Raw genomic sequence first — 111,163 nt, forward strand, 5'->3', positions numbered from 1 at the left:
AACTAGTAGAATAAATATAAGACGTATAAAGTACTTTATATTATAATAACTAAAATTTATAGCGCGTCTCTACTATACTTAAATAAATAACTATAAGTAAGAAAGCTTATAAGATTAAGTATTATAAAAAGTTTAATACTTTTAGTATTACTACTACTACTATTAAAGACCTAGAAGTATATCTCTACACTATAACTATCTATAAGTCTAAAACTACCTATTACGTCTATATAGGTCTAATCTTTCTAGACTACTCTAACTTAGATAATAATACTAGTACTAATAATAATAGAGACTTTTATAACTTTACTAAAGAATCTATTAGTAGCGCTAGTAGTAGATCTATAGATAGCTTTTTAGGCTCTCTAGGTCTTTATAATACTATTAATAGTTTTACTATCTATAATTAAAGCCTCTACTATTATTACTCTAAGAAATCTAAATCTAAGATTTTCTTTAGCGTTAACACTACTAAGTCTAACTATACTAAGTAGAAGATAGATATTCTTAACTAGTTTAATAAGTACTAGTATAACTTTGCTTTTAAAGCTAAAAAGTTAAGCTACCTCTACTAGAAGACTAAGAACTAAGCCTTTAGTAATATTTAAGATAGCTTCTTTAATAAAAAAAGTAGTTTTATATATAGTAATAAAGTATAAGCTTTTTTAGACACTATTTATTATTTTCTTAATACTATAGTTATAGTTTAGTAGTAGTATAAAAGCTTCTAGTTCTATATAAAGTCTAGTAAGTTTATAAGTAAATTTATTATCTACTTTAATATTAGTATCTCTACTTTATAATAAGCTAACTATATTAAGCTTTAGTTTATATATAACTATCTTTCTATCTAGTAAAAGAATATAACTACTTTTAAGATTCTTAAACTTAATCTTACTTATCTAGAGTTCTACTATACTCTCTACCTTCTTAAATAATCTAACTCTTAGCGCGCCTCTACTTTTAACTACTCTAGTAGTAGTAACTAAGATAGTAACTAGAGTAGAAATAAGTCTAATACTAGAGAAGAACGTAGTAGAAATAACACTAAGGTAGTCTTAGGCTCTAGCTCTAGCTCTAGCCTAAAACTTTATAAATATTCTAAGATTTAGATTAAGATTCTACGCTACCTAAACTACTACTATAACTATTTTAAGAAGAACTATAGCTATAAGACTAAGAATAGTTACTACTTAGATTAGTTCTCTACTATATTTAGCTCTAAGTAAGATATCTAGAATACTTTTAAAAAGGCTATTACTAATAATAAAGTACTAGTTAGTAACCTAGTATACTCTAAGTATACTTCTAGTGTAGCTATTAGCGTTAACGCTATTAACGCTACTAATAACTATAACTTTTTAGAAAACTAGTTATCTCTAGTAATAGTTACTTCTAGAAACTTCTAAAGTATAAGAATATAGCTTCTATACTAGCTAGCTTATTAATTTTACTTTCTACCTCTTTAGTTAAGAATAGTAATAATAATAAGAATTTATACCTAAATTACTTTATTAGTAATTCTTCTACACTTACTTACTTCTCTTTAGAAAATAGTAATATTAATAATAATCTAGAACTAGATCTAATTTTTAAAGTAATTACTAATTACGTTAAAGCTCTAGAATAATAAAGTCTAACTAGGTTCTAGATTATAGTCTTATCTATTACTACTACTACTATATATAGTATAATATACTAGCTTCTTATAGGCTAGTAGTTAGTCTTTAAAGAAATAATATTATCTAATTATACTTTTCTATAATATATTAAAATTATAGGTAATACTAGCTATACCTTTCTCTTTTTTAATTCTTCTTATACTTATATATATAAATATAACCTACTACTTTTATAATAACTAGCTACTCTAAAGCTTATAGATAGCTCTATAGTAGCTAGCGTTATCTATATAGCCTAGATAATAGTTACCTTTAGTATCTATACTAAGAATATTCTTATATATATTACTAAGTTATCTAGTATCTAGATAATTTTTAGAATACTATAGTTCTAGATATATAAACTCTTTATAAATTAGAAAGATATAATACTTAGCTTTAACTTAGAGCACTACCTAACTAAGTATATATATAATTACTATTTCTACTATACGTAAAGTAGCTACTATTATAAATACTTTCTTTCTATAATTCTAGATTTTTATTATAAAGTACCTTACTATCTAAAGGTACTTCTACCTATTAATATCTTCTATATCTCTAGCTACGTTACTACTACTACTATTTACTAGAACTAGAATATTAGTATTATATTATATAATAAGATCTACTATCTTATAGCTATAACTAATAAGAAGTAGACTAATTTCTAGCTTCTATACGCTACTAGCTCTAAGGTATTATCTAAAAACTATAAGAAGTTCTAAGATAAGATAGAATAGCTATATATATCTAAATAGAATATTCTAAGCCTTTTTCTAAAGATTCTTTATTTCTTATATTATAGTTTTAACTCTAAGAAAGTAGATAAAATACTAGAATATTAGTAAAACCTAAACTATAAGATTAAGCTTATTTCTAATAATAAGAGCTAGCTACCTAAGCTATCTTTATAATAGTTATAGCTAATATTAAAAGATAAGACTTAGGCTATTAAGCTTTATATAGATAATATAGTTAAGAAAAGCTATATTAAGTAAAGTACTTTAGTATAGGCTACGCTCTTACTAGTAGTTTATAAGTCTAGTAGTAGAATCTAAATCTATATTAACTACTAAGAGCTAAATATCTATACTATTAAGAACTATAACGCTTCTCTTTTAATTTATAATATACTAGTAAAGCTATCTAAATCTAAGTACTTCTCTAAAGTTAATATTATTACTACTTTTAATAAGATACGTATTAAAAATAAGTATAAATATCTCTTAGTGTTTATTACCTTTTATAGTCTTTATTAATATACTATTATACTCTTTAGTATATATAATAGTCTAGGTACTTTCTAGGTCTATATTAATAACGTCTTATATAAGTATCTAGATAAGTTTAATATAGTATATCTTAATAATATTATTATATTTAGTAAGACTCTAGAGTAGTATAAGAACTACCTTACTTAAGTAGTTACTTACTTAGCTTATATAGGTCTTTTTATAGATATTCTAAAGTTAGAATTTATAAAGACTAAAGTAAAGTTTCTAAATTTAATTATTACTACTAATAGTATTAAGATAGACTCTAATAAAGTCTATCTAATTTAAGAATAAAAAGTCTCTTAGTCTCTTAAGAATATATAAGCCTTTTTTAGATTTATAAACTTTTATAAATAGTTTATATATAGCTTCTCTAATATTATAAAGCTATTAATATATCTTACCTAAGAAAACTCTAAATAGTTTACTATAACTAGTAAAGGTAAGAGAGCTTTTAAAGCCTTAAAGCTTATATTCTATACTAAGATTATTCTTACCTACTTTAATCTAGACCTAAAATATATTCTTAAAATAGATATATCTAATTACGTCTATACTACTATACTTTTATAAGTTTAGACTAATAGTACTATACGTCTAGTAGTATATCTATTAAAGAAGATAACTTTTACTAAGTATAACTATAAAACCTATAATAAAAAACTTCTAGCTATTATCTACGCCTTTAAGAAATAGTATTTAGAGCTTACTAGAGTCTTTACGTTAGTTAAAGTTCTTACTAACTATTATAAGCTAAAGTACTTCTATATAAAGTATACTTTTAATTACTAATAAGCTTATTAAGTTAAGTTTTTTAAGAAGTTTAACTTTAATATTATCTACTAACCTAGAAAGTAGAAGACTAAACCTAATAGTCTTACTTACTAGATAGAAGACCTACCTAATAAGATTACTAATAACTATATCTAGTACTAATGCTAAACTATTTTAGAAAACTACTACTAGAATAGTAGTAGTTATACTACTATATAGCTTACTAGACTATATATAGATAATAATCTATATAATATAGTATTTATTCTTACTCTAATTTAGAAAATAAGTAAAAAAGTATTACTATTATTATTAATACTATATATTAGACTTATACATTTCTTTTTTAAAGATACTCTTAATCTATATAATAATATTATTATCTAGATATTAGAAAGTATAAAGATATATTACTATAAAGATATAAGGTAGTTAGCACGTATAAGAAAGTATATAGACGTTAGTTTAATAGAAAGAAGTTCTATTATAGAGAGATTCTATTATCTAAAGTATTATATAAGAGTCTAATACTAAAAGGTATAAGTAAAAGATAAGATTATCTATAATAAGATAATTCTAAAGAGCTCTTATTAAAAGACGTTTTCTCTCTAGGTAATTCTTAGGTTATTAAAGATCTAATTTATATAAGAACACCTTATACACTAGTACATTATTAGTGTAGATAACTAAGACCTTAAGAAGGTTATTTTAGAGATATACCTTAGTAATACTTATCTACGTAATAAATAGCTAGCTTTAGAGGTAAATAAATACTATATTCTCTACTATCTTATTATAGAGAGTATTTATATAAAACTCTTAGACCTTAAAGCTAGTAAGAAGAGTAAGCTATTTATAAGTAATAGTTATCTTATTATTCTTTTTAGCGAGAAGCTCTATATATAGATTATTATCTATATATATAATAGCTTTCTAGATAGTTATAGTAGAAGAATAATAACTTACTAGTAAGTAAGTTAATAGTATTACTAGTAAGGTATAACTAATACTATTACTTAGTTTATAAATAGCTATATAACGTATTAATAGTTAAAAGTAAACTACTTTACTAAGTATAGGCTTCTCTATCTCTTACTAGTTCTAATCTAATACTAAGAGAATATCTCTATTAACTTTATTACGCTATTATCTAAATTAATATAGTATAATTATATATACTAATATATTATAGTTATAGTAGACTAACTATCTAAGATAAAGAAGTTTATTACTATAGAGAATCTTAAAGTATCTATAGTAGTAGATAAGTTTATAAAGTATATTTAGAAGCTTAAAAGCTACTTTAGAACTCTAGTATCTAATTAGAGTTACTAGTTTATATTATATTTCTAGGCTAGATTATATACATAGGTAGAAATATACTCTAAACTATCTACTACGTATTATCTAGAGACTAATAGCTAGATAGAGAATATAAATATAAACTTAAAGTAATACTTATAGTTCTATATTAACTATCTCTAGACTAACTAGGCGTAGCTATTACTTTTAGCTAAATTTAAAGCTAACTTAGTAATAAGCACTACTATAGGCTTATCTTTATTTCTTACTATAAAGAGCTAGTAGCTAAGATCTAGGCTTAAGCTTATATATAACCTACTACTACTAAATTCTTACTTTACTATTGTGCAATAGTAGCGCAACACTAATACTTTTACCTATTACTTTAATATAATATAAACCTTTTTATAATAATAAATTCTATAAATATAAGATAAGATAAAGAAATTTATAAATATAAATAGATTATCTACTCTAAGGTTTAGCGTAGATAACTAGATTATATTAAACGCTTACTATATTAAAATAAAGCAACTAGTAAAATTACTAGACTATAAGAATATAAAGCTATATTAGATTACTTATATTATTAATAATATAGCTTATAAACTAGACTTACTACTCTAGCTTAAAGCTATCTTTCTAGCGTTCTACTTATAGCTTCTTTAGACGTATAAAAATAATGCTTTATCTAGATAATCTTACGCTAGTAACGCTATATCTTCTAAAGTCTATCTATCTAATAATAATAGCGCTATAGAGTATATTATCTTTTAAGTTTTTAATTTATATATCTAATAGACTATAGTTAACCTATATACTAGTAAGTAAGAGCTTTTATAATATAAGGTTAAGTAAGTAAGTAATAATTAATTAGAACTCTAGTAGGCCTATAGTAGCCTAAGAGAATATAAGAAGTTAGTATAGAACTTCTATAATTATAATTCTTACTAGCCTAAACTATATATTATATTCTATAACTATAATAATAATAGAAAGCTTACTATTACTTTACTTTAACTATTAGACTTTAAGTACTTAGAAAGAACTAGCTAGTTATTTATAAAGTTATCTAGCTATAATACTTATAAAGCCTACCTAGTAGATTATAATATATATCTCTATCTAACTTTAGCCTCTATAGTTATTAGTAGCTATAAGATAGTTTACTACTCTACTTATAACTTATTAGTCTTAGCTAGTATAGTATTTTCTATAGTATCTAGGCCTAGATAGATTATTAATACTTTATATATATAGAGTTATAACTAGTACTTTTCTTATAGAATAGTAATAGTTTTATTATCTATAACCTTTAGGTATTTTTATTAAGAAGCGCTCTTATTTTTCTAAGTCTATACTTAGATAGAACTTTAAGCGCTTTAGAAAGAGAATATATAATAGTTCTAGGCCTAGAGCTCTATTAGCCTAATATTAGGCTAACGCTTCTATAATATATATTTACCTCTAATAGCTTTTACTTAAAGCTTTCTACTATAATAATATTATTATTCTATATACCTCTATTATTAACGTATATAAGACTCTTATAATACTAAACTAGTAGTAGATATAGTCTAACTTACGTCTTTATAAATTTAAGATACTATTAGTAAAAGTATTAAATTAGATTTATAATAGATATACGCTAAATAGTCTACTATAACTTAGAAACTAGCGTTTTATAGAACTAGAGCTATAATACTACTATTTAAACTATTAATAAATGCTTTAACTTATATCTATACGTTTATTCTTATAATACTAGTAACTATATTATTATCTATACACTAGTTTAGTAGAAATAAATATATAGATAACTAAGATTCTAATAGTATACTCTAAGTTTTTATTATTCTTAACTATCTTCTATTATCTAGAAGTATACTATACTTTACTTAAGAAGTATTTAGTATATTATATAGTTAATATAGTAATAGTGCTACCTTACTATTTATATTATAATACTACTATATATATAGAGATAGTATCTAGTTAATACTATCTAGAAAAGCTAAGTTTTTATTAGCTTTAGTATTTATATCTACTAATATATTACTAACTTAGATATACGTAACCTAGTCTATATATATATCTAGTAGTATAGAAAATTATTAATTCTCTTTATATAAGAGTACTATTACCTACTATACTATAAATACTTTAATCTAAGTATATATTAGATTAGTAAGTATATCTCTATAAGGCTCTATAAAGCTAATAGAGATATTAAAGACCTTTTTAATTTACTACTTTAGTTACTAAGTATACTTAGAATAGTAGGCCTCTAGTGCTATATAAAGTTACTAGTTTATAAATATAGTATATTTATCTAGCTACTTAAGAAATCTATAATAGTAATAGCTATTACTTATAATCTTTAGCTAAGATAGTAGTATATTTACTTACTTTTATCTATTAGTTTTAGACTAGAACTTATAACTATTCTTAGATAACTTTATTTAAAACACTATTTTATTATTTATAAACTAAGACATAGATAAGCTAATAGATATATTAATATTACTAGGCGTTACTATTTATAAAAGTTTACTAGCTACGCGTAAAGATAGAAGCTAATAATAAAACTATTATACTTAAGCTAAAAGCTTTAGCTTTAGAACTACTATAACGTTTAGTTAATTAACTCTATTATAGTTAAAGAGCTAGTATAGAAGAAAGATAAATACTTAGCTAGTGTATTTAGTACCTTTTTCTCTATAACTAATTTACTACTATAGGTTTATAATACTCTTAGTAATTAGTATATTCTATATTATAACTTTTATAATATCTAGTAGATTTATACTTATTCTAAAAGATATTATTATAAAGATAATATAGATATAAAAAGTAGAATACTTAAACTTATTATATATTACGTCTTTATTATACTATATAATATAGGTAGTATATATTTTAACTACGTTAAATATATACTAATCTTTAGCTAATAAGTTAGTACTATAGTGTTAATTATCTAGAAAGTTCTTTATTATATATATAAGTATTATTATAGCTTATTCTATAGTATTTTAGAGTTAAGTTCTTCTATTAATAAAGATAATTATCTTAAGCTATATTATAAGTATAGTAGCCTCTCTAGTTATAGATAGTAGTAGTAAGAAGAAAAAAAGATTTTATAATATAGACTTACTAGATAGTATCTTTATAATAGTTATAGACATATTAGGCTTATTAATAGTTATTTAAATTAACTTAGTCTTATAAGTATTACGCTCTAGATAGTAGAAACTAGTAGTATCTAATACTTACTTAGTAGAGTTAAAGTCTAATATAGCTAAATAACTAAACTAATTAATATTTTATATAAGAATACTATAGAGTTTACCTAGCTACGTAAAAGTAGAATAGAATACTTTCTACTAGATAATAAAATAGTACTTATTAATTATAATAATTCTAATCTATAACTAGAAGATTATATTTCTTAATATAGTTTAGAAAATATAACTAAATACTTACTTAGACTTTATTAATATATAAGTATACTTACTATAGATAATCTTATTAATAAGCTTATAAAACTAAGTATAAGTTTTTATATTAACTAAGTAAGGTTTTATACTATTAAGATAATGTATATTACTAAGCTACTTATTCTTTAGCTTAGAGAGTAGTATTAACTATAGTATAATCTTTTTAGTTAATACTAAATATATATAGAAGATAAAACTTTTACTAAAGCTAGTTATAGTAATTAATAATATATTATCTTTTATATAAATAAGACGCTAAAAAGCGTATACTTACTTATTATATAGTTTAAGTACTTTACTACTATAACTATAGAATAGTATACGCTTTAAATAATACTAAATACCTTACTTTTATAATACTATATATTATTTCTATCTTATATTCTTTACTAGTAGAGAAAGTTTCTTTAATTCTATATTTAGAATTATAGTAATATATTAATTAATTAGAAGTATAGCTTACCTAATTACTATATACTTAAATATAGTAATAGTATAACTTTAGTACTATTTACTATATTTATTTACTTTTTACTTTATTTTATACTTTACTATAGCTACTTTATAAAAATAATAAGCTATAAAAAGTTACTAGTAGTTTAAAGAACTTTATAAAAGTTTATAGAAGTTACTAGTAGTTTAAAAAACTTTATAAAAGTTTATAAAAGTCTAAGAAAGTTACTACTATATAGCTAGTAGCTAATCTACTTACTATAAGTTTTAGTAGCTAGCTATTAGTCTAGTAATTTATAAAAGTTTATAGTATTTTATAATACTATAATATCTTTATTAAAGTACTATAGTACTACTATATATAATACTATAATTATAATAGTTTTAGGCCTTACGCTCTACTAGGCTAATATTAGCCTAACGCCTCTACTATATATATTTATCTCTAATAGCTTCTACTTAAAGCTCTCTACTATAATAATATTATTATTCTATATACCTCTATTATTAATATATATATAAAACTCTTATATATTATTATAGTTAATACTATATACTTACCTAACTAGCGCAACTTATAAGAGTAGCTCTAGTAATTACTATAGACTCTATTAAGTGTTCTAGTTCTCTATATTCTAAGATCTCTAATAACACTATAGAGATTATCTACTACTATAATATACCTAAAACTAAAAGTGTTAAGCCTAAGCTTATAGATAATCTATACTCTATAGTATCTATTCTCTATTATATATATAACACTACTACTACTATAAACTACGCTAAGACTAGCTCTACTAAAGAATTTAAATTCTAGGTATCTAGATAATTCTTCTATACTATAGGTAGAGTGTTTTTATTTATAATAGCGCTATTCTAGCTATTATAGTTCTAGTCTTAAGCGCACTCTTAAACGCTATTACTCTCTACTTTATATACCTCTAGTAGTAGTCTTTAATAATTACTAAGTATCTAAGATCTCTACTAATAAAATATATAAGTGCCTAGTTACTTTATATCTTATAGTAAAGAACTTTTACTTAACTAGAACTCTAATAGTAACACTAATAGCTTTTAGTTTATTAATACCTTCTCTAATAAACTCTCTAATTTATATAATAATAGTAAGTTCTCTACTACTATTACTACCTACTAGAGTAAGAAGATAGTTACTTTTAGTAATTCTAAGAACTCTATTAGTAACCTAGATAATATCTACTATCTCTTTATAAGCGTGTAGCGTTAGCTATTATAAAAAGCTACTACTATTAATAATAACTTAGATATAGAGAGCGCTTAGTATAGCCTATAGTAGAAGTTCTATAATACTTTATCTACTACTAACGCTTTACCTACTACTATAATAATACTATCTAAATATCTATACTTTAAGCGTTAACTCTCTAAGACCTTTATTATCTCTTAGAAGAATAATACTACTATATTTAAGTTATAAAAGACTAATACTAATAGAAAGCTATTCTAACGTAATAAGATTCTTAAGCTAGATAATCTAGAGAGTATAAGCGTTAACTTTAACTTACTATTAATTCTTACTAATATAATAGAATAACTATATTTTATATAGATAGATATTAGTAATAAGTACGCCTACTCTAACTATCTTAGTAATTACTATATAGAGTAGGTTGCGTAAGTAAAAACTCTACTTACTAGAGTCTAAAATCTCTAAAATAAAAGTAAAGGCTATAAGAGTAATCTTAATAAGTCTACTAAATATATTACGTAGCTATAAGACTAGCTTTCTAAGTCTAACTATTATATTACTTAAATAAGTAAATAGCTCTATAACGTCTAAAACTCTATTTATATTAATAACTAAGATCTTTAGTAAGTAACTATAAGCTTCTATAAGATAACTACCTATAAAGTAATCTATAAGAACTAGTATTACTAAAAGTACGCTATATACGCTGCTACTAAGAAAGACACTTAGCGCGCTACTTAGACGCTAAATACTAGTATTACTAACCTTTAGATTTACTTTAAGACTACTAAAGATAAAGTTTATAAAAACTAAGTATTCTACTACGCGTAGATAGAAACTATACCTTTAGATAATTTAGACGCCTCTAATAATAATAAATTAAACTCTTTCTACTCTACGTATCTATTAGAATATTATAAGTATTACTACTATAGCGTCTTCTCTACTTTAGATACTAAAGCTAAGAAAGATAGCTATAACTATTACTATTTTTATTTAAAGAAGTATAAGCCTAATATCTTTTCTAGTAAATTTACTACTAAGGCTAACTATATTAAATAGAAGATAGATATTACTAACTAGTTTAACTACTATAAGTATAAGTTTACTTCTAAGACTAAGAAGGTAAACTATCTACGTTAGAAAACTAAGAGCGTAGTATTTAGAAATATCTAGTAGAGATTTATTATTCTTAGCTAGAAGTTCTTATATTCTAATAATATCTAGATTATTCTTAACTTAGTGTACTAAACTCTTAATAGTAATATTACTACTTTATACTAGTATAAAAGTAATAAATTATATATAAAGATAGGTAAGATAATAAGTAAGTATATTATCTATTTTAACGTTAGTGTAGCTCTACTAAGATAGATAAATTTAGTTAAGATTTAGTTTATACGTAACTATCTTCTAGCGTAGTAGTAAGATATAACTACTATAAAAGTTATTAATAATAAGCTCTTCTTTATAGAGTTCTACTAAACTTTTTACCTTTTTAAATAAGCTACTTTCTATTATCTCTCTAATAATATTAGTAGTAGAGAGAGTAATAATAATAATAATAGTAGTAGTAGTAGTAAAAAGGCTTCTACTACTACTACTACTAGTAACTAAAATAATAGTAATAGCTCTAGCCTCTATAGTTACTTAGAGATTTAGATTAAAGTTCTACGCTACTTAAATTACTACTATAATTACTTTAAAAAGAACTATAGCTATAAAGCTTAAAGTAGTTACTACTCTAGTTAGTCTTCTACTATATTTAGTACTAATCTAGATCTTTAGAATACTCTTAAAAAGACTATTACTAATAATAAAGTACTAGTTAGTAATCTAGTATATTCTAAGCGCACCTCTAGTGCTATAGTTAGCGTTAATACTATTAATAACTCTATCTCTTTAGAAAACTAGATATCTCTAGTAATAGTTACCTCTAGAGACTTTCTAGGTATAAGAAGCCTCCCTCTATAAGAATACTAGCACCTACACTAGTATCTATACTAGTATCTAATACTTCTATCTAACTACCTTCTTTACTATATATAATAAATAATAATAATAGTAAGAAGTTAGATTCTAACTATTTCTTTACCTTAATAGCTCTAGCTCTGTCTTCTTATATAGAAGTTAGCAAAGCTAATAATAATAATTCTAATTCTACTTTTTAAGTAATTACTAATTAGGTTAAGACTTTTAAGTAGAGTTTAGCTAGATTACGTATTACTATCTTAACTATTACTACTACTACTATACGTAGTAATATATACTAGCCTTTTATAGGTTAGTAATTAGTTTTTAAAAGAATTATATTATTATTAAACTACTCTTCTTTTCTATAATATTCTAAAATTATAGATAACACTAGTTATACCTCTCTATTTATTAACTCTTCTTATATCTACGCATATAAATATAAAACTATCTCTCTTTTCTAGCCTATAATACTTAAACTAGTAGATAGTTTAGAGGTTACTAGCGTTACTTATATAGCTTAAGTAACTATTAAATTTAGTAGTTATACTAAAAACGTTCTAGTATATATTACTAAACTCTCTAGTATATAGATAATTCTAGGTATACCTTAGTTCTAGACGTATAAACCTACTATAAACTAGAAGAATATATTATTAACTTTATAGTTAGACTATTACTTAAGTAGCTATATTTATAACTATAAACTAGTCTATACTTAAAGTAGCTAGTATTATAAGATACTATTACTAAAGACTTTAGACCTATATTATAAAGTTACATATTATCTAAAGGTACCTTCTCTAATAGATATTATATTTATCTCTAGTTATACTACTACTTCTACTATCTATTAGAATTAAAATATTAGTATTACTTTCTATAAGAAAGTGTACTAGCTAGCTAATTTATCTAATAATAAGTAGAGAGATATAGTACTTCTCTACACTACAGACACTAAAGTCTTACCTAAGAATTATAATAAATTCTAAGATAAGATAAAGAGGCTCTATATATCTAAGAAAGATATTCTAAAATAGCTACTAAAGGTCTTATACTCTCTATACTATAGCTTTAATCTAAAGAAAGCTAATAAGTTACTAGAGTATTAAGAAAAGCTTAATTATAATATAGACTTTAAGCTAAATAACACTAGCTAGCCTCTAAAGCTCTTCTTATAGTATCTATAGCTTATATCTTATAATAAGACTTAAGCTATAAAGCTATATATAGATAATATAATAAAGAAGAAATATATTAAGTAAAGTATATCTATATAGATAGCCTCTCTTCTAGTAGTTTATAAGTCTAAAGAAGATATATATATTTATATTAACTACTAAGAACTTAATACCTATACTATTAAGAACTAAAACGCTCTTCTCTTAATAAAAGATATATTAGCTAAACTATTAAAAGCCTAGTATTTCTCTAAAGTTAATATTATTATAGCGTTTAATAAAATATATATCTAAAATAACTATAAGTATCTATCTACCTTTATTATACTCTATAGTCTCTATTAGTATACTATTATACTTTTTAGTATATATAATAGTCTTAGCACGTTTTAGATCTATATTAATAATATATTATATAAGTATCTAGATAAATTCTATATAGCGTATCTTAATAATATTATTATTTTTAGTAAAATACTTACTTAGTATAAAGACTATTTTATTTAAGTAGTTAGTTATTTAGCTAAAGCTAGATTACCTATAGATATTCTTAAGTCTAAGTTTATAAAGACTAAAGTTAAATTCTTAGAACTTATTATAATAAGTAAGAGTATTAAGATAGATCTAGAAAAAGTTACTACTATTTAAGACTAGAAGTTACTCTAATCTCTTAAGAACGTTTAGATATTTCTTAAATTTACTAACTTCTATAAACGCTTTATCTATAAGTTCTCTAATATAGCTAAACTATTAATCTATCTTATTTATAAAGACTCTAAGCTTTTTAAGATAACTAGAGAAGCTAAGACTATATTTAAAGCTTTTAAGAAGGTATTCTATAGTAATATTATTTTTACCTACTTTAACCTAGATCTTAAATATATTATAGAGACTAACGTATCTAATTATATATATACTACTATACTCTTCTAGGTATAGGTTAATAGTACTATACGCTCTATAGTATACTTATCTAAAAAGATAATATCTATAGAATATAACTATAAAATCTATAATAAGAAACTTCTTACTATTATTAGAGTATTTAAAAAGTAGTACTCTAAGCTTACTAGTATTTTTAAATATATTAATATTCTTATAAATTACTATAGTCTAGAATACTTTTAAATAAAGCAAAACTTAAACTACTACTAGGCTAGGTAAACTAAGTTTATAGAAGAATTTAACTTCTATATTATATATTAACTAAGTAAGTAGAGTACTAAATCTAACAGCCTTACTTATTATATAGAAAATCTACCTAATAAGATTATAAATAACTAAGTATAGCACTAATACTAAACTATTCTAGGTAAAGACTACTAGAATTCTAGATACTATAACTCTACTAGTAGTAGTTACGCTATAGTTTAGCTAGTAGGCCTCTATATAGATTATAATAAGTATAATATAAGCTCTCTACTTACTCTCTTATAAGAGATAGGTAAAGAAAGTTCTACTCTAAGTATAACACTACTTCTAGAGATAGCTAAGTTCTTTTTATAAAAAACTCTAGATTCTTATAATAACTTAGCTAACGCTAATATCTACTCTCTAGATAAAGTAGTCTATAAGCTCTACTTTAGTAATTTAAAGCTCTAGAATATTAAAGCTACGCTTACGTCTAATAAGCGTTATATCTCTTATTACCTTATTATAAAGAAAATATAAATAGAGCTAGCTAACTTTAAAGCTAGTAATAATAGTAAGCTTTTTATTAGAAATAAGTAACTAGTAATACTTTTTAGTAAAAGGTTACGTACTAGAATTATATAACACTTCTATAATAGCTTACTAGAAGGCTATAGTAGTTAAACTATAACTTACTAGTAAGTAAGTTAATAGTATTACTAGTAGAGTATAACTAATACTATTACCTAGTTTACTAATAGTTATCTTACTTACTAATAGTCTAAGGTTAACTATACTATAAAATATAAGCTACTCTACCTCTTATCTATACCTATACACTACTAGAATAATATATTAATTAACTTTATTACGTTTTTACCTACTTTAAGCTAGTATAGCTATTTCTATTAGTATATTATAGTTATTATTAACTAACTCTTAAAGATAAAGAAGTTTATTACTATAGAAAATATAAAAGTACTCTTTATAGTAGATAAGTTTATAGAGTATATTTAAAAAAAGAAAAGTTACCTATATACTATTATCTTAAATAAAGAATATTAGTTTATATTATACTTCTAGTCTTACTTATATAAGTGTATAGAAATCTAACTAAAGCTTTCTACTACGTACTATCTAGAGATAGATAGTTAGATAGAGAATATAAACGTAGATCTAAAGTAGTACCTATACGTATATATTAATTACCTATAAGATAATTAGGCCTAGTTACTACTATTAGTAGAATTTAAAGCTAACTTAGCTATAAGTATAGCTATAGACTTATCTCTATTTCTTACTATAAAAGAGTACTAGCTCTAATTAGGCCTAGAGCCTATATATAGCCTTTATCTACTTAATAATAACTTTTTCTTTATTACTTAATAATAATGTAACACTAATACTCTTACTAACTATATTAATATAATCTATACCTTTTTATAATAATAGATATTATAGTCTTAGAATAAAATAAAGAAATTTATAGATATAAATTAAGCGCTAGCTCTACGTTTTACACTAGATAAGTAGATAATACTTAGTAGCTATTATATCTAGATAGAGCGCCTAGTTAGATTTCTAGAGTATAAGAATATAGAACTATATTAAATTACCTAAGTAATTAATAATATAGCTTATAAATTAGATCTCTCTCTATAACTTAAAGTAGTATTTCTAGTATTTTACTTTTAGTTATTATAGCTTTATAATAATAACGCGCTTCTAGACTAGCTATATCTAGATAATATTATCTCTTCTAAAGTCTATCTTACTAATAATAGTATTATAGAATACGTTATCTTCTAGGTTATTAACTCTTATATTTACTATAATATAGTTAATCTCTATATAAGCTATTATAGTCTACTTTAATATAAGATTATATAGATTAGAGATAACTAGTTAGAGCTATAGTAGCCTTACTTTAATATATATAGATCTAAGAAATTAGTCTAAAACTACTATACTTATAACTTAGGTAAACTAGAACTATATAATATATTTTATAACTATAATAATAATAGAAAGCTTACTATTACTTTACTCTAGCTACTAGACTTTATATACTTAGAAAGAACTAGCTAGTTATTTATAAACTTACTTAACTACGTTACTCTAGCTTATTAAAGTAATTATAATATACGTTTCTACCTAACTTTAACCTCTATAGTTATTAGTAGCTCTAAGGTAGTCTATCTAGACTACTCTACTTACTACCTATTAGCTTTAGCTAGTATAGCGTTCTTTATAGTACTCTAGTAGGTAGCTAGATTATAAAACGCCTTAGATACTCTAGACACTAATACTACTAATAGCGCGTTAAGATAGAAGTAACTTTTAACCTCTTTAGATCTTCTTATTAAAAGAGGCCTTTATTTCTTTTTTATATACTTACTATTACTACTTAGTTAGAACTTTAAGCGCGTTTAGAGAGAGAATATATAATAGTTTTAGACCTTATGCTCTACTAGACTAATATTAGCCTAATACTTCTACTATATATATTTACCTCTAATAGCTTTTACTTAAAGCTCTCTACTATAATAATATTATTATTCTATATACCTCTATTATTAACGTATATATTTTTTTTTTTTTTTTTTTTATTTAGAGTCTTAAGCTTTTACTTATTAGAGTATATTACTATTCTATTATAATTTTATATTTTAAGTAATAATATACTTTACCTTATACTTATAATTAGTAATAAAGTAATTAAAAAAATCTATTTTTTTAGTATATAGTAGATAGTATAATTTAAACTTATACTCTTAGAACTCTATATTTCTAATATTAGTGCTTTCTAATCTTAAACGCTAACTAAAGCTTTTCTATATTAAACGCTAACTAGAGCTTTACTAGAGCTAAACGCTAGCTTAACTCTACTATCTTAGTATAGAAGCTTTACTAAAGTTTTACTAACTAGAGCTAAACACTAACTTAGTAACTAGGCGTACTAAGGCTAACTAATACGCTACTATAGAATAGCATCTAAAAAGCCTTACGCCTATTAGCTACGTAGAAAAATACCTATATAGAACTTAGGTATAACTTTGCGTATATTACGTCTATCTAGTAGTAACGCAATTTATTACATATACATTAGTTAACTTAAGTAGTAAGATATTATAGAACTTTAGATAATTATAGAGAAACTATAGAAGTAGAAGACTTTATAAGCTAATACTACGTAATATAGCTATAGATAATTCTATAGTTAAGAAGGCACTAAATAGTGTAGTTAAAAAGCTATTTATATATAATAATTAAAATTCTATAATATATATTTTTCTAGTATATAGTAGTAAAATCTAATACTAGTAGAAACTTACTATATTAAAATAGCTACTATAATAAATACACGCGTCTAGTGTAAGAGAACTAGAAAGTATATAACCTTTACTAATATTTTAGTAAGTACTATTATCTATTATATCTACTAACTAAAAAGTATATATAAGTTACTATATATCTAGAACGTTCTCTAGGTATATCTAGGTTACCTTAACTCTAGAAATAACTCTTAGAGTTATATTACTAATAATATATTAATAAGTATATTACTATAAGAATAAAGTAAAAAAGTTATACTTATTAGTATCTAGAGCCTTAAGCTTCTAAGAGAGTCTACGCAGAACTAGGCTAAGCGTTATACTTTTTATAATAAATTAAAAGCCTTATATTATATAAAGGCTAGGCTTACTACTAGTTATAAGCTATTATAGTAGTAGTAGAATTAGCTTAATAAGTTTACTATAGCTAGCTTAAATAACGCGCTATTTAGAGACTTCTTAGATATTTATAATTAAGTCTAGGCTATCTTTCTATAGATATAAGCCTTTCTTTCTATAAGTGTATAAACTCTTCTCTTATCTTCTAAAATAACTCTAGATTAAATTAGTTAACTAATGTAGACGCGCGCGCGCGCGCTTATAATAAGTAACTTTAATAATATATAGTAAAGAATAATAATAGAGAATTAGAGAAATAGATATAGTAGATATTAATATAAAAAAGTAGATTAGTAAGGCGTATTAGTAAGAAAGAAAAAGAGATAAGTTATTATTATTATTATTAGTATTTACGTAGTTATACTTATATTATAATAACGTAATTAAATTATAAACCTAAATACTAAGTACTAAGTGCTAAGTAATAAGTAAATACTACTACTCTATATACCTAAAACTATAGTAAATTAACGTATATATAAAACTCTTATAATAATACTATAACACTATAATATAATATATATAGTAAATATAACTATAACTAGTATAGAAGTTTATAAAAAGTTATAAAGCTTTATAAAACTTTATAAAGCTTTATAAAAGTTTTAGTATAAGTATAAAGTAAGTAAAATATAGTAAATAAATTAGTAAAATATAATTACGCTAAAGAGCTAAAATATTATCTTTTATAATACTATACTTTTTTATTAATACTATATATAAATTAGACCTAATAAATATAATAGTATTAAAAAGAACTTATACTTTTTATTATATCTAATATTATAATAAAGTAAAATAGTAGTATTATAGTACTAATAAGTAAACTTTACTAAAGTTATAATTTAAAATACTTATTTACTAAAAGTTTTACTATTTTTTTTTAGATACTTTATAAAAGCTTTACTATAAGTATTATATAATTAGCTTTTATTAGCTAAAAAGTTTAGTTTATACACTAGCTTTATAATTAGCTAAAAAGTTTTTAGAAGCTATAAGAACTTATAAGTAAGGTTTTTTATAGAGCGTCTAATTTATAAGATAAGAGTACGTTAACCTGCTGCAGCACATCTAGGTAGCTATCGCGCACGCAATGTTATCGTTTCAACCTAAAAGCGGGGGATTCTCTGCAACTATGTTAGTTCCTAAGGACTGAGGTCGAGATGAATGATTACCTATGCATTTCGGCATGGAGGTAGGCGGCGTTAGCAGGAGCGGCTGCCGAGGTTGCCGAACCTTGGCCGAGTCGAAGCCGTCCACGGTGCTCAGGTGGCTTCATTTAAAAGCGTCCTCCTTCCATCGCTTCACCTCCTTAACTACGTATGAACACACGGGTTGACTGCTCTTGCTGCTTATCGATGCATTGCGGGGACTGTTCAGTACTCGCTGCTACCTGAATTAGGCTTCATGATCCCCTGCCACCAATTGGCGTACGTCGCACCATCGACCACCTGTAAAGCTACTGATATGGGCAAATATCTTTGTTCGGGAGTCCTTCGAATCGTAAGAGAAGGGCAGGCCGCAGGAATGGAAGTTGAGGCTGATCGGGATAGACGCAGGCAGGCAGTTGCTATGGGCTCTCAGCAGCCTGCACTGCCCCGCTCGATCTGACGCCTCAGGCTACAAAGATGAGCCACTTACTGGCAGCCTATTCAGAAGGATATTCCTCCTTTAAATCGCGCTTTCTTTGTCCATGATTTCCCATATACCAGCACTTCTACTAAAGTTGAGCTCAATACCTCTACACTGAAATGGGGACAAGCCTGCCGCCGTCGGCCAATCAGAGTTATGCATATCCCGCTGCCACCTGGACATATTTCAAGCACACACGTCTCAACCATCACGCGCCTTCTATCCGTCTGGTCCGCCTACAACCCTCCAAGTCGTCAGACGGCTCCATACAATGCCATCTGCGACATGCTTCGACCGCGAGCACTTACCTCTGCCTGTCCTATGTTTGGGGCACTGAGGCAAGCTACAAATGGATTCGCGTAAATGATCAGCGGTTTCGCCTTCGACAGAACCTGTACGACTTTCTGGAACAGGCAAGGCAGAAGCCGCAGTGGCAGTCTCAATGGTTCTGGATAGACGCCATTTGTATAGACCAGAGTCATGCTATCGAGAGAAACCATCAGGTTAAGCAGATGGGAGATATCTTTGCAGGGGCGGTGCAGATCGTAGCGTGGCTCGGTATGCATGAGGGAATCGTCACCTTCTTAAAGACGTCAAAAGTCCTGAAGGAGACAGCCGAAGCTCAACAAAGGTCGTCGAGAACATGGAGGCAAAGAGCAGGAATTATAAATAAGCGGAAAGATCGAGGCGTTACGCGTAGAAATGCTGTTACATTCCGCCAATTCTGTTACGCTGAATACTGGGATCGTGCCTGGATCACTCAGGAGATCGCCCTTGCCCGCCACATTACTTTCATGGCCGGAGAGACAAGCTTACCAGCAACATCAATTTCTTTCGACCTTGACGATACTTGCAACCACCGTGTTGCTGCATTGGATCCAAGAACCACGCCAGAGCTTCGAGGCAGGAGCTTGATTTACCTCATACAACGGTTCAATGACAAAAGATCGGGCGTGGCACGCGACCGTATCTTTTCGCTACTCTCATTGTGTGGCGACGGCTCAGATGTGCTCGTGGACTATGACGTTACTGACGTTGAAGTCGCTATCAGTGTTCTGGGTTCTTGCAAACGCTCGTTCTGCCTGTGCTCGATAGGCATAGTTACATCGGTTCTGGGAGTTCAAGCACAGCTGCCGTTCTCAGTAATTGCCAGGAATTCACATTTAGAGTATGCATCGATAACTCTACCGATGGAAAGCCAGGCACCACTGTCTTATGACCGTAGGGGCGCACCATATGTGCGGTATCAGCGATATTCAAAAACCTGGCTCTTCACGCTGTGGGCTGGTCTTCTTTGCGAATCATACGATGGAAAACTCCAAATATATACTGACACCCTGGAGACGGCAACTTCAATTTTATATCAGTATGAAAACCTGCAGGATGGTTTCAATATCTCGCCTAGAGAATGCCGAATCTCACCAAACGAGTCGTCTTGTACTGCAATCTTCTCTCTGCCGCTTCTGTATAGAATCATGAAGTTTCATCGACCACTTCCGCTGTGCTGTGGGCGAGTGATTAATGAAGGAACAACGTCGTCGTGGCCATCTAGTCAGCCTGCATGGAGTTTGTACGGCTGAGAGGTATTTGTTATCATACATCAATACATTTTCTCTTTTGGATCAAGGCCTGCTTACTGGGTGGATGTGCTCAGGCTCAGCGTCAACACGTGCCTATCACCATTCATCTACCAATACATCGTGTCGTGGTATTGTCATCCTTTCCGAATCGACTCATGCGCAGTGTATTCCTCATAATACTTGAGAAGCAACTCGTACGACTCATTTGTCGTTTACTCATCTCGACTGACAAGACCTTGCTTCGACCTCCACCAGTCGGCGTCTTCGTCCCAATTTATCCTGTCGCGGAGATGCTCTCGTATTTCCTCCCGTGTGAAACATACAGGGCACGGCGTAGCATCGTTGATCTCATTCCAATGCCTGCCACCCGTCTTATTGGCGGCAATCTGCTTTGATTCGGGGACGTTCAACTTATTGTATCGCTCTCGTAAGCGTTTCTCTTCGTCCCAGAGCCAGCGGCCGCTGCCATAGTGGTGGAAATGCTCGTATCCATCTTTTGAAGCGGTTGTGGTGCGGTTGTGACGGACAGAGACTTGTTGGTGTCTAAGCTGTAATAATGAGGAAGCAGCGAATCTTAGAATATTGCCCGCAGGGCGATATCTATAGCACAAAAAAGACATGGTAGTGGGATATCCTGCGGTTCATGCGGCACCGTCGGTGTCGTTTGTTGTTCACTGCTCTTGCATGCGGCGTAGCAAGCTTAGCGAGTGCCTCGATCCTTCAGAGGCCTCTTGGCCCGTCGGATGAGCATTGACAACAACCTTCAAGGGTGACAATCGACAGACTGTCAGGAACACAATATCGCATTGTTAAAATCTATATCACTCCAAGTCGACGGAAGATCGTCGCTGTCAGAAACTCCGTAAACGCCATGCTTGCTCACATCAACATTATCCTCCGTCTCCGCGTGCCACCCTATTCGTCATCGAGTATCGAGCTGGCCAGCGGGCCAAAGAAAGGTACTTCGTATCGATCGAGCGTTGCAGCTGTTTCTCTATTAGCAGACTGGCCTGTGTGCCACTTACAACGTAGACTCACCATCCAAATATGCCCTCCAAGTCAACCACCCTATCCCCGCCAAATCTCCGATAAACAGCACCCAGGAGATAAAGCTCGACCAGCTGAAAATGATATGCACCACAAAAACGAAGGCGAACAGCAAGCTGCTTTGCCATGCATGGAACCGTACATAGTCGCTTTGGTGCTCTAGAACCAGCAGTAACACACCGCCCGCTGGTGGTAGTAGAAGGTATGCCAGGCACGCTTCATAGTCCAGTCGCCAGCCCAAAGACGTTGTGAACATGTCTACATCCTCGCGGGAACGGCCGAAGCCTGTGCTCCGCGAAGGCTGATCCCATGCTATGCGCTCTGTATCGGGTTCTGCGGGCGGCGATATGGGCGATTGACCTTGGAAGTAGTCATGCTGTTCGTATGCGCGTGTGGTGGGCGATGTGATGTTACGTGTGCGGTCGATAGATGTCCTCGGCGAGTGGACGGGCGGTGGAGAGAGGGCGCGTGACGATTCGGGAATGTCTTGGTATGGGGCGAAGTTCGCGGCCATTGTAGTTTCCTTACTTGGAAGACGTGTGCAGTATGTGAGGAGCTTGTCGCTCAATTCCTGGGTATTGCGAAGTTTGGTGCAAGAGATAGGGCTGACGCAGAGGCAGGTGTAACCGGGGCTGTGACGTTTACAGGGATCCGAGCTCGAGATGGGCCGGGGTTCTGCCGCTGGCACGTGAATGATCGCTCTCGGCCATCTCCGCCGTGTCACTTCGCTGCAGGAACCTGGAACAGTCATGCTGTGCGACGTCTCTAGAGAACGACGGCTCACACAGCTGTCGAGTACCTCGCAGTGAACAGCATGCTAACGCAAGTGCGACGAGTTAATGTTGAGTGAGGAAACGCCGTTTTCCCGTCGCTGCCTCGAGGTCGCACTCTCCTTATGTCACAGGGACATCAGATTCCGCCTCCGGTCAACCTTTATTTCGCCATGTGTCGTCCTACCTCACTCCACATCCTGTACGGTTGGAACCACGTATAAAGTTGAACGTTGAAGTACTTGTTGGCATTCATTCACACCGCTCACACTGCACTTCGGTAAACTTTGCGCTTATTCCGTCGTTCCCCGAAACTTCAACGCCACAGAACACCGCGTTGTCACACTTCAACTCACAAACCCTCTTACAAACAGAATACATCCATCAACATGTGCATCGCTATACTTACGACCGCGCACCCAGACTACCCGTTCATTCTACTCAACAATCGAGACGTACGTTTGTTGGGCTTCAATGTTTCTCTCTCACAACTAATGCAGACCAGGAGTATCTTCACCGTCCAACGGCAGAAGCAACATGGTGGCCATCTCCAGATACGCAAGTCCTAGGAGGCTATGATCTACACCGCCCTGCTCATGGCACCTGGCTGGGGGTAACTCGTCAAGGTCGAATCGCAGTATTGACCAACTACCGTGAAGAGGACCAAACCATCGTTGAAGGAGCGCGAAGTAGGGGATTGATTCCAAACGCTTGGCTGAAGATCGATCCAAAGAAAGGGGAGAGTACAGAAGGTTTCGCGAAACGAATGATTGAAGAGGATGGTGTCGAAGGTGTAGGAGGGTTCTCACTCTGCTATGGATTCATCCAGGATGTCGTCAAAGAAGAAGGAAAAGGCCTAGCGATCGTCAGCAACCGCACTCCAGACGTTCACGGTGTGGTTCACCTCCTACAAACGCCAAACGAAACTCGAGCTCTCAGCAACGCCGCCTACAGTGACCGCAGCTGGCCCAAAGTAACAAACGGAGAAGCCTGGACGCGCACCGCAATTGCGGAATCTGTTGCCGCCAATGAAACCCGCGATCAGCTTATCAATCGTCTTCTTGACATCCTGACCACGGACACCATGCCCCGACAGAAAGAGAACGAGGAATGGGACATGTATCTCAACCAGCTACGCCACAGCATCTTTATACCGGCCATCGGAAGAGACCATCTGGAAGAGCACAAGATGCCTGCGCATGAGATAGGCGACGTGGTCAAGGCGAAGGCGGTGGACGCTACGAGTGGGTGCTATGGTACACAGAAGAATATCGTAGTGCTCTGCGACAAGGAGGGCAAGGTGACGTATTTCGAGAGGACGCTGTATGACGGCGACGCGAAGCCGATTGAGAAAGGTAAGGGGGACAGAGTATTTGACTTCACGATTGAGGGATGGTAAGACGATTATGGTGACAGCTCATCGGTGGTAGAGTCTTCAATGCATTCACTTCCGTCTCAACTTCAGCATTGATATGCTCCATTAATATTGTGTCAATTATTACCTCTTTTCCGGCCAGGGCAGTCCTCTCTAGTAGCTGCCCGCAAATCTTCATCTCGAAAGTTCAGGTTTCTGTTGCAAACGCGCCAGCGAGACCCGCCCTCTTTGATCCTTCCGTTTGCTGTCCGCGATATCGCGCTACTCATTTGGTCCGTGCAGCCATTCCCTCCGTTGCTACGCCTGACCACCCCGTCAACAACAACAGCTTGTCTCTCCAGCTGATATCGAGCGCAATCATCTCACAACAACCGCTTTCTGTCGCTTCCAGTCCGCATCAGCAATCGCGACTCACATCCCTCCGTTTCCACTCCACTACCAATCAGTACCATGTGTATCATGTGGTTCGTAGTGCACAACGACGACCCCCGCGAGCACTATATCGGTTCCGTCCACTGCGCCCATCTCGACTGCCCTGGAACTTTGGAGTTTCATAATAAGTGCGTGCTCGTAGAACCCCGTGCCGACTGCAGGGACTGTCTGAAGGCAGATGGCGATCAGGTGGATCAAGAGGTATGTTCGTATTCTGCTATTCCGCATTACGAATTGGCGTACGTAGAGGGGACGGGATGGGTCAAGGGCGCTGAGGAAGAAGATGTTGCGGCTGGAGGACAAAACCAAGAGGAGGACGATGACGAGGTCGGCTCATACCACAGCTTCCGAAGCCTCTCGGACGTCGACAGCATCACATCACACTGGCGCCTGGATCCACCAAGGCGCGCCCGAAGGAACGCTACAGCTCTGCAAGAGAACTCGCCAACACCAGCTCCATATGCGTCTCCAGCAGTCGCAGAGCCCTTCGAAACCCGCTCCGCCCACGACCCCCACGAAATGCAAGAAGTAGGCTCGCCATTCCACGAAAACGGCTCCAATCAAGACCCCAACATACCAGATGTCGCGGAAGGCCAATTCAGCGACTCACCCAACACGCTCAAACACCGCCATCTCGTCAACGGCCAGCTGAAAGAGCTGAAAAAGCTCACCAAGCGGATGTCTCGCCATCGCCGCCAGAACAGTGGACCCGGGCGCACACATCAGGGTCACCGACGTCAAAACAGTCAGGCGGCCGGTAATGTAGTCGCCGCGCAGCTCTATAGATTTGCGATGGGCGGGGATGTAGTGCCTCAAGGTCTGCCAGGAGGTCATGTGCCGTCGTACTTGGGAGTGCCTCAACCAGGCCAGGCGCCGACGTGGGTTTGGGGACCGGTTCCGCCGCCTCATCTGAGGGGGATGTATCCGCCTGTAAGTTATGTTGTATGTTGATCTAATGATACTTGCTGACATGTATAGTTCTAGGGGTGATGAGATGGTGGAAGATATGTGACTGTGTAGGGAGTTGAGAAGGCTTCGCAGGAAGATGGGACGAAAGGGTGGACGATTTTGTATTGCACTTTTGTTTTGTAAAGGAACGAACATTTACCCCAAGGAGTCTACATTGCCTCCGTACGTTGTGACATGTCGCTTTTCACACTGATGTAGGCTTCTCACGGCACGATGGAGGAAAGACGAGGTTAGCATGCACGTGTCTAGCCTTGGCACGCTACAGGTGACAGGGAGTTAGTGACGTCTTGTAGATCTCTCGGCAACTCTAATCAACAAACACCGATCCGCAGTTCAACCTCCGCACCCGTTTTCGCGACAATCTGACCGCACTTAGTGTCTCGTGTCATATGTTCAGAGAGCAGAGCCATAATCTTCATCCTTCCTGCTCGACCGATCACGCGCCTTCCCGATCCACTTCGCACACATTCAGCCGTCATGGCGTCCCTTCCGCCTCAGCGCCCCGCGTCGCAACATAGACCCTCACCTCCTGCGGAATCGTCGTCTTCACAGCAGGAGCAAGCAGATCGGGCGAACAGTTTCTCTGGGCAGTCGGTAGATTCGCAGACGCTGCTACTCAACACGCCATCTACTCAGTCAGCCTCTTCTACGCCGCAGGAACAGACCGAGGTACCCACACAGACCACCGCGCCACAATTAGAGGAAGACGACGAACCGCGAAGATGCTGGATTTGCTTCAACGACGAGACGGAAGACGACGAAACGACATCGGAGTGGAAGTCGCCTTGCGCCTGCTCACTAGTAGCGCACGAGAGGTGTTTGCTAGACTGGATAGCGGATATGGAGGCGCCCAGCTCACGACGGCGGGCGGGTAAAGCAGCAGGGCAGATATTATGTCCTCAGTGCAAGAGCGAGATCAGGATAGAGCGGCCGAGGAGCTACGTGGTGGACATGGTTCGGGGCGTCGAGAAGCTTACGGGTAACCTCCTGCTTCCGGGCTTCGCACTCGTCACAGGCACAGCGCTCTACTCGACACTGACGCTATCCGGGACGGCAACGATATACCAGATATTTGGCACGCAAGATGCGCTACAAATTCTCGGTCCGCTCTACGAGACCCCGAGTCGGTCGGTGAACTCGGTGACATTGCAGTGGCTAGAACATCTGAGGCAGCACTGGAGGTTGGATCTTGGATTGCCATTGATTCCGACAGTTTTAGTCGCAAGCCGAACGTCATTCGCCGACTCCTTCCTCCCCTTCCTTCCGCTCATTTTCTTCGTTAGCTCCGGACAGCCAGGCGATGACATGCTACAACTGCAGTGGCCACCGAGCGCCGCGTTTACCTTCGCCGCACTACCATATCTTCGAGGGTTCTACAACGCATACTACGAGCGTGTGTGGCTTCCACGAGAGCAGCAGTGGCTGAAGGAAATCCAGCCCCGAGCTGGCGAAGACACAACCGCAGATGCCCAAGTGCAACACGACCACGACCATGACCACGACCACGGAGGTGACGAGGATGTGATTGAAGAAGTAGAGATAGAACTCGACTTCGACATCTTCGCAGACTGGAATAACAATGGCGAAGCCGACAACGATGACAATGACGATGACGACGACGCGCACGAACATCCCCCCGTACCCGTCGCGCGAGGCCCAGCAGGACCCATCGACGCGCCACCGCAAGACGATCAGGACGACGCAGAGATGCCTGATCTCGTCGATGTCGAACCTCAGCAACACGCAGCACCTCCGCCCAACATCCCCATGCAACCCGCCGCACCCCGACCCCGACGTGTCCGACGCGAACGCGGCGTAACTTTCTCCACCACCTCCCTCGCAGATACCATCCTCGGCGCCCTCATCTTCCCCACAATTGCCGCCGCCATGGGCGAGATCCTCAGACTCAGCTTACCCAGCTCATGGGTCACACCTCCGACTGGCGCACCAGCGACATCCTGGCTCGGTGGATGGATCAACACGGGTGGAAAGGCAGGGGGCGTAGGCAAGCCAACTGGATTCTTGCAGACGCGCTGGGGACGGAGTGTGGTTGGTGGATGTATGTTTGTTGGGTTGAAGGACATGATCATGCTGTATGTCCGGTGGAAGACGGCGCAGAACCATCGGAAGAGGGGCATTGTAGATCATGATAGGAAGAAGCCGAGGGGTGGTGCTAAGGCATCGGCTTGAGGGCGCTTGGGTTGGTTTGGGTGTTGAAGATTTAGAGTGAGCTCAGGAGTATGGGTATGTGATGATGGGACGAATGTGTTTGAGCATGTTGTGGAGTCGACCTATTCGGAGGATCTACCATTTGTATATTACATTCAATCACACTAGACTGGTATCCCAGTCACGCTGAACCATCAGCTCTCAAAAGTCCTCTTCCCAACCAAAAGTGAAGCACCTATCCCAGCCCACCCCCCTCTCCCCTGCTAAAATCTACCCAAACCTCTCCGCAGCAATCCTCCTCAAAAACTCCATAGTCCCCGCCTCTTTCTCCCTCCGTTCCGCCAGTCTCTCATTCCTCTCCGCCTCCCTCGCCCTTGCTATCTCCTCCCTCCGTATCTCTCTTTCATTCTTCTGCCGTTCTTGCTCCTTCTTCTTCTTCTTATACACATCTATCCCGTCGTCGCCCATGAGGTCCGATTCGGGTACGTCTACCTCCCCGGCTTCTTTGGCGTCGCGGAAGGAGTTTAGGGTGGATGTTACTTCGCGTTTCTTCTCTAGTTGGCGTTCGCGCGAGTTGGGATCCGCGCGGGGTACTAGGTCGTCTAGAGCCTCTTTCTGCGTTTTCCGGTCGGTTTTGCGCGCGTGCCGGATGGAGTCTATGTAGTTTGATTGGCCGTTTGCGCGGTCTTCGGTGACGAGTTCGTTGCGCAGGGTTAGGTCGTCCATGTTGGGGATTGTGGGACCGTGGCCGGTGTGTCGGGGGAGGTTTGTAGGCGGTGCGGGACCGAAGTCGTCGTCGCTTGCATCTGAGGCTTCAACCCCCTGCTTTCGTTCGTAGCTAGGCGACGCCCTCCTCCTAGACACCCCAGGAGAAATCCCACGATATGTCTGCACAGTCTCCTTCGCCGTCTTCAACATCGACGGATCATACCAGCTCCTTGCTAGCTCCCCCCGATTCCAACGACTGACGAAGCTCTTCCATCGGCCTTTTATCTCCCGCTCGTCGAGGCTGTCGAGTTGGATGGATTTTTGTATGTCGAGGTAGGATTGGAAGAGCGGTTTGTAGTCTTCGTAGTGGCGCTTTGATAGCGGCTTTGCTTTGTAGGGGAGGTCTATGGGTCGTGGTGCGGCGGGTGAGCGCGAGCGGTGGCGCTTGTGTCGGTGGGTGTCGTCGTCGCGACGGGGGGAGCGCGAACGGTGGGAACGATGCGAGCGATGGTGTTTCTTGTGGGCGCGCGGTTCACGAGCGTCGGAATCCGGGTGAGACCGCGATTGTGTTGGTAATTGCGCGGTGGAGGCTTCGGGTGTTTGGCTGCGGCGCGGCATGGTGGAGGTTTGGTGGTGGAAAGTTAATGTGGAGTCGCGAGAGAAGTTCACATGTCATAGCGGGCCGCTTCCGCGCCGTGGATGCACCCCAATCCAAGGAAAAGCTGAACACCCTAGAGCCTACATTGATTTTACGCCTCCAAATTTGCACATCGCTGGTCTAATGTAGGCTCCAGGCCTGTTCAGTTTGTTGTTCAATTCCCACAGCGTCCAGTACCTTTATTTTTTGCTGGATTTTTGGTCATGTCAGGGAGGGAGGGAAGTCAAGAGGTATGTGTATGTGATAGTGATGGTAGGGGTAAGAAGAGGGGGGTAACTGTGCATTATCCCCCTCTTTCTATCCTTCTTCTTTCCCTTCTCTACCTACATCTCTACTACACACAAGACATCTTCTTCATCCATTCTACACCCTTCTTCATTCTACTTTCTTTCTTCTCTTCTTCCTTCTTCTCTACTTTCTCTTCTTCAATCTCGTCTCTGCTATCATATATAATAGTTAGCATTTTTGTTTCACTTGTCTTACTTACTTCAGGTTTTCCTTTTCCTGTTTGTAGATATTCCGGTATCTGTTCATGTTATTTACTTTCTTCTTCTTAATACTCTTCTTACTTACATCTATCATATCTGTATTTCTTCCTTTCCAGTTCTTTTCTTCTGCTATTTTACCCATCTTGATTCTGTTTCTATTGTTAATAGTTAGCTTTCTTTCTTTCTTTTGTTCTTCTTGGGAATTCTGAGGAACAAGAGAGGGGGATGGCATGTTTATATATGTTTTGGCTTTGACTCATAGATGTGTGCGCTAGGTTGGAGTTTGGTTGCTTATCTTCGACTTTGAAGTTGTGGGGATGGGTATTGGTTGTACCAAACTATTACTTGCGCAAACCAACGACTTCCCACAACCCTTTAGTAACCCAAATCCAGAGACGACGAGCCAACCACACCTTCCGCATTTCGAGGGAATCATACGAAAAGAAATCCTCAAGTACGGGAAGTGTCGCCCATTCAAGAACCTGAAGTCCTCTACCGCACAAACTTTGGAATCACCAGCCTCCACGACATCGGGAGTCTTGTGCCGCTGTACAATGGCATTGGCTTACTTGAATACATGGCGGACCTGTTGGCGATCCCATTGCGATGCATGCGCGGATCAAGAAGTGTACGAAGACCTGCGTTGTCATGGTTTTCGGTGACTATTGCGGAGAGGCGACGGTGTATGGATCTGGCCATCCCGACTCTAACCACCGGCGTACTTCTTTCGTTCTTTTGCGGAAAGTCTCTTTCCGCTTCCCCACTATTTGGGTCTTTCTCAAACTTGGCTCTGGCTTGCAAATTGTCAGTCTCAATATCGCGTCTTGTACAATAGGATGATCGATGTCGAACAGACTGACCTGTGATCAATGTCGGCAGTAGTGATCTTTTCAAGAACCTTACCGAGCATGCGTTCCTTACCCAGGATTAAAATTTTGGGCTTTCGATTTTCCCAAACTTGAGGAGAGATCCGGGGTGAGTACGCGTTGTATTTCCTCGGCATGGTTTCCAAAGATGCTGTAGTCGCGTTTGTTGTAGCAAGAATGAACGCATTGTACCCAGGTAATCTGCGGTTGGACTGATTCGTACCGCGGGGCCTATCTTCGCCTATTGGCCAGGGAAGCATACTCAGTGATGTGATTTCGCCTGTAAGTCGAAAGCCAGGCCCGATAAAGCATGTCAGTTTACCTGTAAGCCGAAAGCTAGGCTCGACAAAGCATACAACCTTAGGTGTTCGTCTCTCCAAATGGCCCATGCTCAAGAGATGCTTCCTGCGCGATGCAGCATACCCTGTTCATGCAGTGCCAAGCATCAGGTTGCCGCTTGACATTGCAGGCGGTACGCCAATTAGGAAAACGTGAATTTAGACCCCCCCGGCCAAACACTGCATTGAGTGGTGGCTCCCACCAATGAGGAGCAGCAGAGCGAACCATCCGGCACGAGGACGCTAGTTCCGGTGGAGCCAAACGTAAGACGAAGCAGTGGACACAGCCACGAGATGTCGCGCACAACATCATGGTGTAACAGGATGAATAGAGTGCACATCATGGCCCATCATGCAGGTATATGCATCTGGAAGGACGGGTCTTCGACAATGTCTCTTCACTCATATATAGATATCCGCGAATGCCCCTAGATAATGTCAGCACTTATCAAAGAGGCTTCTCCGGTCACTGAAACCTTTGTGATTCTCATTCCAGTCTACTGCATCTCTCGTCGCATATCTCATAGCTCGCCCTCCCTACGGAATTTCACCCCTCGTCCAGAACATCGACGTTCTTGGAACTGTTGCGCCTTACCCAACAGCATGTTCAAACTCTCCAACGAAGCTATCATTGCACTCGTCACCCTCGTCACTGGATGCCCTCCATCTATCCTCGTCATCTGGCACCTGATCAGGCGTAGGCGTTGCGTCAATTCGGACCAAAACGAACGCGGTAGGTCTTACCATATTCCCTTATGGTGTGGGCAACATGTTAATAGTCTGACAGCGGATCAACACGACCTCGTTCGTCTACCAGCCCAAATCTTTATCGAGCATGTGAACCTGCTCGTCTCGCAGCCCGGCCTCGCCTACTTACCCGATCGATCCCAAGCTCTCAATGCTGTGCACGCGCAAGTTGGGCAAAGCGCTTCTCGGGAGATATCGGATACAAGTCGCTGATGGTACGTCTGAAGACTACGCAGGTGTAACGTAGCACCAGGAAGACTGTATGTATATGCCAGAAGACGACATGATAGGGATCTGGTACCGCAGTCGACGCGATACTGGCTCATGCCAACTACATGCGAGGATGCAACTGTTGCTAGAAGACTGGGAAAGCATTGTATTCTCATATCGCACTCTCATGCTACCGTTCCACACTGCTGCCTCGCCCTACGCAACACCGGGAATCGCAACAGGTCCAACCGGCCCACTACTCGCCCCGATATTCGCTTGATGCATCGTCCGCGCACCCCATTGATCCGGGTAATCCACGGCAGTATGGAACATCTGGTAGTTGGCCCACATGATGATATCCCCCTCCTCTACCTTGGGCAACATGATGTATTCTGGCTTCAAAACACGTTCTTGGATGGGCTTAAGCCACGCTCTTATCTCCGCAACGTCATCGATGATAGTGGGTTCCTCATCTTCGCTTGACCGAACGAATGCGCGCCGGACGCAGATGCCGTGGACCATGAAAGCGCGCTCGCCTGTTACAGGGTTCACCCAGACCATGGGGTAGCGCTTGATGTCTTTTTCGTCGTAGGGTCCAAGGTCTTCCGTTGATCTCTCTTTACCTTGACTCACTAGGCCTAGACCGTGAGACTGACCTTTGCAGTCACCCATCCATTGGTAAGGGTGGGGGGCGTACTCGACCCATGAGTGGTCGGCAATCTTCTTCTCTTGCTCTGTCATCATGTCGTATGTCTGTACGTTGCTGAAGAAGGCGGTCAGACCTGGTTCAGTCTTCATGGTCATGCCACTGCCGTCGTCCCAATGTATAGTCATCTCTGGAGATGTGGGTCGCTTGATGCAGCGGAGGGTGGTGAACCAGGCTGGGTCGCGGGCGTATAGCGGTGCGTCGATATGCCAGCGTTGGAAGCGTGTGTGGCCTTGCGCGTACTCTTCTTCCAGGAGCGGCTTGTCGTGCCATGCGTGTGCGATTTCCTTTTTGATGGTCGCATCTTTGAGGCCGTAGTGGTCTGATCCTTGGTAGCCTTTGCCGATTAGACGGACGTTCTCTGCGCCGGGTATGCCGACAACATCGCGTCCTCTCTGGGACTAACTTAGCGAATCGTACCACCTGGTTGGAGGTGACTCTTACCGATAGTAGCCCACCCTGTTTGTGGAAGGTCTTCACATCGCCATGGGAATGCACATGTGGTGCTTTGGGATCGAAGCGTGTGACAAGCTCCCATTGCTTGATGGGCGCGAGGTTCTTCTGACCCTTGACAACAACAAGCTTGTGTGTCCAGATCGCGTCTGAGAGCGCTTTGACGTCGGAGTCTACAATACAACGTTAGCTAATCGAGTCGCCATCCTCATGGCGCCGGTGTGCTTACCACTGATGCTGTTCAAGTCTAGGTCATCGATCACCGCTCCAAAGTTATGCTTCTCTTTGGCAGTCTTCTCCATCTCCTTCACCGTGAAGGTGGGCTCAGGGGCCAGAATACCTGGTGCCATGATTCTTGGCCGATGTCGAGGAAAATGATGACCGGCGATCCTCCTTCTAGGCGGTGGCTTCTTGCGGTGAGTTTTGAACAGAAGAAGCGAAAGTTCGAGTGGTGAGAACGCAAAGCCCGATGTCATAAGTGTCTACACCATCAGCCTTGATCTATAATCCCCACGCCACATATATGCTCAAAGTCGAGACCATGGTCATCCACCCACTCTTACTCAACGGCCATCCCCGCATTCCCATCTAAGCACTCGGTCGTTATCAACGACCCTATCTCAGGCGCTCCATACTGTAGCAATGCATCTACCGAACGTGCGGGGAATGTTTCCCTGGGAGGCGCCCTTCGCTAAGATCCATGGACGTTATCTTATCAGCAGCCAAGGCCCGGCCGAGAGTCAGCTCATGGAAGCTGCTGCACTCGGCCGACCTCGTAATCTGTGATCTGTGTGAGCGCGGTGGCTGAATAGGCGGGTCAGTCGAAAGCAGTGGGCGTAGGTTCGCATCCGACTACGATGTCGCGAGATAGCAATCGCTGACCGGGCGGCGCACTTTCAGTGCATGGCTGATAAGTGCAGTCATCGAAACGCGAGATGCGAGATGCGCGATGCGAGATGCAGTCAGCTGCTCTCGCGATCATTGCATGTGGTGTTCGCGTCATGTGAGATAGAGCCGAGCGCATTTGCGACGCGTCGAGCTCATTGCCGAGATCTCTGGTGTGAGAACGCGCTACAGCGGTTTCGCGTTGATTTGGTGGAACCGGCGGGACATGGTCGCAGAATCATAATGGCGCATGTTGTGCAGTAGAAGAAGCTGTGATGAGGTATGGAGGAGCGCTGTAGAAGCAAACCTCATTCGGAGGGCGCGGGTGTAATCACGTGATCGTAGCATGACTCGCCACGCGTCATCGATACCTGTCGCAAGCACACGCACACGACTGACATGCACAACCTTTCACGCGTCTTGTTTGATAATGTATTGCAGATACCTCATCACGGAGCTATACTCCGCGCACAAGCTGTGTCCCAACTCTACACACACTCCCCATGGCCCCTCACCCTGAAGGATGATCGCTCGCCGCAATGTTGCACTGATGCATCACACGCGGCCCATACGACTTTGGAAACTCGGTCTGCAGGCAAGACAGTGTTAGCCTATAGTGCATCACTGGATCTTCTCGCAGGAAGAGACTTACGATGCTGTGCCATAACGCGCGGTTGTACCACAGGATGACATCCTGCTCTTGATGCGGATGCGCATGTATGTTCTCGGGTTGCAACGCCGGTCGCATGAGCCTGCTTGTAGTCAGCTTCCGAATAAGATACGATAACACGCTACTTACTTATCAAGAAACTTTCTGACCTCTCCCAAGTCTTCAACGACCGTCTCTGGCCCATCCGGGCTGCTCTTGAGATGCAGCTTCAACGCGCCTTGGCCATGCACCTGCAGCGACTTCTCACCAGTCTTCGGGTTCGTCCATACCATCGGGTACACACAAACTTTGCTCTTCTCCCATTTCGGCAGCTCGTCCAGCGGCTTCTCAAGCCCTTCGGTTTCGAGAGAGTGGCCGAGACGGGTACTGTGCGCTTTGGACATCCAGACGAACGCATGTGGTGCATACTCAATTTTGCTGTTCAGGACGATGTTCCGAGTTTCCTCATCGAGTAGCGCCAGCGCACGACTACCAGCGACCATGGCTGTAGCTCCTGGCGCCATCTTCATCTGAGTTCCAGCCTCATCCTCCCATCGCACAGTCACATCTGGGCCCTTTGGTGTTCGGACGGCTAAGAGGCATCCCACACGTGGTGGAGGAATGTCATACAAAGAGCCATCGAAATGCCATTGGTAGAAACGCGAAGCACCAGCTTCGCGCTCTTCCGCCGGAATGTGCGGTGGAAGATGGAACTCTTCGTGGTCAATACCTTGGACTTCGAAGCCCGGTGGGAAGCCAAAGTGGCCTTCTGGAACGGGCCCACGTCCAAGGATATGGACTTGTGGCTGTACCGGGATTGCTGGACGCTTAGGAATGCCGTAGAAGTCGACGCCATTGTGGTGGGTGAGAAATGGGTCGTGACCATGAGCGAAACCACCGGTTGTTTCTTCGCGGTCGAAGCTGGTACTAAGTTAGATCAGGCGATTACGGCGACGTCTAGCGACTTACTTGGCTGTAAGCAGATATTGCTGCTGCGGCTTCAGCATTTGCGGCTGCTCCTTGAACACCAACAGTTTCCACTTGTGTAACGCATCGGAAACGAACTCAAAGTCTGCATCCGTGAAGTTGTTCAAATCGATGCCGTAGATCTCGGCGCCAAAGTCTACCTGGCTACCTTCCGCGTGTTTGATGGGCACGACGCGTCCGGTGGTCGTGTCGGCATGCGGGAGATCGAGAATGGGCTTCTCTGCTTTGAGACGCAGACAGTTGGTCTCTTCGGTTATGACTGCTGTGACGACCATGGTGTTGAGTAGCTGAATAGAAAATGAGTTTGACAAGCTTTACAATACGTATGTAGAGACACACGACAATGATCGCGAGATCATCGTTGAGTATATGACATTATCGGGTCTAGCTCGGTTACATACGCCTGACCCAACAGTCCCACAATGCTTGTATGGCGACATCCCGAGCTGCGCATCCTAGTGTGGGTGCGTTGATACTACTTCGGGCTCCTATCAGCCAGGCTCGGGACCTCGGCCGAGTATCCACCTCCACCACTTTCGGAAATAGCCGCATCCTCATGAGGCTGGCTATACCGCGCGCAGATACCATGCATCGTGCATACGTTCATATACACGCCGTGTTCTTACTAGGTGCAAAGTCATCCTCGCTCACGATCAAAGACTCAACTCCCATGTTCTCACGATGATTGCTCGCACTCTCACATCCTCATACTTCAAGACGACTTCGGGTACAAACACACATTACCTACAGGGTGGTGATCCTTCTGGTCCGCTCTTAGTATGTCTACACGGGCTCGGGGGCTCTACCGAAACATTCTCGCCCCTCGTACCTTTCCTACCCCAAGCCTACAACATCGTTCTTGTCGACTTTCCTGGGTTCGGGAAGACGCCACTAGCAGGTGTCACGAAAGCACTTTCAGTTGAAGGGCTTGTTTCCGACTTGGACGATCTTATCACACATCTGACAAAGTCGGAAACTGTAGCCCCGTCCAAAGTCGTCATCGCTGGACATTCGCTCGGCGCCATTATTGCTCTGCAGTATACTGCAAGATATCCACAGTCTGTTGCAGGTCTCTTGCTCCTTGGTCCTGGTAGAGCGGCTGGTCACATCCCCGCTGTACGACAGCGCATGCTCGATCTTGCGGCCGCGGTTAGGAAGGAAGGCATCAAGTATGCAGCGGATATCGCGGCCAAGTCTAATTTCTATGACGATAGGTACGCACATGATGAGCCCAGAAGAATTCTGAGACCATGCTAACAAAGAAACTGCAGCCAAGACCGAAAGGCAGATCCAGCAGCTCGAGAGGCTGTGAGGCTCGATGTGAGCTCTGCTGATTCCGAGGCCTATGCGCAAACATGTGAAGCTATCGTAGACGGTAGCCACAAAGACCCGCCTTATCAAGGCATCACATGTCCTGTAGTCTTCGTGGCAGGAGATAAGGATATGATCAGCCCAGTGCAGCGGTCGCAAGATCTCAGTACATTGGTTGGGGGGAAAAGCTGGGTGCATGTTGTGCAAAGTGGTCATCAGCCGATATTGGAGGATCTTTCTGGCGTTGAGAAAGCTGTACAGCAACTAATGAAAGCCGTCATCGAATGAAACGTATAATTGCGCAACCCGACCACTCAAGTGATGCGCAACGTGGTTTTTATAATGTATTGAGTGACGTTGCGCTAGGTACCGGCAGGTGGAAGGAACGACTGCGAGACATTACACCAATGAGAAATCGTAATTCGCTAAATACAAAAGATCATCGAAACTATTGGTACCTGCGAAGCCCGAGGCCGAGAAAGGAAATGCAGATTGCGGCTGTTCAAACGTGGTGGCGAGGGGATTGCTCTCTTCCGAGTCATATGTAGGATGTTGGTCGGTGGTAGATCCTGGTGTGGCTGCAGGACGTAGCGAAGAGTTGCTGTCGCCATTGTTGGTCTGATAGAAGTTCCTAACGAGGGTCGAGACGTCAAATTTTGAGGCGGGTTTACCGTCACGATTACGCTTTCTTCTTCTTTGGGACAAGGTCTCGTGCGACGCTTGAGCAAGCAGAGCTTTGAGAAGTCTGACGCCTCTAACCGCAATCATACTCTCTGGGCGCCGCTGCAGGATCTCCAAAACTTCTTCAACAAGTGCACGATGCTCAGAACACTCATTCTCGTTGATCTCGCGATGTAGTACATCCAGCAAGAGGGTGATGGATGCTGCGACGGCAAATGCTTGATGAATCCACAAGGTGGGGCCATCTTCCCCGACCAAGGCCTTGTACTCCTTGACGATCGTTTTGGAGGCTGCGAGACATGTTCGGCGGGTGAATGCGAAAGCAGGATTGACGAAACTGTCCAGTAGGAAGGAACGATGAATCATGATGATCTTGTGACTCGACGTAATGGCTAGAGCACGCCGCGCCCATGGTACCCACGTGGGCCAGCTCGGATCCAACGGTGCGTTCGTCATGAAAATTGGCCTTCCACGAGTGGCCAGTTCTCGAAGTCGTGCATCCCAATGCAAGACCGTTTCGTAACGTGTGTAAGGTGTATTGCATGATACGAGGCCGTCCTGAAGCTGGGGCATGATTATCGCGATGTTGCGCAAGAATAGAGAATAGCTTGTAGTAGTAGGAACGTCCGCGTCAACGGCGGTCAAATCGCTGTCGTGGCTGTTCAGCGGTGGGGTTGATGTCGAGTATCTTGGAATGACCAGGTAACTCTCCGAGAACGGTATGCTGAACCAGTCCTGGCTGCAAAGTTGACACCAAACTCTACGGCCAGTCTCATTTGCTACGACACCTCCACTGGCGTCTGGCCCTAAGCGATGGATGCCCAAAGATTGAGCAATGCGTACAGCGGTTGCGAGATGGATGCTTTGCTTTGTGCTGAACCCTAGGAGGTGAGCTGAAACAGTTGCCGTGGCTATAGCTTGGCAAGAAAGGATGCTCAATCTACTCGTATAGTCTGCGTGGTTGAGGCAAGTGAAGATAGCTTGATACCATCGTCGCGAGAGCTTCTTTCGCTCGGCCTTGTCAAATCCCCATGATTGTGCTCGCAAATCGGGTGCGCACACAAGACTAGCGGCCAGAATAGCGAACAATAAAGCTACCCATTGGAGATTCGTAGATGATTGTTCGATTAGCCCATTATCTCTATCGTAGAAATCTCGGAGTTGCGCCTGGAAAGTAGGAACGAAGTAGCTGCCATGGTACCACAACAGGCTTTCGTGGTGGTATTCTACCAACTGTCGAACTTGGTGAGGGCTTGGAAGAAGTAGTTGAAGCACCGAAAGCTGGGACAAGTCATCAAATATGGATGAACCAACTTCAATCGGAACATCATCCGCGGGTTCGAGGGACGCGACTGTGTGACAGTGAGGCTCTTTCCTTCTTCCCCAAGCGAGGAACTCCAGTACCGTCGCGGTATCTCGAGAAACAGCAGCGTCGTCGGGCTCATCTGCGGACTCATCGGGAAGCCTATCGTTTGGTGTTTCAGGTTGCAGAGTCCCGGGCGGAGTCGCAATGTTCGTCGGGCTTCGCTGGCATGTTTCGCTTTCGAGCTGTGCGACCCGCTGTCGCAAATAGTCGAGCTCACATGATCTCTGGTCGGAAGGACGCGTTGGAGAGCTTACATCGCCATGCAAATCGTCGATACCGCACGTATCTCTTTGACCTCGTCTGATGCAGTTGTCGCAGGGTACCGTCTTACTGCACTTAACTTTCCGCTTCGCACAAGCTGCGCACGTCAACCTGCTTCGCGAATGAGACGCCATGCCGAGGCGAGATCAAGCAGACAAACCGGCGCCATAGTCGAGAAGGATGAAGTTTGCAGTGATAAACACGGAGGTTGCGGGATGGTCGCTTGGAGATAGCCCTGGAGCGAACTGATAAGCGTCGGCACTAGCGCCGGCCGACCTTCGGCTCTCATCCTCCCCATTCAGGTGGCTCACGCTTGCATATCATCCCAACGCGTCTCATTGCAGCATGAACATCTCCCATCAAATGCAGCAACACGATAGCGATATGGGCAAGGAACACATACTTATCTATGATAGCGACGAGGTATGGCCCAATCACGTCACGATGAATGATAAGATCAGCCCAGACTACCCCATCTTTTGCTCAGCGCGGTGCAACGTAAGCGCAGCTGTCTATCTTTGACACCTGCCGCCAAACGCAGCACATATATCCTGACTTCATAAGATGAGGATAGCTTGCTATTTTTGTGGAAGATCGGACTCGGACGCAACCTCGAAGTACATCGTCGATCACCTATCTTTCCGTCATCGCTTTACTCGAACGGCTGGAAATATTCATCGCTAAACGACTTTTGATGAGCTCAGAAGAAGACTGCTCGAATCACATGGGCGCATAACAAAACAGAAGCCCCTCACAATGCACTTTACAGGCAGCATACGCAGTCGCAGCCACGCGGCAAAAGAGAAGATGAAGCTTCGCATAACGCAGCCATCGAGCTGGCAACTTCCAAAGCAAAACAGCAGCATCGCACCGCCCGATGTATGGACCAATGCCGATATGGAGCCAGTACCACCGGAAAAGCGGACTTGGGGCAAGAGCGCGTTCGTAACGTACTGGTTCAGTGACCTTGTTACCATATCGACTTGGAGTTCAGGGTCCGCCATTTTCACACTTGGTAAGTGTTCGATCGTCACAGTCATCTTGAGGACATGATATTGATTGGAATAGGTCTGACAGCAACCGATGCCGTGCTCATAACGCTTGTGGCGGGTATATGCAACGCTTTGCCCACGGTACTTAACGGCGCTATCGGCTCGAACCTACATATCCCGTTCCCCATCGCGTCTCGCGCCAGCTTTGGTTACTGGTTTAGCTACTTTGCCATTGTGAGCAGAGGTGTCTTAGCTATGTTTTGGTTCGGAGTTCAAACAGCCAATGGAGGTACATGTGTGACCGCGGTACGTTATACTAAGAATGGCCCGATGGATGCGTCTCCTGACATTGCTTCCTAGATTTTGAACGCTATCTGGCCAAGCTTTCGCGATATTCCCAATCATCTACCTGCATCGGTCGGTCTTACGACGGCCGGGATGATCTCATACTTCCTGTATTGGCTCATCCAATTCCCATTCCTTCTCATCCCGACGCACAAACTACAGTACATGTTCTGGGTTAAGACAGTACTGCTACCACCCGTAGCCATCGGAATGACAGTTTGGGTCGCTGTCAAAGCAGGTGGTAATGGCACTTTCTTTACACGTCCGGCCTCGGTGCATGGCGCTGAAAGGGCCTGGCTCTGGTTATCGAGCATGACTAGCATTACCGGTGGATACAGCACCCTCGCTGTCAACATACCCGACTTCTCCCGCTTCAGCAAGGATCCCACAGCGCAGTACTGGCAGATGCCGGTAATCCCTTTCTTCAAGACTATGGTCGCTCTTATGGGGATCGTTTCTGCATCCGCAGCCCAAGAGATCTGGGGTACAGCCTATTGGACGCCCCTACAAATCATCGATACCTGGGATACGCCTGGTGGCCGGGCAGCAGCCTTCTTCTGTGCTTCCATCTGGTTGCTTGGGCAGCTTAGCGTCAACATTAGTGCGAATGCCGTCTCTTTTGCCAATGACGTCACGACGCTAGCGCCAAAGTACGTCAATGTACGTCGCGGCTCCATTCTCGTCGCTTTCATCGGCGGCTGGGCGCTATGTCCTTGGATCATCGTAGCGTCTGGCAAGGCGTTCCTTAACTTCATGAGCGCGTATGCCATCTTCATGGCGCCCATGGCAGGAATCCTCTTCACGGACTACTGGCTGGTGAAGCACAGGAAGTACGACGTCCCCGCTTTGTACGACCCAAGAGGCATCTACCGATACGGTCGCTACGGTACAAACTGGCGCGCTGTTGTCGCAACGTTCGTCACCATCATCCCTCTGTTGCCAGGCCTGGCCAACAAAGTCAATCCGGAGTTGAAGCTCTCGGCGGGTCTCCAGAATCTCTTCACGTTCAACTGGCTGTATGGGTTCTTCCTGTCCATCTTCTTGTACTACTTCTGCAATCTGTTCTTTCCTGCTCATGAAACCCTCATTCCGCGCATCGTTACTGGGTTTGAGTATCTGGATGGAATCGAAGTTGACAACGAGGCTGGGAGCTTGTCGCACGACAGCGGGGCCAAAGCTATGCCTGATGCTAAAGTATCTCCTCGGTCTTCCAGCCAAGCTCAAGACTGCAGTAACTAAAGTACTGGCGCGGAACTACATCTAGAGATATGGGGGGAAAATACGTAGCATTACTTAGATATCAGAGCCCATCACTTTCAAACGCAGGATAAGCGCCCAGTCAGCGACACCAGAGAAAATACTTGAAAGCCTGAACAACGTGAACAGCAGCTGTGTGAAATCAAAACCCGAAGTCTTCCAGTTTCTTCCCATCCTCTAGCCCCAAGGTCCAAAGGTCCACGTCGATTACTTCACCACCCCACCGAATACCACGCACCTTCCTGACCCCATGGTTCGTGAATCCCAGTCTGCGAAAGAGCCTCTTCGCCTCGTCGTTCGTATCGTCAGTCAAACCCGCAATCTCCTTCGCACCTTTCTCCTCGCGAAAGTACTTGATCAGCCCTTGTGCAGCTTCCGTCGCATATCCTGCAGAAGTAGAGATAAGAAGTCAGTATATGTCTCACATGCATTTCGTACAGCTAGGACTTACCCTTCCCATGATACCGCTCCATCATGTTGAAGCCGACATCCGGCATGGTGGGTGCTTGCTCACCTGCAACACGTCCCAGTTGCATACTAACAATCCCAATGCGTTCCAATCTCCTCTGTGAAAATGGAACTCCGGTCTCTTCGTCACCTGCAGGCGATTCTGGTTTCAAGCTGATGATGTACCGCCCATATCCAGTCGCACGAAGCTTCTCATCTCCAGAAGCGGCGATCTTTCGCGCTGCTTCGCGATCTGGTACGTCTTTGATCACGCCAGGGTACCGTCGGACAGATGGTGCGCCATGATAGAGTGCAAGAGTAAAGTCGCACTGTTCGTCAGAGGAGGGATCGAGATAGGAGAGGTAGAGACGTGAAGTCGAGATGTGGAAGTCGTATGGTGACATCTCGAGGCTAAGCAATGGTTGATCGATGCTTGGTGGTGTGCTCAAGCTTATACGCTTCCAAGCCTTATCATAAGCATATTTTCGACGCGTCGACGGAATGCTCACACCGGCCTGGAATCGGATGAGTCACCTAGGCTGACCATCCAGGCAACCAAAATGCTGAGCGCTAGGTAGTATAAGGAAGCTCGTATGTCGTGTTGCTCGCATTCTGCGTCTTCTCTTCCAGATGGAGCGGTCTTCTACATGTATCCCGGGCGACTCTACTCCGAGCTCGCTATCATTCGATCTCAAGTCCGGGAACTTTGTTCCGAGTATGCGCGCTCCTGGTCTTTCGATATTGCGACAAAGTCGGGACCCAGTCGGACATATCTGGGGAGTCAGATTCTTATCGCAGGCATGATTCAATGTATTGATGCCAGCGCGATAGCCTTACGTCGTGTCCCAAACGAGACTCAAAGAGACACGAGAGTGAAGTTACGAAGGGGTCGCAAAGCCACTAGGCTTGAAGCGGCAAGGTGTGAGATGATAGTGGGGAACCCCCGCCTTCCGATGAACTCTTCATTTGATGCCTCGACACCTGGCTTCTTCAGGTCTCCCAACGCCAAATACCTAGATTCGACATCATGGCGCCACTTTCAGGATCCGCCAAGAAGAAGAAGCAGAAGGAGAAGGAGAGAGAGGTCCAAAGGCTCAAGGTCATTGAAGAGCGCCAAGCGGGGTCGGACACCAGCCCGGACGATGAGATTCCCGCTACCCAAGCCTACGGACCCTGGGACGAGCCAAAGGAGAAGTGGGATGCTCGCCTGATGGCTCAGCCCCCGAGCGACGCTTCGTGGGATGCTTTTGAGAAGCGTGCAAAGGCAAGGAAGGGAAAGGCCATCGAGTACCAGCCTGCTGCTGTCCCAGATGAGCAGACTATGCACGTAGATGCATCAACCAAGTTTGATAGCACTGCGAAGCCCGTTCAAAAGATCGTTTTCGCTTCTGGTATCAACGTGGACGAGTATGCATAACTTTATCCAGTGTCGTAATAGCATATGCTGATAAGATTTAGCACCATCGTCGACGTCATCGCCAATGCAGATGCTACTTTCCGAAGCGCAGTCCGCGTCTTCGTCGCCGGAGACGTCGAGAGGAAGGAGGCCATTGAGCTCACCAGCGCGGGTGTAGAGAAGTTGACCAAAGCGATGCCTCAACTAGAGATCATCGCTCTTCACGGCACATCGAAGCTCACGCGTACCGCATTCCCAACTATCGTCAAGAACTGCGCAAACATCGAATCCGTTACCCTGACAGTCGTCCAAGGCCAAAAGTCCAAGCGCATTCGCCTCAACAGCACACTCGACTGGTTGACAGATAAGACTTTCGTCCCGAAGTTGCGGTACCTCGAGTTCCGTGGCGTCTACCATGAAGCGTTCCGTCGCGAGTTCCTTGAATTCCTCACAAAGTGCAGGCCTGCGCTGGAGATCGTTTTCGAATATGACAGGCCCGCTGTCCTGATCCGGGATATGGAGACTATCCCACTGGACCGCGTTCCTGCTGCCGGTAAATGAAGCACGATCAATTGAGCGAGATCTGTGCGGCTCTGAGCGGAATAGCCACCGCAGACCCAATAGGAAGACCATGGGATAAGCCCGAAGACATCGGTTCGCAAAAGATGCGGTACTCACTACAGCTTATGAAGCGATCAAAAAGCCACGTGCAGTCGATCGAAGATCATTTCTGATCTGTCGATGACGAAGCAATAAATACAATGAATGAGAAAAGCGGCTAGTCTTAGCAGAAACAATTCAACGCTACAAGAGCTGCGGATCCGATGCACGATACCACGTATGATGTTAACTCCGCCACGAAGCGTGCGCAATGGCTTTGTCATCCCGCTTGGAAAGTGGGAGTGACGAGAAGCTCACCATTCTCAGTGGCAGTAGCCATAGCGTTTTGCAAGCCGAGGTCTCACCAGTCCCAATGAACGATCTGTGAAGTCATCGCGAAGTCCACATGCTTGCACCCAAAATTTCATCAACAACTTCATACGCCTGGTGTATTCTCATTATGCTTTACAACTAAGACATGGCAACCTTCTTACCTCCGATCTATCAAACTCCGACCGCGAGAGCGAGTGCGACGGGGAAGTGGACCCGGCCGCTGTCTTGATGGCACTTGTGCATCAGCCCAGGCGCTAAAGGGAGCTAACGCGGACTTTATGCACGCTGCTGACACTCTCAAAACAGAATCGCGCCAGAGTGAGCCTCACTACTTCCTTAACACCTTCAAACGTGTTGGGGCTATGCTGCTTCTCGAAGCGGGGCTCGAATACATAGGTCCGATTCGCGAGCTGTCATCGATCTGCATATATGCTCGCACCCGCTCGGAGGATGACATTCCCATACACAATTTCCACCTGCCCACATGTCAGCAACTCCGATGCCATCTGGGTTTGACTATGCAGATGCTCCTATTGAGTTAGCCTGGTCGTCTCTGCGACCCGAGCTCCGCGATGAGACGGAGGATTGGATGGGTGTGACCAATCCAGTTGAGAGGCGAAAACTACAGAACCGCTTGAACCAGAGAGCACGGAGTAAGTTGTCCTGCAGATCGACTGCCAAAAGAAATAAAGTCAGTTCTGACATGTTACTAGGAAACCGTGCACAGAAGAAAAGTGCCCCAGCCAAACAGCCCCGCCGCGTTGTCATACCAGACGAGGCCAACGAGAGCGACGCGTCGGGTCGTGAAGGCAGTTGCAGCACATCCGACCTATCTCTGAACGACCTTAGCGAACCCGATGCCGCAATAGCGCAAAGGTCATGCATGGCCGCCCACCCCAAGGTGCAGGAGCTCATGCGCCGCTTTTCCGAACACGCATACGCCAGCTACATGCAAGGCACACCCGCCCTGTCCCACTTGCCGCTCCTACTCAAATACAACGTCGCCAGTGGCCTCGCAAGGAATGCGGATATACTGGGAGTCACTGCGCAGTACTACGATTGGTATGGCATCTCACCACTCAATAAACAAGGCCCGCTCCTAGGTCAAGACGCAGGGGCAGAATGGCCAGCATGTCTCCAACCAACCGAACTACAAAGCTCAATAGAGCATCATCCCTGGCTCGATCTGTTCCCGTGGCCTAAGGTGCGAGATAACATGCTGCAAGCGTTCCAACGCACGGAACCCATCGACTACGAAGATGCGCTATGCCATGATATCTGCGAGTACAACCATCTGGACCGTAATCCCATACTGATAGTTTGGGGACCGCCAGAAGACCATCGCAGTTGGGAGATCGATCCGATATTCCTGGAGAAGTGGGGCTGGCTGCTGAGTGGATGCCCCGAAGTGTACGAAACGACGAATTATTGGCGTGCGACACGAGGCGAGAAGCTATTCACGCCACAGCAGTGGCATAATCTGATACGGAACAGTTTGCCGGAGGAGCTGCACGCACTAGTGGACATGGGGCTGGGGTGTCAGCAGAGCGCGCCGGTAGATCTGCACCCTGCATGATGTCGCCGTGCGAGAAGCATATAAGGTGCGATTGCGCTGCATCGAATGGTGCGTGAACGCACAAATATGGCTCCTAGCGAACACCATGAACCCTGTTCGCACGAGCGCAGAAGCCAAAGACCACCTCGGACGGCATCGCGAGAACGAGTCACTACGAACCAATATCACGAGAATGAGTGCCAAAAGCATGCATGTCTCCATGTGGGCCAGTCTCAGCAAGCTCAGAGCAAGTGGTCTGGATTCCCATGTGCATACACTGGCAGAACGTCGGCGGCGATGGGTAAGCAGTATAGCATGAGGTTGAGATTGGCGGACCAGGCGATATATCAGACGGCGACTTGAATCTATGTGCCGTTTAGGAGGGTGGCGTATGGGCCGAGGCCACGAGTGGGAGAGATATAGTGCTTGCGGGAAGATGGGGGTAGAGGTTGATGAATGAGTGTATTTGGCTGTTATGCAGCTTTGTATCTAGCAATAATGAACAGTATGATCTTGGATTATCGACATGTTGCCGTATCGATGGACTTTGTAGCAATGAATCGCCATTCATCGCTGGGTGCTTTCCTCACCTACATATCCTCTTTCGACTTTGCAATCTACCTCTCGTGCCAATGGTGATAGCTCAACACTTTTCCTTGCCGCCTCCATCAACATTGTACGTAAGTGACTAGCCATGGCGCCATTGCCTAGATGTAGAACATGGTGTCCTTGAGCTTGGGATGGATCTGTACATCCGACGCGCTCGGGTCCAGCGACGCACCCCCAGCTGCCGAAGAGTCAGCGACGGAATTCCCGGCGCTCGGCGTCGGCGTGTCGAACAGGTTCGCCAAGTAGCAACGAGCCCGCTCACAAGCCAGATCGGCGTAGTATGCTGGTGGGCACAGACTGACAGCCTTCGTCGCACGACCGAATAGATAACACATGTTGTGGGTGAGGTCTTCCACGATATCAGCGATGTTACCAAACTGTGGCGGGACCACTTTCGCGTAGATCTGACGGAAGATCTCGTCGTGAACGATATAGTAATGGCAAGGACGCGCTGTTCCTTGGAGTGCGGCGTGTGCTTGAAGGAAGAAGTCCCAGTTGCGGGCCTCTGTCACGCCCCGATCGACGACAGTACCAGGCTTCGTGTTGCCAGAGCTCTTTTCCCCAACACCATCGCAGTCTTTGTCCGATGTTGGATAGAAGCGTGTCTTGTGTCGCTTACCACAGATGACAACCGTGAAGCGTGGAAGACCCTTCTTGGTATCAGGCGCGGGGTACAGTGCCTCGCATGCCTTTCGCAGCTGGGGAAGCTCCTGTGACAGCACCATGTCGTATTGTCCCTCTGATACTCCGTCGCGGTAGATGAGAATGTTCTCGGGGAATGCAGGGTGCTTGCCCTTGGTCTTCCAGAGGTTGAGACGCGACTTCAACATTTCGGAGAGATCATCGACGTTTTCCTGCCTTCCGCGCTGGATGCGCAACGTCGCAGGCCATTGTCCAAGGAATTTGTCGACGGAAGCGACCATCGCCGATACAGAAGGAGCGTTAGAAGCCGAGCCTGGAGAAGGGTGGGTCACATCGATACCGACCACCATCGTCTTGTTCTGATCGATGATGCCAAGGCTCTTGTTTTCGACGATCTGGTTGATGCCACCGAGCTTCAAATTGAACTTCAGTGCGATGTTCGCAATGTACTGATCTCGGCCGCGCTCCTTCCAGAGCTTGGAGCCAACAGAACAGATCGTGTGAAGGCCATAGTCTCTATCGGCGAGTGTCTTGATGCGCTTGTATAGGGGGATGTTTGCCTCTGGTAGCACAATGAATAGGAGGTTCAAAGCACCAGCCGCTCTCTGTAGATACGGGCCGAGGGTGGGATCGTCTGGATGCTGTAGTTGAAGACGTTGTGGGGGAAGGGGTGGCTGGGCGTTGACACCAATCTTGAGCAAGCCTTGGTAGAACTCCTGCATCACAGCACCGAGAGCTTGGCCATCGAAAGAGTCGCGTTTACCTGGCATAGATATCATGACTGTGGACCATTTCGGTAGGGACGCGCCAGTATTGAACTTGATGTTCATCATATTCCAACGGCCAAATTTCTGGTCGACAGGAGCAGTCTTGTCACCTTTGTAGATGACCCTTGGGCAGGTGAGAACTCGACCAGGTACTTTAATCAGACCCGGTGTGATGGTAAGACCAAAAGAGCGCTTGTAATTGTCAGCGAAAGGACTTCACAGCGCAAGTGGGAACTTACCAGCAGAACATTGGTGTCCTCGTCCAGACCGACGGTCGATACACCCTCATTGAGGATGGACCTCGCGTTCTCCCACGGCTTGCGTACAGCGTACTGAATCATAGTCTGTGTTTGGCCACCATCAAGCTTGGCTTTGGATGGCTGGCCCGGAACGACGACGCAGACCTCCGCAGGAAGGTACATGGGGTTTTCTCGGTTGCCGCAGTTGACGACGGGCAGCTCGGGGTGCTGGAGGACACGATTGTATGCTACATAACGTTAGTACCGGGATACCATGGAGGGAGAGGGTGACATACTCGTCTTGAAGAAATCGAATACAGTAATGTATTTTCCCGATCCAGCAGGCGCTGGGCCCTTGGGCTGGGGCTTTCCTTTGCCCTTGCCCTTTGCAGCACCCGCCTCCGCCTTGGGTGCGCCGGATGAGCCTGCGTCAGCATCGAGCCAGAACTCAACATCCTTGGCGCCTGCACCGTGGCCCTTGATGCGTGGCCTGTTCGCCAGCTTATGCCCGTCATCCTTCCTGGCTAGACCAAAGATGGTCTTGATGCGAGGAATGACCTGCTTGGCTTTGTTCCGCTTCTCAGCCAAATGCGTGGTTTGGACGCGGACCAGCTTGAGAAACTTTTCCAAAGCAATGGTGTTTCGTGTACCGTAGCTGTGCATGAGGCCCGGAAGAGGACCAGAGTGGTAGAAGGCTCCATGACTGACGTTGATATTGACCAAGATGCGGCAAGTTGCAATGCGCACGCTGGAGAAGAAGCCGCGGATGACTTCGAGCCCTGAGCCGAGATCACCCCTTGTCGCATTCTGATTCAGGGAGAAGCTCTTCGATGAGCCTATCGTGGCTAGGTTATTGGCAGACTTGACGTAGTGGTTCAGGAAAATATTGAGCGCCTGCGTCAATTCTTGCTTGTCGCCCAAGGACTGGCTGAGGTTGGTAGAATTCATCCAGTCGACCAGCTCACCGATGCTGTACGTTCGGATATACTTGACCTTGATCTTGTAGACCGTGCCGTTGTCTGCTGGTTCGTCTTCACCTTCGCTGCGGTACTGAATCTCAATGATGTCTTCGTCATGCTTGAACTTCGTCTTGGAGACAAGTGTTTGACGGAAATCAGTCGCGACGTCGCCTTTGAGAGGAGCCATCTCCGATGACTGAAGCAAGAGCTCCATGACCCGGTGACGTTTCCTTCCAGCGGCTTCTGGTTGGACGTCAACATCGTAACGATACAACACCATATTGGAAGGTGGGAGCAGCTCAACATAGTTCGCCGTGAGCTCTACCTTGACACCTTTGGTGCCGTATCCGGGTCTCGTTGGATTTCCTTCTGATAGCGACAGGGCGCTGAGATCGAGGCCTTTCTTTCCGACAGGATGCAAAGTATCTTCAACTTTTGCGACCTTTGGGTCTAGCGGATGAGAGTTGCTGTACCAATGTTAATTCTGGACGAACCGAAAATTGATCAATACCTTACGGGAAGATCTGGATGCCTTGCTGGCCACCGCGGGGCGGTCCACCATACCCTCCTCTGCCGCCACCACGGCCTCCGCCTCTATCACCCCGAAACCCACCGCCTCGATCCCCTCGGAAGCCGCCACCTCCATAGTCGCCTCTCCCTCCTCCTCCACGTCCACCTCCGCGGTCTCCACGAAACCCTCCTCTTCCTCTGTCACCGCCTCGAGGTGCGCCTGACATAGTTGAATGGCTGAGTGAGGCTTTCGGACTGAAGAATTGGCGCGACGTGCGACGAGTTCAGCGATCTGTCTGACACGCTGCCCTTGTGGACTAGATGCTTTGGGATAAGGTTTTGTAGAGCAACCTTCGTATGAAACAGCAACACTGTTCCGATGGGAATGCTCGCAAGACCCCAAAGGCTGAGAGATGACGAGAAAGCGATGAGGCGAGGCATTGGCAGCAAACACGCTACTTAAGTGGGGCAAGCTACGCGCCGACCCACACCCCGCCCCGCGTCGTCTCATTCCACGTCGAACGCCAGCGCCCGACTTTCATTCCTTTCACTTCGCCAGCTGCCTGACTGCATACTCACCGGTTTGTTACGCTGCAGAGACCTTGCAGATGCCTATCAAGTATGCTGGTGCCTGTTCTTCCCCACGCCTGTAAGGTGTGCCAATCCAAGCTGCTCCTCTACCTCCACGGCTACAACCGCTGTCCAGAAAAGGGCTCATGGGAGCGCATTACCGAACACGAATCTTCGACCGGCAACGAGTATGGATACTGGTTCAATCTTTATTATAATGAAGCCGTCGCATTGGCAAAGGGTGGCTGCGAATTGATGATGTGGCTTCTCACCCTTAGCCGGCGTGGAACCACAGCGAACAGTCAATTGCGCGCATACTTCATGCATAACTCCGAGGAACAGCTTGTGCTAGACTGGGTCAATGATATCAATCAATATACGGACGGTAAAGACTTTGCTCGCAAGCTAGTGCTGTGCGTCGAGGCTGAGTACGTCCTCCGTGGAACACGGCTTCTTTGCTAGATCAGTGCACTAATGATGCATGTGGCTCAGTAACGTAGCCGCTGCGGACATCAAACCCAGGCTGCCAAATCTGAATCCCGCATCCGCCGAAACCATGTCGACGGCTCGCACGTGGCTGCAGACGTGCACCGCCACGCATCACGCGTGTGGCAGTAAATCCCGGCGCACAACGACAGGCTCTGGTATCTTGAAACCTCGCCGTCTCATCAAGATCTTCAAAAGGCCTAAGGGCTCAGCCACGGATCCAGAGCTATGCCTGGTGGAGACAACAAACATCGAACGGCCGAAGTATGCTACCTTGAGCTACTGCTGGGGAGGAGATCAGCCAACGAAACTGAAAAGAGGCAACATAATCTCATGGCGGTCCAAGATCTCCTTCAGCGATCTTCCACGTACGCTCAAGGATGCCATACTAGTGACGGCTGAGCTAGGACTTGAGTACATCTGGATAGACGCTCTTTGCATAGTCCAGGACGACGATGGCGATAAGATTGTGGAGCTCGCTCGGATGGGCGACATATACTCCCATGCGCATGTTACCCTACTAGCTTCACGAAGTCCCAGAGTGCAGGACGGGTTTCTACAATCCAGATACATCCCCCGGGAAAGAGGATTTCGGTTACCCTACCTTTGCAAAAACGGCAAGATAGGTTCCGTAATCCTCTGGACAGGCAGAGACATGGGAAATGCCGAGCCAATCCACCAACGTGGCTGGTGCTTCCAAGAACAAATCCTTTCACCCCGCATCCTGGAGTTCGGTACCCATCAGCTGAGGTATCTATGCACCGCCAATCGCACTGACGAAGTCGTCCCGGAGACAGACGGGTGGATCACGAATTCCGAAACGTTCGGGGCATACGGAAGTGGTCATTCGCTTGACTTACCAGCTCACTGGTACACTTTACCAGCGACTGGAACCGAGTTTCTGGATCTTTGGGAACGCATCGTTGTGCATTACAGTCACCTAAGCCTGAGCCATAACACTGATAAGCTGCGTGCCATCTCGGCTGTTGCAAGAAAGTTTGGACAGTCCTCATCTGTGCGATACTACGCTGGGCTCTGGGCAGAACACCTGCCGAGCCAATTACTTTGGGAAGTGGACCGTGTCGATCGGAGCTCAAGTAAACCCACCCGAGCCGCTAAATGGGTGGCTCCATCATGGTCTTGGGCATCGATAGAGGGACCTATCAGCTACTCACTGATCGATAGCAATTCGATCGTGTGTCAACGTCTGAACGTCATCGTCGAGAATGCCACGTCTAAAGACGACTTCAGCGACGTGCTCGACGCTGAAATGAGACTTCGAACATTAACCCTCCATGCTAAAATAGGGAAAGACGAAAGACCTTCTCAATCATGGGGACACGAAGCAGCTTCTCGGTCGTGGGGGTTCAGTAGCAAAGCTACGCGTCATCGAGCCGACGAGGACGCGACTACCGGTGCACAAGAGGATGATTGGTCGTCTTGGCATCCTACTTTCGTGGACCCGAAGTCTGGAAAAGTCTGGACCGACATACACGGTCAGTGTGATGAACACATTGCGGGATGCCATATTGTGTTGCTAGCTCGTATTACCATAGGTCGGGGACTCATTCTGGCAATGCAGCCGCGAACCAAGAAGTACACGCGCGTTGGTATTTTCCGGTTGGACGGATACACGGAGGGTGACCGTCGCTGGGAGCAGAGAGATATTGCCATTGCTTAATACAGCACCGTTAGTTCTTTACCATGAATACTATCTCGTCGTCTTTCCGACCTATCGAACCAAGAGACATGCCGTGTTGTGCCTGTAATGCCCAGTTCATTGTTCGCAAGGCAGAAGCGGCCAGGCTGAGCGAAGATTGACGGGACGACGAAACGCGGGGAGGCGTGCGACCGGTAGCAAACACGCGAAGTGGGGTAAGCTGCAAGCTATCCGCCGCCGACACTTTTGACACGCGACGCGACGTTACTTGTGCACTCAGGGGCGCAGAGGTGGGGTCAAACGGGCTTCTAGTGCCCGGTGGTACAAAGAACCATCTGGCGAACAGAAGAGCGGTCGATGATGTCGACGGCATAATGAAGTTCTCGGGTCATTGGGGCGTTGCGAAACTGAAAAGCACGGACATTCTTTTGTCTATCTCAATCCTTTATGTCCCCCATGAAGGGTGCACATCTTTTAATTACGCTGCAAAAGGAATATCTCTATACTGGAGTCGCTCCCATTGCCCTGCAACTCTCTATACGCATCTCCTTGTCTCCTTCCGGTGAAAGCCGCTCGACTGGGTGGCCGCAGCCCTTGGTGCGACGGTTGTGGGGGCGGAGGAAGCTGCTTCTCAACGTCTGGCTGAGGTCGTTTCTCCATGGTCGCACCGCGCCGTATTTCGGGACGAGACTGGAAAGCTTGCATGCGGTATGACCCTTGCTCAGATTTCCCCGCCGATGACGATGACGTTGGTGCGAATTTGCCTCCGAGGAAGTTGTTTGATGGACGGCGGCGGGACGATGCTTGCGACGTGTTGCCGAAGACGCGTGGGAACAGTTTGTTCATGAGGGGCTTGCAGCCTGGGAGGCAGCCGCAGATGACACCTACACCGCTCTCTACCGACATGATGACGAAGGTGGTAGCTCCGTACCCTGTATATTGTTAGTTGGTGATTGCGCACAGCTGTGATGCGATGGTAACCCACAAAAGACGTCGTAGGAGACGAGGTATAGATGTGTGTAGTAAAGTCGCACGACACCGGCGATGCATACACTAATCGCAAGTCAGCCTGATCTAAAGTAGATCACGGAGAGTCGACTTACATAACGCCGAGCGAAAACATGCTCGTCAAGGTAACACGCTGACGGAGCGATACTTGGACGTTCAAGAGGTTTCTCGCGGGCCATAGGAAGATGACGAAGTCGCTGAATGTGTTTTGCGCTGAGTGGAAGTAGTAGATAGCCTTGATGTTGAGGCACTTGGCTGTGTTGATGTACTTGAAGATCTCCCAGTACGTGCTGGCGGGTCTACACAGATTGTCAGCATGAAGCGCAATGACTGAGGTGAGCGCATTTGCTTACGAGCATTGGAACAGCGTGATGAAGAAGCAGGCCGTATTCAGAGTAACCGTGTAGAAAATCATCAAGCGGCAGAACCACTTGTCGAGCTTCGACGGAAATATGCCTGAGAAACTGTCAGTGAGCACACTGTCAGATTTTGCATATGTTGCGCACTTACGTATGTAGGTAAGAAGAATTGCCACCTTCATGAACGTAATGATTGCGGTGAAGAGCAATTGAGTCGACATGCCCATCTATACTGTTGTGAGCATGAGAAGACCACCTCGTGACGCGCCACGTACTTGAGCAGCTTTCATCGTCCCGAAAAGTCGCTCAGGTCGAACGTCCCCTGGTTGGTATTAGCTATGTCGCGTGTGATAGAGTCACTATCTACTCACATAAGTGGTAGCCCATTTGGTAATCTGGCAGCATCGATATAATGAGCATGACGTTGCTTCCAACCGACATCACCTTCACAAATCAGCGCTCTGCTTTCAGCTCGCCAGATGAATCTTTCTGTCACTTACAGCTGCCATCAGCATCGTCCAGTCATCCCATCCCAATGTATTGACGAGCACTGTCCGACAGTAGAAGCGACATGATATGAAGCCAATGACAAGAACAGTCAGTGGAACCAGTATCGCCAATGCCAATGTAAGGTGGTTCGCCGGGTCGACATAGTTAGGCGGTGGAAACGATGCGAACTCCTCCGCCGTAGGAAATCTCGAAGTCATGATGAGTAAACGCCAGCAAAGACAGCCGCAAAAACAACATAAGTCCTCCGCGGGTACCAGAAAAGCATTCCTGAATCACTCGGGAGCGCCCGCGGCCATTATAACCGGCATGCTCGTAATAGGAGCCGGCATACACACCTGCTACCCCGCGACCTGTAGGAGCAGGAGTTGAAACTTACTTGAAGTGAGCTACGCACGTCCCGCGCATAGTGTGAGTGGCGCTGCGCCTGCCACCTGCTTGAAACGACACCATCGCCCGAGGGTCGCGACTGGTCCAGACACTTGCTCATGTTTGTGCGGCTGAAGGCACCCGAGGCCGGGTCTTCCATGTTTTCCATGTGGCTTTCGACTTGTTGGCCCGCCATATGATTACTTGGGATGGCCTGTGTTGAAGCCTCTAACGGAAACATCCATCTTTGGGTAAGCAAAGTCAATTGCGCCTTGAGTCCCAGTGACGTTTGAAGTCGAACATCATGAGCGCATTGCTTTTTGTCACGATCTTCAGTAGCCGTGGAAGTACACTCCACTCATGGAGCGTGCCGCAGTGATCGTACTGATCTTCCCATAGTTCCCATGGTAGCGCACGTGGCCGCAAAACCGTTGGCAGACCAAAGCGCACTTACCACATTCACACATGACGTCCGAAGGAGCATCAACATCGGTATCAGCAGGACAATCGTGACCCTTTGCAGCACGGTGAAGGTCGGCGAGGAGAGAACTCCTCCAGCACCTCTTTACCTGTCGACCAATGGAAATAATACAATAATTTGGCAAGTCCCAACGTGCTTGAGCGTGGTGGTGAGGGTTCGCAAAAGGGCAGGTGGTTTCGCTTAGTCTGTCCAGCCCGCATTAGCTAGCACAGGGGCGCAATAGATAAGGCTGGACATTTGCTGAAACTTCGTATAAAATGCCCTATAGCAAGCTCCCGTAATGACATGGATGATAGAATGTGGGCGTGTCCCGTACCCAGGCACCGGCGTTTGAACGACGCACGTGCGACATGGGATGAAGGAAGCGGGTCAGTATACCGCGGACTTGGCTCATGGATCGCCTCAGGCCGGCATTGGGGGCGGAAGTGTGGCTTGGTAAGGTTTCCAGATGTCATCTGTCGCGTTCATCAAATCTGCGGATCGCAATGACGAGAGATGTGATGATTGAAGTGGAAGGAGTGGTATGGTCCGGCGATTGACCGAAGTGTGTCATGGCAGTGGTAGGTGACAGCGGCAGATAATTGAGCTACGGTTGAACTTGCGGTTGATGGCGTTGCTTGGCGCACCGCTCAGCTCCCACGAGGGCGACCACGAAATTCATACGTTAGCGTCGGTGTCCACATGTCAGTACCATTTGCGGCACATTGCCGAGGTCTTATCGTAGTGCCACTTCCCAACCTCCTACAAGACGCACCTCTGCTTCCCACCTACCCTCCCAGGACACCGCATGCAAACCTCGTCACGAACGCTGTGTACGTCATCGGCGCTGCCCGGATTTTCTCACGTATCTGAGAATCGACACAACCCCCCACTCCTGCGACGGGTGACTTGTCAGCCTGACGCGGCTGGTCTGCCGTCCTCGATCACCGGCGTCTATCAGCCACTTTATTGTAATTTGGGTACACGCAGCGCACGTACCCAATTGCGATACATACGCATCGGACATATGCGAGCGAGCGTAGCACGCTTCAAAATGCTCTAGGAGTGTTCGTCAGGGTTCATGCTCGTAAACGTACCGTCGCTTTAAAATTTGTTCTAAATACCAGATGTCGGCCACTCTCAGCCACCCGGAAAGGATATTGGATGGTCGGACATTCAGGCTACTCACAATTCTCCCTGCCCTCAATGGAGACGATCTATTGCTATGCGAATGCAGCTCTTTCGACATTCACGAGGCTCCTCCGTACGAAGCGTTGTCTTACGTATGGGGCAATGCGACACCAACTGCCAACATACGGTGCAATGATCAGTGTATAGAGATTGGCTCATCGCTTTCGCAAGCACTGAAGAGGCTACGTTATCGAGAAGCCAAGCGCATAATTTGGGCAGACGCAATATGTATCAACCAGGCGGACGAGACAGAGAAAAGTCACCAAGTTCCGATGATGGGTAGCATCTATTCGTTGGCAAGAAGAGTCGTTGTCTGGTTAGGTCAGGGAGATGCGCAACAGATACGACTAGCCTTCGACTCCAGTAAAACCATTGCCGACGCTTGTCATGATCACGATGAAAGACACGGCATCATTACAAATTGGATCATCAATCATGAAGAAGTCAAACTCCCGGAAATCGCGGCCTCTCCGATCATACTAAGCAGCCTCAAGGAACTTTACCATCGACCTTGGTTCCGTAGGATATGGTGCATCCAAGAAATTCGCTCAGCTGCGGACGCGCTAGTCATCTGGGGAGATGACGAGATTCCTTGGTCAGCTCTGGCTATGAGTGCCAGATGGATCCTTGAGAGAGACTATCCTGCTGAATTGGGCAATTACGGAATCGCAGATAAGTTAGCGCTCTATGAACTAGACAGCACACATGCGGTCATGATGAGCGAAGAGACCACGTATCCACTACTAGAAGCGCTGCATACCTTTTGCGATTCTGAGTCTTCTGACCCAGTGGATAAAGTGTACGGTCTACTGAACATCATCTCACCGAGGTCAGAGGTAGAAGCTTTAGGCGTCGACTATATAAAAGACATTGATGAGGTATATGCCGACACGGTATTGGTCTACATTCAACTTTACGCACGACTGACCGCGTTCGGCTACATTGATCACCATATCAACTATGATGGGCCTGGTCCCGAGGAGTGGAGATTCATTGATCACGGTATCATCTATCATGGGCCTGGTCCTGAGGAATGCGACGACACTGAATACAGGTCGTGGGCCCCGCGATGGGATAGTGAGCATTCTGGTGTGCCAATAGGATTACCTGAAGATTCATGTCCTTGGAGTGCATGTGGAGAGCATGAAAGGACTATTACTGTCGGCAGCTTGTCAGCTCTGGGAGATCTCTGTCTCAAAGGCGTGACGTACAGCAAAGTGTCTGAGGTCGAAGAGGTCATGAACTGTTTCAATCTGTCAGATCCTAAGTATATCGGCGGCCCAAAGCCTACCAAGGATGCCAAGGATGTCCAGGCTATCGGCAATCCACCCAGAAGTCATCCATTCATCAAAGCTTTCGAGCGCACGGATGTCAAATCTTCCCCAGAGAAATTCGCTCGTACATTGACAACAGGTAGTTGGAGGATTGGGCCGGACCAGTACCTACAGCTTTCAGATTCGAGAGCGAGTCACAGCAACGCTTGCTCACGTTTTCTGCGCCGACTGATCAATCTTCAAGGGTCTGGTGATCAGGGTGTGTATGCTCACGATCGCGATTCAGATTTGTTTGAAAGCATAGCCTATAATGTTTGTAATCACCGACGCCTGTTTTGGACGGAGGAAGGTTCTTATGGTCTCGGTCCACAATGCATGCGAGTCGGTGATATCGTGGTGGTGTTGTACGGTGGTCACACACCCTATGTGCTGCGACCGAGAGGAAGCAAATATGTATTCATGGGTCAGGCTTATGTCGACGAAATCATGAACGGAGAGGTATTTCAAGGTTCCACCTCGGACATACCGGAGGAGCAGACTTTCTGTCTTATTTAGGTAATGCGATAGTCAATAATCATGAAGATGGAAAGCTACAACTGCAATGACCCTGTGAGAGACCCAGGATTGACGTGATAGCAATCACAGTTTCTCAAGGCGCTTTAATATGACCAGCATCTCCATCGCTGCCCAACCCCGTCGTTTCCTCATCAGAACTCGTCCGTTCCTCACTTTCAGAAGCCTGACCGCCACCCCTCTTAACCAACTCTCTCGCATACAGCAGCCGAATCGTAAGCGCAGTCGCAATCAACGCCGCACTCAAAAACGCCACCGTAATAAACCCCTTACGATACTGCGGCGCCTCAACCTGTCTCCAAACAAGAAGCGGCAGCCAAGCCTGTATCACATACGCCATCTCGTTCATAGCCGCGACAACGATAGCCCGCTCTTCGTTATCGTGCGTGCAGATCTCATGAGCCCATGCGAAGCACAAACCGGAAAGACCGCCACCGAAACCGGAGAGGATGTAGCAAGCCCACTTCCACTTGATGGGTATATCCCAGATTGCGAGGCTGGTGGAGCAGATGATGTTCATGCAGCCGCCGAAGACGATGGGTTGCCATCTGGAGCCTTTGAGGATACTGTCGCTCGTCCAGGCGTATAGAAGGGTTGTGACGACTTGCACGGCGTTGGTAGTGGTGGGGTACTTTGAATAAAATTAGCGCCAATTGGTGGTGTACAGGGATAGCAAAACTTACGGTATTGATCTCACTGACGGTGTACTTCGGGTCCTTACTCGCCTTGAGAAACTGCTGGAAGATCGGCTGCGATCCCATACTAGCGTTGTTGAAGAACACATAAAGCGGAACAAGAGCCCAGATATGCCACGACGTAAAGATCTTGCGTACTTTGGCCCTGGTATACGGCTTCCGCTTCTGCCGGCCTTCGAGTCGCATGCGCTCCTGCGCAAACGCTACTTCTTCCTTAGTCAGGTAGAAAGGCTTCGAAATCTCTGGTAAATCGGGCAGACAGAAGAAGCCGAGGACCGCGATGGGGAGCGAGATTATCCCGTCCACGATGAAGAGCCATTGCCAGCCTCTGAAGCCGCCTTTGCCGTCGAGCTTGTACACGCCTGCCATCAGGTAGCCGGAGAACATGGTCGCGATGGCACCGCTGGTATGGAATATGCAAGATCTCTTGGCGAGCTCTTCCTTCCGGTACCACGATCCGATGATGTATTGCATGCCTGGGTAGAAAGTGCTTTCGGCAAGGCCGATAAGGAAGCGTAGAGCGTAGATCGTTTCGGCGTTGTTGGCGCGACAAAGGCAAAACGTCAAGACAGCCCAAGTAAGCTACCAGTGTCAGTACTCACTTCTCAACCGAACGGTGTTGCAGAATCATACCTCCATTGCGGGTATCCAAATCGACGGTCGAATGCGAGTCAAAATGATGTTGCTGGGTATCTCGCCGATGACATAGCCCACAGTCCAACAAGTTTGCATGTAGTTGAGCTGGTTGCCGTAAAGCCCAAGATCTTCCTTCCTACTCTGATGTCAGCCAGTCATCGCTAATGGAGGTCAGATACATACATTCCAGAGACAAAAGCGCTGTTTATGTTCATCTGATCAAGGTACTTGATGAAGTACCCCAACGAAGCGAAAGTGAGTAGAGCGGCATCGAGCTTGAACATGAACCATCGCTCTTCTTTCGGCTTGTCCAGGGTATCCCAGAGGTAGTAGTACCATTTATGCGGCTTCGCCTTCAGCTCTTCGTTAGTTTGGATGACAGTTGTAGCTGCGACTGCTTCCGTCGAGATATCCTGAGGTCGACCCATCTTCGTGAGGCTTCAATATGAAGCATGTGTCTGGTGTCTGAAGCGGTTCTGGCACAAGCCTCAGCTTTATCAAGCAAGCAACACAAGGCCCTCTTGTCATGGCTAAGCATCCTTTACGAGATAGTCCGTTCAGCATGGCGCTCGGCGCGTCAGTGGCGAGTCGATAATGCGCGGTAGGATTCGTAGCGCGATTCGACATACTGGGGCTGGTATGGCGTTATGACAGGGTTCGCGTGGGGTTTGTGCTACATGTAGACAGTCTAGATTTGATACGCACGAATGCGAAATGCGTTGCCGGTATCTGTAGGTTCAAGATCGTCATGATGCATTGGAAAGGTGTGGCGTCATGTGTCGTGATCAGGCATGCAGATTGCGTGCCTGAGTCGCGCAATACCCATAACGAAATACGCAGAGATCCTCAACACATTCCATCTGATCATGTGACTGGAGAAGGCTCGTCTGCGCGACTGATCATTGTAATTGAGACATGGTGTATTCAGCCAGTATATCATATACACGTCGCTTCAAACCGCTTCTCAGTTATGGGGTTAGCAAAGAAAGCTTTCATCCTCCCAAGCTGCTCTGCCCTTGCGCGATGCCACTTCTCGGTATGACCATGCAACTTATCTTTGCCGGCTTCTTGTAGATCAGCATTGACCCAGTTCATAAGCTCGTTGACGTAGCTTGCTTCTTGATCTCGCAGACTATGGAACGACTTGCCATAACCTTTACTCTCCACGCGTGCGTTGTATTCCGACCGCATAGCATCATTGCTGGGGAGCTTGGCCTGGCCTGCGAGCACCTTTGCAACGACCATAGCTTGGAACTCGAACAGCGTGAAGGTGGCCGTGAAGAAAGGCACGCCAACAAAGGCGAGGGTCGGATCGTTGATGAAGAAGATATCTTTGTGTAGATTATGGAACTGTGTACCATCCGTCACCAAAACCGCGTCGTCGGCATGCTCGACTGGCGTCTCGTCTGAGGTGAGCTGTGGTAGGAAAGGCAGGGTGAGATAGTAGCCAGTGCAAAGTATCACATGGTGGATATCACAGATTTTTGCGCCTGACTTCAACGTGACGGTTGCCGGAATCGCTTCGTCGGGGTTCAGTGATGCTGATGCATATGTATTCGCGCGTGGTTCGTCGTACGATGCCACCTCTTCGATGCGGAATGCATTATCGGGAAGCATGCTAGGAGGTAGATCAAATTTGCCATTCCTTTGGCTCTGTAAAATCTTGTTTGCGTACGGGCTCAGTTCGCGAGCAATGTCCGTCGCGGATACACTTGCACCGACAAGTAGATAGTTCTGGAGTATTATCAGATCACGACGACGTCGTTTCGCTTAGTCTGGCGCACACGTACCTTATCTTGGGCATTCTCGGGCCTTCGGTAGCTTTTCGAATGCTGCACTCTACCAGGAAATCGTCGCTTCCACTTCGCCAGTCCAGGCGTATCGGGAACTCTTGGTGTGTGGTAATGACCGGACGCAATCACTACGGCGTCAAAATCCTAGCCCAAGATTAGCAAACTCCAGGCGCAGCCAATATCAAAATAATACTGACATGAACAGATACACGTCTTTCGAGCGCACCTTCCTGATCAGTCTGCAGAGTCACAGTCTCGACCGTCCACGATTTGCCGTTCTTCGTGACGCGTCTCACATCTGTGTCGTACTGTGTCAACCCATGCACCCCCGTGGAGGCAGCAGTAGCTTGTATATAGTCGCACAGGACTTGATGCGTCACATAATCCTCAGTCCCAGGCGGAAACGGATTCAAGGTCGTTTCCAGCAAGCGCGTGCTCACGTTGTTCTTGAGGCCCACATAACATGGACTGTATGCGGCCAGTCAGTCCAAAGTAGCGCTTCAAGACTATGTCTGTGGAACTTACCCAGGTGGCGCATGAAGCAGTCTCTCTGTCTCCTCCGTCTCTTCTGTCGCATGAGCACTATCAGCTCTGCAAACTTCGGTTCTCGGATACGGCGGTTCCAGAGGCTGTCGCTCATCGTAGAGCCTGGCATGCCGTCAGTCATGTTTGAGGGGCATAAACGATGGATCGAATACCATATGCCCCCTGCGGCACTCGAGCGCTCAAAAACGGTAACTTTGATACCCTCTCTTTGAAGATGAGCTGCAGCTACCACGCCACTGATGCCTGCACCGATTACAGCAACACTTTTGCAGCGGAACGACATGTTCAGAATACTGCTTGTATGCTGAAGGGATTTTTTCGCAGCTTCGCGCGTGCAAATGGAACGCGACTTTTCAGCCGACAGCAACACACGCAAGCCTCCCAACACTCAATCATGAATGCCATCTACCCACTGTCAGCATGCCTTGCTTGTGCCTCGGCTATAGCGCTTGTCAGCACTGTAAGCATCTCAACTGGGGTGTAGCTAGAAACAAAGCGCGATGGTGGATACGGATGGCATCATAAGCGGCCATAAACGCGTGGGATGCAAGCAACCAACACCGACGCACCTATTTGCGACTAAGGTGTGATCTCAGTTCCCGATACATTTGAAATGAAGCGAAGTTTGTCCGAGCGATAACAGGAGAAGCGTTGAATGGGTATTCGTCATCTGCAAGATTATGATGTGATCGCAACCCCGCAATATGTGTCGCAAACAACACGCGATGCAGCCATATCAGTCGACCACGCATGGGAGTCGGATTTGTGAGCGAACGTTTTGAGAAGTGGGGTAATAGAGTTCCGGATATAAAACAGATCGGACCGCGAGCGATGAGGTCTGCGCAACTGCATCACAAACGACTTTGACAATGGCTCCAATCGCAATCCCCGTTCACGAACACATTCAGGAGAAGGATACTGTCCAGCCGCGGAAAGACTCGCTGGGATTGCCAGAGCCAGCCAGGAAGAGACTCGAGAAGGCGGGAATCGATCTGTCGGCCGGCTATCCATACAGACCAGCAAAACCACTCTACCTTGACGATGTGTACAAGATCAGGGACTATGATCGTGAGCACATCGATCCAGGTGCCCGAGCCGATCCAGAGAAGCAAGCGCTGTTCGGTGCTGCGAAGGAAGTCATCCATTTGACCTCACACATCGGAACTGAGATCGTTGGACTTCAGCTGAAGGACCTTACAGACCAACAAAAGGATGAGCTTGGTCTTCTGATCGCCGAAAGAAGCGTGGTGTTCTTCCGTGATCAGGATCTCTCGCCTCAAGAGCAGAAGAAGCTGGGCGAGTATTATGGCGAAATTGAAGTCCACGTGAGTAGTTCTTCCCCAAAGACGCTTCACGCGCTAACATCGAGTGAAGCCGCAAGTTCCATTCGTACCCGGTGTGCCAGGGGTGACGGTTCTATGGCCCGCTCTGCAGGCGACAGAAGTGCCAGCCAGCTTCCGGAAGACGGGTGGTGCATCTAGATGGCACACTGATCTGGTACACGAACGCCAACCTGCTGGGTAAGTGGTAGTATCTTGGAAGGATTTTCATTTCTGACTCTTTTAGCGTAACCCATCTCCACAACGATACCATCCCAAAGATCGGAGGTGACACTCTCTGGGCTTCAGGCTACGCTGCGTACGAGAAGCTTTCTCCTGCTTTCCGGAAGATCATCGATGGCAGAGAAGCAGTGTACCGCAGTGCGCACCCGTACCTTGATCGTGATGATCCTAGTGCTGGCCCTAAGCACATCGAACGCGTTCATCCGATCGTTCGTGTCCACCCGGCAACCGGATGGAAAGCTCTGTGGGTCAACCGTGCCTTCACAGATCGCATTGTCGGATTAGACAAAGCTGAAAGCGACGTCATTCTCAACTACCTCTTCGATGTGTACGAAAACAACGTCGATATCCAGGTCCGGTTCCGCTGGACGCCAGGAACTTCGGCGTTGTGGGATAACAGAATTACAATCCACAACGCGAGTTGGGATTATGGAGGAATTGAGCCGAGGCATGGAACAAGGGTTACGTCGTTGGCGGAGAAGCCGTACTTTAAGGCTGATGCACCGACTCGCAGACAAGCATTGGGCCTCGCAGGACCTGAAGATGTTTAGATGGTAGATGGTGGATGTTTGAAGTTGGACTGTACGGGAGACGCGTTTGAGCGCGAAGGCGCGAGCTGAATGCGCTAGCCACTACGCTAACCCTATCGAGAACAAGCGTCATATGTCTTGGCATGGCATCATCGACCCCTTGATGCTCCCCTGTGCATGCGGCCAACGCGTGTCCATAGGCAAATATTATCATTGTTCGATGACCTTTACTTATCGTTCCATCAATATCAGCTACTGGTTATATCAGCAACTTACCAGCATTCCTCCACGCAAACATGTCCATCTCAGCGTCGCTTAGAACCTGCGCTTGCGCCAACTTCTTCACGAACGCCCAGCCATCAGTATTGCTGCTGCACGGATAGTCGACCGAATACATAAGCCTCTCGACTGGGCTTACCTGCCTAAGCTGCTGAAATTGCCTCATAGTGAAGAATGTACTCGTCGTGCTCCAGACATTCGTCTTCCACACCCGATCGAACGTCGTATCGTTGCGTCGTCCCGTCTAATCGATTCGGCCAGCAGACCTGGGCAGCCCTTCGCCGTTGTGTCCAATTATCAGCTTCAGCTTGGGGAAGCGATCGAACGAACCTGCGCCATAGAGACGCAACACGTGCGTTCCTACATCGACATGCCAACCTCACGAGGTCACCCCAAGCTTTCCCACCACGGCGACTGGGTAGTTGCCCGCGAACAACTTGGATGCGATATCTGCGGTCGGGGTAGCAGGATGCAGGTACAGTGGCACGTTGAGTTTCTGCACCATGACGAAGACTGGGTCGAAGCGTGCGGCGTCGTAGTACGTTCCATCTTTGAGATGGTTCCAGACCATCGCGCCTTTGAATCCAAGGGTCGTGCCGCTGCGGTTCAATTCCGCTGCAGCCTCTTCCGGAAGCGACATAGGCAGCACCGCGAATCCGGCGAACCGTGTGGGTCTGGACACGACCGCAGAGCGAACAGCATCGTTTGCTGCGCGGCATCCCTCAGGACCTTCCAAGCCTGAGGCAGATTGATACGCGAGGACTCGCATAAACAGATGGCCGGCGTTCATAGCAGCGATGCGCCCGGTCCCGACATACTTCAGCTTATCGAGCGTACCCAGAGGGCTGCGCTGCACTACACCTCCGGCGATCACCTCTGCTTCGAGCGACGGCGAGACAACGTGCTCTTCGAGGGCAATCAGGCGCTCTGGGAGATAGCATGGTTTGAGCTGGAGGCAGGCGGGCGTTTGCTATCTGTGCCTATGGCGAAGACTGCAAGCGTGCTGAGATGTGGGGCACGCATGCTGGGCAGACACGAAAGAGGACTGTCTGGGCTGGACACACCACGCGTGCTCACACAGGGTTTACACCCCATTATGCAGCTGATTTCTATCTGCTCCTCAGAGTAAGAGGAGAGTAGTTCCGCTGTGTCTGTGTAGACATGCATTTGCCATAGTGCCTCGTTCAGCTGTGTATGAAGAAGCCCCATCGCCTTTACATGGTCACTTATCAAACTGGTGCTGATTTCATTGGCTAAGCTTCGCAATCGCCAGCGTGGCGCTGTAAGCGAGGCGTTGGAGCGTCCCATCGAGACGGATCTAGATCGCGAGGCAGCCTGTTTCGCTGGAGTCGGCGATAGGGAAGTCGATGTTTGCGAGCCTTTGTCTGAGTCGGCCGTTCTTCGGGTGTATGTGCATGCAGGATTAGTAGGTGCTCGAGCTAAAGTATTGACGACGTCGATGTTCAACCAGCCGTACAGGACAGAAATCATCTCAGGCCCATGCGGTATTCGCTAGGAAATTGGTATTCGGATTGCATCTAGAAAACTTGGGAGTCGTGGTTGCGCTTCTCTTCCGCGGCCAACAACCTCAATGTACATGGCCTGCCCGCCAACTTCCAGTCACTGCGATGCCACGGTGGAGTTACTTGCAGCTGCCACGATGCCCCCGTCGCCAGAGTTGGTTCCCACAAACACCACCAGAACAGCAGCATACGACGCTGTTGAGACAAGCGCTTCGACATTAGAAGTTCTGACTCCAAACGATAGTACAAGCGCGAATAACAAGGCCGACACCGACACAGTAATGAGACTTTTCTTTTGCGATGTGTCGATAGCCATGACCAGCATCGGGGCGATGAGGAATAGTCCACCCGTGATTGCTATCACGAAACGGGCAAGGTGATCGACAAATGGTGACACGTCTTTGGGCTCTTTACCCTCTTCATATTCCATCGAGCGATCCAACCGCTCATTTTTGGAGTACGTGAAGTAGACAGGCAGTGTCCTCATCAAGTAACCGCGAAAAGGATCAGTTGTGGTGTTCGCCTCGTCGAAGTAGGCGTAGTGAGAATAAAACAATTCGCCGGTCCCAAACCTACGCTGGAACCACCGCTGGAGCAAAATTCTTCTCCCATGCATGTCTTTCCTTGCCACACTTCTTCGGCTTCGAAGGAATTGGTAGTCCCGAATTGCGGTAACTAGTATTCATCAGTTACGAGGCAGTCATAGTTGGCTGATGTTCCTACTAGCTCTTACCATAATCTTTGAGGGTATCTTTGAGGTCTTTGAGGTCATTGGCTGAGACACTCTTTGCGTTTTGGAACTGCTGTTTGAGTTCGAATAGCTCTATCTGCTGCGCAACGATGTTGGTCCGCTGGAGCGACTCAAATTGTAGAAAGTGAAACTCTTCCTCATCTTCAAGCGATCGAGCAACGTATTGCAACAAGTCGGCGTGGTTTTCTAAGTTCGCCATGAGCGCACGTCAGGACGTAAGCTGACTCTGTTGCATTTCCCGGCGGCCGCTGGTTTTAGAAATCTGCGTCCAATACATTACTCAGCCCATGCATCTCAGCTGCAACCCCCGCTTCCATGCCCCCCTTCACTTTTCCGCTCATCACTTTTCAGTTCTCAGAAGTCCCACTCTTAGCCATCAACGTTATGGGTACCAACCTTTCGACCTCCGCGCGTTCGCGCAAACGTCTGCCTATGCTTCCCAATGCTGTCAACATGAGCATCGCGTCGAGGGCCTCACGCTGCATAGAATCTAATCCCGCATCGACCACGGGTAGAGAGATAGATCGCCATCTCGACGCTCACACCAGGTTTCTCCGGGCTATAATGAAACCCAAACTCTTCCGTAGAGACAGCAAAGGACAGAAAAAGAGCTTGGAAGATTACAGCGTTGCTCTAGCGCGATTGGACGCGACATTGTCGAAGCTCTTTGAGGCATTATTGAAAGCGGATCGCCAAATGACGTTTCCAGATTGGAAGAGTAAGCGAAAGCGAGTTGCAGGTCTGCGGAACCGTCTAAGGCTGACGGAAACGCAGAGCTTAATTCCAGCCTTGTCGTTATACACCAAGATATGAAAATGACGTTCAAAAGGGCTGAGAAGGTAATCAAGTCCAAGGCACAGAACGCCAAGATCCACACCAAAAGCAGGAAGTTGCGACGAATAAGAAGCGACGTTGAAGAAATCATCAGGTCGATTCCAAAGAGGTCTGCACGTACACCTCCGCGCAAATACACTTGATCAAACGAGCACTCTTCTCTCACTACTAAATCTCTTATCATAATGCTGTTCTCGCCTATTCTCATTAGATATTAGGTCCCGCGACTAAGAGATGGGTTAATACTTAGTCCAAAAACGCAATCAATGCTTGCTTATAGTGCTGCTTCTCTATGTGAGTCGAACTAGATGATACTTCGACAGGATACGACATGGTATGTAAAAGCGCTAAGAATGATGGTGTCATTTCTCCAAAGAGTCTTTGAGTGAGTCTGCGTGGGTCTGAGTGACAGAGCAAGACCTCGTTACTGCTTTCATTATTGATAAGTGATATTCACAGGTCGGGACATAATGACGCTGCGCATTCCATCAGACCCAGATTCGCTTGCGCTACATTTGTGTTTGCAAAGACGAAACATTGTCAGCATCCCTGCGCGATCGTCAAGTTCTTGTATTCCTCAGCTTGTCACCGCAATGCATCCTGTAACTCCGCCTACCGCGCGAGCACTGTGCCGCGCCTCGAGCGTCGACAACAAACACTTGCAAAAGTTTCTTTTCGCTTCCAAGTCCGGGTTGTCGCCTGCAAGAACCATAGTATCGATATCAGCGAGTAGTTGCTTATAGATGCGCATTTCGGCAGCCGATGGAGCCGTCTCAGCTGCATTATGGGTATGATGTGCAAGCATGGTGACGAGCGCTGCGATGAGATAAGGATATACCATCCTGTGAAGAGATTAGTATATGGCAGAACGAGATAACGAAGCCACTGACCAGTACAAGGCAACATTGCCCCGAGGTGCTACTGGCAGTAAGCTCAGCAGCCTTTGTGCCTCCAAAAATGCTTTGTGTTGCTTCATCTTCGACATCTTGATCAAGCCGTCCAGCTCGAAGGGGTTTGTCTCCGAACTCATGTCCATCGCCGTGACCGCATGTAGTCGATAAACAGTTCCGAAGTAGTAAGCCTCCAGTGCAACACAATGACAGATATCCGCGCGGTATAGTATTTGTTCCAACTGGCTAGCAGAGAGATGAAAGATGTGATGTTGCTCGTGAAAGGCCTGCAAGCGTGCGAGCACGATGGCTGTGGCGGCGCTTAGGTCCAGCGGAGTTATGTTACATGTCTTGCGAGAGAGCACCTGGTCGATGGCTTCGGTCTGAAGTAAGGCTATCCTTGTGAAGAGCCAGAAGATATGCGCTCGCCAGGTGCCCTCGGTCGCAGTGAGCGCACCGAGCTCGTCGGCTACAAAGTCGGAGCAGTTGGCTACATCTTGAAGCTGGTGTGTTGGTTGCGTGTTGCTCAAGATGCTCAGGCTGATGTCGTTGGTGAAGCAGATCCAGAAAACGCGACGCTGGTGTGCGCCGTCACTCAGCTCCTGCGCCGTTGCATTGATTTTCTTGCCTTCGTTGGCTAGACTTCTGATGACACGGAGGGCGGTGGAGACGAATTGACCCGCTGGCTTCTTATTACTGCATGGGCTGGCGACGATGAGTAACGCAATACCGACAAGGCATTGTACCTGTCCTAAGGATGGCGGCGCTGTGAGAAGAGTGTCAAGTGTGGAGTAAGCGCGGGCAAGGTAGTACTGAGCCATGTCCATGTTATGGCTGTCACCAGTCGAACTCATGCCACGCATATGATGCGCCATACCAAAGACGATGTACGCACTCGTCCAAGCGATTGCCGAATCATCAGGCAGCCCCGCATAGCATGTCCGGAGGTGGTCGGCAATGACATGTGGTTGGTATAGTGGATAGGCGGTATTTAGGTCAGTCAGGAACTCCGCGAGCAGTGTCGTTCCGAGCTCCGGGGGCGGGAGATACCAGTCACTCGTTGGACTGGTTACTATTGGCAGCGGTGATAGACTGACATCCTCCGTCGGCCCCGTCCCAAATTGTGCAGCTTGCAGGAAAGCAACATCCTCTTGGAAGTTGGCGGAGGAATAGGTGCCATCTAAAGGAGTCTGCAACGAGGGATCTAAGGTCGAAGAGTCATGACTAGAACCGCCGGTAGACAACGCGCCCAGGTCGTCTGCAAACAAACCATCATTGTCTGGTAGGAAGCTTTCCATGTCAAAAGGGTCGAAGTCTGGAAGCAGGGGATGTGGGCCAGCCTCCACCTCATGACGTAAAGAGTCTACCCATGTTGAGATTGGGGGTGAATGTTCTGATGTTTGCATGACCGGTTGTTGGCGCACGTTTGGTTGTGCCACATTGCGCTCGTGTAGTAGCGACTCTAGCCTCTTGATCCGATCCTCATACTCAGATATGCGGTTACTGAATCATCGTCAATGAGAGTTCCATTTGCGAGATGGAGTCAGATCATACCCTCTTTGCGGTTTCGACCTTTGTTTGCGCGTGTACGTGGTCATGCACGTTTCTTTCAAATTGGTGCACGGCGAGCAGCCTTGAGGGCCGTGGTTCCACACGCATCTTCGCTTCCGTTTGCGACACAGATCACAAGCCTAGAAGACGCGTTAGTCCGCTGGTAGACGCGTGTTGACCGCTCGAGATGCGATGTTCGATGCTCGATAGCTGTGGGCGGATGTCGTGGCAGAGTCGCGTCTGAAGCGGAAGCAAGGACCCGCGAGCGGCCTAGGCCGGATAAATGCTAGCAAACCTACTTACTCGCACAGTGGACGCAGACCCGCGTTTCTCGACGCCACTACTCGACATCTTGAGTTGCCTGATGAAATAATGAGACCAAGCTATGCTGACATGCTGTTCGGTCAGGTGTCTCTTGTCGCTAGCAGAACGGCCGATCCCCGCCGCCCAGTTCGCTGACAAATCTAAACTAGTCACCACTGCCATACAAAGGCTCACTTTCTTCGAACAACTACTACGAAGAGCTAGTGAATAATATACCCAAAGATCGCAATCGATAGGATAACACGTTCATTGGCCATTGATTGACCCAGCTTTCATACTTCAATAATGAGTGCGTTTGCACAAGATTACACGCCAGACGCGCCTTCTATGTTTCGCTAGTACGCGAGACCGAGACCGAAAACGACCCATCACATTGGCGCAAACACCCTTAGTGCCAGATTTGTAGACTGCAACAAACAGCTCGCGCACATTGTCTTTTCCGTGATTCTTCATAGTATCATCGAGTCTGGTGGTCTTCTACTCACGCAGGCAACCCTCATCGAACACCAGCGAGTCAAGAAATGAAGGTCATTGGAGGCGCAGAGAACTTCTGGCTATACTCCGAGAAGGAAGGCTACGACATAACGCACCCCGCCGCGCCCAATAGCCCCAAGGTCTACCCTCGCATGACACTACGCACACAGGACTCGCATGCCATCATTGATCCCACCAAGACAGCGCTAGTAGTCGTCGATGTGCAAAACTACTTTCTGTCCCCAGCATTTGGCCGGCCGTCGAACAGCCTGGGTTTGCAAGTCGTGGAAAGGCTCACCGAGCAAGCGATACCAGCATGCAGGAAGGCCGGAATCCAAATTCTTTGGCTCGGTTGGGGTCTCACAGATGAAGACATTGAGGCCATGCCCCCTGCGATTGTCCGTGGTTTCTCGATGGACACGAACTTCGAGGGCGATCGTGAAGTACCTGGTCTTGGGACGAATGTTGGGCCCATAACGCTAGATGACGGATCTACGGTCGAAGGCGGCGCCGTTCTCATGCGCGATCAATGGAATTCTCAACTGTACAGTGCTTTGGAGAGTTTGGCCCATCCTGATGATTTAAGAGTTTGGAAGAATCGACTGTCGGGGTTTTGGGGAGGCACCAATGTCGAGAGTGTGCTGAAGGCTCGCGGTACCAGGACATTGATCTTTGCAGGCTGCAACACTGACCAATGCGTTGCTGCTAGTCTGACCGATGCGGTCTGGAGAAATTGGGACTGTCTCTTGCTGAGCGACGGAACTGCTACAACCAGCCCGAAATTTGCCCAGGAGATGGTTGAGTTCAACATGGGAGGATGGGGATTCTTACTGAGCTGTAAGGATCTCGTTGACGCTGTGGGCACACTGGAAAAAGGCCCGAGTGATGGGGGTTGAATGCTGCGATGTGCGAAGATGAAGTGCAACGGGTGCTAGGAGGATAACACAAAGGCCCTTTTACACTCATGTGTCGAAGCAGCGATGCTATCAGTCTATGTTTCACAAGCCAAATTTACTACTTTATATGGAAACTACTCTTAGTATTTTCATCTGTCTCTTATTCATCAGAGACAGAAGGACTGATGATGTTCAAACGCACTTTGCTGCTCCACCAGCACTCAAGAATGCAGGCTGGTGACATGTACAACCCGAACATCTGACAATCTCAAATGAAGGCCGCGCAAAACCCTGGAAACAAACTCGCCATAGAGGTGGGACTGACATAGCGCAGGTGATTTGATAGCGATTCTTTTAATGTGCGGTAGTTTTCCCAGCGTCGAGATGAGCTTGCTGATTTCCGTTTCGTACAATCCCCAAGTGAGTAGCTGAGGCCGTAATGACGGTGTGAATGCGCGTGGGCATAGTACAGGTTGAAGGTCTATATCCTGAATCGCAACTGATACATCGGTGACATGCGGGAGGAGATGATTAGGCGTTGCGTCTACCCAGACATATAGCGAGAGTTGACCCGGGAAGTTGATAGGTCTCTGGTAGAGGAACTTGCGCGCTTCTCGCTCGATCTGACGACAGGTCTGAAGTATTTCTGGGCCTTGTTCGGGCGATGAGAGGATGTTACGGTAGATCTGTTCCCGCAGTTCCGCTGGTAAATTCAGCAACCGATTTCTTTCTGGGGGACGAGGTGCCGTGGATAGTCTTGTATCATTGGCACTGTTCGCATGACGTGATGTTCGAGCCATTCTCGATCTCCCGGTATCCGTGTGCGATTCGCTGGTATCTGTGATTTGGTTCGAGTGCTATTGCTAGTACGAGGCAATCTCGAGCATCCGTAGAAAGGCCCCCGGATGAAGTGCCGCTTCACCAAGATCAAATGCGTGGTGGGTTCGCCGACAGTTCGGTATGGGAGGGGTTGTACTGTGAGCTGTAAAGTGGTATGGAAGTGCTAGTGTAGCTTCGATACTCGAGAGTCTGACAAGACCGACGAAACAAGGTCTTGATCACTGGACGTAACCCAAAACTTATAGAATGCCGGCATGCAAGTAGCAAGCGTAGCGAGGCCTCGATTTGGCGTATCATCGAAGTCGTTGCATAGCCGATACCCCATTTTCACAATACAGAACATCGCGACGAGTGTCCAGATCAGCCCAAATCCGAACGTGAGTCTGTTCGAGTTCAGCAGTATCGGTAACGAACCGAACATATGGCGTTATGCTTCGACTGAATGCGGTAAACGTGCCGCTGATCGATGGCTTGCGACCGTTTCCAGAGTACGATACTAGCCCAATGTGGATGCTACACCACCACGCGGATTTTGTAGCGTTCGAGGCGGAGGGCATTGGCATTCCCGGCATATACCAAGAGTGTGCCGTGCGAATATGCCATGGATCAATCCGTCACCCTATTTGAGCATCACCTTTCGGAGTCTTTGCCGTATTCCACTCAGATTTAAGTTGGATGATTGGCCATACCGGACTGAAGTGATAGCCTTATCAGACATGACTAGAGCCCTGCAGTGATCCAAGTCAAGGACTTGACACGCTGAAGATTAATAGCCCAGTAAGGTTGCAGACCCTTTGCGCAGATCGTACGATATGTGTTACCATGTTCGGCGTATCGGTATTGTCTTGCAAGGAAGCGCGGCCATCACTCGCTTGGTGTTCATGGGAAGATTGGATACCTACTTACCATGGATATCTGTCGCGCATGCAGTGATGGAGTTGGTCGACCAGGGTTTCCAAGGGAGCGTTCCAATAGAATAGTTGAGGGCCTGTTTGGAAACTCCCACCCGTGATTTTTGTGAATGCAGAGATTTCGACGGAAGCGGACAGGACACATTTAGAGTTCTCTTGATTGCCCAATAGTCCGCGGTCTGTGGTCAGGAACTCTCAGCTATGTGATTTCAATCCTGGGCAGCTTGATTTCCTTTTGGGGGCCAGTCCGTTGGTGTTTCGATATGCCGGCAGATGGTTCAAACACACTTGGCAGCCTTCGCGATCCGGGGTGCAGCAACGGCTGGTACAGCGATCTGCGGAAACGTGCGTCAGGTTGGCTCGGTCTGGACAAGGCACTGTGACAGTGAGATGCGTATTGGTAGTTGATGCGTGATGAACCTTCATTATTGATGGCGTTTCCATCATCCGATATGAGTGGTGCAGGAGGCGTGAAGTCGACCTCGGGAAGGCGCGACTTGGCGCTGACGCAAAGATGGCCCCACTTCAGCCCTGAAGGCACCTGCTCGATATCACATCGCTCCATTTCGACCGCCTGTAAGCCCACACAACAAGACCTGTCCGCATCCATGATTATCACGGCAAATTAAGCTACAGGTTGAGCACCTTGTTCGCCGCTTCAAGTGGCCTCCTCTGGCCCCCCTCGCAGCTGCCTTCAGACATGCGCTTTTCGGCCCAGTCCCGCTAAAAAGGGAGGAACATCAGCCACATTATCCATCAGGCTGTCTCGAACTGAACATGGATCCAGGTCTATGAGGACTTCAGTGCAGTTCAGAACGCCACTGCGGTTCGCTTCTTCAAATCGACTGACCGCGGCAAGGAGTCTACTTATCTGGGCCACTAGAGTCCCCAGCCCGAACAGGCTTCCATGTCACATTTACTACACCAGCTCGGTCGCGAGGTGCTACGCTCATAGCAAAAGCAAAGGGAAAGCATGCCGGCTGACAAAAGATCGCGCAACGTAAACTTTCGATTCTAAATGTCGGCTAGAACCGCGTCGAAGCCTCTCCGTGATGCCTATGGCCAGACGACGACCCACGCCTAAAACACCACCAAACGCCATGCACTTCCCAAATCGCGATGAATATATCAGAATATAGATTACACTGGAGATTCTAGAACTATCCACGCTCGTGGCCACTACAACGTGGAATCAGCCATCCCGCCTAAGACCGCACGCGAGATATCCGCCTCACAGTCGTACGAGTGGCTTCGCCCAAGCGACACGACACCATCACATGTACTCCAACGCCTCATTACCCTCACTCAAAAGCCAGCTGTGGTAGCCGAATGATTTGAACGGAATTTCGCAACGAAGTCTATTCCAGCTCAGATCGGTAGGCTACCGAAGAGGTCATGGCTTCGTCCTCGGCAAAGCAGTGAACTAGCTCCTGCCTGTCGTTGTTCCCACTCTAAGGCATGTTTCTTTATGAAGCCTCATCCTAGGCGTCTGAATGTCATCGGCAGGTCTCTTCCTTTCCTTGACAGTCCAGCAAAAGCACTCCGGGCCGCAAAAGTCACACTCCCAGTCATCTCTTCCCCTGCATTCTCGCTTACATCCCTGAACAGGTCCCCTTGTCGAGCTTCTATCCGTACAATCCTCCCTATCTTCTCTTCCGTCTTCTCCTTTTGCCTCCTCTTCACCATACGCTCTCTTAGACCAGGGACATGGCCCCGCGCCAGACGCACGACACGGCCCAAAATACGCCGCCGCATCCCACTCCCCATCTTTCTCATTCTCCTCCGCTTTCTTCGCTTCAGAGCCCGCGTCTGGTCCCTCCACTGTCGTTGGTGAGAGAATGAACTGTTTCGGTACATCGTGTCCAAACAGCCTCCACCAATCCGGCGCTAGACCCTTCAAGATGGGATCGTGATAGCCCTCCACATACCGGTACCGCGGTGGCGAAACAGTGTCCTCCGAAGAAAAACATTCGTGGTGAACAATGCATTCCCCTTCGTGGTAGAACCGTTCACACCCGTTTTCGTGCTTGCGGCCGAATAAATAGTCGTCATGGCGAACAATGCAGTCCCCTTGGTGGTAGAACCGTTCACAACCGTCCTCGTGCTTGCGGCCATAGGAGTAGTCTTCCCAAGCATCTGTGTATTGTTCATCGTACCACTCCGCGACTTCCTCTCCCGTAGCAGGATGCGCATACGGGTACCAACACCCCGGCTGCCACATGTCCGCTTGGGTGGGTGCAAATGTTGGTGGTAGTACCATGTACCCCCCTAGCTGTCGTTGAATACTATCTTCGCTGAAAGCCGGCATGGTGTATGGTTGGTATCCTGCTTGAGCATGCGCTGCGTCGTGATAATGCATATCGGGCGTGGTGTCCTGGGCGCTTGAGTTGCGAGGAGACTTTCTGCGGCGGTTTGGATTGCGCTTTGCCATGGTTGGCGTGTTTGATGATTAGGGCTCTTAGGCAAGGACGGCGTGATGGGGTCACGCCAACCTAGGAAAAAACTGAACAGCCTAGAGCCTACGTTGACTTTAGGTCACCTACTTTGCAAGTTTTTGTTCTGATGTAGTCTGTAGACCTGTTCAGTTTTTTTCTTCTATGTGGTAGGGTTGTAGATGTGAAAGTGGATGTGAAGATGAGGCTCGTGCTTTGTTCACAAGAGTTTGTTGAACGCGTAGAGTATGGAGGGAGGTAAGAGCCGTGATATTGTAGATGTTGAAGAGAAGACTATTGTAGAAATATAGTTGTGTGTGCTGCAGAATTTATTATACCATTGACATTGACGAACATGGTCCTGCGTCGCATGCAACCATGGGGAACTGTGAAGAGAACCAGAGTTGCGGATGTGACGTGAACCAGACTTTGACAGAAAAAGCATCATCTAATTGACTGCGTGATATATTTCACATCCATGGGATTGTAATGATGGAGTGGTGCATAACAAACCAATGGCATTGTCACATATTGAAAGTCGTGACTATGACCTACCAAACGGGCTACCCTAGTTCAACGTCGCCGCGCCGAACCTCCATGAGCGCATGCAGACCACGCACTTTCATCCATACATCTCCATCTAAGCAAGTTTCCCATCCTTAACCTTATACAACACAGACCCACTCCCGGGCTCACTAACCACGATCGCCCCCTTCAACTTCTCCTCGCTGATATCCGGAAACCTCTTTTTATAATACTTCTCCACCCACGCCTTCTTGACCGCCTCAACCTTATCTTTCGGCACAAGATGTACACTGCATCCACCCCAGCCCGCACCCGTAAGCCTGCTGCCACAACTGCCAGCCGCACGTGCCAAATCGCACAATTCGTCCAGCTCGGGACAACTGCAGTCGTAGATCTCGCGGCAGGAATCCTGTGTCGTGTTCATGAGATCGCCGAGGGACTGGAGGTATGCACGGTCGTTTGATGGGGGAGATGCGAGGAGCGATCGGAATTTGATCACGCGGAGGGCTTCTGTGAAGACGTGTAGGGCGCGCTGGCGGAGCATGAATTTCTCGGCGCGTACGGGGAACTTGGACATGTAGCGTTCGTTCAATTCCTCCTCTGAGATACCGAGCAGCCCGCTGATTTGCGCACGTGTGTAGCCGTCTTCTTGGGGGAGATAGTCTTCGGTGTGTTGGATTAGCTTCGTGAGCTGCGTTTCGAAGTCCGAGACGGATATTTTGGTGTTGTCGGAGACGTTCTCTTTGTCTTCGAAGTAGGTATCGTGGAAGCCGCGGAGGCTGACGCCGAGGGGAGAGGAGTCTGTTGGGAGCTCTTTCTTTAGGCCGAAGGCTTTGGCTAGGAAGACAGCTGCTAATGTGCATTCTACGACGCGCAGGTTGTAGCATACGGGCGCTGTGACGTGCTTGTCGGCGGCGACGAAACTCTGAGCGGTAACGAAGACGAGTTCGGGGTCGGTCTTGGGGAACTCGATGTTTGTGTAGTTTAGGCTGGGCTTGAAGGATACGTATAGGGCCGAGCCGCGGAGGGAGAAGACGGAGGCTGCTTGGTCCATACTACGACTTGTTAGCTGTGGTGATGCTAAAGGTAGGCAAGACTCACCCTCCAGAGTTAACACCGACTGCGCGCTCAGATACAATCGCAAGCTCGCACAGTTCGGTCTTGTCAATCTTCTCCTCACCATTTGCAGCCAGCACAGCCAAAGAGCTTGTGCAGACGACGGACGCTGAACTCGAGAGACCGCCACCACTCGGTACTGTGCCATCGCAGACAATGTCCATGCCAACGGATGTGAACTTTCCCCGCTTCTTTTGTAGTAATTGTGATACACCCTTCAGTCCAGACTTGAAGTAGTTGGTCCACTCGTGCTCGGTAGCGTCGATGGGGATCTCTCCCTCGGGAATGTCGAACTCGCGAGTGGGGAATTTCTCAGAGTTGAGGTTGGCTATCCGTACACGGGGCTTCTCTTCAGATGGCCGCACAGCCACAGCCATGATGAAGTCGGCGGTAATGGCCATGGGCAGAACCTCGTACAGGGAGTAGTCGATGTGCTACAATCATTAGCGACAGGTGATAGACTTCTGGCAGGCAATTTACCTCGCCAATGATGTTGACGCGTCCAGGACTCCTAGCGACAAAGTCGGCTTGCTTGCCATAGAGCTCTGTGAACTTGGCGAGTAGGCTCTCCCATCGCTTTGTCTCGACTGGGAGCGCGTCTTCGGGGTAAATGTCGCGTAGCGACGTTGCTGTCGGGACCTCCATTGCGCGATCTAGAAGTTCAGAATCGCAAAAAGCAAGAGAAGGAGAAATAGAAAGCAGGTCGAAGAGTAGGAAAAGCAGAGTCTATTAAATCCCCGGATCGTCGCAAGATCTCAAGAAACGTACGGCGGGGTCCAACTGACGACAAGTGGGGTTCTCAGACCTTCCCGTTTTGAGAAGCGCATCCGCATCACCAACGGCCCGTGAGCTGCATCGAGCTGCAGGTACGGATTTGAGGTCTCGTGTCGCGGTTGCTCGGGGGAAAAGTGCCGTGGTAAGATAAGCTATGGATGCCCGGCGATGGTAAGATGAGTTGGGCTCAGTGAGTCGACCCGAAATTGCACGATAAATTATGCTGACCTCAGCATTCGATACCACCACACTGCAAAATACACGATCCAGGTGTAAATGTCGAATGGGTATTTCATGTATGCGTTCGAGGTGAGGCGAAGGCGTGTGTGCAATCCCATCAACCCAAGCCTCTACCTCGTCCCCGCGGGAGCCCTCGTCCAATGCCGCTGCCTGCTCGACCTCGTGAGTCGCTGCGACTGATACCACGTCCGGTCTGTCCGCCTACGCCGGTATAGTTCCCTGTGGACGATGTCGAAGCACCGCGTGGCCGGACGCCCCTGCCTCTGCCTCGAGTACCTGCCCTGGGAGCCGCCTCAGCCTTTCTGCGATCCTCTTCTATCTTCCTAGCCGCAGCTTCTCTCCGCGCCTGCTCGTCTGCCGCTCGACGTTGTGCAGCCTGCTGGCGGTGCACCTCTTCCTCCTCGATATCGACCAAATCTTGCGACGCACCCTGCCATTGCGGGTTCAAGATTAGACGCTGATTATGTTCTGTTTGGGAAAGTATGCGCGTCCATGTTTGGAGCAAGGTAGAAGCGTTTTGGACGGTGCGTGATACGGTCTATTCATCGTCAGTCTAGAGACTGCGGCAGTTCTACTATTGTCCCTTACAGCCATGTTGTCCTTGGCCTTTTGCAGGCTCTCAACTACGCCCTCGATGACCTTGTTGACGTTTCGTATGCTCTCCAACTCCCTGCGCAATGCTGCCTCGCGCGCCTCTTCTGTCGTGTAATGCGACACCTTTGACCGTGTCTTTGCTGCATCATTGTCCGCATCTTTTGTCTGCTTCTTGGTCTTGCGTGCCGCGGGCGTGTCAAACAACGCGTCCGTGTCCGAGTCGGAGAGGTCAAGCGCGCCCAAGTTCGGCGGGTCCATGTTGTGCTCAAGGTGCTGTGTATTGTGTCGGACTCTTCTAGACGAATTGATTTGGTGAGTTTCAACGACTGACAGCGTTGGCGTGTTTGACGTATTTGGTTTGGCGGGGCCAGCGGTTAGCAGGGGTTTGTTGATGTTCCGCGTTGCGCCAAGGAAGGAGCACCAGCCATCTGCACCTGCCGTCCCAACCTCGCGACTTCCTTCATTCCCCGTCGTGACATAGCCCATTGTCTCCACCCGGCTTTGTCCTTCACCTTCACCATCACCAGCCCTACCGCCATCTCCACTTGCGCGCATATCGATACTGCATCCATTGTCATCCCAACGTTGAGGCGCTGCGACATCGAGCTTGCTGTGGCATTGTTTTGATTTTGGATACCCACAATTCGCCCTGTATTGCTACAACAACACCACAACTGCCCTATCCCAAACAAACACCCGCATCATCCCACCCAACATGGAGCGCACGCCGTCCCCGCCCCGCCGCGTCCACACGCCGCCCGCGCCGCTGTATGGAGACAACTACGAGCCGTTTTCACCGCGCCGATCGCGTAGAGTGGCCGCCCAGCACGACGCTCACACTCACCAACAGGAGCGATCAAGCCCACGGACCAGGCGCGACATCACGCCAACGGCCTCTTCTCACGCCAAGCGTTCTGCCTCCCGCGCAAACGCTTCCTTTGCACTCTCACCCCCGTCGTCGCCTGCATCCCCACAACACCAACACCTCCGCTCCCCACGCTCGACTCGTCGCGCGCCCTTGGACCTCAATCCGCTCGACTCTGACTCCGACACGGCTGCACCAAGCTCGTCCCGGCGCACCCTGTTTGCGAACATGGCTCCTGTATGTTACCCAAGGTGACCGCCTGGGCCCGATGCGGTTGACAAACAACCGCGTCGAGTGCCGGACGGCCTCCACACCCACTACAACCCAACATGCTAACTTCTTCACAGGGTATGCTCCCCACTCCCGCAAAGACGCCGCGCAAGCGTCGCATCGAAGACGTCAGCTCGACCGCGCGCGTATTGTTCCCCGCCAACCGACCTTCAACCATCGACGAAGCCATGCCGACCCCGCGCAAGGGCCGCAAGACCAAGAACCTCTACACTCTAGAGAGCTTCGCCCAGCAGATGGACGAGAACACCGAAAAGATTCCCATCTACACTGACTCCAAGGAGCGCGTACCCACTCCCGGTGCCCAGACTGAAGACAACCCATTCATCACCGTCAAGGGCAAGGGCAAGGCAAAGGCTGCTCCCCAAAAGTCAAGGAAGGTCGTCGACCGAAAGACTGCCAAGATGGAGGCGGCTGTCGACCGTGACGAGGGCATGGTGTACATCTTCCGGGGCCGCAAGGTCTTCCGCAAGTTCCACGACGACGCACCCTCCGGCGCCTCAGCGGCAGAGGAAGACGATGACCTCTCCGCCGATGACAAGCAAGTCCGCCGCCAGATTGGCTATGAGGCCCGTCGCCCGCTCACTCGTTCGTCTATCAAACCCCGTCTTCTGTTCCAAGCAGAGATCAAAGAGCGCAACCGCGCAAACGGTGTTGAGACCGACGACGAGGAGGCGACCACCGACATCGATGCGTCCGTCGCGACCCCGAGCCGCAAGAAGGGCAAGAACGCCGTCCCAACACCATCGCTGCTCACATCGCCGCCACCTACGACCCGCAAGCTCAAGAAGGGTAAGTCTCATCGATCTTCGCCAGTGAAACCCCCGCTTATACAGTAACAGAGATCTCGTTTGATTCATGGTCGCGTGTCAAGTCAGCGCACAGCTCCAGCAGCAGCTCCACCAAGACATCCAAGAAGCGCAGCGGTGAGCCGCTCGAGCGCGAAGCAGCAGACAAGCGGGCTCGCAGTGAGCACTCCACCTCATCCATGTCAATTGACAACATCTAACGGCCTTCAGCCCGTTCGTCTTGAACAAGTCTTCATCGTAGCTTGTGTTGAGATGCTATCACCAAGCGTTCCCAACTCCTCTTTTGCATCAGGTCCTTTGTGACTGATAGTTTGCATAGCGAGCGTTTGCTTTTTGTGTTCTTCGACCTATTGAAGTCGAGGATCAGGATCAGGATACCCACGATTACATTACGAAAAGGTTCGCATTACTGACGGCCTTTAATGTTTGTTTGGTACTGAAGGGTAGTGGACACCTTTCTTTGCCGAGAAGGCATTGTAATCGGTGTTTTCTCTGGGACATTTACTGGACAGCACGCATATGTGCGTTGGCCAGGGTAACTTAGTTAGTAAGTAGGGAATAGGCTCGACTGCGGAATCACGGTATGCGGTTGCTTGGTATCTGGGCGTCTCGATGAACAGACACCGAGCTGGTATACGGTGCTTAGCAGGTGAATCGATGGTAATGGGAGGATATGGAAGGGAACGTAGTATAGATCAAGGAAAAATACGAGTGATAACTCTGACGATGCTTATTCAACATGCTATACCGTGCTGTGCTATGCTAATATCTTACAAGAACGCCCTGACATGCAACAAGCAACGTCCTTAACGTGCTTTCCTTTCTGCCCTACGACCATACATCGATCTACCACATCTACTTGGCCTTGGGCTTGACACTAAAAAAACTACTCATCTTCTTCATCCCGCTCGTATCCACCTTCTTGAGTGCCTTGACTCCTCTCCCTTCACTCTTCTTCTTCCGCTCCTCGTCTTCTTTCTTCCGCTTCTTCTCTTCTCGCTCGGCGATCTTCTCTTCGTCTTCCTCGATTGCCCGTTTGCGGGATATGTTGTCGGAGATGGAGCGCAGGGAAAGGGCTTCGGATTTTAGAGCGGAGATGGCGGAGAGGTGGGTGTCCAGGGGTGTGAAGCGGGGGGATAGGAGAGCGAGTAAGGGGGTGCGGAGGGAGGGAGGAATGTAGGAGGAGAGGAGGTAGGTTAGGGATGTGCGGAGGCGGAGGAGGTGGGGGATTTCAGCGGGGGTTGTGAGGGTGCGTTTTGAGGGGGCGTCGTCGGGGGTTGTGATAGTTGTTGTGACGCTCGTTTGCGAGGTCGTCGTTGTGTCGTTCTCCTGCTCTGACGCTGCGTCTGTTGTTGAGACAGTGCTTAGTGTGCTTTCCTCGCGCTTTATGCTCATGACAGGTATCTCTAGGGCTGTCTTGATGAATCTCTCCTCCATCGACGGGGGAAGTCCTTTCTTGACCATGCGTTCGGCTTTTGAGACGAGGACTTCGAGTAGCTTGGGGTGCGAGAGGCGGTACATGGATTCTTCGCCTGCGTCGACTGTGTCGCATATCCTTCGCATCCTGGTCTCTATCATAGTCTTGAGGGTGGGGTATTGTGATAACAGCGCTTTACAATGTGGTGAAGCGGATGAGAGTGTGTCGAGGTAATCATCGAAGGCAAGGAAGTGTTGCTTCGTGTCTTTTGCTGACTTTGGTGTGAGGGCGGGGAGGATGAGGAAGAGGACGTCGATGGGTGTTGCGATGAAGAGGTCGGCTGATTTGGTGATGTAACCGTTGCCTATCCGTGAGGCATCTGCTTCCTCTGTGGTGTCATCCTCACTCTTCTCTCCTGTTATTAACCAACTCTTGAAGTCTTTCTTCGGTGCAGCGATGCGCGTGAACTCGTAGAAGCCCTTCTCAGGGCAAAAGTAGTATCGTGATGGTGTGTCGTTTGCGGGATTGTCAAGGCTGACTATGCGCGCGTCTTTGGATGTATCCTTCGGTAGTACGAACAGTTTCGGGGGGTTCGATGTGCTTGCGGGCAGCGGTTTGGCTGTGGTGGTGGCTTCGGGCGTGGATTCTTTGGGCGTTGCCTTTGCGGGTTTCGAACGTGTGCGTGCCATTGCGAGGTGTCTGCTAGTCCAATTGGGCATATACCGTATTGAAAGTGGTGTATCGAATCCGTGGTGGAATCGGAGTTCAGGCGCGTCGCGTGGGCGCAACCGTACACGCGCAATCCCTGTCACGTCACGGTTTCGGATTAGATTAGTCTGGGGTGAACCACAGTCCGTTGTCAACAAACGCTACGGGGCCGGGCTATGCGCTTGTGAGTCCTGCCTGACGATCGACTGTTTCCCATCTTGCTTTTCCCGCTTTCCAGTATTGGCGTTGCTATGGGCCACTGCGAGATAGCGCATCCGATATTGCACCATCACAACAATGATCGTGCGGGAGAGCCCCAAGTCAAAAGGTAAGTCGCCCATGTGAGTGTGCCCGGCATGCGCTGACTCTAGTGACAGTCAAGAACAACCAGCCCAACTGGCCCCCGCAGTCGCCCGTCGAAGCCCTTCTCAGCTCGCCTTCCGGCCGTAAGAGGTACGAGAGCCGCCGCCAGCGCGACTCCGCATCGCCATCCCCCTCGAAACGCCGCCCAATGTCGCGCGGAGGTGTGCCAGCCGGCAGCGACGGAGAGGAGGATGAGGAGACGCTCCAGCTGCAACTCCAGGCCATCGAGGCCAAGCTAAAGCTGAAGGCGCTGCAGAAGAAGAAGAACGAGTCCCAGGATCTGGATCGCAATGGAGCATCATCACGAGCGAGCATGGCCACCAGCATGCGCAGAATCGATCTGCCGCGGCCCGAGACCAGACAAGAGACCGACGTCGAGGTACCGCGATCACCAGTCCGGATGCGACAGGCGCCAACCGAGCCGAAGAGTCCTGCGCGCGTCATGTTGGGCATAGACAAGGGACTCACAGCCCGCGACGTTAGTCTCAAGCGGCCAGGAAGCGCTGTCAGTGGGCGCATGTCGCGGCTGGGCTCGTCGAAGGAAGTCGAGCCGCCCAAGATCAAATCCTTCAGTGAGCGCATCGCGGAGAGCAGGAACAAGGAGAAGGAGCGTGAAGAGAAGGAGGACAAGGCCGAACAGAGACGGAGTAGGGGGTTTGGGCTGCAGAACATCGAGGCGCTGAAAGACCGGCCGTCGCTATCACGAACCAGCTCTTCTCAGAGTACCGACACCAAGACCTCGCGCGACATGCCTCCGCCCGCCCTCAGGAATCACAGTCGAACACAAAGTTTACAGAACCGTACATTTGGGGGTCCGCCCACTCCAAGACCAGGCTCCACACTATCCTTCAGGCCTGAAAGCTCACGCCCAACCTCGTCCTCTTCCAAAGCCACGTCCAGCAGCTTTGGCTCAACTCCGACAGCCACAAAATACGCCGAGATCTCGTCGCGCGACGAAAGCGCCGATGCTCCTAGTTTCGAATCGTTCTCTGGTCTCCACCTTAAGTCGAGAGAAATGCAACACAATGTGGTCACCCGTACCCTGGAAGGCAAGACGGTCCTCACTATACCTCAACTCTTGAAGACCGTCAAGGCGCCAGAGTATGATCCGCCGGATTGGGAGAACGACTATGTTGTTCTTGGGGTCATCTGCTCCAAGTCGACACCACAAAACTCCAAGAACGCAGCAAAGGACCAGACCAAGGGCAACCAGGATAAGAACCTCGATCAGAACGGCAAGTTCATGGTCATCCGTCTGACAGATCTCAAATGGGAGCTTGATCTCTTCCTGTTCGACACTGGCTTCTCGCAGTTCTGGAAACTCCCTCTCGGCACGCTTGTTGCTATCCTCAACCCGGACATCATGCCACCACGGAACCGCGACACCGGCAAGTTCTCACTGAAGTTATCAAGTTCAGACGACACCATACTTGAACTTGGCACCGCGCGAGATCTAGATTTTTGCCATGCGCAACGAAAAGACGGCAAAGAGTGTGGTCAGTGGATTGACGGTCGCAAGACTGAGTTCTGCGAGTTCCACATCCAACTCCAGGTCGACAAGGCTAAGAAAGGTCGCATGCAAGTTAACACCATGACTGGGTTTGGTGGAGGACCTGGCGGCGGCATGTTTGGTCGACGCGGTGGCCCGAAAGGCGATGAACTCAAGCGCGAAGGCAAGTATCACGACCGAGAACTCCACGAGACCGTCTACATCGCACCACGACCCGGCGGCGCAGCCAAGCTCATTGATCGCGATCACCAAAACTGGGAAGGCGGAGCAGGCCGAGAAGACCGCTTCCGCAAGCAACTCGCCGAAAAGGAGAAGGAAAGAGAACTAGCGAAGAAGCTCGGCACGATGGGAGATGGCAGTACCGGAGGCGACTACATGAAGCTCAAGGGCGCTGGTACGCAGAACCTCCCCGCAAGAGGCTACACATCGTCGCAAGGTTCCTCAGGCGCAAAGCCCGACAAGCCAGCCGACGTGGACTTTACCAGTCTACTCAACCGTACGTCAGCCGATGTTTCTTTGGCGCCTGTTAAACGTAAACGCACAGCATCGGCAAAATCTTCCAATTCGAGCGACCCCGTCGGTTGGGGATTCAAGTACGGCCGTATTCCATCACCGAAGAAGGACACTTCTTTCCCTTCTGCATTTCGCGGTACACGAGAAGCGAGCCCTGCAAAGAAGAAGGCGCGTCTCTTGCTAGCCGGAAAAGGCATCCGTGAACCTGGACGCGAGAGTCTAGGCGGTCTTGACGCTGGTCTTATTGCTGCCATGGACGACGACGATGACGATGATTTGGAAGTAGTTTAATCCTTTTGGAAAACACTAGGGGAGGCATCTAAAAAAACACAAGGGGAAGGGCGTTTGGGTCACAAGCTCGCTGATTGGCTAGAGCTAAGCGAGCAACGGGGGCATTTCGACTTTTCTGGGCTGATGGATACCGAAGGCTTTAGCGTGGAGCGAAGCCGCATAACGACTTTCTTTTGTGTACTTGTACAATATTATACCCGCTTTGTTACGTTGAAATATACACTGCGTTTACTTTTAAAACGGATTGAAGCGCGTGAGAGACGCGTGCATGCCATTGTCTCTACTGAACATTCCGACGACACACGTGCAACCACATCATCCCAGGAAAGAGCAGGGTCACACTTTCCAACCCCAAATCACACCAACATGGCAACCTCAGACGTCAAACCCTCGGAGAAGATCTACGCCCTCATAAACTACGAAGACCCCTACGTCCAACCCCTCATCCTCGCCGCCCTCCAAAAGCGCCTACCCGAATCGTCATACGAATTCATCACCTCAGTCTCTCAGCTCCCCAGCCCCTCACCCCGCCTTCTCCAATGGGTCCAATACGAATCCATCGACTTTGACCATCTCTTGGAAAACTCCTCCACTTCCCTCGCCAACGCCTACGTAATCCGCAAAGCGCTCATCCGGAAACACTACCTCAGTACCACGATTGCAAATTGGATTACCAAGTACCCGGATAGTGTGTTGAAGAGGCACGTGAAGCCGAGTGTGGAGTTTGAAGTTGACTACGCCGAGTTTTTGGATGATGCGCTTGTGGAGGCGTGGGAGTTGAAGGAGAGTTGGGCGCGGAATGAGGGGCAAGAAGAGGTGGAGAAGAAGGAGTGGTGGATCTTGAAACCGGGGATGAGTGAGCGGGGGCAGGGGATCCGGTTGTTTTCGAGTGAGCGGGAGTTGACTGAGATATTTGAGGAGTGGGATCCTGAGAGTGATGATGAGGAAGAAGAGGAAGATGAAGATGAAGAGGGACATGCGAGAAGTGACGCCGGCGGCGGTGGTGAAAATGGTGAGAGGAAAGAAGTACAAGAGAAGGAAGAAGGCAACGGTATCATAACATCACAACTCCGCCACTTCATTGCACAACCTTACATCCACCCACCTTGCCTCCTCACACCACCCAATGCTCCTTCGTCAGAACTCCGCAAATTCCACATCCGCACCTACGTCCTCGCCACCAGCGCGCTGCAGGTCTTCGTCTACCGCCCCATGCTCGCCCTCTTCGCTGCACGCCCCTATGTTCCTCCGTGGAACAACGTATTGCAGGAAGACCGCGACGAAGCTATGCGAGCGCATCTAACGAATACATGTCTACAAGAAAGCGGGGATAGAGAAGGAAGCGTAGGCTTATTCTGGGATCTACCCAACAATATACCCCAACAACCCGAGGGGCTGGAATTGGACGTAAAGTCTGATTGGAAAGACCTCGTCTTCGAGCAGATCAAGGCTACCACAGGTGCGACGTTTGAAGCAGCAGCCCGCGGCATGTCAATCCACTTCCAACCTCTTCCCAACTCTTTCGAAATCTTTGGCCTGGATTTCATGGTGGGCATTGAGGAGGATGGTAGCTTGAATACGTATTTGCTGGAGGTGAATGCGTTTCCGGATTTCAGGCAGACGGGCGTGGAGCTAAGTGGTATGATTCAGGGGCTTTTTGAGGGGGTTGTGGAGAAGGGGGTGTTGCCGTTCTTTGGGGTGGGTGGCGAGCGGAAGGATGGAGAGGATGGGATGGTGAAGGTTCTGGATGTTGATCTTGGACGGCGGTGAGGAGGATTAATATGGGTAGGGCGATGTTGTGGGACCGATTGGGGTGTAGCAGCGGGTGGTGGACGTGATGATGATCATCATCATTACTACAAAGATCGTATTGATTAGATCCTCGAACGAGCAGCGCACGCCATGGTCTCGCTGTTGTCGTTTTTGGGAATCCACCAGCTCAGAAAGAGAGAGCACGCCCATGCGCTTGGTGCCGACTTTGTTTTTTGGACTCCAGGATTGGAGTTGTTGTAAATAGGAGAAAGACAAAGCCCCTCAGGCTCATTTGTACAAGTCTTAGTTTTGTATCAGGAACATGAACGGCTCCCATTCCAGTTTATACAGCGCGAGCAGCGCACTTCATCGTTTCTCGAGCATACTTATGGATCACAACCAAGAAAGGAAGAGCAGAGCACAAGCCATGGTTTACTTCGTTCCACACTTTTTGTTCTTCAGGAACGGCGATGCAGTAGGGAAGAGAAAGACAGAACGCAGAGCGGTATCTATGAATCTCACAGCCCTTATCCAAGAACATCATCAGTTTCTCTCAAAGTTTTTGGACAGCGCGAGCAGCGCACTCCATTTCGAAGTTGACGATGCGTTTTGGAAAATAGCTCAGGGAAAAAGAGCAGACCAGAAGCCATGATGTAGATCACCATATGTTTTGGAAGCCGGGCTTAGGGGGTTGTGTTGAAGAGAAAGGCAGACCCAAGAGCGGTATTTATACACATTCTTGCTCTACGCCGAGACCATGTCGCACTTGTAACTAGATTTAAACAGCACGAGCACTGCTCTCTCATGTGATGTTGCGGGAACGCTGTTGATGTTTCGACAGTTCAGTCCTCTTCATACTCCAGAGCCGCTCGATTTTGAAATTGCTATCTTTCTCCAATCTGTGTCATATCATCGCCTGACACGTTTTTGAATCGTCTCAGAACCATGCGGAAGGACCGGATTTGTTTCGATGAAGTAGGTGCACTCTAGCAATCCGAGCCATCAACCTCGTCGCTCCAGCTTTTGACTACGAAAGCGTGTCTTTGGTGTAGGAGGCCGGAGAACCACCAGAAACAGACATATCAGTGTCGATGTCATGATTCTGGGTATATCCGACATAAGGACAACCGCTGTTGTTTTGGAAGTCGAAGGGAGGAGCAGACATAGCGGAGTCCAGTCGAGTCTTTTGGATCGAACAACATATGACCCACTAGCAAGCATTTTGATATATTGGAGGAATGTTTGAGAAGAGAGGAAGCTCGCAGCTAGCACGGCGTTTTATATCTCCAGAACAAGACTATCTTCTGGTATAAAAGAGTGGAAGACTGTCCGAAGCGAACATTGTTTTTCTAGATGCCTATTTTGGATACTGCAACCCGTACATGAAGGCCGCTATTGTTTTGGAAGTCGAACGGAGGAGCAGTCATGAATGTTAGAGCTTGTGTTTTGAATCGAACGACATGGCGCCATCGTCTTCCTAACTTTCGTAAAAAGGAGGAGGCTTTAGGAGAGAAGAAGCTCGCAGATTCTACCGCATTTTATGACCTCTGTCTCACGCTGTCACGTGGTACAGAAGAGAGGAGGATTGTCTGGAAAGAGACATTTCGTTGTTGATTTTCTCTTTTGGGCACATGTACAAGTGGTATCGTGTTTTTTGGGTGGAAGGACGAAACATACATGTCTTCTTCAGTTCGTGCTCTTGAACTCAACAGCATAAGAGGTTAGGATGCCTATTTTAATCTAGCAGAGAAGGATTTTAGTAAGAGAAGAGGTTCTTAGAGATGTAATACTTCTCTCTTTAGTAGAGTATCTTCTTACGTATAAGTTATATAGAATATAAGAGTTATAGTTAGCTTATTATCTCTAAGTTACTTTTAGGTTATTATTATAGTACTATAAAATAGTAATACTAAACTATAAGCTTTAAATTCTACGTATATAGTAATAAGTTAAAGAGAGAAGTATATAAAGTATACTATAGTATCTTTATTACTTCTATAATATATATATAATTATACTACTTATACTCTTTTTCTTTATAATAGTAATTATTCTTATAATTATTTACCTTAACGTCTACGCTTATTTAGCTTACTTACTAACTTTATATCTTACTAGTAAACTTATTATAAAAATACTTAGTATTTATTAGTAACTTTACTTATTACTTTTAGCTTAAAGAATATAAAATATAAAATTATACTTACTCTTTCTAAGTACTTAGATAAGTATATATAATACTTATTTATTAGATATACTACTTACTACTTATATAAAGATAACTCTAGTAGCTAGAGCTTTTTTTTTAGCTAAAAGATTAGCTATATAAAGTCTACTTTTTTACTTTTAATAATACGCCTATATACTTACTTTAGTAAAGACTACTTTTATAAGCTAAATTAGCTTTTATAGTAATAATAAATAATATATAAGAACTAATATTATCTTTATACTTTATAGTTTATAAGTTTTAATATAGTATAAAGTTTAAGCTACTTAAGCTATCTACTTAAGATAGTAGGAACTAGTATATAAAAGGTAGTATTACTTAGTATAGAAACTAAAATTAAGTAATAAATTATATTTTAAAATAAATTTAATAAATTTAATTATATAGGGCTGAAGCTTTAGTAAGAAGAGAGCTCGCAACTTCTACTGCTTCCATGGCTTGAGCTAAAGACTGCTTTCTGGATGCAACAGAGAGGTTCGGCCGGAAAGAGCCATCAGTCCGGTTGTCCTAATCTTTTGAACGCAGGTCACCAACATGTGGGTCTATTTGGGGGGTGATCGCAGGAGCAGACATGGCTAGCGATCATCCGGCGTTTTGGACGGAACGACATACACGCGCGAACTTGTTGTTTTTGATAAGAATAAAGCATGCTTTGAGGAGAGAGAAAGCTCGCAGCTTCCACTGCTCTTATATCCCCAGCCTGTGAGTGTCTTGGCAGCCGGTGGTGCTTGAGTAATACGCTATGACTAAGACGATGACACTGACGAAAACATGACTAGTATGTCATCGTTTTTGAATCTATATCAGGGCTGATGGAAATGAAGTGGCTTTTCAACCTTGACGGCAAACATAGGTGTAGGTACTGCGTATTTCCATGAAAGTCGCCATTGCGAATTTGAGTCGAAAAAGTGCAGCACGCTCATAGTAAGGCCTCATCCCAGTTTTGGTGAGCGAGAAATGTGCGAAGCTCTTCGAGAGAGATCCCATGGCGTCCAGCCGTAGAACTTTTGGAGTCAAACAACTTGGATATGACATTGCTCAATTTTGATAGATGGCCTGCGCACTGGGAAAACACAGAGGACATTTAACCTTCTCTTGTGAGTTTTAGTCTGAGATGTAACGATCTGAGAAAGAAGTCATGGAAGTCGATCTTGTGGAATGCTGGACATCACGTTGTTCTTTCGCGTTTCCTGCCCGGCCTCTGAGAGAGCCAGAAGCATGGCTTTGGTATTGGCTGCTTTTTGTTATTCATGGCGAGAAGAAGAGTGGAAGAAGAACAGAAGGAGAAGACATTCAAGCTTCCCGGAGCTTTTTCTGGTGCTCGGTCTCGCAGAAACCAGACATATGGGGGTTTTGCAACGCTTTTGATTTTAGAAATGAGCGGATTGAATGGTTGAGGAAGGAGAGAAGAAGCAGTAGCTTTTATTTATCCTCAGGACCGACGCCAGCTTATTTGGAGCTTGCGTCTAGCTTTCCAGTTATTTAAACGTGTCCAAGGGATTTGCATAAGCATGTGCACAGCGACATCGTGAGAACCGATCCATTCTGTCCATGAACGTGATGCTTAGTGTTGATTTTGGATGCATATCAGATAGAGACAGCAAAAGCAGTGAGTTGCTCATATGATCTTTCACCCAGACTTTCGACATGGTTTCTTTTTCATTATTCTTGCCGCTCGAGAGAAGATCAGGCCATTTGATATTGCCCGTAATGACTTTTAATTCCCAGAACCTGCCAATTTTTCTCACTGCTTTAGGAACTTTAGCATTTTAAAGCGTTCAACACATCCAATACTCGTCGAAGAAGTTTTAGAGTTTGGGTAGTTCTGATGCTTTAGAACGGGAGGAAGAAGCAGATGTCTTATAGCAGAAGCGACAGAGCCGACGGCCCCATCAGAAACCGAGCATTGACTTCTAGAAGACTAGCGGACTGGATTTTGCTCGTCGGTCTGCTGCATGGTAGTCTTATATGCAGTATTAGTATCGGTGGAATGCATGTCGAATGCAAAGCTCGCAATGTTAACACGCGCAGAGTTACTCGACACATCGAACGATCTCCTTTTCGTTTTGTATGTTCTTGGAATCTGCTCAAAAGCAGACAACATCATGAGCCTTAAGTAGAGTTTTGGTAAAAGGCAAGTGCAGTGTGATGAGGAAGAAGGTCAGCCAGATGGCGGGGTTGATATAGTCCTTAGACGCTAGCGGCCCCGCCTTCCCACCGCATCATGACCAATACCCACATCACTACGACTCTTATCATGATAATGCTAGGCTGTTCATCTTTTGACTAGCCTCTACATCCGACGCAGTGATTGCCGAAAGACTAATGCGTCGAAACTCCGACACGTTTAAACGCCTTGGGAGTTTTGAACATGACCATTGCGAACTCATTGCACTCATACACCAAGATATGCACAACGAATACGGAGCCCATGGAAGGTCCTATTTCATTGTTTTGGGATTTTCACACCGAAGCAGCATGGAAGAGATACTGTCCGCTTTCATATCTTGCCAAGAAGAAGGACACAGCCATGGGATTTCGCCATTTTGATTTAAGTATTGTTGAAGAAATTGCAGATCCTCAAAACATTGGGTCTCATGTTGAGGCTTTTGGAAAATTATTCACGAGGAGTGTGTGAGTGAGGAAGCGAGCAGCAGTTCCGGTGGAAGACTTTATACACAGTCTGCCGACACTTCGCAGTAACGCGGCATGACTTAGAGCTTGCGTGGACTGAATCATGTAGCGATGTATCGATGTTTTTTTGGGACCGCAGCAAGTCCATGCGTAATGGACGTCATGTTTTCAGAAAGACTGCCAGAACCAGAGACGACGGAACCATAGCTTTGCTGGTTTCGGAATTTTGGTAAAGCAGGGAGAAAGGCGTGTAATGAAGAAGTAGGAAGTCGGCAGCCGGAAGGAGGTATTAATACACCAGCCCGAGCCTCAATAGCACGTGACGGTCATAAGAAAAGATGAGAAAGAAAACACAGGCGGCTTGTTCATTCACCGCTGTGGTGCATGTTTGAGGCGACATTGTGCCGGGATGTATCTGTTTCATGGAGAAGACAAGCCAGAAGCACGCACATGCATCGTCGATATACCGATTTTATGTACCATGAGCAAACCATGACGACATTTGGCGCGAAAAGAACGAAGGTCTCGCTCATGGGTCGAAACAGTTACAGTTTCGAAGGACACGGCGTTTTGATAATGTGTCATGCAAGGAGAAGAGACACAAGATCCGTGAAACTTCTATGTCTTCTGCAAAGTTCAAAGCCATAAGACAAGACATTGTCGGATTATCGTCTCATACGCCGGAGCGTGCAACTTTTCGAGGGGACGCGACATATCGCTGGGTAGTTCCGATTCTAGCGACACTATTATTCTCATGCCATCTACCCTGGCTATTTTAAGCAGCGTAGAGGGGCTTGCAGACCGCAGCGAACATCATAGTCTTGGTATTAGATTTGGATAAGACAACGAGGCCATAGTACTGTACAAGTGTCGTTTTGGAAGTTTTGAAAGAGAACAGGGAAGAGGGAGCCATCGCGATTGACGAGGTGTATTTTTGGAAATCACTGGAAAGCCAGCGAGTTGTAGAAAGGAGGAGAGAGAGCCTGTCGAAGAGAAGTATTTACACAAAACACGCTGCTCCACACCATCCTAGGTATCATTTCGTGTTTCTTTTAGAAGCGATTCAGACATCGAGAGACATCTTCGCGTTTTCAGACATGAATTTTCGCTGGGAGATATTCCAAGTATTGCTCCACGTCTTCCGAAGAACAGCATGCGACCGGGATGTGTCGTTTTTAAGATTGCGCAGTCATGGCAGCAGGAATGATGAGTTTTGAAGATTTTGGGATAAAGAGGAGGGGAGACGCCGCACATGCCGGACTGCGCTTATGATTTTGATCAACAGTGTTTTGGTATTTGGTGTGTGGAAGAAGAGAAGGAACAGCAGCAAAGAGCAGCTTTTATATAAAACTCCACAGTCGGAATACCGCAGAAATGCAAATGACAGTATTGAATCTCTCTCGCTTCCATGCTATCTTGAGACGTCTACTTTCGCAGAGACCAGGGCGGAGCGGACAACATCAAATGCTGATATTTTTCTTTTAGAAGCGCCCCTCTCGTCTTTCATATACCAGTATCATCAGATCTTTGGTAATGCAAAGGCAGAAGCGGACGGACAATTCCATGACAGCAAAATGTGGACATTTTGATGAAGCGAGGACAGACGTAGAAGGCAGATCATCAAGGTGATCTAGTCGCTCTTTGGTAGGGTGATGGAAGAGACGGAGAGCTTTCTCATAACAATTCTTTACTTGGGCTTTTTAGTGATCTAACAGCAGAACCGCAGAGGCAGAGCCATAGACCATTTTTGCCATCATTTTTGGTGTAAAGCGCAAGAAAATGAAGGTATAAAGAAGCAGAAAGTCACACCCCAAGAGGTGTTTATATACGCGATCTCCAGCTCACAAAGCCGGGAGACCATGTAGGGTGATCCTATAGCTTTTTTGAGAGAAGAGAAGAAGCGGGAGACCCATAAAAGGCACGTGATACATTTTGAGCAATCATTTTCTGGAGCCTGTTTTGTTTTGGTGGCCTTCGGGGCTGGCAGGAGACAGAGACCATAGCAATTCATCTAATTCGTTTAGAGTGGAGGCCCGCACTCATTGAAAAGAATGTTTAGTAGTTTTGGGTGAAAACAGGGGGAGGCAGACATTTTCATCTACTGTCACGTTTTTTGAAGTACTAACTAAATGTGGTGTAATAAAGAAGTACAAAGCTTAGTAGCTAAGTAGTGTTTTATACACTTCTTTGCAACAGCGCAGTTATAAATTGTTTTTTATTAAATTTAGTAAGTCTAGCTTATACAATAGCAGCACATATTTTATTTTTAAATATAATTGCAAGCTTAACTAATTTACAGCGTTTTTAAACGTCTAGATAGCTATAAAATATAATTAAATAGAATTTTAGAGGCTAATAGGTAGAACAATATTTAGAATATTTGTAGGCGCTTTAGTAGACTACACCTACATATTAATAGGTAGGCGCAGTATTTTAAGACTAAGAAGGTAGATAAATACTATAACTTAAATCTATGTTAATTTTAGAAAAATACTAGAAGTATATAAAATAATAATAATAGAAAGGTCTAGTAAAGAAGACACTTTTATACTTTAAGTATCTACTAAGTACTACTTATAGTTAATAAAATAATATTTTTAGTAAACTATACCTACTATAATAGTTTAGTTTCTTAGCTATTAGGCCTATTTTAGGCTAATAGTCTATATATATATATTTAATCTCTAAGTACTTCTTCTAAGCCTTACTATAATAATATTATAATTTAATATAATATTATTATCTAATCTTTATATAACTCTTATATATTATTATAGTTAATACTATGTCTCTAAAAAGTAGCTTAGCGCGTTAGCTAACTACTTCTAAGACTATAACTATATTATTACTAATTCTCTACTTACTAGGTAGTAGAAACGTATTCTATATTACTTTCTACTTCTCTAGTTCTATTTAAAGAACTATTGCTAAGGTTACTCTACTACCTATAATATCTAGTGCTATCTCTAACGCGCTCTTATTTACTAAACTAACTATAGTTTCTACTACCTATAGTTAGCGCGTAAATTAGTCTTAGTTCTTCTACACTACTATATTAGGTAGTACCTAGAGATTACTTACTACTATAGCGTATAATAGTTTCTAGAACTTTTATTAGTTTCTCTCTTACTTATATAGTAGTTCTAATCTCTATAATAGTAGTCTTCTCTAGTTCTCTAGCGCCTTCTAGAATAATTTCTAAGTTAACTCTACTATAAATAGTAGTTATATTCTTAACTCTAATAATAAAGGTAATAATAAGGCTAATCTTATATAGATCTATTATTAGCTTAATAAGAGTAATAACTATAATAACTATAGTAACTCTATTAAGCTCTAAAAGAGTGTTACCTTTACTAATACTTTTAGTAATATTACTAAAACCTATAGTAGTAGCTAGCTACTACGCTACCTCTTTCTTAGTAGTTCTCTTAGCTATATTAACTATAGTAGCGCTTATTACTCTAACTCTCTTAGTTCTTAAGCCTCTACTAGTAACACTATTACTAGCCTACCTTAGTTTAACTAGAGCCTCTAGTAACCTTACTCTTAGAGTCTAATCTAGGTAAATATACTAGCTTCTATTAAAAAGAAAACTCTTTAGTTCTCTCTATTACTAGCTTAAGAGAATACTATAGTAGCTTCTTTTACTACTTACTATAATATTATAGGCTTTATTATTCTAAAGCCTAACCTTCTAGAAAGTAGTTACTCTATTCTTACTATATATAAGTATAATAATAAAAGTAAAGCTAAGCTTATTAGTAATATAGATAAGACTTTCTTTAAAGAAGATTATACTCTTACTATAAAGAAAGACTTTAAGAAATATAAGTTCTGCTTTAATACTACGTATTTTCTTTACTATAACCTAACTATTACTAATAGTAAGCTTAAAAATACTTAGAAAGAGCTTACTAATAAGTATAACGCTATCTATAGCCTTTATATTAAAGCTACTAATACTATTAAGTCTTTAGATACTCTCTAACTCTAGCTTTTTAACTCTAAAGATAAGGTAGTAAGCCTTATAGAGTAACTATGTCTAATAAAAGCTAACGCTTAGAGTACTATACTTAACTTAGAGAACTATTACATTCTTATAGAATATAAGCTTAAGAAGATTTATAAGCGTAAGAATATTTATAAAAAAGTATATAAAAAGAAGTATAGTACGCGCAAGAAGGCTTATACTAAGGTTATCTATCTAGAAGCTCTTATATAATAAGCCTCTATTACTACTACGCCTATAAAGCTAGATAACTCTAACTCTAATAACTCTAATAGCTCTACTAACGCTTTTTAACCTATTTACTATAATTACTAGTTATTATAATAGCTACTAGACTCTAACGCTACTTCTCTTCTTCTACCTCTTTAGGCTCTAATCTTCTAAACTTACTACTCTAAGTAGCCTAAACCTAATAAGTTTAAAAGTTTTTTAGGTATACTTTCTAACTTATATATAAAATAAAAGCTTAATATATAAAGTTAGTTCTAAGCTTACTCTACTACCTTCTAATATAAGAATAAGTAAATAGATTATATCTAGATAAGAACTACTAGCGCTGCGTAGAATAGTATTTCTATTAGCTAGTATATCTCTAGACAGAAATTTACGCGTATCTAGTAAATCTAGAATATTCTTAACTTCTACTATAGATATCTTAATACTATATATAATACTTATAAGTTCTATAACTAAGAAGGTAGTATAAAGCTAGATAAGAATATTAGCTTATACTTAGCCTATTTCTAAACTAGTATTACTTTTCTTAAATAGAGTAATAAGAAGAAAATTCTCTAGCTATACTATAAGCTACCTTCTAACTAGTGTTCTTGTATTAAATACCTTATAGATAATAAGCGCTTTACCTAGAACTTTACTACCTTTAGTAATAAGCTTTATTACCTAGAGTAGCTATACTTCTTACTTTATTCTTTCTAGCTAAAGATAGCTAGTAGAGATAATAGTAGTAGTAGAAATAGTAGTAGTAGAGAAGGTAATAACTATAACTATTTTTATAACTTTACTACTACTATAGGTAGAATAGGTATTACCTACTTTATTATTAATAAGCTCTACAAGAACTATAACTTAATAGAAACTTAGATTCTTACTAACTTATAGCGTTACTTTAACTATATACGTATAGACTATAAGTCTAATAGCTCTAATATACTCTATAAGAGATAAGATAAGGTTACTTTAATAGCTAAGTACTCTAAGATTCTTACTACCTTTAATAAAGCTTATAAGGCTATAGAAATCTTTATTCTCTAGGCTAGTATATAAGTTAACTCTATTTAAGGCCTAATATCTTTATTATCTATTACTAGAATAGACGCGTATATAGAAAATAAGTAGTCTCTAGTAATAGTTATCTCTAGAGACTTTCTAAGCCTAAGAACTTTTATAAAAAAGAAGATACTATAAAGATAATATCTAAACCTATAACTATACTTCTTTCTTTTTCTTTAGTTAAAGCCTATAAAGATAATAATAAACTTAACTCTATACTATAAGCTATTCTAGACTAAATTAAGAACTTAGAATACTTTACTACGCTATAGATTTATATATCTACTATTATAGCTACTACTATTAGTAGTGCTATATATCTCTTTTAAGTAAGTTAGTAGTTAGTCTTTAAAGAAATTATATCTTCTTCTTAATAGCTATTTATAAGAATATAGCCTCTATAAACTTTATAGGTTTACTTAGAGCTATCTTCTTACTTTAACTTTAAATATCTCTATTTTTAAAGCTACTAAACTTTACTAAAGCTACTAGACTTTACTAAAGCTACTAGACTTTGCTAAAGCTACTAGACTTTTTAAAAGAGATATTTACTACTATAAGCTAGTACTATCTAGTACTAGCTTCTACTAGCTTTCTCTCTCTCTTTCTATATAAATCTAGCTAAACTCTTTTTTTTTTAGATTTTATATTTACTATTTTTAACTCTAAATATAAGCTATTTTTTAACTAGCCTACCTCTTTACGCGTAAAGTCTACCTTATATAATAGTAGACTTTATAAGCATTTTTACTTACTATAGACTTCTAGCCTTAATAAAAATAAGTAGCTTTTACTTATTTTTAGTTATTATATAGAATTATAGCTTTAGTTACTAGCTTTTTACTAAGTTTAGCGCTTTTAGATAGTAGAAGAGCGTGCTAAAATTTTAGCGCTCTAATTACTACTAGCGTAGATTAGATTTAGACTCTATCTTAGTATACTATTAAGTAGAAAAGAATAGCTTTTTTACTATAAAATAGCTTTTACTACCTAATAGTCTAGAGCTATAGCTTTTACTCTACTTACTTATCTACTTTTATATACCTATACACGCGTGCTTTATTTCTAGCTATAAACTTTTAAGTTTAGTAGGCTAGTAAATTTTAGAAATTTTATCTATTACGTAGATAGGTACTTACTTACTACTACTTTAGACTACTTTACCTTTATAGTTTAAGAACCTACGTAATTAAAACTTACTTTTCTCTATCTATATACTTAGATAAAACTTTTAACTAACTTTAACTCTATTCTAAGTTATCTTTTATAAAGTTACTACTAATTTTTCTACTTTTCTTAAAAAGTACTATACGTAATAGCTAATACTAGTAATAAAGATAAGTTCTAGTATAGCTATAGCGTTTCTGCGTAGTACTAGATATCTTTTAATAGCTTTCTTTCTAAAGGTTATATTTACGCTAAAATCTACTTTTAGTTTTATAGCTAGTTACGCAAAGCCTCTATAGTTTCTTACTTAGCTCTTTTTACTTCTAACTTTAAGAACTTTATAAATACTAAATAGCTTACTATTAAGGTTACTAAGAAGCTTTAGCTTATTACTAAGGTTACTAAGAAGTCTTAGTCTATTATTAAAGTTACTAAGAAGTCTTAGTCTAAGAGCTATAACCTTTTTTATAGGCTTAATACTACTAGTTAAGCCTATTTTAGTTAACTCTTTTTTATAAAGTCTACTAGAGAGCTTTCTAGCTTTAACGCTACTAGCTAAGTACTTTCTAATAAGTTTCTACTTTTAGAAATAGCTTCTAGAAAGCTACTTCTACTAGCTACTCTACTCTACTACGTTAACTCTAGTATTAATATAGCTTAGAATATTTAAAGTTATATAATTAAGTTACTAGATTTATCTACTAAAGTTCTAGATTCTAAACTTTTCTACTCTTCTTTTTTATTTCTAGATAAGAATACCTTACAGGCTAGCTACTCTAGTACTTTACTCTCTTACTCTAAGCTAGAAGTTACTACTCTCTAGCTTTCTACTATACTTAGCTATTTTAGTAAATAGCTTTTAGATATTAATAATTTATATATATTTTACCTACGTTCTATAGAGACTATCTAGAACTACTTTACTAAGTATATAGCTAAGTTTAATCTAGATAAGTAAACCTTTTTAAGCTTCTATTTTATGCACCTACTAAAAGCTACTAACTTATCTATATTTTTTACTTTAAACTATAACTATCTAGCTACTCTTACTTCTAGACTATTTTATACTTTAGCTAACTATACTTTAGAGTATTATAATACTAAGAACTACTATACTTACTTAAGTAAGAACTTTAAATTACTTTAAAAGAACTTTAAGAACGTTTCTACTTATTACTTCTACTTAATTACGTAGCTTAATAAAGAGTATATTTAGTATAATAACGCTACTAATAATACTAAGACCTAGTAGAAGTAGGCTACTAAGCTATTAGCTTTACTTACTAAGATAAAGAATACACTAGATTTTGCCTAACGCGTTACTCTTCTAGAAGAATAGATAAATTTATAGCTCTTATACTTTTCTTTATCTTTATTAGGTAATTTACCTACTTAAATACTCTTAGTTATATCTATTTCTACTTTTATAAAGGCTTCTTTAGATTTTACTTCTAAATTTCTACCTTTAATTATATAACATAGTAAACTTACTTCTACTACTTAGCTCTCTTTTTTTACTTAGCTAGTATCTATAGTTACTAAAAATAATAAATTTATTATTATTAAGAGTTAGATAGTTATTCTTTTACTTACTCTTTATAAAATAAAGTATTTTATAGATAATATATAAGTTTATATAAACGCTAATAATAGTAGTCTATCTAAGCTACGCCTCTTTAAAAGTAACTCTATATTATTAAACTTATTTTTTTTAAGTATATTTACTTACTAGATAGCTAAGAGTAAGTAGTTCTAAGATTCTAAAACTTAGTTCTAATTTATCTACTAGTATACTAATAGATTAGCTTATATAGCTTTCTCTTTTCTAGAATTATAGTATAGCTATACTTTCTTTACTAAGATAAAGTACTTTTTTATTCTATATTAAACCTAGAGTAACTCTAACCTCTTTACTACAAATAAAAATAAAATATTCTAGCTTTAATATCTTTATATACTTATTAACGTTTAGACTAACTCTAAAGCCTAAGCCTCTTTTAAGGTTAACTTTAGTATTCTAGCTATAGACTTTTACATTTTTTATAAGTTATATAGTATTAAGATTATAAGTAAGCTTCTATTACACTATGCTAATTTTCTTAATACGTTACTTTAGGCTACTTCTATATTAGAGGCCTTCTATTAGCTTCTAGAGTTTATTATAGTCTATATATATAACTTTAACTATACTTCTAGAATAGCTTTCTATAAGCGCTTTTAGAATTATAATTACTATAGTTCTACTACTACTAATAACGCTACTATAGTAGAGAGTTTTAAAGCAAAAGATACTTCTATATATTAAGATATAGGTTAGCTAGACGCTACTAAGCTAACTTTCTTAAAGCTTTATATTTCTAAGCTAGCTAATAATAAGCCTAAAGTTTATTTTACTTATTACTAGCCTAGTTATATTACCTACAATTACTCTAAGAAGTCTAAAAAAGAACTAGTTAAAGCTACTTAGCGTTAAGCTAGGTTTTTCTTAGAGCCTAACTATAGTAATAATTAGTTTAACCTTTCTAATATAGAAGACGCTTCTAAATCTAATTTAGAAAACTACTAACTCTAGAAGATAGGCTACCTTCTAGAGTTAAACTATAGCTATAGTAAAACGCTTTAGCTAAGTTATTTATAAGCTTTACTACTTATAATACTAGTGCGCTACTTTAATAGACCTAAGTCTAGTAGTAGAAAAACTACTACTTAACTCTAAGCTTTATATAATTTACTTTTATATCTACTACTAGCTCTAGCTATATTACTCTCTATAATTTAGAATAGTTTACTTTTTCTTTCTTTATTAGCTCTACTCTAGTAGTTTCTTATAAATATAAGACTTTAGCTAATAATAGCGTAGATAGTAATTTTATTTTAAAGAAGTTTTTAAACTAAATCTACGCTTTTACTTTAATTCTACTATTATAACCTATTATATACAAAAGCTATAATAGTAAAACTACTAAATTAATTATCTACTAGATTAAATTCTTTCTTAAAATAGATACCTATATAGAACATATAACTACTTATATAGTAGAATCTTATAGTCTTTTTAATCTTATACTTAGGTTTAAATAGAGAAGGCTCTACTAACCTAAACTTAATTACTATATAGAAATAATTAAATTTACTAACTAGTACTATTACTAGTTATATTAGCTTACTAGAGTTATACTATTAGTTATTTATAAAGAAAAGAAAATAAGCTCTATTAGTCTACTAGATTTCTATTATACGCATAACTCTCTAGAAGTAGAAACTTCTTCTAATACCTAGCTTTCTAGTTACGCTAAATAGAATTTTAGTTTAATAGACTATAGTGTTACTATTAAGAATATAGAGCCTCTACTACTACTTTAGTTTTCTAGTTACGTAGAGGTTTTCTTTAAGCCTATAGATTCTAAAGTACTAATACTACTACCTAAGCCTACTTCTAAGATTAATATTTAATAGATTTTACTTAAGGTAATATAAAAGCTATATAAAAAGTAGAATTTAACTATTTATCTAATAGCTACTAGAGAGCTCTAGAACTCTTAATTTTAGCGCGCTATAGTAGATAAAGACTATACTAAGTTTATAGATACTTCTACTAAGGTTACTCTTAAGAATATTCTAATACTAGAACTTTTTAAAGAATATACTAATTATATTCTAGTGTTTAATAAGGCTACTACGTCTTAGTTACTTAAGTATTCTAAGTATAACTATAAGATTAAACTACACTCTAGAGCTAAGATCTCTAATTACTATCTATACCTCTTCTCTAGCTAGTAAGAGAACGCTATCTAAGTATATATTATTAAAATAGAAATAAAGAGTTTTATTAGCTCTTATAACTTTTCTATTTATAACTTTCTACTTATTATTAGTAAGCCTAATAGTAGTATTAGAGTATATATAGATTTCTAGAACCTTAACAATACTACTATTAAGAACTAGTACCTAATTCTCTTCTTTTATAAAACTCTAGCTAAGCTAAATAAGGCTACTATTTTTTCTAAGTTTAATATTATTTACGCTTTTTATTATATTTAGATAAAACCTAGTTCTAAGTAGCTTATAGCTTTTACTACTTAAATAGATACCTATAAGTATAAGGTTATATCTTTTAGCCTTTATAACGCCTCTATAACCTTTTAATAAGCTATTAATAGCGTACTCTTTAAATACTTAAATTAGTTCTATACTACTTACTTAAATAATATTCTTATCTATTTAGAAACTATTAAAGAGCACGTTACTTACGTTAAGAAAGTTTTAGCCTATCTAAAAGAATAAAGCTTTTATATTAACTCTAAGAAATCTAAGTTTTATATAGATAAAGTTAAATTCTTAGAGATAATTATTACTAATAAGAGTATAGAGATAGATCTATCTAAAGTAAAGACTATTTATAACTAGAAGTAGCTATAAAGCGTAAAAGAATTACTAGCTTTTCTTAGCTATATAAGCTTCTACTAGTAGTTTATTAAGTACTACTTCTTTATTACTCTTCTACTTACTAAGTTAATTAAGGCTAAAGTTATACTAAATATTAAAAATTCTAGTAGTAAAGCACGTACTATTTATAACCTACTAGTATAGACCTCTAAGTATTAGAAAGCTTTTAATACACTAAAAGCTACCTTCTATAAAAGTCTAGTACTTTAATATTTTAACCTCTCTAAGTCTATCTATATTACTACTAATATATCTATATAGGCTACTAGTAAAGTTATAAAGTAACTTAATAGTTAGAGCGTTCTATAACCTATTACTTTTTTCTCTAAGAAATACTTATCTATAAAATATAACTATAATATCTATAATCTTAAGCTTATAGAAATTATCTAGGTATTTAAGAAATAGAAGCCTAAACTTATAAGTTCTAGCTACTCTATTATAGTAGTAACTAACTATAAAAATCTAGAAATATTTATAACTACTAAGACGCTTACCTAATATTAGATCTACTAGTCTTTATTTTTATTCTAGTTTAACTTTAAGATAATTTACGCACCTAGTATTAAAAATGTTAAAGCTAATATACTTAGTTACTAACTCTAAGACGTTCTCTTAGACTCTAAAGATCTATATTATACTATTACCTTAATTATTCTAGAGCTAAAGACACTTTTACTAAGTATATAGCTAGCAATTACTACTACTTTTTATACGCTAGCTTCTACTATATAATCTAATTTCTCTTTAAATCTAGAATAGTAGTATATTCTTTATATAGTTTTTACTAATAAGAACACTATTTTTAATAACTTAGATACTTTACTATTTAAAGGCGTTTATAATTCTAATCTTTCTACTTACAAAGATAACCTCTACTTTACTAAGAACCTATTAGATACTACTTATAAGAATAACTCTATAGCCTAGTAAGCTTTTACTACTATTAATAGTTATAATACTAAACTTTTTAAATAGTTCTATAAAAATAGCTACTATTTTAGTATAGCTAATCTTACTTCTATTAGTACTAGACATAGCTATTAAATTTTTATTAATTAAACTAGGCTTTACATCTCTAGAGACGCTAGACTTTAGAGGTAGATTTTTAACCTATACTATAATTATAAAATTACTAGTTATAAAAGTCTCTAGTCTACACTTTATCTAATATATAATTACTACTACTAGCCTAAAATAAGCTAGTCTATTACATAGTATTATAACGCTTATACTACTTATAAACGCATAAAGAGTCTATAAAATAGAAAGTATAGCTACTTATAGCTACTTTCTATTCTTTACACCTAATAGTTAGACCTAACTATTAATTTTATTTAAGATCTACTTTTATTCTACCTTAATAGTAAAGAGTATTAAAATATTTTAGTTATTATTAATTACTTAACTAAACAAAAGCTCTTCTACTCTACTTATAGATAAACTACTTATAAGGCTTTATACTACTTTATAAATATATTTAAAAATTATAAACTACCTCTTACTATTATATCTAATTATAGTACTAACTTTATAGCTTTATTTTAGAAGTATATTTACTAAAAGTTAAGAATTAAACGCGTTCTATCTACTACTTACTACTCTAAGATAAATAAGTAAACTAAGCGCGCTAATTAGTCTCTTAAAACTTACCTATAGTAATATATTAACTATACATAAGATAACTAGACTACCTAGCTTTATATTACTAAGTTCTAGGCAAATAATATAGTTAATTTAAGTATTAGTATAACTTTATTTTTTATAAACTTAGGCTACTACCTTTATAGTAGCGTCTACCTAGTTAAAGATATTAAAGCTAATCTCTCTTTATCTATCTAGAACTAATAATTATAGGCTAAGAAAATAATAAACTACTATAGTAACTTAGTAGCTTATTTAAAGAAATAACTTTTATAGTTATAGTAAAAATAAAGTACTTAAGCTAATTCTACTTACTATATAGTTTTACTATACTCTATTAGTAATAAAGTCTATATAAGTATAACTAACTAGTAAACTAAGTAGTATTTTAAAAAACTTATATATTAATAGGCTAGCCTCTATATAGTTACTTATATTATCTATAAAAAGCGTATATATAAATTAAAGCTTTCTAATAAGATGCTTTAAAATAGTATATTTCTAGTTTTCTACCTCTAACTACTATGCCTATTAGCTACTAAGGCTCTTTCTAATTAAGCTTACGCTTAACTAGTTAGCGTAGAAGTAGTAGATAGTACTAGTAAGTATTATAAAAAGTAGCTTATAAATTTATTTAAGAATATAGCTTTACTAGAAGTAAATAAGATCTAAAAAGAGTAGGCTTACTTTATTAAGTAGACTAATTTCTCTAAAGCCTCTTAGTACGTAGCTAGTAACTATCTTAGTTACTATAATACTAAACTTTTCTACTAGAAATTCTCTAATAAGCCTAAACCTCTTAGCCTTAATATACCTCTAGACTAAACCTCTCTACTTAAAAATATTAGTAATTAGAAGCCTAATTACACTAGTAGTAATAAGATTTTAGTGTAAAAGCCTCTAAAGAGGCCTATATACGCAAGAGATAAAAGCTACTTTTACGCCTACTACCTAAACTCTATACTATTAATATATACTATACCTAATTATTAAATAGCGCTATAGTTAACTATTAATTACTTAGTATTTCTACTTTACTATCTTAAGTCTTCTAGAATATAGCTTTAATTAAAATACTATTTCTTATAAAGTATAGAAATGTTATTTAGCTTAAATTTTACGTTCTAAAGTTAAAGTAGTAGAAAATACCTTAGAGGTGCGCTTTTTTATATAAGAAACTATATAGATATATATACACTTATATAAACTATAAGCTATATTTAAGAATTTTTAATATAGTTAAAATTTTAACTTTTTTCTTTATTTTTTCTTTTCTTTTCTTTTACTATTAGCAAATCTAGCTAGAGAACTAGCTATAGCCTTTTTAAAGAGAGAGGTATATATAAGAATATAGCCTCTATAAACCTTACAGGTTTACTTAAAGCTATCTTCTTACTTTAACTTTAAATATTTCTATCTTTAAAGCTACTAGACTTTGCTAAAGCTACTAAACTCTACTAAAGCTACTAGACTTTGCTAAAGCTACTAGACTCTTTAAAAAAGATATTTACTACTATAAGCTAGTACTATCTAGTACTAGCTTCTACTAGCTTTCTCTCTCTCTTTCTATATAGATCTAGCTAGACTCTTTCTCTCTTAGATTCTGCGTTTACTATTCTTAACTCTAAATATAAGCTATTTTCTAACTAGCCTACCTTTCTATACGTAAAGTCTACCTTACACTATTATTATATATTAAACTTATAGGTAATTCTAGTTATACTTTTATTTTTATTAATAGTTCTTATACCTACGTAAATAATTATAAAATAATTATACTATAGAATCTAGTAGTTCTAGAGCTTACTAATAGCTCTTAAGTTAGTAACGTTATATATATAACCTACGTTAATATTACCTTTAATAACTATAATAAGTAGGTTCTTACTTATATTACTTAGCTTAGTAGCGTCTAAATAATTCTAGAAATACTATAGTTCTAATAATATAACTCTTAAGTTAATTAGAATACTATATCTATAACTTTTAACTTAGACTACTATATATAGTACTATCTTTATAATTATTAGCTATACTACGTCTTTAGTAGTTAGTACTATAAATAACCTATATCTTTACTTTATAAGCTTAAGAAGGCTTACTACTTAAAAGCTCTACTATCTATTAACATCTCTATTATATCTAGTAGAGTAGCTACTATTTTAGTTATACGTAGTAATAAAGTATATATAACTACTATAGAGAAGGTAGAGTAGCTCTATAATATAAGTAACTAGAAGTAGGCTAATATATAGCTACTATATATAGCTAGAGCTAAAGTTCTACTTAAAAACTTTAAGAAGTTCTAGAACTATATAGAGCGCCTATCTATAACTAAGAAAAAAATTCTTATAAAGCTTCTAGAAGTTCTTTACTCTCTTTACTCTAGCTTTAACTCTTAAGAAGTAAATAAAGTCTTCTCTTAATAGAATAAGCTAGATTATACTATTAAGATTTAGTTAAACCTAGATACTAGTTACCTTTTATAACTATTCTTTTAGTAGCTATAACTACTCTTTTATAATAAAGCCTATATAGTAAAGCTATATATTAATAATATACTTTATAAGAGCTATATTAAGTAAAGTATATCTAAGTAGACTACTTTCTTACTAGTAGTTAAGAAGCTTAGTAGTAGTATTTATATATACGTTAACTATAGAGGCCTAAATACCTATACTATTAAGAACTATAATACTTTACTACTTATCTATAATATACTTACTAAGCTCTCTAAAGCCTATTACTTTTCTAAAGTAGATATTATTATAGCGTTTAATAAAATACGTATATAAAAGAAGTATAAGTACTTATCTACTTTTATTACTTTATATAGTTTATATTAGTATATAGTTATACTCTTTAGTATATATAATAGCCTAGAGATCTTTTAAATATATATTAATAACGTCTTATATAAATATTTTAATAAGTTCTATATAGTCTACCTAGATAATATTATTATCTTTAGTAAAACTAAAGAATAGTATAATAATTACCTCTTTTAGATAGTTATAAGACTAGCTAATACTAGATTACTTATAAATATTCTTAAGTCTAAGTTTATTAAATAGAAAGTAAAGTTTCTTAGGCTTATTATTACCTCTAAGAGTATTAAGATAAATCTAGAAAAGGTATAAGCTATCTAGAAATAGTAGCTACCTAAAACGTTAAAAGACATCTAAGCCTTTCTAGAGTTTACTAATTTTTATTACTAATTTATATATAGATTCTCTAATATTATAAAACTATTAATCTATCTTATAAAAGATAATCTCTTTCTATTTAAAATAAGCTCTTATACTATATAAGTATTTAACTTATTAAAGAAAGCCTTCTATAGTAATATTATTCTAGTATACTTTAATCTAGATTTTAAGAGTATTTTTAAGACTAACGTATTAGACTACGTATATATAGTAGTTCTCTCTTAGATTTAGCCTAATAAGATAATACGCTCTATAGCCTACTTATCTAAGAAGATAATACCTATAGAATATAACTATAAGATTTATAATAAGAAACTTCTTACTATTATTTAAGCCTTTAAAAAATAGCGCTCTAAGCTTACTAGCGCTGCTAAGGCTATAAAGGTTTTTATAGATTATTATAGACTAGAGTACTTCTACTCTAAATAATATCTAAATTACTAGTAAGTCTAATAGGCAGAGTTCTTAGAAGAATTTAACTTTAAGGTAAAATATAAGTCTAGTAAGTAAGGTACTAAGCTAGATAGTCTTACCTATAGAATAGAAGACCTACCTAAATATATTACTAATAATTAGATATAATATTAGTATTAGATTATACTTAGAGATTATAAATAGAATAGAGATAGCTATAATACTATACAGCTTACGTCTCTATATCTTAAAAAGGCTAAGTATAACTTACTTTTACTACTTACTCTTCTTTATAAAACTAATAAAAGTAGTTCTTAACTTAGTTACTATACTATAGGTCTTACCTATCTCTTACTAGAAGAATAACTTAATTCTTATAATACTCTTTCTAGCGCTATAAACCTCTCTATAGAGAAGGTTCTTAATATACTCTACTTAATTAATATATAACTTATAGCTATACGTAATACTCTTAATAATAGTAACTATTATATTCTCTACTATCTTATTATAGAAGGCATACGTTTAGAACTTAGTAATTTAGAGTCTAGTAATAATAATAAGTTATTTCTACGTAATAACTACCTACTTATTTCTTTTAGCAAGAAGCTAAAAACGTATATTATTAAGAATATCTATAACTTCTTACTAGGTAGATATAGTAGGCGTATAATAATATATTAATAAGTTAGCTAATAGTACTATTAGTAGAGAATAATAGATATAATTACATAGTTTACTAATAACTATATAACTTATTATTAATCTAAGGTTAATTATTAAGCTAAATATAGCCTACTATATTCTTTACTTATACCTAAATAGTACTAAAAGAATATCTTTATTAACTTTATTACTTCTCTACCTATATTAATATAGTACAGCTATTTCTTCTACTATATTATAGTTATAGTTAATAAACTATCTAAGAAGAAGAAGTTTATTACTATAAAGACTATAAAGGTCTCTAATATTATTAATAAGTTTCTTAAGTACGTCTAGAGAGAAGAAAAATACCTAAAGATACTAGTCTCTAACTAAAAACGCTAATTTACTTTATACTTCTAGAGGTATCTTTATAATTATATTAGTACTTACTTTAAACTAAGTATAGTATATTACTCTAAAACTAATAGGTAAACTAAAAATACTAATACTAATTTTAAGTAGTACTTACGCTTTTATATTAACTACCTATAAAATAACTAAGTATAGTTATTACTATTAGTAGAATTTAAAGCTAATTTAGCTATTAGCTTAGTAACTAGAGTTTCTCTATTTTACGCTATAAAGAGATATTAACTCTACTTTAGCTTAGAGCCTACTTACACTATTACTAATACTATACTTATACCTACGTAGTTATACGCTACTAATATCTTAACTAATTATATAGATATAATACGTATATACTTCTATAATAAGATTACTTAGACTTAAAAGAAGATATAGAACTTTACTAATATCTACTACTATTTTATACTGCGCTTTAATATTAGTAACTAAGTACTACTTAACGTAAAGTATATATATATAGAATAACTAGTAAAGTTTTTAGATTATAAAAATATAAAGCTATACTAAGTTATATATATTATTAATAATATAGCTTATAAACTAGATCTACTAGATAGCTTTAAGAGCCTATTTTCTACTTTCTACTTATAGCTACTTTAGCTCTATAAAAATAATACGCTTTCTAGATAACTACGCGCTAGTAATTATACTCTACCTAAAGTATATCTTACTAATAAGAGTAATACTAAGTTTATTATTATCTAGGTTTTAAACTTCTATATTTAATATATAATAAATAACTCTTATACTAGCTACTATAGATACCTATAATATAAGGTTAAATAAGTTAGTAATAATTAATTCTTTCTATAGTAGCTATACTTTAACCTCTAAGGTAGTAAGAAATTAGTATAAGACTTTTATAATTATAATTCTAATAAGCTAAAACTTTATAATATATTTTATATATATAATAACTATAGAGAGCTTATAGTTACTTTACTCTATTTATTAGACCTTAAGTACTTAGAAAGAACTAGCTAGTTATTTATAAATTCTCTTAACTATATTACTTCTATCTATTAAGCTAATTACAACGTACGTCTCTACCTAACTTTAACTTCTATAGATATTCTTAGCTCTAAGATAACTTATTACTCTACTTATAACTATGTATCTATACCTATTATAGAATTCTTTAAGGTACTCTAATATATTAGTATTATATTCTTACGTATATTACTATTATCTTCTTTA

General features: G+C 42.8%; 26 protein-coding genes across 26 annotated transcripts; 12 read left to right on the forward strand and 14 right to left on the reverse strand.

Annotated features, from left to right (window-relative positions):
* Positions 1–22,342: 22,342 nt before the first annotated feature.
* Positions 22,343–22,988, reverse strand: J4E85_009836 (uncharacterized protein; the record flags this gene model as incomplete). Its single annotated transcript, XM_051474054.1, has 2 exons — positions 22,343–22,413; positions 22,466–22,988. 2 exons carry the CDS (start codon positions 22,986–22,988, stop codon positions 22,343–22,345), a joined length of 594 nt encoding a protein of 197 aa, XP_051322131.1.
* Positions 22,989–23,633: 645 nt separating this feature from the next.
* On the forward strand, positions 23,634–24,643 carry J4E85_009837 (uncharacterized protein; the record flags this gene model as incomplete). Its single annotated transcript, XM_051474055.1, has 2 exons — positions 23,634–23,699; positions 23,750–24,643. 2 exons carry the CDS (start codon positions 23,634–23,636, stop codon positions 24,641–24,643), a joined length of 960 nt encoding a protein of 319 aa, XP_051322132.1.
* A 426-nt stretch (positions 24,644–25,069) lies between these two features.
* Positions 25,070–26,035, forward strand: J4E85_009838 (uncharacterized protein; the record flags this gene model as incomplete). Its single annotated transcript, XM_051474056.1, has 2 exons — positions 25,070–25,981; positions 26,030–26,035. The coding sequence occupies 2 exons, from the start codon at positions 25,070–25,072 to the stop codon at positions 26,033–26,035; spliced, it is 918 nt and encodes a 305-aa protein (XP_051322133.1).
* Positions 26,036–26,497: 462 nt separating this feature from the next.
* J4E85_009839 (uncharacterized protein) lies at positions 26,498–28,210 on the forward strand (the record flags this gene model as incomplete). Its single annotated transcript, XM_051474057.1, has 1 exon — positions 26,498–28,210. The coding sequence occupies one exon, from the start codon at positions 26,498–26,500 to the stop codon at positions 28,208–28,210; it is 1,713 nt and encodes a 570-aa protein (XP_051322134.1).
* Positions 28,211–28,459: 249 nt separating this feature from the next.
* On the reverse strand, positions 28,460–29,515 carry J4E85_009840 (uncharacterized protein; the record flags this gene model as incomplete). The annotated part of the gene is made up of 1 exon (XM_051474058.1): positions 28,460–29,515. One exon carries the CDS (start codon positions 29,513–29,515, stop codon positions 28,460–28,462), a length of 1,056 nt encoding a protein of 351 aa, XP_051322135.1.
* A 2,905-nt stretch (positions 29,516–32,420) lies between these two features.
* On the reverse strand, positions 32,421–33,713 carry J4E85_009841 (uncharacterized protein; the record flags this gene model as incomplete). The annotated part of the gene is made up of 3 exons (XM_051474059.1): positions 32,421–33,305; positions 33,355–33,536; positions 33,593–33,713. The coding sequence occupies 3 exons, from the start codon at positions 33,711–33,713 to the stop codon at positions 32,421–32,423; spliced, it is 1,188 nt and encodes a 395-aa protein (XP_051322136.1).
* Positions 33,714–34,759: 1,046 nt separating this feature from the next.
* On the reverse strand, positions 34,760–36,159 carry J4E85_009842 (uncharacterized protein; the record flags this gene model as incomplete). The annotated part of the gene is made up of 4 exons (XM_051474060.1): positions 34,760–34,837; positions 34,901–35,000; positions 35,048–35,818; positions 35,867–36,159. 4 exons carry the CDS (start codon positions 36,157–36,159, stop codon positions 34,760–34,762), a joined length of 1,242 nt encoding a protein of 413 aa, XP_051322137.1.
* A 406-nt stretch (positions 36,160–36,565) lies between these two features.
* Positions 36,566–37,483, forward strand: J4E85_009843 (uncharacterized protein; the record flags this gene model as incomplete). The annotated part of the gene is made up of 2 exons (XM_051474061.1): positions 36,566–37,098; positions 37,156–37,483. 2 exons carry the CDS (start codon positions 36,566–36,568, stop codon positions 37,481–37,483), a joined length of 861 nt encoding a protein of 286 aa, XP_051322138.1.
* Positions 37,484–40,259: 2,776 nt separating this feature from the next.
* On the forward strand, positions 40,260–42,079 carry J4E85_009844 (uncharacterized protein; the record flags this gene model as incomplete). The annotated part of the gene is made up of 3 exons (XM_051474062.1): positions 40,260–40,518; positions 40,572–40,801; positions 40,856–42,079. The coding sequence occupies 3 exons, from the start codon at positions 40,260–40,262 to the stop codon at positions 42,077–42,079; spliced, it is 1,713 nt and encodes a 570-aa protein (XP_051322139.1).
* Positions 42,080–42,239: 160 nt separating this feature from the next.
* J4E85_009845 (uncharacterized protein) lies at positions 42,240–42,948 on the reverse strand (the record flags this gene model as incomplete). Its single annotated transcript, XM_051474063.1, has 2 exons — positions 42,240–42,484; positions 42,549–42,948. The coding sequence occupies 2 exons, from the start codon at positions 42,946–42,948 to the stop codon at positions 42,240–42,242; spliced, it is 645 nt and encodes a 214-aa protein (XP_051322140.1).
* Positions 42,949–43,571: 623 nt separating this feature from the next.
* On the forward strand, positions 43,572–44,501 carry J4E85_009846 (uncharacterized protein; the record flags this gene model as incomplete). The annotated part of the gene is made up of 2 exons (XM_051474064.1): positions 43,572–43,951; positions 44,003–44,501. The coding sequence occupies 2 exons, from the start codon at positions 43,572–43,574 to the stop codon at positions 44,499–44,501; spliced, it is 879 nt and encodes a 292-aa protein (XP_051322141.1).
* An 856-nt stretch (positions 44,502–45,357) lies between these two features.
* Positions 45,358–46,449, forward strand: J4E85_009847 (uncharacterized protein; the record flags this gene model as incomplete). The annotated part of the gene is made up of 2 exons (XM_051474065.1): positions 45,358–45,526; positions 45,587–46,449. The coding sequence occupies 2 exons, from the start codon at positions 45,358–45,360 to the stop codon at positions 46,447–46,449; spliced, it is 1,032 nt and encodes a 343-aa protein (XP_051322142.1).
* A 686-nt stretch (positions 46,450–47,135) lies between these two features.
* J4E85_009848 (uncharacterized protein) lies at positions 47,136–49,924 on the reverse strand (the record flags this gene model as incomplete). The annotated part of the gene is made up of 3 exons (XM_051474066.1): positions 47,136–48,638; positions 48,686–48,933; positions 48,982–49,924. The coding sequence occupies 3 exons, from the start codon at positions 49,922–49,924 to the stop codon at positions 47,136–47,138; spliced, it is 2,694 nt and encodes an 897-aa protein (XP_051322143.1).
* Positions 49,925–53,344: 3,420 nt separating this feature from the next.
* J4E85_009849 (uncharacterized protein) lies at positions 53,345–54,657 on the reverse strand (the record flags this gene model as incomplete). Its single annotated transcript, XM_051474067.1, has 7 exons — positions 53,345–53,802; positions 53,856–53,923; positions 53,974–54,177; positions 54,232–54,334; positions 54,389–54,464; positions 54,513–54,559; positions 54,609–54,657. The coding sequence occupies 7 exons, from the start codon at positions 54,655–54,657 to the stop codon at positions 53,345–53,347; spliced, it is 1,005 nt and encodes a 334-aa protein (XP_051322144.1).
* A 4,030-nt stretch (positions 54,658–58,687) lies between these two features.
* J4E85_009850 (uncharacterized protein) lies at positions 58,688–60,370 on the reverse strand (the record flags this gene model as incomplete). Its single annotated transcript, XM_051474068.1, has 4 exons — positions 58,688–59,242; positions 59,295–59,888; positions 59,940–60,078; positions 60,126–60,370. 4 exons carry the CDS (start codon positions 60,368–60,370, stop codon positions 58,688–58,690), a joined length of 1,533 nt encoding a protein of 510 aa, XP_051322145.1.
* A 508-nt stretch (positions 60,371–60,878) lies between these two features.
* On the reverse strand, positions 60,879–62,402 carry J4E85_009851 (uncharacterized protein; the record flags this gene model as incomplete). The annotated part of the gene is made up of 4 exons (XM_051474069.1): positions 60,879–61,676; positions 61,733–61,879; positions 61,933–62,033; positions 62,261–62,402. The coding sequence occupies 4 exons, from the start codon at positions 62,400–62,402 to the stop codon at positions 60,879–60,881; spliced, it is 1,188 nt and encodes a 395-aa protein (XP_051322146.1).
* A 748-nt stretch (positions 62,403–63,150) lies between these two features.
* Positions 63,151–64,394, forward strand: J4E85_009852 (uncharacterized protein; the record flags this gene model as incomplete). The annotated part of the gene is made up of 3 exons (XM_051474070.1): positions 63,151–63,606; positions 63,656–63,801; positions 63,848–64,394. The coding sequence occupies 3 exons, from the start codon at positions 63,151–63,153 to the stop codon at positions 64,392–64,394; spliced, it is 1,149 nt and encodes a 382-aa protein (XP_051322147.1).
* A 637-nt stretch (positions 64,395–65,031) lies between these two features.
* On the reverse strand, positions 65,032–67,125 carry J4E85_009853 (uncharacterized protein; the record flags this gene model as incomplete). The annotated part of the gene is made up of 2 exons (XM_051474071.1): positions 65,032–65,579; positions 66,909–67,125. The coding sequence occupies 2 exons, from the start codon at positions 67,123–67,125 to the stop codon at positions 65,032–65,034; spliced, it is 765 nt and encodes a 254-aa protein (XP_051322148.1).
* A 1,488-nt stretch (positions 67,126–68,613) lies between these two features.
* Positions 68,614–70,309, reverse strand: J4E85_009854 (uncharacterized protein; the record flags this gene model as incomplete). Its single annotated transcript, XM_051474072.1, has 2 exons — positions 68,614–70,137; positions 70,205–70,309. 2 exons carry the CDS (start codon positions 70,307–70,309, stop codon positions 68,614–68,616), a joined length of 1,629 nt encoding a protein of 542 aa, XP_051322149.1.
* A 737-nt stretch (positions 70,310–71,046) lies between these two features.
* On the forward strand, positions 71,047–71,895 carry J4E85_009855 (uncharacterized protein; the record flags this gene model as incomplete). Its single annotated transcript, XM_051474073.1, has 1 exon — positions 71,047–71,895. One exon carries the CDS (start codon positions 71,047–71,049, stop codon positions 71,893–71,895), a length of 849 nt encoding a protein of 282 aa, XP_051322150.1.
* A 4,823-nt stretch (positions 71,896–76,718) lies between these two features.
* Positions 76,719–78,364, reverse strand: J4E85_009856 (uncharacterized protein; the record flags this gene model as incomplete). Its single annotated transcript, XM_051474074.1, has 3 exons — positions 76,719–77,658; positions 77,705–78,153; positions 78,200–78,364. 3 exons carry the CDS (start codon positions 78,362–78,364, stop codon positions 76,719–76,721), a joined length of 1,554 nt encoding a protein of 517 aa, XP_051322151.1.
* Positions 78,365–78,830: 466 nt separating this feature from the next.
* Positions 78,831–79,585, reverse strand: J4E85_009857 (uncharacterized protein; the record flags this gene model as incomplete). The annotated part of the gene is made up of 2 exons (XM_051474075.1): positions 78,831–79,271; positions 79,322–79,585. The coding sequence occupies 2 exons, from the start codon at positions 79,583–79,585 to the stop codon at positions 78,831–78,833; spliced, it is 705 nt and encodes a 234-aa protein (XP_051322152.1).
* Positions 79,586–80,420: 835 nt separating this feature from the next.
* On the forward strand, positions 80,421–81,489 carry J4E85_009858 (uncharacterized protein; the record flags this gene model as incomplete). The annotated part of the gene is made up of 3 exons (XM_051474076.1): positions 80,421–80,429; positions 80,540–81,272; positions 81,323–81,489. 3 exons carry the CDS (start codon positions 80,421–80,423, stop codon positions 81,487–81,489), a joined length of 909 nt encoding a protein of 302 aa, XP_051322153.1.
* Positions 81,490–82,144: 655 nt separating this feature from the next.
* Positions 82,145–83,395, reverse strand: J4E85_009859 (uncharacterized protein; the record flags this gene model as incomplete). The annotated part of the gene is made up of 1 exon (XM_051474077.1): positions 82,145–83,395. The coding sequence occupies one exon, from the start codon at positions 83,393–83,395 to the stop codon at positions 82,145–82,147; it is 1,251 nt and encodes a 416-aa protein (XP_051322154.1).
* Positions 83,396–83,711: 316 nt separating this feature from the next.
* Positions 83,712–86,091, forward strand: J4E85_009860 (uncharacterized protein; the record flags this gene model as incomplete). Its single annotated transcript, XM_051474078.1, has 2 exons — positions 83,712–83,742; positions 83,792–86,091. 2 exons carry the CDS (start codon positions 83,712–83,714, stop codon positions 86,089–86,091), a joined length of 2,331 nt encoding a protein of 776 aa, XP_051322155.1.
* Positions 86,092–86,457: 366 nt separating this feature from the next.
* J4E85_009861 (uncharacterized protein) lies at positions 86,458–87,861 on the forward strand (the record flags this gene model as incomplete). The annotated part of the gene is made up of 1 exon (XM_051474079.1): positions 86,458–87,861. The coding sequence occupies one exon, from the start codon at positions 86,458–86,460 to the stop codon at positions 87,859–87,861; it is 1,404 nt and encodes a 467-aa protein (XP_051322156.1).
* Between the last annotated feature and the right edge of the window lie 23,302 nt (positions 87,862–111,163).

The sequence above is a fragment of the Alternaria conjuncta genome, assembly GCF_024043145.1.
Source record: "Alternaria conjuncta strain BMP 0040 chromosome Unknown scaffold_19, whole genome shotgun sequence".
Taxonomy (NCBI): Eukaryota; Fungi; Ascomycota; class Dothideomycetes; order Pleosporales; family Pleosporaceae; genus Alternaria; species Alternaria conjuncta.